Here is a 144179-nt window from a genome sequence, read left to right on the forward strand (position 1 = left end):
AGAAGCAGGCATTCTTTATTAACGGCTGGGTGCATAGGGAAGTTGTCTCACCAATAATGCACACCTAACTTGTGTAAAACAGAGATTATATAGGATACAGTAATGCATAATAAACAAGTTCTCATACATAAACATGATAATTCCTGTAACTCATTTTCTTATTCCCACCTCTTTCCGGTCATGCACACTTGAGTCCTGAAATGAGTCGGGGGGCTGCTTGTGCGACCACCACGGACCACCGACTCAAAAGAAAGACCCCTGAATGTCCTTGTCTCAGGGACTTTGGCTTGAGTTGCACTTTTAACATGCTTCAAGGCTTCTTTACAATGCATCCTCGAAAACATTCTGATCAATGAGGTCATAAATTGTTTTCTAGCAGGCACCTACACAATGGTGTTTCTTACAGAATCATTCTACAAATATATCACCAGTTAATGATTACTTCAGTTTAAGATTATATAGAAGAGGAGTTGCTAACATATAGCAACTTTAAAATTTTATTTTACCTAAACATTTCTTATCCTATATCACAACTAGCTGTCCCTGTTCCCAGCCCCACTGACAAAACTCAGGGGCAGGTCAGCAGTTGATCAGCCCAGGGACCCCTTCACTTAGCCCTGGCTTCCAGCACTATCCCGGCTGGCCTGGTATCTTTGCTTCCAGCATAAGCTATTGGTGCCATGCTGTCAGCGCAGCTAGAGCATGCCAGGTCATTTGAGGCATATTTAAAATTGTTAAAATACCTTCCAAAGAAGGAGCAAACAGGACCCAGAAGAGACATCAGATGTTGTAGCAGTATGTTTTGAGCTATCTTGGGCTCAGGAAAGTTTTAGGAAAGGAAGCCTGATAGCAGACAACCTTGACACCTGTTTTTCACAATGTTTAATAATTACAATCTCTATTAAATTTCCTTGGTTCCCCCAATCAGTTTCTGTGGGGATTTTTTCCTCAAAAAGACCCTAATTATTCTGGTTTTCATAGTATAATAACTGTAGAGATCCAAGAAAGAAGGTGATTAGTCATAATCTGCAAACTACTGTTGGGAAAAATTATGGAATTAACACCTAAATATGTAAGCAACAAACCCCTTTGGGGTTCATCAAATTCCTGAAAGGAAATATTGTTCAAAAAATAGCAGGTGAGAGCTGAATTCCTAACACCTTGACTCCAAGGAAAAAGTATGGTTATATGCTGGACAGTAATTTAACCATATAGATGAGATGAATTACACAGTAGCTTTCTTTCACTAAGAAAAATGGCCCTTGCATATGTTATGTTAAAGAAGAACTAGTTAATGAACAGTTTCACACCTGGAGTAGTTTTATGTATTTTTTGTAAGTGAGCAAACATTCTTTCAGTTTTTGTCCAAGTAGTTATTCCAACATGCCCATCAAATGCTCCTTATCCTTAGAAAACTGTCTTCAATGCTTTTCTCAGTGAGTATTTATTCCCCCTCTTCCTTCCAATTCTGTCCACAGAAATAAATAGCAAAAGAAAGAATTAAGTTTCTCACTAATGGTGGATGTGTAACTCCATTCCTTTAGAAACAGACTTCCATTCACACTCTACAAATGTACCATCTTACAGGATATTTAAAACATTTGGTAGTGGCACTGTAAAGTCTGGACCTGCTGTGAAATGTGACTTTGCGAAAATAGTAATAAAAGGGTTCCATATTTATTGCTTTTCTGCTTTTCAAACTTAGCCCAGATTTCAAAGAATTGAGAACTTTGCTATGTTTTTGCATTTAAAAAATGTATAGAGAAGTGTACTGTTTCTATTTTTTTATACAAACTACCACCATAACTCAAATTTGGTTATTTTCTTCATGCTGTATGAATCAGAAGAACATCCACATTTGCAATCAGTGAAAACCTGAATAATATAGAACCCAGATATGATACAGAACACAAAGAACAAAATTTTGAGTCAAGAACACCAATTTTGCAAAATTTCTATTCAAAAGTGTAACTGCACTGTAAAATACTTATTATTCGATTTGCAATATTCATAGTAACAGAATAAAGAAGCTCTATATTTTCTGCTTCATGCCAAGGTCATTGCTGTGAGATGCACTTCACATTCAAGAAGTATTTAGCAACTAAACAATACTGTTCCTATTTTTGTGAAAGGGCATCTATTGGAGCATTGTAAAAATGCTGAGAAAATGCAGTCAGCAAAATAACATATTTGGTATTAAATTCAGATGAACATTTATGTGAAAAGTGCAACATGAGAGTAAGTACTCCATCCTCATAGTAACTATCTGAGAAATGTTAAAAAAGCAATGCTGTTACACCTAGATGTCCCATCTAAAAGATAAACTTGGTCAGTGGTTCTGCCAAGCATTTGCAATGAAATATAAAGTGAAGTAAAACTTTTAGCAATATGCAGTGTCGTGGTTTAAGGCCAGAGGGAAACTGAGCACCATGCAGCCACTTCCTCACTCCTTCCCCCTCAGAGATGGGAAGGAGAAATACAACAAAAGGCTTGGGAATCGAGACAAGGACAGGGAGGGATGACTCACCCATTATGGTCACAGGCAAAAGACAGACTCAATTGGGGAAGAAAAAGAACATCAATTTAATTTGAACACCACCACAACCACCACTAATTTACTAATCAAACAGTGAGAAATACAATCATATCTTAAGAACACCTTCCCCCCACCCCTCCCTTCTTCCCGGGCTCAGCTTTGCTCCCGATTTCTTTCCCTCCTCCATCACAGCAGTGCAGGGGGGCAGGGGATGGGGTTTGCAGTCAGTTTATCACCCATTTTTTCTGCTGCTCCTTCCTCCTCAGGGGGAGCACTTCTCACACTCTTCCTCTGCTCCAGCGTGGGGTCCCTCCCATGGGAGACAGTCCTCCATCAACTTTCTCTGACGTGAGTTCTTCCCACAGGCTGCAACTCTTCACAAGCTGCTCTAACATGGGTCCCTCCCGTGCGCTGTAGTCCTCCCAGCAACAGACTGCTCCAGTGCGGGCTTCCCTCAGAGTCCCGGCCTTCTCTGGGCACAGCCACCTGCTCCTGTGTGGGGTCCTCCACGGGCTGCAGGTGGGCATCTGCTCCACCACGGACCTCCATGGGCTGCAGGGGGACAGCCTGCCCTCTCACCATGGGCTACAGGGGGTCTCTGCTCTGGCACACCTTGCTCCTTCTCCTCCTCCTTTCTTCCACTGACCTCAGTGTTTGCATAGGTATTTCACAACTACTCCTCCTCTCATGTTCCCCTTTTAAAACACATTATCACAGAGGCGCAGCCACCATCGCTAATTGGCTCAGCCTTGGCCAGAAGCGGGTCCGACTTGGGGGAGCTTCAAGAATTTTCTCACAGGGGCCACTGCTGTAGCCCCCTCCCCTGCTACCAAAACCCTGCTACACACAAACCCAACACATAGGGGAAATGCTCTTTGCGGTTTATAAACCCTAAGTAATTTATATTAGGCTGGCTTAGAATGGAGTTTTATTGGTAAAACTTTGGAAGATCTTGTAAGCCAACACATAATTATTACACACTGGAGGTTGCCTCAGCCACGTATTCATGATACCAGGAGTTGTGCTCATTCTGTTGCTTGTTAGCAGGTGAGTGCAAGGTGACAAAGGAGCAGTGTCAAGTAAAGAAGCCATTATTCTAGAGCATAATCTTACTAGTTTTAAAGCAGAAATGAGTTATAGACCACCAGTCACATCCTGTGTGGCTAAACTCTTTCCCCGATTGCCTCATTGCCAGTGGATATAGCAATTGACCTCGGGGAGAGGCCAAATTTGCATCATTTCTGTAGCCTCCATGGAGGTGTGAACCCATGGCCCCAGACAGAGAATAATGCTCTGTGGTGGTTTGACCTTGGCTAAATGCCAGGTACCCACCAAGTCGCTCTATCACTTTCCCCCCCTTTCCCCTTTTTTTCTCAACAGGGCAAAGAGGAGAAAGAAAATAAGATAGGAAAACAAAACAACCCTTGTGGGTAAAACAACAGCAGTTTTAATATAAGCAAAGCGAAGCAAAGGTCCGCGCGCGGAAGCAAAAAAAGAAAACAGATTTATTCTCTACTTCCCATGAACAGGCAATGTCGGGCCTTCTCAGGAAGCAGAGCTCCGATACATGTAGTGGTTGCCTCGGAGGACCAAGGGTGACCCCACCCCCTTCCTCCTTTCTCCCAGCTTTATACTGAGCAGACGTCATATGGTCTGGAATATCCCTTTGGTCAGTTCGGGTCAGCTGTCCTGGTTGTGTCCCCTCCCAAGATCTTGCCCACCCCGTCCCACTGTGGGGGGGAAATGTCAGAAAGAGCCTTGGTGCTGTGTAAGCACTACTCAGCAGTAGCCACAACACCAGGGTGCTATCAACACCCTGCCAGCTCCCAACATAAAACACAGCACCATGAGGGCTGCTACAGGGGAAAACCAATTCTGGCTCAGCCAGACCCGGTACACGCTCCTATTAATTCTGTACCTGAAACAGAGGTCAGGGAATATAGATGTGGGTTTAGATGGAGACAGCAGCTATATTGGACTTAGGAATGATTTAGAAAAGTGAAGACTTTGCAAAGACAGATCCTTATGAGAGCCACAGAACATGAAAAAGCAAACCACCAAATATCTCCTTTTAGTGCTGGCAAAATTAATTTTGCTTTTAAGTAAAAAAAATAATCTTAGGCAATGGAATTAATTCAAATTTTGTTTGATTGCTGTAGTTATGAAAATTAAATAACTATTCTGATGTGGAGACTGATAGTACTATGAGATAGTTGCTTGATGAATATCTAATATTTTTGCTACACAGGATTGTCAGCTAAACACTGTATAAAGTAGTAGTATTTCACCTTGTACAGGTAACTGCTGCTGTCATGCAGTGGTTCCAGATTCAGTCAATGATATCTTATGATGTCTGCTATGAATTCCTAAATAGCATTGCAGTAATCTGTAGAAGATGGTTTCATTCAGCATGAAATTTTGAGGTATCTTTTTACTTCACAGCATTCATGTGTGTCTATCACATGTCCTTAGAGCTTATAGATCCTTAACACTTGTAGATCTTAACCATTGTCTGCTAGTTTCACATTTTGATTTTATGAAGATCTATATCCTGGTTATAGAACAGAAATAAAATGCTTGTATATTGTTCAAATTAAATATTGTTTGATAGCATATGTTGATCTCAGTTGGGCTTTGTTTGCAAAAATAAAAGCAGACTCTGTAAATAGTCGCATGTTCTTCAACTTGTCCTGGTTTCAGCCAGGGTAGAGTTAACTTTCCTTGATCTGGGAGGGAGCACAGCTGGAGGGCTGGGCCCAGATTGGCCATTGAGGTATTCCATATCATGTGATGTTCTGCTCGGTATATATAAAGGAGGCGGGTGCTCTTTCATTTCTGCTTCCGGTCGGTGCGGCGAGATCTTTCATTCTGTCCGGATTGCTGCTGGGGGCGAGCTGCGCACTGGTCTTCGGGTGCTGAGCAACCGCATTGTGTATTACCCATTTGGACTTCCTATTGTTACTGTCATTTTGTTACCATCACTAAACTGGTGCTTTTTATTCAACCTACAAATTCTCCCTTCTTGTCCCTCCCCTATTTTACCAGGGGTGGGGAAAAAGGTAAGCGACCAGCTGCATGGTGATTGGCTACCAGCCGAGCTCAAACCACAACAGTCCTTTCTGGCACCCAACGTGGGGCTGGAAGGTTGAGATAACGACAGATCGGGTCATAATGTCTATTGCTTGGCTCCTTAAGATTTTATCACCTCATTTGCTGTATGTAGTCCCCATGCTGCTTCTCACCACCGGTGAGAGTTGGATTAAGATTTTGGTTGTGCTGTATATATATGTCCTGGTTTAGCCAGGATAGGGTTAAGTTTCCCCAGCAGTGGGGGGAAGCTCTAGCCGGGTTATTCAGATACCATGCGGACGTCACATCCTGGCGCGAGAGTGCGGAGCGCATGGTTTTGTACAACTGGTCCTCTCACTGCTGTATTGGTAGATATTTTGCTCTGTTCATTGTTATTACTGTTATTGTTATTGTTGTTGTTTGTTGTGTTGTTGTTTCTCTGTTGTATTAAACCTTTCCTTATCTCAGCGTTGGGGCTTTGTATTTCACTCCCTTTGTGGGGGAGGGGCAGCGGCCACGTGGTCTCAGACCCCGGCAGGGGCTAAACCATCACAATATATAATAATGATCTATGACATGATGCAGTCATTGGTTCTGGGGCTATTTACAATTGTGTTTGAGAAATTCAGGAATTTCAAATATCCATGGAATGTTGACATTAGCATGGTCATCTTACTGCTAGGAGCCAGTCTGTTCCTGCATGTGCTTCAGACTTTGTTCAGGGTTAAGCAACTATTTAAGAGTATCACCCAGAGATCTACCCCCAAGGTTGAAGAATTATGAGTGGCTGGGGGTGTGGAGTAGCATGGGCAAGTACCTAGAACAGTGGGCACCTCCGGTGTATTGGAACTTCACAGGTGCAGAATCCTGAAGAACTAGTAAAATATATGGAAAAAGTATGTCGTCACCCGGGTAATTCCAGAGAGGCACAGCTCACTGCAACATGCTGGGGCCTAGCCCACGCCTACCGAGTGCTATTAAACACTGTTCAGCACCCTCAAAAGGAAGAGAAGGGCTGTGGATCTGGTAAAAAAATAACAGACCTTGAAGCCACTCCAAAGTCTACAACAGAAACTGCAGCCACTACAACCCCGAGGACAGGCACTGCAGCTGATCCAGAGGACCAATCCATGAGGGTGTCAGTTGCTCCCATACATAAGAAGAAATACACAAGAAAACCCCCTCGCAATGTACAGGGTGGCGACGAACCAGGGCCATCATAAGAACAGGAAGAGGAGGCAGAACCAGTGATAGTCACCCGAACCTTATCCCCGAGTGAGCTGTGACATGCGAAAGGATTTCAGCCGTCATCCAGGTGAGCAAATCGTTACCTGGCTGCTCCGATGCTGGGATAGTGGGGCCAGTAGCATGGAATTAGAGAGTAGGGAGGCCAGGCAGCTGGGATCCCTGTCTAGGGAAAGGGGCATTGACAAGGCAATTGGAAAAAGGACACAAAATCTCAGTCTCTGGAGGCAACTCCTGTCAAGCACGAGGGAGAGGTATCCCTTCAAGGAAGGTGTTACATGTCATCCAAGTAAATGGACCACTATGGAGAGAGGTATCCAATATTTGAGGGAATTAGCTGTGCGGGAGACGATTTACTATGACCCAGATGATGCGCGGTTACCCACAGATCCAGATGAAGTCCAATGCACCCGGCTCACGTGGTGGAAGTTTGTACGGAGCACACCCTCACCATATGCCAATGCATTAGCAGTAATGGACTGGAAAGACGAAGAGGGACCAACAGTGGATGAATTGGCTCGCCGACTACCACAATATGAAGAAAGTCTCTCTTCCTCCCTCATCGTGGCTGTGGAGAAACTATCACAAGAATTCCAGCAATTCAAAGAGGATATGTCCTACTCCCCACCTGCATGGACTAGGATCTCAGCTATTAGGAGCAAGCGTTTCCCTACTCGAGAGAACCGGTATACACCACGGGGGAAGCTGTGGCATCGCCTGCATGACGATGGAGAAGACATGAAGAAATGGGATGGAAAACCTACCTATCTCCTAGAACAGCGGGTATGTGAGTTGGAAGGAAGAACAACTACAAATCGGGGTTCTTCCAGGAGAAATGCTGCTCCGGTTTCCAGTAATCAGTTGCCCAAACAGAGCAGAAAGGTTGACTTTGCTCCTGATCCTATGAAGAAGAACTTCTGATTTGTATTCACAAGAAGTGAGTGACAAAGATGAGACTGAAACCTGTGCACACCACTGTCACAGTTCACTCGGTGGACTCGTGATGGTTCGTTTGCTACGATCTCGAAAGTGCAAAATTAAGGTGACCAACACCAAAGGGGATAGCAGTAATCAAACAGTGAAACTTTATTGTGTTGCCTGTGAAGCGGCACGCCATAGTTAGAGATGGGTGAAAGAAAGGAGAAAAGTAAAGTTAAGTTTAGAGAGAGGAGGGAGAGAGGTTATAGCTACCACCGCTGATCTCATGACGTCCTAACGGTCCCGGGTCCAGCTGATGCTGCGTCGTCAATCGTCGTGGTCCTTAGTGGGGAAGCTTCCAATTTTTGTTGTCCAGAAGTCATCTTTTATGCTTAGTAACACACCTTGCTCCACCTCTGCCTCAGGGGTCTCCGCCCTTCTCAGAATTCAATTGTCATATCTCCGCCCTTCTCGAGCGAGGCCATCGCGCGTGCGCAGGGGGGAGCGTCTGAGGTGTGGTCAGTCTTGGACGCAGGTAACCTTCAACCAGGAGGTGTGTTTTGGTATTATAATGAAGCAAAGTTCATCTAAGGTTCATGATTTCTTCATCGATGTTATGGCAACAGTCGCGATCCATCTTTTTTGACAGTGGCTATGCGGTCATCTCTAACAGCTCCGGCTAGGCCCAGGTACCGAACAATAGCACAGCACTCTTTGTACTACACAGCTCAGGCACCGAAGAACAGCACTGCACTGCCTGCACCACACGGATCAGTACTCAGGAGAACAGCACAGCGCTGGCTGTGCCACACAGTTCTGCATTCAGGAGCCTTTGCACCACATTCCACTCCAGGGATCGGCAACTGTGTTCCAAACAGGCTGTTGTCGGGTACCTCACTGTCCATGTCCCTGATGACAATGTTGAGACAATGTTGATCTTCTGACCGACTCTTACAACCACACTAACCCATTTGTCGTTAGTGAATATTATGATCAACATTAGTGGGGCCATGCCTCCAGCCAGGTGGAGGACAGGGACAATCAAGTTTATTGGACTGTGTGGATTCAATGGCCTGGCACATCTGACCCCCAGCAGTATAAGGCTCGAGTGGACACTGGTGCTCAATGCACCCTAATGCCATCAAATTTTAAAGGGGCAGAACCCATTTGTATTTCAGGAGTGACAGGGGGGTCTCAACAGCTGACTGTGTTGGAGGCCGAGGTGAGCCTAAGTGGAAAAGAGTGGGAAAAACACCCCATTGTGACTGGCCCAGACGCTCCATGTATTCTTGGCATAGATTATCTCAGGAGAGGGTATTTTAAGGACCCAAAAGGGTATCGGTGGGCTTTTGGTATAGCTGCCTTGGAAAGAGAAGGAATTAAACAGCTGTCTGTGTTGCCTGGTCTCTCAGAGGGCCCTTCTGTTGTGGGATTGCTGAGGGTCAAAGAACAACGGGTGCCAATTGCCACTACAAATGTGCACCAACGGCAATATCGCACCAATTGGGACTCTGTAACTCCTATCTGTGAACTGATTCGTCAGCTAGAGAGCCAAGGAGTCATCAGCAAGACACGCTCCCCTTTTAACAGCCCCATATGGCCAGTGCAAAAGTCTAATGGAGAGCGGAGATTGACAGTGGACTATCGTGGCCTGAATGAAGTCACGCCACCGCTGAGTGCTGCCGTGCCAGACATGCTAGAACTTCAGTATGAACTAGAGTCGAAGGCAGCCAAGTGGTACGCCATGACTGATATTGCCAATGCATTTTTCTCCATCCCTCTGGCAGCAGAATGCAGGCCATAGTTTGCTTTTACCTGGAGGGGTGTCCAATACACCTGGATTCAACTGCCCCAGGGGTGGAAACACAGCCCCACTATTTGCCATGGACTGATCCAGACTGCACTGGAACAAGGTGAAGCCCCATAACACCTGCAATACATTGATGACATCATCGTATGGGGTAATACAGAAGAAGAAGTTTTTGAGAAAGGGGAGGAAATAGTCCAGATTCTTCTAAGAGCCAGGCTTGCCATAAAGCATGGTTAGGTCAAGGGACCTGCACAAGAGATCCGGTTTTTAGGAGTAAAATGGCAAGATGGATGTCGTCAGATTCCAATGGAGGTGATTAATAAAATAACAGCTATGTCCCCACTGACTAGCAAAAAGGAAACACAAGCTTTCTTGGGTGTTGTGGGTTTCTGGAGACTGCACATTCCAAATTACAGTCAGATTGTCAGCCCTCTCTATCAAGTGACCTGGAAAAAGAATGATTTTATATGGGGCCTGGAGCAACGACAAGCTTTAGAACAAATTAAACAGGCAATAGTTCATGCCGTAGCCCTTGGGCCAGTTCGGACAGGACAAGATGTTAAAAATGTGCTCTACACTGCAACTGGGAAGAATGGCCCTACCTGGAGTCTCTGGCAGAGAGCATCAGGGGAGACTCAGGGTTGACCCCTGGGGTTTTGGAGTCGGGGATACAGAGGATCCGAGGACCGCTATACTCCAACCGAAAAGGAGATACTGGCAGCATATGAAGGGGTTTGAGCTGCTTCAGAGGTGATTGGGACTGAAGCACAGCTCCTCCTGGCTCCCCGACTGCCAGTGCTGGGCTGGATGTTCAAAGGGAGTGTCCCCTCTACACACCATGCAACTGATGCCACGTGGAGTAAATGGGTTGCATTAATCACACAACAGGCTCGAATAGGGAGCCCCAGCCATCCAGGAATACTGGAAGTGATCACAAATTGGCCAGAAGGCAAAGATTTTGGAATGTTGACAGAGGAAGAGGTAACGCGTGCTGCAGAGGCCCCACCATATAATAAACTACGGGCAAAACCATCTGGTCTGCTGTATTATGGCAAGATATTGCTGCTTGGGTAGAGAATCTGGTTGTGAAAGTACGTCATATAGACACTCACACACCTAAGATCTGGGCAACTGAAGAACATCAGAACAACCAACAGGTGGATCAAGCTGCTAAGATTAAGGTGGTTCAAGTAGATCTGGACTGGCAACATAAGGGTGAACGATTTATGGCTCACTGGGCCCATGACTCCTCAGGCCATCAGGGAAGAGATGCAACATATAGATGGGCTCGTGACTGAGGGGTGGACTTAACCATGGATGCTATTGCACAGGTAATCCATGAATGTGAGACATGTGCTACAATCAAGCAAGCCAAATGGTTAAAACCCATTTGGTATCGTGGAGGTTTGACCCCAGCTGGCAGCCAGACTCCACATGGCCGGCCCTTCACCTCCCCCTCCCCCCTCTGGTGAAATAGGGGAGGGACAAAAAGAAGAGAATTCGTAGGTTGAATAAAAATAAAGAATTTACTAAATATAACAAGAGAACAACAGTAACAATAGTGAGTCCAAGAAGAAAACGGGTAAAATGCAGCAGTGGCTTACTGAGTGCGGCGACCGCCCCCACAGCAACAACACAGCCGACCAGCAGACAGCGAGAGAGAAAGAGGGAGAGAGCCCGCCCACCTGAATCCCAGGGCATGACATCACATGGTACGAAATACTCCAATGAAAATTAACTCCATCCTGGTCGAAACCAGGACAGATATGGACGATGATGGTTAAAATATAAATATGGGGAGGCCTGTCAGATTGATTATATCACGCTCCCACAAACTCGGCATGGCAAACACTATGTGCTTACAATGGTGGAAGCAGCCACCGGTTGGTTGGAAACTTATGCTGTCCCCCATGCCACTGCCTGGAACACCATTTTAGGCCTTGAAGAGAAAGTCTTATGGCGGCATGGCAAGCCAGAAAGAATTGAGTCAGATAATGGGACACATTTCCGAAACAACCTCATAGACACTTGGGCCAAAGAACATGGTATTGAGTGGATATATCACATTTCCCACCATGCACCAGCCTCTGGGAAAATTGAACAGTACAATGGGTTGCTAAAAACTACACTGAGAGCAATGGGTGGTGGAACTTTCAAACACTGGGACATGCATTTAGCAAAAGCCACCTGGTTAGTCAATACCAGAGGATCTGCCAAGCAAACTGGCCCTGTTCAATCAAAGCTCCTACATACTGTAGATGGGGATAAAGCCCCTGTAGTGTGCATTAAAAATATGCTGGGGAAGACCGTCTGGGATATTCCTGCATCGGGTAAAGGTAAACCCATGCGTGGGATCACTTTTGCCCAAGGACCTGGGTGCACTTGGTGGGTAATGCAGAAGGACAGAGAAGTCTGATGTGTGCCTCAGGGAGATTTAATTTTAGGTGAAAATAGCCAATTAATCGAACTGTCAAATAACCCTGTTATTGCAATTGGTGCCCCACAACATCCTCCTGCCACATCCAAAGCCTCCTGCTCCACTGACTGAGCCAATTCCTCCAGCCTTAAAGACTGTCATGACAGATGGAACCCAAAGTTATGGACTAAATGAACTCAGTAGACATTGTGGAAGGATGGCCCATAGACTAAGGGAATGATATCTGTGAGACCTGGGAAAGGGGTGGTGATTCCTTAGGATGTATTTGGAACCTGAGCATAACATAAATCTTTTGGAATAAGGGGTGGAGACTGTCCTGGTTTTGGCCAGGATAGAGTTAACTTTCCTTGGGCTGAGAGGCAGCACAGCTGGAGGGCCGGGCCTGGATTGGTCAGTGGCATATTCCATATCATGTGATGTTATGCTCGGTATATAAAGGAGATGGGTGCTCTCTCATTTCTGCTTCCAGTCAGCGTGGCAGGATTTTTCGTGCTGTTGGGATAGCTGCTGGGGGGTGGGCTGCGTACTGGTCTCCGGGTGGTGAGCAACTGCATTGTGTATTACCCATTTGGACTTCCTATTGTTACTGTTGTTTTGTTACCATCACTAAACTGTTTTTTTATTCAACCTACAAATTTTTCCTTTTTGTCCCTCCCGTATTTTACCGGGGGGTGGGGGGGAGGGGGTGGAAAAGGTAAGCGACCAGCTTTGTGGTGATTGGCTAGCAGCTGAGCTCAAAAGACGACACAACTGAAGATAGATATCTGCTTATATGCAACTAAGTTGTGGTGAGTAAATGAAAATTGAAAGCTGCATTACTTGTTTGACTTTCTAGCTTCTCCAGACTTTTATTGCAACTTTTCTGAATTATCCCACAAAATTTCATTTAAAATATTAATAAATGTCTAGTTGTTCCTATTCAGCTGTGTAACCTAAATTTTCGTGCTCAAAGTATTTTCTGAATATGAATGAGCTTTCAAGTGACTAATAACCCTATTCTAAGTCTTCATTTGAATAAAGAGCAATCTACATGTTTGAAAAAGTGTAGTGTGCATGTGTTTTGTATGTTAAAAAAAGTGTATATATATATACAAATTGTTGTGGTTTGAACTTGGACGGTAGCCAATCACCACATGGCCAGTCATTTACTTCCCCTCCCTGGTGAAATAGTGGAGGGACAAAAAACAAGAAATTCGTAGGTTGAATAAAAAAAAATTAGTAATAGTAACAAAGCAACAACAGTAACAATAGTAAGTCCAAACAGATAATATATAATACAGTTGCTCACCGACCGGTGACCAGTACGCAGCCCACCCCCAGCAGCGATCCCGACCGCACCAGAAATCCCACCGCACTGACCAGGAAACTGAAACCGAAACAGGCCATGAGAGAGCACACGTCCGCATATATACTGAGCATGACGTCAACATGATATGGAATACTCCAATGACCAATCTGGGCCCAGCTCTTTAGCTGTGCTCCCTCTCAGCCCAAGGAAAGTTAACTCTATCCTGGCCGAAACCAGGACAAAACCCCACACAATGCATGTTCCAACTACATATATACATTTTATATAAAATACACATTGTATATATAACATGTATATATTGTGAATGTATATATAGATTTTTTTTCTTTACAACTGCAAATATAGGACCTGGTCTTCAAGTCATTAATGTCAAAATCTCCATCAAATCAAGCTCTCTGTGGTTCCTTAGGCCTCACAAGGAGTCAGCGTCAGACCAGGTGTAGAATTTGGCATCCTGAGCCATAGTCCTTTTAGTAGTTATGACCTGGGAGTCTCCATCCATCACACACCTCCAGACTTGCTTATTATTTTGATACTTTTTTTTAACTTTTATGTTACCTTTCAGAGAACAGTGTGAGGACCTTCATGTACAGTGGATGAAGAAGCATCAGAAGGAATTGTGTGAAGACCGGCTGGCCCAGCTAGCTCTGAAGGAGGAATTGAAAAAGCAACAGAAGAAGGAGGAGCAGATGTTTGCGGAGCTTTGGAAAGAGGATAGGTTGGGTAAGGAAAAGCGAGAGGCAGTGGAGATGCAGAAATCAGCAGAACAGAATTGGGAAATCCTGAATGGGCTCAGTGCCCAGGTAACGGTGCTCAGTGCTCACAAAGAGGACGCAAAGTGGCTGAAGGAAGAAGCAGCTTGACTGTTGGTAATTTCCATAGCATTCTCCTTTCAGGGATGTGTATAAGGCCTTCCTAATGATAGACTTACTAGACATTTAGATTAATACATACCTTATTTGTATCTTCACTGATTCCATTAGTATCTGAGGCTGTCCTATTATGCTAAGTCTCTTTTCCACAGCTGTGGCAAATGTATTGCTGTTTACAGAGGGAAATACATCTTTTGAAACAGCCTTGTAAAAGATTTTGGCATTCAAAGCCTCTCAGAGCCTTTGTGGGAAATGGAAATGTTTTTAAGCTTTTGCCAGACATCTTTGCAATTTTCTTATTTCCAGTTTCCTGAGGGATAGCTAGAGTCTTGTGTCCCCGCTGTAATGCAACACACCAGATCTCAGACCATGACACATATGTTTAATCATCACAGTAAGTGCACTGGGAGGAAGCAGCAAGAGTGTGCTGCTCCCAGAAGGGACGGCAAGCCAGGAGCTGAGGGTGACAGCAGGACAGGCAAGTACGCTGTCCTCTTCAACAAGAGTCCCTCAGTACCCGAAGGAACAGAGCAGAGCAGGTCTGCTGACAGTAACTGGGGTCGTCTAACATCCCAAACTGCTCGGTAGGTCTGTAGTGATGAAGTACAAGATGAAGCCAGGAAGTCAAGTCATCAGGTCTGGGTCAGGATCGACCTTGGGCACAGGCGTACCTGCAGCATAGCTCACGTAGGCAACAAGGGTGAGAGACTGAGCCTCACTACAGCTCCCAAGCGACTTCTCTCAGCCCTTTCTCACACCACTCTTTCCCAGCTCTCTGATCCAAAGCTCATGTCAGGGCTGTCTGCGAGCACAGGCAGCCAAGCCCCTGCAGAGAGGTTGCAGAGCTTGTTGGTGCACTCAGGACCCTGACATATATGTGAGGAGACACTTTATATGAAAAATACCAACTACTTATGCCCCAGCAGACTGAATTTCAGAATCTACATCCATTTGATTTTTTTTAAAAAACAAATTAGCAAGCAGTGCCTAAGCTCTCTCACCTATTAGTGCTGGCTGCTGTTGGGCATCACATCGTGGGAGTCATTTGGCTGCCTTTGATATCAAATAAGATATTTTGGATAAAATAATCATATGTAAAAATGAGATTGGTATTGTTAAAAGCTGCTTGAAGTCCTTTGTAAAGTCCCAGGCCTAGGCCGCGTAGGCCAGTAATAATCATTAACCAGATTTCTATTCAAAGAATAAGGTTCCTGACCAGGTACTATTGTTAAGTCATTCGGTAAGGACGATTTATTGCCCTGTTGACCAGGATGTTCTAAAGGATACATTGTGAAGGGACCTTGAAGCATGTTAAAATTGTAATGTGAGATAAAGTCCTTGAGACAAGGACATTGGAGGGTCTTTCTTTTGAGTTGGTGGTCCGTGGTGGTTGCAAAAGCAGCCCCTCGACTCAATTTAAAGACAAAGTGCGCATGACCAGAAAGGGGTGGGATTAAAGAAATGAACTACGAGAACTGATATGATTATGTATGAGAATCTGTTTAATATGCATCATTATATCCTATATAATCAGCATGCTACACGAGTTAGGTGTGCGTTGTTGGTGAGACAACTCCCCTACGCACCCAGCCATTAATAAAGAATGCCTGCTTCTTAATACTGCATTAGTGTTAAGGAGTTTCTTTAGTCCCAATTTTGGTGACAGTTTTGGCGACCGAGATGGGACGCTTGCTTCTGAATCTCGACAGATCCATGGGATCGCAGGACCTTCAGTTGGCACCGAGGGATTCTCAGGGAGAACCTCCGATCCCCGGACTGAAGAGCTTTGATCAAGACCAGTGGGAAAGGTAAAAGGCATTCTTTAATTTTGGGAATTTAGACACCTGTCCATAAGTCGCAGGGAAAACCCCGCAAGATTGGGCCAAGGAAAGGCACCTAAGGGAAAGGTGGTTGCCTGCCCATAAGTCAAGACAAAAGCCCCGCAGGGTTGGGCTATAAAGGTACCTAAGGGAAGGATGAGTTTTGGTACAGGGGTTTGAGTCCCCTTTGGGAGGATTGTGGGTTTGAGTCCCACCTATTGGTCTTGGTAATTTTGAATTACGTGCTTTGTTTATTAGGTTACGATTTCTGGATTATGGTTTTTGGCTTTGTATATTGACACTGGTTCTTGGTACAAAAGGTATTTTATAAGATATGGGGAGTAAGTTATCTACAGGGGAGGGTGTAAAAAGTTCCATGCAAGAGGGAGACAGAATTCCTCCACAGTCTCCTTTAGGATGTATTTTAAAACATTGGAAAAAGGTGGGAGGGGACCCTAATCAGGAGGGACCTTGGGAACTTTTACGAAGGTACCAAAGATGGATATTATTTGGAATAAGACATGCTATGCTGAAGGCAATGTCGCGGATGAAAGTATTGACACGGTAATATTTAGTAAGAAATCTAGGTTTATTAATAACTAACAGCAATTTGTTATTATAAAATAATTCAGAAATACTAAAAGAAAGAAAAGCGACTTATTCAGATTCTAAAATGACAAGATTCACACTAACTTACTTAACGGTACCTATATATACATATATACATGCATGCACATAACAAAATGGACAAACATACAGAAACAAAGGTGTTTGGATTCAGTGGAATGAACACAGAACAGACATACACACACAGAAACAAGGGTACGTACCCACACACACACACACACACACACACACAGAGTAAAGAGAAGCTAGCTCAAAGAAAATTTCCCTCTTGAGTTTAGAGCAAATACTCACAATGCCTTGGCATTCCTCAACGGGCGATAATTGAGACTCAAGCGGGGGACTTCGCCCTGGCCTTCCGTCTGGAGCAGACGACACCTTAAGGGTTTGGTACCTGAGAGGCGTCCCAGCTCAGGGGAGATGCTGGTCACAGGCCCACTGCGATCCAGGAGAGCTCAAAGGGTCTCCCTGGTGGTCGCCATTTATAGGGTCCAAGATAATTGACTTTTGTCAAATGCCTTCTGGTGCCTTCCAGCAGTTACAAAAGAATTTGATTAATGTGCGACTCTGTTATTGTTCCCATTTGACCACATCCCAGGCACAGGTGTGCCAGGCCCTGAGGAGTTGATGGGCCATTTTAACCATTTCCGAGCAATCGGGAGGGGCAGGAGCCAGGCTCGTTAACATTGTCAGTCCTTATCTCCACAGACTGGTGTATAGCTCGGGGGATGTGGGTGGAATCGCACCTAGCACCAAGCAGCCCAACAAAGAGGGGCGGGGGGGGGTAAGGATTGCACCACCACAGGCAATAAATTGGTCTAAATTATATGAAATAAAACAAGAGTCAAATGAATCCCCAACCGCCTTTATGGAAAGGTTAAAAGTAACAGCTAGAAAATCTACCAATTTGGATCCTGAGAATCCTGAGGAGGCGGTTCAGTTAGCCTCCATTTTTATGGGTCAATCCACACCAGATATAAGAAAGAAACTTCAAAAATTGGAAGGGGCAGATTCTAGAAATTTGGAAAAAAATGATGGATGTAGCATGGAAAGCTTTTAATAATAGAGAAAAGGAGAAAGAAACAAGGCAGATTAGAAGGGGAAATAACAGAGACGTGAAGTTGTTTGCAGCCCTCACTGGGGCTTTGGGAGGAGGATTTCGAGGAAGAGGAAGGGGGTATAAAGGAACTGGAAGAGGTAGGGGAATAGGAAGATCACCCCCTTTTGTAAAGGAAAAGCATAAGTGGTTTACTGTACTTGATCTCAAGGATGCTCTCTTCTGTACACCTCTAGATATAGACAGCCAGGCAATATTTTCCTTCGAGTAGGAAAGTCCTACTACAAGACAAAAACACAACTTACTTGGACAGTGTTACCTCAAGGGTTTAAAAACAGTCCAATGATATTTGGCAATCAGTTGGCAAAGGAATTGGAATTATGGAGGAAGAGAAATCCTGAAGGAATTCTGCAATATGTAGATTGTTAAAGGATTTCACCAGACTGTGGGTACCTCTAGGCTTGCTTTATTAACAACTCAGAGTTGGGCCATCACCTCAGTGAGTGGCAACAGCTAACAAAAAGCACCCTCTATATATATGATATAACATACAATACAAAGAGTCTTTGGTGATTTTCCAGGAACTTTCAGCTCTCAATTCATCATCTATTTCAAAAGTCCATTGTATTCCACAGTTTGGGCTAGTTCTTATCGTTCCGTTCTAATTCCTCTTCGGACACCACTGTTCACTGATGCAGTCTTCGGTCATCGTGGTTACTTATCTTCAGTATTGTTCCTAGAGCACCTGTGCATACTGCATTGAACTGTCAGTATTGTTCCTAGAGCACCTGCGCTCTATTAATTAAACCTATAAAACAATATCTATTTATTAATTATTCCTGCTATTAATAATATCCTAAGAGAAAAGAGTTTTCTAAAGTTTGTTCCTTTTACAAATTCCCTCCTTTTGTTTTTCCCATCGCACTCCTGCAATCCTTCTTATTTATAATTCCACATCTCTCTTTCTACCTTCTGCATTATAAAAGAACAACAACCAATGTAACAAACAAAACAATCACACAGACTATTATGACTATAATTGTTAAAAATAGTAACAATTAATTTAAATAAAATTTTAGCTGGGAAAATATCAATTGGCTGTCTTGGGGTATTCCTTATATCCCATAACAGTAAATTTAAAGCATCGGGCCACTTTAGGCCAGTCTGTTTACAAACCTTAAGTAATTTTTCTTTTAAGGTTCTGTTCATTCGTTCTACTTGGCCGGATGATTCGGGGTGACGGGGAGTATGAAATTGACTAAAAATTCCTAAGGAATTATAAATTGGAATTAAAATAGCAGCTGTGAAATGACCCCCATGATGAGAATCAATGACTTCAGGAACTCCCTATTGAGGAATTATTTCCTTCAGTAAAATTTTTTACTACTGCTTTTGAATCATTTTTCCTAGTAGGAAAAGCTTTTACCCATCCTGTTAGCTGATTAATTATCACTAACATGTAAGAGTACCCCTTCTTTTTTTTTTGGCATTTCAGTATAATCAATTTGGAGCTTTTGAAAAAGGAAAGGTGGCTGGAGGTCTTTTTTCACTGGGTGCCCTAATTCGTACAGAAGCATATTGTTTACAAAGTTTACATCCTTCACAGATTCTTTTGGCTGCTGCATAAATTCCAGGGGCAGCCCAAAGTCTTTGAATCCAAAGCACTAAACTCTCTGACCGCCCATGAGTTTTTTCATGATGCCATCACGCAATCGGCAATAAATACCTTTTTGGAAGAAGAGGCTTGTTATTAAACATCCATTGTTCTCCTTGTGGCTGGGCTCCAAGCCGAATCCACTGCTCCTTTTCTTCATCAGGGAAGTCTTCATATAACTTATTTATATCCGGAAGTTTGGATATCGCCTCATGTTGTGATAATGACATGATAGACACAACCTGTCATGCTGAGGCTTTAGCTCCTTGGTCAGCTAAAGAATTTCCTTTAGAAATCATATCTTGCCTCTGAGTATGTGCTTTTATATAGATGACAGAAATCTTAGAGGGTAATTGTATCGCCTCTAATAATTCCTTGATCTGCTTTCCATGAGCGATAGTCTTCCCTGCTAATGTCAAGAAACCCCGTTCTTTCCATGAAGTCCCAGTTGCATGGCAGATACCAAAAGCATATTTAGAGTCCGTATTTTGCAGCTTCTGTAAGAGCAATTATTTCTGCTCCCTGTGCACCTAAAGGTGCAGGAAAAGGTCCCACCAATAGTACCTGCATTTCTGTAGTCACTGCAAAACCGGTACATCTTCGACTTTCTTCATAATAGGAGGAGCCATCCGTGAAGAGGTTCAAATCAGGGTTGCAGTTCGCTGGCTTCACTTAATAATTGACCACAGTTATGGTTATCTTTTTCTCCATCGGAGGGTAAAGGCATTAGGGTGGCAGGGTTCAATGTATTGCACCTTTCCAATTTCAAATTATTACCCAATAATAGAATTATCTCACATCTATGCACTCTTTGAGGAGATAAAGCTTTCTCCGCATATTGTTTTAATAATATCTCTACTTCATGGGGTACACAGACAGTTAGTGGATGTCCTAGGACAATTGTCCTGTTTTGTTTTTTTCTATCATTTCAGCTGCTGCTGCTATTGCTCTAATGCAAAAAGGAGTTCCTTTAGTCACTGGGTCTAATGTAGAAGAAAAATAGGCAACAGGTCGTTCATGTGGTCCTAAAGATTGTACTAACACCCCTCTCACAATTCTTTTATTTTCATCACAATACAGTTTAAAAGGTTTTGAATAATCAGGAAGTCCTGGCTTTAATATGAATCCAAGATATTTCACTTGCTGTTTGCAAAACTGTAATTTGGACAGAGATGCACAGTGTTCCTTTTTAACAAGTCGGATACATAGATATTCAGTATCTCTAATACAATGATCCTTGGTTTTACTTGCTAATAACAAATCATCAACATATTGTATCAAAACAGACTTATTTGAAAAACAACAAATCTTGTAAATAATTTTTCAAAATTTGAGAAAATAGTGTTGGAGAACTAGTAAAATCCTTGTGGTAACCTAGTCCAAGTTAACTACTTCCCTTGCCACGTGAAGGCAACGATTGATTGGCTTTCTTCCACAATTGGAATGCTAAAGAAAGCTCCTGTAAGATCAAGCACCGTGAAATACTGTGACTAGGATCTGGTACCACAGGATGTGAAGCAATTACATGTTCATTTACAGCTCGTAGATCTCGAACAAATCTATATTCAGGATCTTCATCTTTATCTACTTTATGTTTACTAACTCGTAAAATTGGAGTATTATAAGGACTATGACATTCCTTCAAAATTCTTTTTTCTAAAAAATGTACAATTTGTTTTTCTATACTGGGAATGGCCTCATTTATAATTGGATATTGCCAAATTGAAGGAGGAGTCCCTCCTTTTGTTTTTATCACAATTGGCTCAGCTGATTTTAACAATCCCACTTACTTCAAAGTTCTCTGGGAATTGCAGCCAATTCAAATCGTATATCATTCAAATCATTTGGTTTTGACCTCCCAATTCAATTATTTCTGAGCCCATTAAAATCAATTGAATCCCTGTTGGAGTCAAGGAGATAAACGTACCAAATTCCTGCAAAAGGTCTCGTCAAAGGGGTAGATAAATATTTTATCTCTTCCCCTACTACTCCCCGTACTATCATTCGAAATGTGGGGAACTTCAAAATTCAGTACAGGCCCAAAAGGCAAGTAGGGGAATTGGGAGAGATCACAAATTTACCCCAAACCAATTTCTTATCCAAAATGATACTGTTTACCTTTGCAGAAATCTGACCGTGCTCATCTACCTTGATTCCAATGGGTCCCATTGTTCTTTCAATTCCCAGAGAAGATGAGTATCATTTTCTTTACTGTGAGTGAGGTCAAGGAGGTCTGGCAGGTGGGGATCCTCCTTGTGCAGACAGGGGTCTCAGCGGGCACTCTCTCTGCATATGTTCCAAATTTCCACAGTAGAAGCACTCTAAAGAATTAGCATATTGAGAGATAAGAGGAATTCTGCCTCGTGCACCCCTTCCCCTGATTCTACCTCAGGGAAATCCTCGACCTCTCCCTCTTGGGTTATAGGTTTGGTTAATTGCTGCAGCCAACAACCCAATTTCTCTTTCTTCCTCTTTTTGCTCTTGCTATTTCTCAAGTTTTAACCTTTCTTCTTGCTGCTTTTGCTTTCAACTCTCCCATCAAAAACAAAAGCAGCAATGCTCAAGATTTTAGTTAATGTTTTACCTTGCCAGCCTGGCATGAGTTTCTACAAAACCACTAATAGCTAGTGGCTTTTGGAAATTGTCATGGGTCATACCCCCATCATTAAAGTAGCCTTCAATCAGCCCTAATAATCACTTGGGTGCTCGTCTGATCTTTGTCTGCATTCCAAAGCTTTTGTCCAATTAGTTATTCTCTTGCCTTTTTGGAAAATCTTTTCTCTTTTCTCTGCTTGAAATAGTTCTCATAATAAAGTTTTCATATCATTCGAATTAGGGGTGCAATCAGTGACAATTCCCAATAACAATTGAGCACATTTTTCAGCATCAGCTCGTAAGCGAGGCATTTTTGCCTGCCAAGCTACTAAATCACCTTGCTTCCAAGGTTCATGTCACATCACTACTGTTACTGGAGAGACGTCGGCACCTGCACCAGGGCCTGCTCTAGGGTTTGAGATGTAATCCAAATGCATTGGATACATGCCAGTACTTCTAAAAGGGAATTCAGTTTCTTCAGCTTCAGGAGCTGAAGGAAGTAAACTCCCTTTAGTTTTTATCAAAGAGGTTTTCTTTCTTTGTTGACCTCTATTATACCAAATATACCAGTAATCAATATCTTGACTCTCAGAATCCTCCAAAATTATTCTTAGAAATTGTTGCTTATGGTGTTTAACTGTTCCTTTCGGAGGCCATACATCCATTGGCCCTCCTCCTCTATTTCTTGTCAGGAATGGCCATTCCTCTTGGCACAATATTATCAGTTTCCTTTTCTGTAATGATTGTGCCAAAGGTATCTTCCCTAATTTTCTAAAACCTCAGCAAGGGGCGTCCCCCTTTCAATGCTGAGTACTGTCCCCATCTTCTATACATTTCTTTTATCTCTCTCTTTGCAAATTTAAACAGAAGAGTTTCCCAGTATAATTCTGTCTGGAATTACCCGTGCCCAAGTCTCTTAGGTGAACTCACCTCTTATTTCTTTGCTAGCAATTTGAGTATTGGTAACAGGTTTGTCCAGAGGAATATCTGAATCTTCCTCTCTTGTGTCCTAGAGTCCTATCTGGGTCGCCAATTCTGTTAAAGGATTTCACCAGACTGTGGGTACCTCTAGGCTTGCTTTATTAACAACTCAGAGTTGGGCCATCACCTCAGTGAGTGGCAACAGCTAACAAAAAGCACCCTCTATATATATGATATAACATACAATACAAAGAGTCTTTGGTGATTTTCCAGGAACTTTCAGCTCTCAATTCATCATCTATTTCAAAAGTCCATTGTATTCCACAGTTTGGGCTAGTTCTTATCGTTCCGTTCTAATTCCTCTTCGGACACCACTGTTCACTGATGCAGTCTTCGGTCATCATGGTTACTTATCTTCAGTATTGTTCCTAGAGCACCTGTGCATACTGCATTGAACTGTCAGTATTGTTCCTAGAGCACCTGTGCTCTATAAAACAATATCAATTTATTAATTATTCCTGCTATTAATAATATCCTAAGAGAAAAGAGTTTTCTAAAGCTTGTTCCTTTTACATAGATGATATCCTGTTAGCGGCAGAGACTCAAGGGAAATGTTTAAAAATGACTATAAGTCTACTGACTTTTCTAGGACAAGGAGGATACCGTGTATCAAAGAGCAAAGCTCAGATAAAGAAACAGACTGTGACTTATTTAGAATTTGAAATTTCACAAGGACAATGAGATTGGAAGCTGACAGGAAGGAGACAATTTGCCAAACTCCAGAGCCCAGAACCATATGGGAGCTAAGAGCTTTTTTGGGTATGGATGGGTGGTGTGGACTGTGGATCCTCAACTACGGATTGCTGGTGAAACCCCTTTATGAAGTTCTGAAAGAATCAAAGGAGAACCATTTATTATGGACTCCCGAATGTCAGGTGGCTTTCAGAAATTTAAAGAAGGCACTGATGTCAGCACCTGCGCTAGGATTGCCTGATTTGTCGAAAACCTTTGAACTTTTTGTACATGAACGACAACATCTTGCCCTGGGTGTATTGGCTCAAAGACTGGGAACTTGGAGAAGGGCTGCTGGATACTTCTCCAAACAATTAGACAATGTGAGAAAAGAATGGTCAGAATGCCTGCATGATGTGGCTGCAACTGTCCTTTTGATCCAAGAAGCCAGAAAGTTGACAATAGGATAAAAAAATCACTGTATATGTTCCGCATATGGTGATTTCTGTTTTGGAGCAAAAGGGGGGACGCTGGTTGTCGCCAAGTCGTATGCTCAAATATCAAGTTATCTTGTTGGAACAAGATGATGTTGATCTCAAGACCACTATGGCAATCAACCCAGCAACGTTTTTAAATTCAGAAGCAAAAGATCTTGAGCCCTTATCCCATGACTACCTGCAAACAATCGAACATGTGTACTCGAACCAACCCTGACTTGGAATTGTTTACAGATGGAAGTAGCCTTGTTCAAGATGGGAAATAAATGGCTGGTTGCAGCAGTTATCTGGAAAGAAAGAGGATTATTGTCAGCCCAAGGATCTCCCATTAAATACAAGGAAGAAATTCTTCAGCTGCTCCAAGATATTCAGAGACCCAAGGAGGTGGCTATAATGCACTGTAAAGCACATCAATTTGGACACACCACAATAAATGTAGGCAACAGGCTAGCTGATAAAGCTGCTAAAGAGGTGGCTGAAAAAAACATCCTTGCATTAGTACCAATAAAGCAAATGAAACTCCCGAATCCGAGACCTAAGTATATTGAGACAGATCAACAGTTGGCATCATTGTTGAAAGCAGCTCCAAATGAGGCAGGTTGGCTGATAACTCCCATGAAACAAATTATTGTTACACCGCAGATTATGACTGAAATTGTAAAACAAAAACACAAGGAAACTCACTGGGGTAGTGAAGTTATGATTTCCAGTCTTCAAAATTTAATTATATGTGTAGGAATCACAGGAATAGTAAAGTCTATAACGGCAAAATGCCGTATTTGCTTGAAAAATAATCCTGTAAATAAGAGAAAACCCCTCCAAGGAACTATTAAACATGGAAATTCTCCTGGGGATTATTGGCAAATAGATTTTTCTGAATTGCCAAGGCAAAACAGTTATAAATATCTTTTGGTCCTAGTTGATACTTTTTCAGGATGGCTGGAGGCTTTTCCCTGTCGCATCAACAAGGCTAGGAAAGTGACCAAACTATTGCTTAAGGAAATAATACCAAGGTTTGGAATACCCACTGGAATATCTTCTGACTGAGGCCCACATTTTGTGGCAGATATCATCTAGCAGTTAAGTAAAATCCTTGGCATCAAATGGGATTTACATACTCCGTGGAGGCCTCAGTCAAGTGGGAATGTAGAAAGAATGAATCAAACTTTAAAATGACAAATTAGTAAGATATGTCAAGAAACTTCCCTAAAGTGGATTCAGGCCCTTCCATTAGTCTTATTAAGAATTAGGATACAGCCAAAATCTATAAACAAAGTTAGTCCTTATGAAATATTATATGGAAAACCATACCAAACACCAGTAATCCCAGGACAAACGGACATACAAGGAAATGTAGGTTTGAAGTTGTATTTAATTTCTTTAGGAAAAACCCTTGCAGCTCTTCAGCAATATATAGTTTTGACTAGACCTTTTACATTAGATACTCCAGTGCACTCATTTCAACCTGGAGACTCTGTCTACATCAACACCTGGACCTCAGAACCTTTACAGAAGTGGAAAGGACCATACCATGTGCTATTAACTACATATACTGCTGTCAAGGTACAAGGACTGGAACTCTGGATACATAATAGCAGAGTGAAAAGGCACCTTCAGAAGTTTGGAAGTCTGATAAAACTGGACCGTTGAAACTGAAAATTTATAAGGAAAAGACTTAAGTTGAATGTACTGTACTTGAGGGAATAACTGTGGGAAACTTATAGTTTTAGGATTAATAAATGACTCTTGCTGCATCCATATACTAAATGTGACAAAGAATTTAAATGTACAATTGGATAGGATCAAAAATGTGTCACAAAGTAGTAAAGAATTAAGAACTAGGTTAGAAAATTCATGGTTAAACTAAATCCTCCATGGATTAGGATTCTCCCTAACAGGGTGGTTAGTAAGCCTTTTGCAAACTCTTATTGTCATCATGATAGTAATTGTAATTGTCTATATAGCAATTAGTTGTGTGAAACATTGAAGAATATGTAAAAGAACCTATGTAGGGTAGATTCTTTTCCAATAAAAGGGGGGAAATGATATTGAATAAGATTGTTGAATATTGTTAAAAGCTGCTTGAAGTCCTTTGTAAAGTCCCAGGCCTAGGCCGCGTAGGCCAGTAATAATCATTAACCAGATTTCTATTCAAAGAATAAGGTTCCTGACCAGGTACTATTGTTAAGTCATTCGGTAAGGACGATTTATTGCCCTGTTGACCAGGATGTTCTAAAGGATACATTGTGAAGGGACCTTGAAGCATGTTAAAATTGTAATGTGAGATAAAGTCCTTGAGACAAGGACATTGGAGGGTCTTTCTTTTGAGTTGGTGGTCCGTGGTGGTTGCAAAAGCAGCCCCTCGACTCAATTTAAAGACAAAGTGCGCATGACCAGAAAGGGGTGGGATTAAAGAAATGAACTACGAGAACTGATATGATTATGTATGAGAATCTGTTTAATATGCATCATTATATCCTATATAATCAGCATGCTACACGAGTTAGGTGTGCGTTGTTGGTGAGACAACTCCCCTACGCACCCAGCCATTAATAAAGAATGCCTGCTTCTTATGTTACCATAAATTCAGTCTCAAAAGAGCTCTCTAAGATTTAGTTTGAACTTTTAGAAGGCAGGCATTCCTTATTGCAGCGCTAGATGCACAGAGGATCATTCCACCTAATGTGCATCCCAAAAGACAAGGGCACACTTATATACAACAAAATAAATGAATATTCATGTAATTTCTGAGAAGTACACACCTATTTCTGGAGAATCTAATGCATATGTTAATACATTGCGCAAGCATGCAAAAATTTGGGGAAAGGTCCCTGAGGGGCTTCCAGAGATGTCTGCTGGTTTATCTGCCCTCCCTGGGATGTACCCATCACAGTTGCAAAAATTATGTCCTCGAGCGCATTCTTGTCTGAGGCCCCTTACAGCAATTAGCACCAACTGCTTGCAGGCATCAGCTAGCAGGCATCAACTCCCCCCTTTTCTTGAGACTTTGGACTCACAAATCCAAGGTCTCAATACTTAATACCCATGCATTATTTTCATGCAGATTTGGCTACAACAACTACAACACTGAATCATAATGAAAGCCAAGATACAGATGCTACTATTATTATTACAAACAAATTTCTTAACCATACTCAATTTGGTAGCTATGAGGTAAGTTTGTGCCACAGTTCTTCAAAGCCCCAGGACATATCGTCCTTGGTGGTCTGATGCAGGACCTTTGTCTGTTCCCAAATTTCTGCCAAATCCGTGGAAATTCTACCATTCTGATCTACATATACACAGCAGCTTGTGTTAATCACGGTGCACACACACCCTTGTGAGGCCAATAGTAAGTCAAGGGCCATCAAGTAAGTCAAGGGCACTTCAATTTATAATGCTTGTATGGCATCCATAGTTTTGTATTCTATGTTCTCAATTACAGCGGATATATTTATGATTGTCTTTTCCAGTTCACTTACTCCAAGCCAAGGGAGAAACCATCTAACGAAACTGTGGAATGCATGAGGATGGTCTGCTATAGCATTGTGAGTCCTTCTGGTGTGTTTAAGGAAGGTCCTCACCCATCTACTCTGTTCATGCAGCTTATTAACTATTGTCATATTTGGGACTAGGGCTCCTAGGGTGCACACTCCTTTCCATCCTAGGGGTAATATTTTCCGAGCTTGGTTACCACATAGCCAATACCATCCTGTTCCTTCTGTTCAGGGTACAGGCTGTGATAGACAGTAAACTGTTTGTTCATCAAATTCCATTAAAGATACTGGGAGCTCGTGACATGTTATTCCATAAACTATGTAGGCCTAAACTTAATCTTAACTATTACATTGTGTAACAACTAACTGACTGCAAGTGCTTATCTAAGTTGAAATGCTGAAGCAAGGACTCCTATTGTACAAAAGACTGAAAAGAGGGAGAAAGGGAAGAAGGACAAAGGGGAGAAAGACAAAGGGAAGAAGGACAAAGGGGTAGTGTCTGTACTCTGTAAGATATAAACAAAAGCTTTGTGAGCCACTCTCAGGAAAGCAGGAAATACGAGGAGTTGGTGACGTGAGGAAGACCCGGATGGAGCGACCCCCTAGCTGCAAAGTGCGCAGACGCAGGGTACACCTCTCAGAGAGACCCGATACCGGAAGGCGGAGGATATAAAAAAGACGGACCCTCGGGAAGTGAGTGCGCGCCGTTGGTGGAGCAAGGACTCCTCGGCCGCCCAGCGCTGTTTTGCTTGTTGCCGCTTGCTAAAATAAATAGTTGAAATTTAATTTGTCCTAACTTGCATCATTTTGGCAAGATAGTCTATAACACAGGCCACTGAATTGTGGATTTGGTTTTGTTTCATTTAAATCTATCTAAGAGGGCTAGATCAAATTGGCTATCTACATACTTCATGTAACTGTTACATCCCTTGGTTAGTCCTACATCTATAGTATTGTCATTTTTACTTTATGGAGTCGCATCATTTAGATGACATCGCTGTATGCAAGTATAGTTATAGGATACTTGTGGTTCTTCTATTTGGATTTCTTGTTGAGTAGTCATCTTAGCACTGCCCCACTGAAAGTCTGCGCTCATTGTAGTCTGTCCATAGCTCTGGCCTCGAGTAATGGTAATATTATCATGTAAGGGGGTATCATCAGGCATTGGAATCCTTATGTACTTTGGTGTTCCTAAAGAGTGTTCTGATAAATGTGTACAGACCCAACAATCATTCTATGTAGTATCCAAGTAATTTGTTGTGTCAAAATTAAATGGAGATTTTGATTTCATTTTGATTCTGGCCAGACTTGACCCATGGCTATCGTAATTGTCACAGACCAAACATAAAACTCAATCATGATCTCCTTAATTTCAATTTCAGAGGAGACTGCTGCTCCACTACCCATGGGGTGGGAGCTTTCTTGATTCTTGAATAATGAATCCAAGGGCCTTTGCCCCAAACCTTGACTGCCATATTACAGTCTGCCAAGTTAACAGAACTTGAAACGGTCCTTTCCACTTTTCTGTCAGAGATTCAGTGTTCTGTGACTTGATGTAGACTCAGTCTCCAGGCTGGAAAGGATGTGCTGGTGTGTCAAGTTCCAAAGGTCTGTTTGTTGCAATGTATTTTCTGGAGCTTCTGTAAGGCATTCCCTAAAGATATCAAATAAGTTTTAAAATTTAGTTCTCCCATGATATGAGTGGCACATGGCACAAGTGGAGCCTGGTACGGTCATCCATATAATAGCTCATATGGACTCAAATTACCCTTTCCACAGGGCTGGATTCTAACTCTCAGCAACACTAAGGGTAGGGTTCTGTACCCAAGTCATAGATGTTTCCTGACAAATTTTCCCAAGCTGCCGTTTGAGAGTATAATTCATTCACTCCACTTCACTGCTGGATTGTGGTCTATAAGGAATGTGGTAATCCCAAGTTATAGACAAAGCTTTGCTCAACTGTTTCACAATTCCAGCAATAAAATGAGGCCCATTATCTGATGACATCCCCAAAGGTGTACCAAATCGTGGGATAATTTCTTTTAGCACAGCTTTAACTACCTCTTTTGCTTTGTTGGTGTGACAGGGGAAAGCCTCGGGCCACCCAGTAAAGGTATCAACTAAAACCAAAATATATCTGTACCCCCCTTTTCTAGGTAGTTCAGTAAAATCTATTTGCCAATAATCTCCAGGAGAATTTCCTCCTTTGGTAACCCCAAATACTAGTTTATTACTAGTGTTCGGGTTATTTTTAAGACAAATTTCACACTTCCCTGTAATGGACCAAACAATCTCTGTCATAGCTCTGCTCATAACTGTTTTCTGAAGCTGTTTCACCAAATTCTCTGTTTCCCAATGTACTTTATTATGTTATTTCTTAGCAATTTCTCTCATCAAAGAGGGTGGGATAATTACCTGTCTGGTGGGCATAATGGCCCACCCTTTCACCTGCTCCTTGGCCTGTAATTTAGTTATCAACTTACCATCCTTTTTATCAAACTTGGGTGATGTGTCTGGTAAAATTATTTCTTTTTCAGGTACCAGGGCTAGCATGCCTTTTTCTGCAGCCTCCTTTGCAGCTTTATCTGCCAATTGATTACCCAATTCTGATGTAGTTTTACCTGTCTGGTGGGCTTTACAATGCATAACTGCGATTGCCATTGTTTTTTGAATGCTTTCCAGTAATTCTTGGATCTGGGGGGCATGTTTAATCACGGTTCCTTGTGCTGATAACAACCCTCTTTCTTTTCAAATAGCCCCGTGGGCGTGGACTACCCCGAAGGCATACTTCGAATCTGTCCATATGTTGGCTCCTTTTCCTTCACTCAGGTCCAGTGCTCTCTTGAGGGCTATTAATTCAGCTTTCTGAGCAGGCACCTTTGAAGACAAAGCTCCTGAGTCTATTACCTTGTCAATGGTGGCTATGGCATGCCCGGACATTCGCTTTCCATCTCGAACAAAGCTGCTTCCATCGGTGTACAGCTCCCAGTCCGGGTTCTCTAATGGGGTGTCTTTGAGGTCTGGTCGACTGGAGTAGACTTCTTCGATAGTCTGTAAGCAATCGTGCTCTGGCACCCCTTCTACTTGGTCAGTCGAGAGAAATACAGCAGGGTTAACAATTGAGGTGGTTTCAAGATGAACATTGTCCTGTTCTAGCACCACCACCTGGTATTTTAACATGGGGCTGGGAGCCAACCAATGCCCCCCTTTTTGTTCTAACACAGTAACCACTATGTGTGGAACATATACAGTAATCTTTTTCCCCAGAGTAAACTTGCAGGCTTCCTAGATTAGCAACACTATCGCTGCTACTGCCTTAAGACAGCCAGGCCAACCCTGGCTCACATTATCCAGTTGTTTGGAGAAATACGCAACAGCTCATCACTGTGTCCCAAGGAACTGTGCCAGGACACCAAAGGCCACACCCCTTCTTTCGTAAGTAAAAAGTTCAAAAGTCTTTGTGAGATCTGGTAGTCCGAGGGCGGGTGCTTCCATCAGGGCCTGCTTTAATTGCTTAAATGCAGTTCTGCTGTTATCAGTCCAATCTAGATACCCATTGTGGGAATCTTTTAACATCTCATATAGAGATTTCACCAGTAATCCATAGTTAACGATCCATATGTAGCACCATCCCACCATTGCCAGGAACGCCTGTAATTCTCTCAAAGTTTTGGGCTCGGGGAGGCAGCAGATGTCCTCTTTGAGCTCGGATCCTAGCTGTCTCTGGCCTTTCAGGATTTCAGATCCCAAATACGTAATTGATTCTTGGGCAATTTGGGCCTTGTCCTTTGACACTCGGTATCTGCTGATGCCCAGGAAATTCAAAAGGCTTATGGTCAGGGCAAGACATTGTTCCTCAGTCTCTGTTGCAATCAAAATGTCATCCACATACTGTAATACAGTTCCTTGGTGATTTTCTTTTTTCCAAATTTCTAACTCTTTTGCCAATTGATTTCCAAAGATTGTTGGGCTATTCTTAATGCCTTGAGGTAAAACCGTCCAGGTATATTGTGTTTTTCTCCCTGTTTCTGGATTTTCCCACTCGAAAGCAAAGAGCTCCTGACTTTTAGTATTGAGGGGAATGCAGAAAAAGGCGTCTTTCAAGTCTAAGACTGTGAACCAACCCTGTTCCTCAGTGAGGGTTGTTAACAATGTATGTGGGTTTGCCACTACAGGATGAATAACCTGGGTTATCTGATTTATTGCCCTCAGGTCCTGGACCAACTGGTAATCCTCACCATTGGCCCTTTTAACCAGCAAAATGTGGGTGTTGTGTTTTGACTCACATTCTACTAATAACTTGTACTTTAAGAATTTCTCAATTATTGGCACCAACTTGTTTCTGGCTTCTAGCTTTAGAGGATAATGTTTAATTCTTACTGGGGATGATCTTGGTTTAAGGTCAATTCTTACTGGTTCTGATCTTTTGGATTTTCCCAGGACTTCTCCAGCACATACAGTAGGAATCATAGCATCTTCTGCTTCTGAAGGTATCTTTTTCCTCTCAGGGCTTATATCCTGTAACAACAAGGCTGCTGCCTCAATATACTTAGTTTCTGGAATCAAAATTTCCACTTCCCCATCCTTAAATTTAATTTCTGCTTCTAATTTTTCCAGCAAATCTCTTCCTAACAATGGCTTTGGAGAGTTTGGCATATACAAAAACTGATGGGTCACCCATTGTTTTCCCAGTTTCATTGCTAAAGGTTTGAGAAATGGCCGTGTTTCACGAACCCCTGTTGCACCAACAACGCTTATATTTTTAGTACTCAACTCTCCCTCTGAAGTGTTTAAAACAGGATAAGTAGCCCCGGTATCAACCAAAAATTCAACTTTCTCATTTCCCAGCCTTGCTTTAACCAGAGGTTCTTCTGGGAGAGATTCCTCTGATCCCCTTCAGTCCTCATTGACTGAGAGTAAGGTATTCGGAGGGGTGCTTCGCTTTTTCAAGGGGAATTCCTGTCTCCAACGCCCATCCTTTTTACAATAGGCACACTGGTTTTCCCTTAAACAGGATCTGGGCTGTGCCAAGTTCCCTGGAGGCCCCCCCCATCCTCGTCCCCTCTTTTGGTATTGTCCTCCTTCTCTGCCCCATCTATTTTCTTCTAATACAGCTACCACCCTGCTATTTGTTTTCTCCTTCTGATTATCTCTATTCCTGTATGCATTCCAGGCAGTGTCCAATAATTTTCCCCAATCGCGAGCATCATCTCCCTGTAATTTTTGTAGATTTCTTCTAATATCATCTGAGGATTGTCCGACAAATATGTGAGCCAAATGACCTCTACCTTCCTCTGAATCCAGATCAATATTAGCGTATTTGTAAGCAGCTTCTTTTAACCTATTCAGGAAATCTGTAGGAGATTCCTTCCTGTCTTTAAGTTCATATAGCCTAGACATGTTAACTGCCTTAGGTATTGCGTTCCGAATACTGAATAAAATCCATCTCTGATACTGTGTCAGAAGCTGCCTGGGTCCATCAGCATTTGGATCCCAGCACGGGTCTACAGAGGGAAGATTAAATTCTACTGTCCCCTGCAGGGCCCCTGAAGCAACTTGTACTTCTACATGCATTCTAGCTGCTTGGCGAATCATTTCTCTTTCTGTACTGTGGCAACTGAGGCACGGACTCCCGATGAAATCCAGAAAGAGAGTTTATTGTTACAATGGTACATACTTATGCTCTTGGATGCTGTCGGTAAAGCTCTTACTTCATAGTTAACAAATCAGCAATTAGACAGCTATCAACCTTTTCTCCTATCAGCATCAGACCACTCTCACACGCGCTGTGCAGACCAATCACCCTCTTGTTCAGGCGCTGTTCTCGCGGCAGTAATTTCTCACAGTTCAGTACTTTTCCACAGTTCAGTGTTGCAGCTGTCCGTTGTTTTTGCCTGCCCCCTTGGCATAGCTCAACAGCCTCTTATCTTTCTTCCAAGGCCTGTTTTTCATCAAAGCCTAGCTATTGCTCAGAGGCTGTGCAAGGCTGACAGGCCAATGCCTCCCACATCTCCCCTTTCTTTGTTTTGCAGCTGCACCTGCAAGACTTGTTTCAAGACTTTATGAATTAAGGGTTAGGCAAACTTCAAAAACACAGCACACTCAAAATAGTTCCACAGAAGGCTAGAAACAAAACAGCAGTTACAGTTACTACTTAAAAAGAGTAGGCTAATTTCACTACCCATAATTAAGGGATATGACTAAATACTACAAAAATAAACAATAAGGAAAATACAGAATAGCACACTTACTTAATGGGGTACTAACATTCAGATCCGCAATTGCTGGGGAACCCTGGATGCAGCGAGAATTTAGAGTGCCCTTCCTCGCAAACCGGAAATCCTACGCGATGCGTCCATCCGTAGGTGAGGCATCCAACATCGCTGCAAGCAGGTCCAGCCTCATATATCTAAATAACTAAATATCTAAATAACCAAAATAACTGGCAATTTTCTTTGAGCGGAAACATCTGATTTCATCTTCCTGTTGGGTTCCACCCAGAGCCTGGCCACCACTCAGGGGGGAAAACCAAGGGAGTTTCTAATAAGGTTAAACACTTGAGTTCTTAATATTGCTAAACAAAGGAAGTTGAATACACACATTCTTATAGCATTTCATCCTTATTAATAACTACATTTTGTCTAAGCTACATCTTTCACTGGTGACTAATAAGTCTATATATTTCATTAAGGAGTTGCAATTCCTGTTAGCATTTTCTCTTAAAAGAGTTGGCAACTGTAGTGTGATTAAGGACAGAGATAGTGTATTTTGTCCTATTGCAGCAGCAAGCATTACCCATCCATTCTGCTTAAATGATCAGTCAAAGAGACCGCAAACTGTTGGCACAGGGGCACCCACAGCACCCACAGCTGGCTCCTGAGTGTCCACCAAAAGCTGCCTCTCACGCCTCAGGTACGGTCACACACACCTTGCTGGTAACCACCGGGGACTGTGACCTGTGGAGACACAAGCATAACCTCTTCCCCAGGTTATTAAAGGATATGGTCCTTCCCAGTTACCACTTTCCAGGTTTTTTACTAACACTTGAGCCTTGCCCTGGACTTCTTGTTGATCTGGTATCTGTGATGAGAAGTGATGCAATATTGGTGGCACCTGTGAGGCAGGGGAAATGTTTAAAAAGTTCATGGCATATAATGCCTTATTTAGCCTTTTGTGAGGTGTAGATAGATATCCTCCATCTCTCCCTTTTTGTTGTTGCAATAGATGCTTTAGCGTGCCATGCGTACGCTCCACAATGGCCTGTGGTGAGTGGGGAATGCCGGTCAGATGCTTGACTCCCCACTGTATGGCAGGACGCAAACACTGCTCCAGAAAAGGTATCGACAGACACAGGTACATATTTTAACGATCCAAATGCAGCAAAGTGAGTGACGTCAGATTGCCATAATTCTGAGGAGGTGAGTCCCCGAGGGTTGACACCACTGGCTGTTGAAGAGAGGGAGTCCTCTGGTATTCAGGGCAAGTGGCAATGATGTCTTTAGCCTGACGCCTTGATAAAGAAAACTGGTTTTGTATTGCCCTGGCGTTTTGGTGGAAAAATGCATGTGAAAGCCGTGCTTGCTCAAAGACATTAGGTACCACCTGTGCTGCCAGAGTCAACGCATCTGCTCGTCGATTGCTCGTCGATTGCCTTCAACCAAAGGTCCAGGTAGTGCAGTATGCGCTTGAATATGTACAATAAAATAAGAAGTCTTGCGGTTATTTAATAATCGTAAAAGGGTGTGCATTAAAGTATATAACAGTGGATTATTAACATCCTTCAGACATGAATTCTCTATACGCTGTACAAGATTGGCAACATGAGCAGAATCAGTAACAATGTTAATTGGGGTGTCCCAGCATTGAAATACACGGACTACTGCAGCTAGCTCAACGATCTGTGGCGATCCCGGGGATTGAGTCATGTCTGATTGCCAAATTTGAGTATGTGGGTCTTGCCATACTATGACTGACTTTCCCATTTTTCCAGATCCATCAGTAAACACAGTCAAGGCTTGCAATGGTACATGGCTGCACTTTGGCATGGCATATAATAAAAACTGTTGCTGTAATAATTAATGTGACAGGCTGTGTACTAAAAGCTGTCCGGGGTAGTCACAGATCGCTGTCTGGAATTCTGAAGACATTTGTATTAGCCACTGTAACATGTGCATAGTAACTGGAACAATGATACACACAGGTTCCTGACCAGCAAGTAATAGTAGGCGCTGCCTACCTTTCATGATCAGCTTGGCAAACACTTCTGGATGAGTAGTGACCGTCTTGTGCATTTGGTGTGACAAAAAAATCCATTCAACAATAACAAGAGGGTCACTAAGTGTTTCATCCCACTGAAACAGCAGAGCATAGGGCTGCCCTGGAGGGTTAAATAATATCAGTTGATACGGATGGCCGGGCACACATCGCGATGCTTGTCTTTCTGAGATGGTGTTAGCTACATGGTGGAGATCTTGTTTCGCTTTCTCTGTAAGTACTCTGGGTGATGTCAGTGAAGGATCTCCTTGCAAAATATCAAACAAGCTATGCAGATCATCATTAGTTAGGCCCAACAACAGCTGTATCCAATTTATAGCTCCCAACAGTTTCTGTCAATCATTTAAAGTCTTAACATCAGTTTTAAGTTCAACCTGTTGCGGGACAATGGTCTGTTCACAAATTCTCCACCCCAGGTACTGCCACGGTGATGATCACTGTACCTTTTCAGGTGCTATTTGTCACCCCATTTGAGATACTGAGTCTTTGGGTAAAGCAAGAGGCTTTTCCATGATCTCCTGTGTTTCTGCTGCTATAAGGATGTCATCCATATAATGATAGATAACAGCCTGGGGGACCTGCATTCTAACAGGGCTCAAAGCCTTTGCAACAAACCACTGACACATCGTGGGACTGTTTTTTATGCCTTGTGGCAAAACATCCCAGTGGTACCGTCTTGCAGGTTCACTAACATTAATACTGGGAACAGAAAAGGCAAATTTAGGTGCATCATCCGGATGCAAGGGAATGGTAAAAAAAAATCAGTCCTTCAGATCAATTATTACAAGATGCCAGTTTCGGGGAATCATAGTTGTGGAGGGCATTCCTGGCTGTAACGTACCCATATCCTCCATGGCATCATTAATGTGTCGGAGATCATGTAAAAGTCACCATTTACCACTTTTTTTAAAATAACAAACACCAGGGAGTTCCAAGGACTGGTGGTAGGTACGAGATGTCCTGCACTTAATTGTTCCTGAACTAAGTCATTAAGGTGGCACAACTGTTCCATTGGCAAGGGCCACTGACCCACCCACACAGGTGATTCTGTTTTCCAGGTTAGTTTCAGGGTGGGTTTAGGGGTGGGTTGTGCTGCAGTGGCCATTAAGAGAAATTTGATCCAATTTGAGTTCCCCATTGAGCCATACAGTCACGACCCCATGATGTAATAGGGGTTTCCAATATAAATGGACGAATAGTTGCTAACCAGTTTACTGGGCCCCTTATATGAATGAGATATTTGCTTTGAAATGTTACAGCAATTCAAGACAACAATTAACACAGAATTACTGCCTCCCGCTAGAGGAGATATCTCACCTATGACACTTCAAACACTGAGCCCGAACAAACAGGCAGCACCGATGACCCAGCGGGCGGGCACTAGGGCGCTCTGTACTAAGGAATGTTCCCTCGTCCTGCACTACCCCCCCACTGGTACAGAGTCTGCCCTGCGCTTCGTTCCTCTGCGGCCGCTTCCCTCGCGGGATAACGGGACTGCGGGTCAGAGAACTCCGCACTCCGCAGCTGCAGCTGGGCTGCGCCTCACACCCGCAGAACAGTCACACACCCACACAAAGGGGCCCTTGCACTTATTACTCACACAACATCAAATGACAAATACTACAAACATCAAAACACCATTAAGAATATGTAAAGCCATTGCTTATTGATTATGTGGTGTTGGCAGACAAGGGGCGCCGCATCCCAGTGTCAGCACCTTCTGTAAAAACTGCCGCTTCTGGCGTTGGGGGGGGGGCGGGGCGAGAGCGCGGTGCCGGGCTTGGCCGCAGGCAGTCGCTCCGCGGCGGGGGGCGCTCGAAGGCTCGGTGCTTGCAGGTGGGGGGGCGTGGATGCTGAGCACAGAGATCCACACACTCGGTTTCCAGATAGAATACTGTGCCGGCATTAGTACCGTTTTTAAAAGTGCCAGCCAATCCCATGGGACCAATTGATACCCATGAGCGATTGCCTCCAGTATACCTGTTGTAAATGAGTTCTGGAGCCCGTCCTCATTAACGCTTTTCTGTCGTTCTTTAATAACAGAAAATTGCAGTCCTTCCCAACGTGGCTGACGTCCCGGCTCATAGATTACAGGAGCAACAATCTTTCTGGCCATGTCCATATCCCCTTGCGCCAAGGCTTCTTGCCTCACTTTTACCCACGGATCATCCCCAGCTAAGGGAGGACACAGGCCAGGTTCTCTTTTAGGATTTACAGTGTCAGGGTCTAAAAGATTATCACAGTCTAGAGACCCAGCATATAAATCTTGCTCCCGGGGTTCAAAATATGTGTCCTTGCCCTCTGGGTTCTCATTCTCTGTGTTAACATCCTGTCTGCGTTCATTATTTTGTCTTTTTATTATCTCAAAAAGAGTTCTCCATGTTGGTAAGAGTTCTGCCGCAACCTCATTCCCTCGGGTTGCACAGTCCCACAGTCTTCCTCCTGCTTTATCCCATATCGGAACTGTGAATATAGTAACCGCGGCTGCTACCCACTTTAAAATTCTCTTCAAGGCATGCAGATTAATATGCACCTTATATTTAGCTAACAGTCTTTCCATCAGTGCAAGCACTGACTCTTCTTCCGAGGGTATTGACCTACCCATCGCTTCCCCACAGCTCACCTTGCTCACCCTGCAATGGTGATTGATGCCGGCTCCTGCTTCCACACAGCAGCTCTTAAGTTCTGTGGGGTTTGCCACCAGAGTGATCCAAGTTGGTCACGCTTATTTCCCGCACACACGGGGCACCATTTGTGGCAACTGAGGCACGGACTCCCGATGAAATCCAGAAAGAAAGAGAGTTTATTGTTACAACGGTACATACTTATGCTCTCAGATGCTGTCGGTAAAGCTCTTACTTCATAGTTAACAAATCAGCAATTAGACAGCTATCAACCTTTTCTCCTATCAGCATAAGACCACTCTCACACGCGCTGTGCAGGCCAATCACCCTCTCGTTCACGCGCTGTTCTCGCGGCAGTAACTTCTCACAGTTCAGTACTTTTCCACAGTTTAGTGTTGCAGCTGGCCGTTGTTTTTCCCTGCCACCTTGGCATAGCTCAACAGCCTCTTATCTTTCTTCCAAGGCCTGTTTTTCATCAAAGCCTAGCACTTTCTCACAGGCTGTGCAAGGCTGGCAGGCCAATGCCTCCCACACTGTACTACCAAACAGTACCTGCATAATTGCTTCAATATCTCTCCAATCTGGATCTTGGGTTTTAATCATCATTTCAAAAGCATTGGCTGCCTTATCTGGATCATCTCTATATTTTCCAGCCTCCGCTTTCCAGTTGTTAAGATCAGTAATTGAAAAAGGGCCCCTTACAGTCACTGGTCCATCATTTCCCACAGCCTGACACAAAGGAGCCTGCATTACATCCCCTAGTTTGCCCCTTGTCCTGAAATTGGGCTAAAGCCTTCTGCTCCTAATCCTGATCTCGATCCATCTCCTTGATAGGTATTATCCACCTTCACCTCATTAAGTTCCTCATTCAGGGGCCCCAAATGCCATCTGGGGTCTACCATCAATTCAACATCCTCACCTTTCCTTTGTTCATACAACTTCAAACATCTCTGCCCTATGTTACATGCAGAGCAACACATTCTCAAAGCTTTACTCTTTTCTTTTTCTAAAGCCAGGACAAAAGAATCACTAGGGGCCAGATTTTGTATGGGGACACACTCTTTTTCCCATTCCGGGTGATTTTTCAAAGTAAAGAACACATCAGTATATAACACTTCATCCCATTTTCCTTCTCTTCTCAGAAACAACATTAATTGTAGCATGGTATTATAATTTGAAGTGCCATTTTTAGGCCATTTTTCCCCATCATCCAATTTGTACAACAGCCACCACTGATTACAATATTTAGTTAAATTATCTCTTGTCACATTCCTACCTGGGGATCCGCCTATTTGTTTCCAGTTCCTTAAAATATGTCCTAATGGAGACTTTTTCAAAAGATTATTTTTAGATTGTTTTGTGCCCATCTTAGTTAAACCTTATTAATATACAAAGCCAAAAACTATAATCCAATGCACAAAGTCAGAAGCAATGATCCAGTAAACCAAGCACGCAATCAAAAAATCATAATCCAGTAAACAAAGCACGTAATTCCAAATTACCAAGACTCGAACCCACAATTCTCCCAAAGGGGACTTGAACCCTTATACCAGTTTCAGACCAGGTGGGATTCAAACCCACAATATTTTCAGACCAGGTGGGACTCGAACCCACAGTATTTCAGACCAGGCGTCCTCCAAACTTTCATCGGGTAGAACTTGTCCAGGAGGGGACTCAAACCCCTCGGGTACCCTTCTGGCCCAACCTTGCGAGGCTTTCACCACGTCTAACAGGCAGGCAACTGGAAATCCCAAAAGAATGCCTTTCATCTTACCAGGGGATTTGCTCCAAGGTCTTTGATCCGGGGATCAGAGGTTCTCCCCGAGAATCCCTCGTTGCCAGCTGGAGTCCTGCGATCCCACGGATCCGTTGAGATTCAGAAGCAGTGTCCCATCTGGGTTGCCTAAATGTTACCATAAATTCAGTCTCAAAAGAACCCCCTAAGACTTAGTTTGAAGTTTTAGAAGGCAGGCATGCTTTATTGCAGCGCTGGATGCACGGGGGATCATTCCACCTAACGTGCATCCCGAAAGACAAGGGCACATTTATTATATACAATAAAAGAAATTCATGTAATTTCGAAGAAGTACACACCTATTTCCAGAGAATCTAATGCATATGTTAATACATTGAGCAAGCATACAAAAATTTGGGGAAAGGTTCCTGAGGGGCTTCCACAGGTGTCTGCTGGTTTATCTGCCCTCCCCGGGATGTACCCATGACACATGGAAACAAACTCTACAACTCAGATAGTTATAAAGCAGGTATGTTTATTCCAGCTGGTGTGCAAGGGGATTTCTCCACAAAGCTTGCACACCATCACGGCAAGTAGCCAAATATTTATTACACCAAAACATACATATTCATTAGGAAAGGCCAGGTTATTACAATTTGTTCGGGGAATAGGTGTGATTATTATAATTATTTCTTGGAACTCATTTACATAGTCTGAGTATGCATAGTAGAAATAGGGTGAGGGTCTTCGATGGTCAAGGGGAGAAGTATGTGGTCTTCTTCACCGTGTCCGCTCTTTCCAGGGCATGCGCTGTGAAGCAAAGTCCAGGTGTCTTCTTCCTAAATTGGTTGAGATCATCCTCCCTAGATGGTACCTCCGTGTCCTTTTGTTCGAGTTCCCCTTATCTTAGTTTGCCTAAGTGCCCATTGAGGGCTTTGAGTCTGCTATCAATGAGTTATCTTTTTACTTCGTACCCCAGGGCTACCTGATACTTTCTTATCATAGCCAATCCACTAACTGTCTGCTAGACTACACTGAATCCACAGAACAGTCTGGGCAAGCAGAATTCTTAAGCAACATTCAGAAATCATCATATGTTGCTATAAGTAAATAATTTGCAAGGAAAGTGGTCATTTCTCTGTATCAATTCCCCCCTTTTCTTTCACCTATGCAAATTCTTTTGCTATTTTATGATTATATGCCATTGCCTTGGAGAGTTCTGGAGAAATATTTGCCACTCTCCTTGTTTTGTCTGAGTTTATGTATTTTCCACTCCTCATATGTATCTCCAGTGTGTCTACATGTCCATAAAAAAAATTGCAACATACAGCATATTATCAGTCCCAACGCAATGAGTGCAATTACACCTGCAAAGAGTTGTCTGAGCCATGTAAAGTTACATAACCAGGAGGTTAGTTTGTGCCAAATTTCTTCAAAGCCCCAAGAGGTATCATCTTGGGTAACTTGGTGCAAGACTTGAGTCTGCTTCCATATTTCTTGTAAAACTGTAAGATGTGTTGTCTGCCTTGACTTCAGTAAGGCCTTTGACACCATTTCCCACAGCATTCTCCTGGCGAAAGTGGCTGCTCGAGGCTTGGATGATCGCACGCTTTGCTGGGTAAAAAACTGGCTGGATGGCCGGGCCCAAAGAGTGGTGATGAATGGAGTTAAATCCAGTTGGCGGCCGGTCACGAGTGGTGTCCCCCAGGGCTCGGTTTTGGGGCCACTCCTGTTTAACATCTTTATTGATGATCTAGATGAGGGGATCGAGTGCACCCTCAGTAAGTTTGCAGATGACACCAAGTTGGGTGGGAGTGTTGATCTGCTCGAGGGTAGGGAGGCTCTACAGAGAGATCTGGACAGGCTGGAGTGATGGGCTAAGGCCAACTGTAGGAGTTTCAATAAGGCCAAATGCCGGGTGCTGCACTTGGGCCACAACAACCCCCAGCAGCGCTACAGGCTTGGGGAGGAGTGGCTGGAGAGCTGCCAGTCAGAGAGGGACCTGGGGGGGTTGATTGACAGCCGGCTGAACATGAGCCAGCAGTGTGCCCAGGTGGCCAAGAAGGCCAATGGTATCCTGGCTTGCATCAGAAATAGCATGGCCAGCAGGGACAGGGAAGTGATCTTGCCCCTGTACTCGGCACTGGTGAGGCCGCACCTCGATGACTGTGTTCAGTTTTGGGCCCCTCACTACAAAAAGGACATTGAATTACTCGAGCGTGTCCAGAGAAGGGCAACAAAGCTGGTGAAGGGTCTGGAGCACATGTTGTATGAGGAACGGCTGAGGGAACTGGGGTTGTTTAGTCTGGAGAAGAGGAGGCTGAGGGGAGACCTCATCGCCCTCTACAGCTACCTGCAAGGAGGTTGCAGAGAGCTGGGGATGAGTCTCTTTAACCAAGTAACAAGCGATAGGACAAGAGGGAATGGCCTCAAGTTGCACCAGGGAAGGTTTAGACTGGATATTAGGAAGCATTTCTTTCCAGCACGGGTTGTTAGGCGTTGGAATGGGCTGCCCAGGGAGGTGGTGGAGTCCCCATTCCTGGAGGTGTTTAAGAGTCGGGTTGACATAGTGCTTAGGGATATGGTGTAGTTGGGAACTGTCAGTGTTAGGTTAACGGTTGGACTAGGTAATCTTCAAGGTCTTTTCCAACCTAGATGATTCTGTGATTCTGTGAATTCATTTGGATTCACCAAGGACATCAGAGCTGGAAAAGATAGATATTGGTGATGCTGGTTGTCCTCCCACCAAATCAGTGCTGCTCCCTACCAGGCTCTGGGGAGGCTAAGGGAAAAGATGCCAAGGGGGGGGAGTTTCACTCCCCAAGGGACAAGGAGCAGAGGGTGAGATGCCACCAGCGATCACTTTAAAGCAAAACTGTGGGTGCCCTGTGAACAGCACAGCCCAAAACCACGGGAGGAGGGATCCCAGCTTACGGAGTAAACAACTGTGGCAGAGAATAGGCCCCACTGAGGACATTTTCTGCCAGGTGTAAAAAATAAAGACCCTGAACATGAATGTGTGAATCCCTTCTGATGACCAAGAGAGAAGGCTATGTACATTTGTATCTGTATTTTTATATATATATACATATGTTTGAAGCTGATCTCAGTCACCGTAGTGCAATGCAGTTCTAGACATGCTGGACTTTTAATTTACACGCTGATTAGTTTGTAGCTCTGGCCAAAAAAAGGAGTAGTGTACCCTTACTGCGATAGTTGTCCGGGAAGGAAACCACATGAGTAGCCTAACTTTAGCGTGAAGGTGGACTTTGTACCTTCTGAGTTAGTCAGCAGTGTAACAAACAGGTAGTGTAGGTGAAGTCCTGAATTGGGTTTTGTGGTGTTATTGTCTGCTCTTTGACCCGTTCTGCAAACAGAGGCGTTTGTGGTGGTTAAAGGAATATCAGCATCAACTATAATTCAGGTCAGGAAAATGACTGCTTTTATTGCAGTAAAACCTTAAGCTTTGACAGACACCTGAAATGTTTGCAAAACATTTTAGTGAAGAATTTGCTATTTAGCAAAACTGAAGAAATTCCCTGTAAGCTTTCTGTTTCTTGGGTTGGTTGTGTAAAGCAATTGCCCTTGAATGCCTCTGGCCGGCTGTAAGACACATCTTGTGGGGTTGGGTTGGGTTTTGGCTTAGCCTAGTCCTCCAGAAATGAGCAGAGACTTGTCCAGAGATGGTGGCAGGGCTGTGGAGGACCAGGGGCTGATGAGTGATGGGTTTCACATAGCTTTCCCCATTTGAATGCTCTTTAATGTGATACCCAGGTCATGGTAAACTCATAAGTTTTACTAATGAAGCTACTAAGGATTTGATATTTCTGCTCTTTGCCTTTCCTGTGGTATCCAGAGGGTTTGGAGAGGAACATCCCTACAGGGAAGAGCCTGCAGCCTAGAAATGTGACCTTTTCTCCAGCTGTGCTCTCCTTTTGTCCTTGATTTGTACATGTCTGTCCTGGTTTAAGTGAGTGGCGGGGTTTTTTTGGTAGCAGGGGAGGGGACTACAGTAGTGGCCCCCCTGTGAGAAGCTTCTTGAAGCTCCCCTGGCTCAAGTCAGACCCACCTTTGCACCAAGGCTGAGCCAATTAGCTGCGCCTCTGTGATAATGTATTTAAGGAGAACCTGGGAAGAGTTATGGAGGGGAGGAGGAGTTGTTGTGGGGGGGACACCGGTGCGAACACGGAGGTCAGTGGAAGAAAGTAGGAGAAGGGGCAGGAGGTGCGCTGGAGCAGAGACTCCCCTATATCCCATGGTGAGATGGCAGGGTTGCCCCCCCTGCCACCCATGGAGGTCTACGGTGGAGCAGATGCCGATTTGTGGCCTGTGGGGGGCCCCACGCCGACCCAGGTGACTGCACCCAAAGAAGGCCGGGACCCTATGGGAAGAAGGCCTTGCTGTTGTAGTTTGGCACTGGGAGGATTGCAACACGTGGGGGTGACCCCCACACCTGTGGGAGTGACTCATGTTGGAGAGAGTTTGTGGAGGACTGTCTCCTGTGAGAGGGGGACTGTGCTGGAACAGGGGAAGAATGCCAGAAATTGTTCCCCACCCCAAGGTGGAAGAAGTGGCAGAAATGACCATACCCCCCATTCCCTGCCCCCTGCACTGCTGTGGGAAAGGAGATGGAGATATGGGGAGCAAAGCTGAGCCCAGGAAGAAGGGAGGGATGGGGGAAGGTGTTTTCAAGATGTGGTAATGCTTCTCACGGTCCTACTCTGTTAAGTGTTGTTGTTGTTAGTGTCTGTATTAAATTTTATGTTCTTTTTTTCTTCCCCTAATGACCCTGCCTTTTGCCTGTGCCTTAATGGATGAGATCATCCTTCCCTGTCCTTATCTCAATTTCCTGGGCCTTTTTCTTTATTTTCTCCTTCCCAGCACTGGGGCAGAAGGGGGAAGTGAGCGGCTGAGTGGTACTCAGTTGCCCTCTGAGATCAAACCATGACAATGTCCAGAGTTGTCTCCAGCCAATTGAAACCTGTGAGACATGAGAATGGGTTAAATGTGTCAAAGGCTGGACTATAGGACTACAAGAACTATAAGCAACATAGGTCTATAAACCCTTACTATAAGGAATGCAAGCCCTTAATTGCAGGGTATGGCCCCAAACCCATGGCTTGGTACAGGGTGGTGGGATGGTGGTATATGTACTCCCAACCTGCTGTGCCGCCATCCTTCACCACTTTTAACCAGATCCCGTTTGATTTTTTAAAAAAAGTGTATGCATTTTTCCTCCATAAGCAATTTTTTAGTACTGGCTTTTAGTCCCCTGCGCTCGTCCATATGAAGCTGGTGGTGCTGTTAGGACATTCAGACCCTGGTCTGGCAATTACAGCAGATCACCAATGATACCGTGTAACATGTCTGTCTGCCCTCCCCAACTCTGTGGTTCAGAGCAGGTTGTAGGATACTCTGGTTATGTCCTCCTTAATGCACGGCCATTGCCTCCTTCTTCAGTCTGTGTTTCATGTTCCCATATGGGCGTTGGTGGTGGTACCAGTGGGGTGATTTTGTGTTGCCTGGGTGCTTGGTGTTGGTGTGTTTGGTGCTAATGTGACTTGGCTCCTCAATAGGAGATGTATGCTGTCTCCACCTGTCCATCCTGCCTTTTGGATGTTCCTGTTGGCTGTCATCCATCCTTCTGCCCATGAGTCTGTTGCCACATGCTTCCAGCTTTTTTCCTTGAGGACATGTCTTCTCTGTGCTTGAGGTTAACCAACCCTTTCAGCTCATGACTGCTTCCCATCCTGCTGAACCATGGGCACCCCCGTGAGACTGGTGGGCTCCATGAAGGGATATGTTTCACTTGGTGGCTTAAACTCAGCTAATCCTTACCTTCACCCTTCCTTTGAGTCATTGCCCAAGCTCCCTTATGATAGTCCCACTGAGGTGTGAGGTGCTGGTAGGATGTGCTAACCACCGTTTACAGGGCTGTTGGGAGCAGGATGTGTTGTGGATGAATCATGGCCACTACTTAGCAAAATGACACATTGCATCTCGAGACATGTCCTGGCGAGTCACTGCTCTTCAAAGATAAGACACCCTTAATATATTTAAAGATGGCTTTTAAAAATCATGGGGGACAGTGATGGGAATGTTCAGTTTCTTCTGAAAGCCCTGCAGGGATGATTTCAGGTGGCTCAGGCAAACCTCCAGCTGCCAAATCCCTGAGCAGGCTGGACATCAGCAGGCAGCTGGGGCTGCTGACATATGTCTTAGCAAATCAGTGTTGAAAACTGTTTAAAAAAAAAAAAACAAACCCTGATCCCCATGCCTGCTGTGAAGCTGGTTTTTGGTGCTATGCTGCAAGCGAGCAGAAAGTTGGCGTAAGCATATCTCAAGGCAGCGAGTAGATGCAGAGATATGGAGATGATGGAAACTATAATTTTCAATCTAAGATGAATAACTCCCTTGTGGATTTATGCTTCTTAATTACTTTGATCTCTGCTAACATGGGTGTTGTGGGTATTGCTGGTTTTTGGGCAGCGTGTGTCATGTCCAGCTGGGATGGAGGAGTGGTACCCACCGAGTACTTTGGGGATGGTGTGGGTCTCGGTCAAGGACACTTAATCTCCTGGTGGGGTGGGGATGGAGAGCTGGAGGTGGCTTTCACATGGCATACTGGACTACTGTGGCCTTGGATAGGTCCCACATCTGGTAGGACCATGTGTCCTGTCTTAGAGACAAGGTGGAGGTGCAGAAGAAGGTCCTGCTCCAGACCCACATGGACCTTGGTAGGAGGTAGATGTGTGTGTACTAGTGTGGCTCTCGTCAGCCTTTCCCATGGTTGTGGAGTCCTAATTCTTGCTTAGCTGATGCCTGATTTCACCACCACATTCAGTGGTAAGAAATAAAATAACGAAGGAAACAAAAGTCCAAGTGCCACTCATCTAGTGTCAGTGTCTTGTGTCACTGTGCCGTCCCATGGCTTTCCTGTCTCCACCTGGCCTTGTAAGAAAGCACTTCTCTGCTGGGATAGACCATGAACACCTGTACTACCAGCTTGTAGTTAATGATACCAACAAGGCATCTTTTGGCTGAAGCAAGACCTTTAACACCACTGAAAAGCTCTTCTGAAAGCCATGTCTGCACAGGGTGTTAACATCTCACCTGAGGGCTGGTGTCTGAAGGGACTTCCCTACTGTGAATATTGGGGTTTTCTCCCCCAGTCTCTGGTGTTGCAGAGATGCAATTTTCTTTTCCTCTCCTGCCTGGCTGTGGCAGCTGAAGTGCAGCTGGGGATGTGTTACTTGTGGCTGGATGGCTTTCAGGGGACAGAGGTCCCTGGGTGAGGGACTCTGCTTCTGAGCTGAACCTGCCCTTGGCTCTCCTGCAGCACATGTTTTATGGCCCTGGGTGTTATAAAGATCCTGGCCAGAGACATAGGAAGGTCATGGCTTGCTTCTGTAGACCCTAGAAATACCAGGTTTGAAGATGCTTGCTCTGCTTTCCTTCTGCTTGTTTTCTTTTTACTTTTCCTTTCTAAAGCCTTTGTTTTTGTTTGGACCCTGGCCCAGCAAGGTGATAACTCATTCCTCTGCCCTGCCGTGGAACATGGAAATAGAGGTCTTAAATAAAACACTTCATTTTTTTTTTTTTTTAAGAAAAAAAGAGGAGGGGGAAAAAAATCTGAATTACAGAAAATATTGATGCTCAAGGTTAAAGGGCTGGTGCTTTGGTGTAGCTGGTGGCAGGAACAGGTGTGGATTTCAGCCTCACAGTGCTGCTGCTGCCCTGGGGGTGATTTCTGCTGCCCAGCCCCTCAACTCCTCCCTGGGAGCTGCTTTGAAGCCTCCTGTGCTCTTGCCATGCCAAAATAAACTCAGAGTCGAGGCTGTTGGAGCTAATCTTCATCTTTTCACACTTTGCCTTACCTGATGCTGTTTCAGTGAGTGATGACTGTGCTTGCACCTGCTTATTTTAGGGAAATCCCTCTCCAGCGTGGGGACCATGCCTGTGATGCCAGATGGACACGAGCAGTGCTGCCCAGCTTTGAGAAACCAGAAATATGCATTTGTTCAACCCTCAAGGTGGGCCTAAATCATCTTTAGGAATAAAACTTGCTTGAATTTGCCATTCAGCACCTGACAATCTATGATGGAAAAGATGGGGTGGCTGAGGCTGCTTCAGGCTGTGCAACTTCTCGCAGTCCCCAAAGAGCGACCTGTGAGCAGGCTTTTCCTCCCCAAGTGCTGTTGTACTGCCATTTGCATCCCAGAGTCCAGCATCAGGCAGAAAAACTGCTGATCTCACCCAAATGCAGCCTCCCTGAGGCCCCTCTTTTGCAGAAAATAATTTAAAAAAAAAAAATCTAATTTCAAAAATTGGATATTCTCTTTGGCACTGACAAAAAGTCTGTAGACTCTCCAAGATGTCACTATTTTATTTTTATTTATATTGACTTATTTCTTATTTTTTGACTGAAAAAGGTGCTGTCTCCTGGCAGTCTTTGCTCTGGTACAAAGTTCAGCACCAGAAGTAAATCACATGAAGTAAATCAGCAGAATGCAAACTCTGCTGTTACTTGCTAAACTTTGCCTGGATCTCATCTAATCACCAGCCTGATAAGTACTTAGGATCTCCCCCCCCCTTCCCCCCACAAGGAGGGAGTTCAGTCCCCAGGACAGTGCTCGTCCTGCCTGAACATTTTCCTGGGGTCCTGGCATCCTTCTGCTCCAAAGGATGATATTTTTGAACCCTTTGGATATAAATAGTGCCTGAGCAATTACTTGCTTTTATCCCAATTTTAAATGATATTTTCTTTTTTGAGTAGCAGGCTTACTTTTTTTTTTCCTCCTTTTTCTCTTTAGTCTCAGATGACTCTGCTTTAGTATTTGGTCATTTGCGAGGTATTTCCCAAATTTAGGCTTTCACTAATCTCCAGCATGATGGTTTTGGGTGTCCCTGTGCAAAGAGCAGACTGGATGTTGTGACTGATAGAAAAATCCCAGGACTTTAGTGTGCAGAAATGTTTTAAACTATCGGACCATGCAGTTCATAAGTTATGTTTCATCCTTTTAGAAACTCTGAAGGCAGTTTCTTGTCTCTCCCCATTCAGTACTAAAATCTGGATGCTTCTAAAGGAAAAACCTTCCAACAAAACAATTTCATTTTCCTCAGTAATATTTTGGGGACAATCTGTTGGCAACTATTTTATCTAGCATGCCATCTCTTGGCTTATAAACCCTCTTTGATGTGGCTCATTCAGGGGAAAAATGGCATTACACACTACCTCAGTCACTCAGATGTCAGAGAGGATATTGTGTTTGACTAATCAGGGGAAATTTGGGAAGATTTAGTAATGCCAGGAGACATGACCCACTTTCAGATAAACGCTTTTCAGACAATAGAGGTTGCATTATGTGGTGGGGGAGGGAGAAACATTCACAGGGTAGAAATAATTAATAATTATTTCTAATTTTTAAATTTTATTTTACTGTGCTGACCCTTTCCCGGTTCAGGATGGGTTTGCTTTCTTTTTCTTTTTTGTTTGTTTGGTGTGTTTTGTTTTTGGTTTGTTGGGGGTTTTTTTAGAAAAATTAAATGCTGGCATTAGCAGGTTTTCAACAAATTTGTATTATCTAGAGATGACCATCCCTGGGCTACAGATGCCCATCACCTCTGGGATGTTCCCTTGGGCACAGGGAGTGGCTGATGGGTGTTGTGATGGAGGGTGTTAGGAGCTGTGGTCCAGCGCGATGTGGCTCTGGTCCAGCTGGTGGTGACCAGCATTGGCTGGGGATGGGGAACCTGGTGTGGGAGTTTGCCTTGAGTGTCCCAGCTCAGGAAGGTGTCCACCTGATGAAGTGCATCTTAAGTACATAAAGACAGAAGAATATTAATCCATAAAGCTGGGTTTCTGTGTTTTCTTCATACCACAAACTTTATATGTGGTTCAACCTTATACCTGTGTTATTGGAGGCTTCTGGCCAAAACAGCACCAGAAATTGCAGAAGTGTAGCACTATGATGTTGTAAAACTGAGAAAGCCAAGGCCATTCTTTCAGTAGTAACTGCATAATTTTCAGTGCTGCAAGTTGTGTCAAGCAACTTGTTGTGGTTGTTCCTTTGTGAAAGGTTTTATTTTTGTAGCCATATGAGCTGAGCAAAACCAACTTGGTCTGCTTAAAACTTATTATAACCCCTTATAAAAAATAGCTTTGTAATCCTTCCAGAGTACAACACCACTTCTGTCTTAACTTCATGTTGTAGCTAAACTCTGGCAGTATCTTGCAATTTGCCGTGCTGGTGTAAATGTCCAATGTGATGGAGCAATGTCAGAGCCCACCTGAAAATGGGAAGCTGAGCAGCTGGAACTGCTGCTGGCTTCTGGAAGGGGATCCAAGTTTTCAACTTCTTATTGTTATTTTTGAAAACAACCTTTTGAATGATTATTCAGCTGTAGGTCTTTTTTAATGCTCTATTTTTGCCTGCAGCCATGGACTCCATTCCTTTTCCACAGTAAAAAAAAAAGCTTTCTTGTTTTCTGACTAGTTCCCCAAATTCTGTTCTTTTAAGAGTCACATTATAATAAGCTTCAAGCCTCTTTAACTTGAGGAAGGTGCTAACTTGCTTGGTAGTCTTGCTTCTTCTGCCTTTAAGCTTTGAAGCCAGTAGACTGACAGTTTTTTTCGGTTCATCTCTGTTGGTAAACGCTGCTTTTACATGCTGTTACAGTGATAGCTAGAAGGTACATAGCCCTGGTGCTTGTCTAGATAGATCAATTTCTTTTGCACATACCTCTGGTTGTTTGGTGACTTGGTCACTGGAGTATTCATGGGGGCTCTGAACTCCAAATTATCATTGTGTCCCATGAAATACTCAAGTGGAATTTCTGAAACATTAACAGCAGATGTTAAAGCCCTGATTGAAGTCATGCATGATGCCAAGAGCTCGTGTGATTTTTGGATGACTCGGGAGTGATGGTACCCAGTTGATGCTGATGCCTGCCTGGGAAGCAGCTGGAAAGTTGGGAAGAGCTAAAATATATCTGGGATCTAGACAAACCTGTCCTGTAGTCAGGCTAAACTTCAATATAGTTAGTTTGTCTGGGAGGGAAGAGGCTGTTTTGGAAGGACTTGGCTCCACTCCTCCTGCTCATGCAAAACATATGTAATTTAGCAAGTCAAGACAGAGCAAAATGCAGTGGCCAAGGCCTGAAAGAGCCAGCCCAGCAGCTGGATATGCTGGAGATGAATGCAGATCTGAACCATGGCTCATAATTTGGAAGTCGAATAGCTTTTGAAACACCCCAAGAGATGGAAGAGGCACTGGCTGCATCTGCCTTACCTGCTTATCCCCATAAACAACACTGACTTTGTCTATTAAAGGTTTTGTACATAATTTATGTCTGTTTTAAAAGTTGGCTGTTGTGTTAACACAACACAGAAAAGCTGAAGCCACCAGAGAAGCATGTGTAGATCTTGTGCTCTGGTAATAAACCTGCAGTGAGGGAGTGGACAAGGCCTCCTTCATCCCATAAATGCTTGATTGCACTGAATGCAGGCAGCTAAGGCAGGTGTGAAAATATGGTAGTGGCCTTTAGCCACCAAACCAGCCTTGAATATTTGTGGGGCTGAAGTGACATGTGAAATCTTGATGTGTCCCTTCAATAACCAGATGCTGCTGGTGATGTCCTGCAGCTGCACTCTGGAGTAGTGTCCTTCCCACCACCACGAGCCTCACTGAGGGCTTTTCCCGTCCATGAGGATGCTGTGAGCCTCCAAAATTAGAGAGCCCTGAGCTTCCTGTATGGGGTTAGTGGTTGCTGACCTCTCTACTTCTGTTACACATCACTTCCATGTGCTCACAAAACTTCCCACTTTGGGGGATTTTAACAGTTGCTGGGGATGTCTCTTACATTTGATTTCTGCAGATTGAGCGTATGATGCTGGGGATAAATTTACTGTAGTGATTAAACACACATTAGGACTGATAATAAACTGTGGTAGTCTGTCTAGCTGCTGGAGCAGCCTCTCTCCTTTTATTTCCTGACGGGGAGGGATTTGCAATTTGTTTTTCCCAGTGTCAGTGCAAAATGAGATGTGGGCTTTCTCCTGTGCATGCAAATTCTGAAGGGAGTTGAGGAGTGTTGTAGGAGTGGGAAAATCCCAGCTTGTGAGCTTTCACAGCCAGAGTTTCCAGGTGGAAACAGGCAGTGGGGATGCTGAGGTTTGGTTATCACAGAATGGTTTGGGTTGGAAGGGACCTTTAAAGGTCATCTAGTCCAACCTCCCTGCAAGGAGCAGGGATGTCTTCAACTAGATCAGGTTGCTCAGAGCCCCGTCCAACCTGACCTGGAATGTTGCCAGGGATGGGGCATCTACTACCTCTCTGGGCAACCTGTGCCAGTGTTTCACCACCCTTGCCTTAAACAATTTCTGTCTTTTATCTAGTCTGGTTGTTTCCATTCAAACGAAGCCCAGCCTTTTGGCAGTGCTTTGCTGGTAGCCAATGGAGGGGAAACCTCTGAGAACAGGCTAAAATACTCTTAAACAGGTTAAGCTGCTTTCCTATGAAAAGAGCTGTCATGAAAACCAGTCCCTCGGGGTTTCTCACCAGGACATCAGTGCTGGCAGCCAAAATGAGCTTGGTTCATGGCTGTGCTATGCCCATTGGTAATGGCTGCATTGTCTCCTGCTCGTGCATCACTGTGGTCATTGGTGCTATCTTTGCAAACCTTGCAAAGACTTGATCACTGCTGGGTTTTGACTGAGAAGGCTTTTCCAAAATGCATTAGGCTGGAGCTCAGATCCACATTCCCGTGGCTGGAAATGCCAGCAACGGAGGGAGTGTGGAAATATGGGGACTTTTGCACCACCTCCATAGGGGAATGACTGAAAGCATCAAGGAAAAGCAACAGGAGGTGACTAGCAGGTCCCTTAGGCATTGGGCCAGGCTGGTTTTGCTCTGCAGGGTTGCTTGGCACGTGGCTTTCCAACATGGTGCAGTTAATGCTGGGAACATCCAGCTTTGCATCTGGAAGTGACCCTGTTTTGCAAATACAATACAGGGACGACAGGGGAGAGGAGGGGAAAGCAAACATTTGTATTTCTGCTGTTGAATCCATTTCACTGATGCTCTGATAGGACCTGTTCCTCTCTCATTTGAGTCTGCTCTTACTAAAGTATTTCTGAATATACCATTTGTTTACTGAAAGTGGGTCTTATCTCCACCATAGCTGGGAATAGGGAGGCTGCGCTTTAGCAGTAGTTTTAATAATGCTTTGATCTGGCTCACTGCTGTCCTTGTAGGGAGAGTTGGCTTATCAGAGAGTGGCAGGGTGAGAAGTGCCGTGGGGAGGAGGAAAACTGAAATGGTGGCAAAGACTGATTTCTAGTCTGCTTGGCTGGTGGGTGAAGGAGGTGAAGAGGGTGGGCATGGTCTTAAATTTGGAAAACACCTATGCACTGCTCATCTCCCTGGATATTGAGGAAAAGAGACAAGGGTATGACATTTTTGATCAAAATTAAATCTTGGTGACTGTTTATGAAGTCATTGGTTTGAGGTTATTTTATTTCTTAAACATCCCATACCAAAGTTTGCTATACTTTATTGTCATGAAATATATTCCAATAATTATGGTGACTTGAGACTTGCATCTGGTATTCTGGAATTTCTGGGGAAATAGTTATTGGCCATACCTTTGTGGTTTTAGGGGAAGAGGGAATTGGACCAAGTGGAGAAGCTTGGGATGTGATGGAAACCCCTTTTGTCTGTTCAGCTGAGCTTTGGGTAACTCTGCAGTTTTCCCACATGCTTTGGGTTCCTGGTGCTGCCTCAGTGAGGCCACTGTCCCCCATGATTGTCCCTGAGCTCTGCCTGCCCTCCCTGAGGTGGCTTGAAAAGCTGAAAGCTTGAATTATGGCTCTTCTGACATGGTAAGCTGATGAAAAATTCACTCCAAATTCTAATTCCTACTCTTGTGGCTTCCATGAGCAGGGAAACTGGTGCCTGCAAAAAGAAAGGTGGACGTAGAGGGTGAAGGAAACCTGTGCATGGAGGTTGCAGCATTACTGCCGGGTCTGCAGTGCGTTTGTCCCAACTCCTGAGAGCAAGTACTGGAGATCTCAGCACAGCACTGGTTACTTGCTTGGCACAGGGAGATGCTTTTACACAGCCTGGACAGAGTATTTACCTCTGCATCATTGAAGTGCTAAGGCTTGGACAACAGGCCCAAGCCAGAGCTGACCTATAGATGAATCCTGTATATTTTATAACTGATAACCATTGTGCGAGTAGGTATTGTACTAAGTTATAACAACCCACTTATGCTGATGTAAAAAGTGCCAAAGCATTGAAATACTGCAGCCTGAACAACAGGCCCCAAGCTGAAGCTGCTAACTTAGCATGTAGTCATTAATAAAATATGTAAACTCGCTAGTGAAAGATGCAGCTTAGACACAATATAATCAGTAGTGAGGACGAAACGCTGAGAGAATGTATCCAACTTCCCTTGTTTAGCCTTGTTCAAGACTGAGAACCCAAGTATTTGGCCTTGTTAGAAACTCCCTTGGTTCCCCCCTGAGCCCTGGCCAGGCTTTGGGTGGAATCCAACAGGAGGATGAAACCAGAAATTTTCTGCTCAAAACAAAGGTGCCAGCTATTCTGGCTTGCTGATCTCTAGTATATAAGGCTGGGCCCGTTTGCAGCGACTTTGGAAGCCTCACCTACGGGTGGACGCACCGCGTAGGATTTCCCACTTGCCGGGACAGGCTCTCCAAATCCTCGCTGTAACCGGGGCTGCCCAGCGTCTGCAGATCTGGATGATGATGATAATATATGCAAATGGTGATGGATCTTTCTTAATCACTATTCTCTCTCTCTCGTGTAGTAATGATTTGATGCATTACCCTGTATTTTCCTATTTGTTGCTTTAGGTGCATTATTCTGCCTTTTCTTACTGCATGTTCTCTGTATTACTCTGTTACATTATTTAGTTATCACTAGTAAAATACGCCTACTCTTTTCACTCTGGTGTCCGAGTTTAATTGATATCCTTAATCAGTATGGGGATTCGGAAGGAGTCCCTGCGAGAAAATGGACGTGTGAGCAATCCTGCATATGAGCAAGACTGGCAAAGCCTCAGCTTCGGCAAGGATGTGACGAGGGACTGACCCTGGAAGAATAAGGAAGAACCCAGGAAGTTAAACAACTTCAGGGTGTGGGTCTGGGCAGAGAAGAAGTTTGTACAATGTCGATGTGGCAGTTCTCAGCCAATCAGAAGAGAGCTTAAGGAGCATGTGCAAAGCTAACTGTCCAATCAGAAAGAATTGTACCATGTGATTGTATCTTGTGATTTTCACCTGCATTATAAAAGGCTTGTCCACCATATTAAAGTAGGCATTGCATAATCACTGTGTGATCATCTGCATGTCTGTATCTCCCACAAATCAGCAAAACATAAATTGGTGTCAGAAGTGGGATCCGACAAAAAATGCCATTATTTAAATTCAAAGGTAATTTGTCAAGTCCACCAAATACTCCCGGTTGGGAAAATCCTCCCTATAGTTCGCGGCCCCAGGAGTGAGCTCAGGTCGGAGGACTGTGGGAACAATGGGAGAGCTGGCTGAAAAAAGCCGAACCATTAGGTGTTGTAAATTGTATGAAAAGGATACCTATTGGAAAAGGAAAAGAGATCACAAACTCGAGTAAACGAGGATGGATTTTGTTAACTGCATATAGAAAACAACACCAGAGTAAAGAGAGGCTGTTGTTGGAACGCTCCCAGATGGAGCGACAGAGATGTGATTTGCAGAGTCAAATAGTGATGTTGCAATGCCAGAATAAGTTGCTTGCTGATAAGCTGGATACTTATCAGGCAGTGGCGGAGAAAGCCGCAGTGCGAGTAGCACAATATAAGTATAGAAAAGGAGAGGGCTGGATTCATTGTGAACTTTGACCATTGGCACCGATATGGACTCTGAGACTTGGAACTTGTATATTGTACGTATGGTGTTAAATTTGGATTTGTCATTTTCATAATTGTCCTAGTGGTACTTGTGGTTATAAGTGTAATTGTGTTGTTTGTGTAAATGGTGTAAGGGAGCTCCTTGTGTGGTAATATAAGATCAATCTGTTTAATCTAAGAGTGTGTGTGAGTGTGTGAGATGCAGTACTACTGTAAAAATGTTATCATGACTCTTTTGATTACTGAGATAGGAAATCCCCTTGTGATGCGATAGAAAAATACAGCAGCTGGGTGACCTTGGGGAGTGGGACCCCCGAGGGAGTGCAGGGAGTCGAGATACTCAAGACAGCCCTAAAGACAGTAAAAATAGGATTTCTTGTAAGGAAATGTTTATGGCTTTGCTAAAGATGGCATGTCTCGTGAAAAAAAAAAATTGATAGAGTTCCAACTAACGAGCTGTGGTGAATATATACACAGAGAGGGCTGAATAAACCTAGCAAGAGAGTGCAGAGTTCTAAAACTAAGAATCCAGGGACAACTCAGCCTACAGCACCCCTTCTCGAACCTCAACGGGACCCTGCATCTGCCCACGGAAGGCCCCCTTCCCCCCACCCCCGTAAGTGGATCACCGCTTCCGGGGGTGAAAGACGATTAGACACCATTTTCTGAGTTGTACCCTTTGCATGAGGCAAAGGAAGTGAATCAATATTATGATCAGTACAAATGAATTAATGGCCAAGCTCCAGGGCAGTGGGTGCAGAAGGACCGATGACCCCATGTGGAGCTTAAATTTTTTTTTTATTTTTAGAACAAGCAGTCCCCACAAACTGTAAATACCCTGATTGACACTGGAGTGGAGGCCTCCTTAATATATTGGAATCACAAGAAATTTAAAGGATAACTTGTAATTATTACAGGTTTAGGAGGAAAATAAATTAAAGCTGTACAAACACAAATAGAAATGAAAATAAGAAACATCCCAAAACGATTATATTCAGTCATGATTGTCCCTGTTCCTGGATATATAAAAGGTATAGAGATTCTAAAAAGACTAACTTTAAATCTTTCTGATGGTCGGTATCAATTTGGAGTTAAACCCTGTATTAGTGCCAGAGCTGTTGCCGTTGGTAAAGTGAAAATGCCTCCTGTGCAGATCCCGGCTGCAACTAAGTTAGTCATAATGAAGCAATATAGAATTCCAGGAGGACATGAAGAGATATCACAGACAATTAGAGATTTATTAGATGTAGGAGCTTTAAAGCCGACCACAACAGTGTGGAACAATCCGATATGGCCTGTCAAGAATAGTGATGGATCCTGGAGAATGACGGTGGATTTTAGAGAACTAAACAAACATAGTCCACTGCTTGCAGCAGCTGTGCCAGACACTGTCGCTTTAATAGAAAAAGTTCAGAAACATCCAGGAACTGGGTACGCTGTAATAGATTTGGCTAATGCATTTTTTACCATCCCGATTGCAGAAGAGCATTGGGATCAATCTGCCTTCACATGGCAGGACTGGCAATATACTTTCACTAGATTACCACAAGGATGGTTGCATAGCCCCACTATCTGTCATAGGATTGTAGCTGAACACTTAGATGAAATACAGCTGCCTCCTCACACACAATTAAGTCACTATATAGATGATATTTTGATCCTAGGAAATGAGGAGGAGGAGGTACAACAAGCTCTTGAATTAGTGGTAAATCACATGAAACAGATGGGTTGGGAAATTAACCCTGAAAAAAATCCAAGGACCGTCTCAGACGGTGAAGTTTCTAGGAATTCAGTGGCACTGTGGGCGTCGAGAAATACTGCCTAAAGCCCAACAACAACAACAAGAACAACAAAAAATTTTTAGATTTTTCTGTACCGCAAGACAAAAAGAAGCTCAAAGATTTATTGGGCTATTCAGCTTCTGGAGGCAACATATTCCCCATTTGGGATAAATTTTAACCCCTTTGTATATGGTGAGAAGGAAAAAATATGAATTTGAATGGAGAAATGAACAGCAAGCAGCTTTTGAGTTAGCTAAAGAAACCATTCAAAGGGCTTTAGATTTATGGCCTCTGCAGAAAGGAAAACTGAAGTTAAATGTGTCAGTAAATGGATGCCCAAAGATCACAGCATTCTGTCCAAAGGCTCCAACAATCATGCCAGCTCCACATGGCCTTGACCACCCCAGAAATCCATCTTCTTTGCCAGGACAACCTGTCTTACTCGAACTCCCCACGGTGGGAGCAGTACCATTGGTATTGGATACCCCAATAAACAAGTATACCTGGAAAGCCAAAGATGCTCCTGGAAAGGAGCACAAAATTAATACAAGGTAGATTATTCCATCTTTCTAATTATAACCCACTTCCAGTTCTCAAAATGAACCGAGAAGCTTTTCTGTCCTTTTTCTTGCAGGTAAAACCCCCTGGAGACAGATATCCTGAGTCACGATGGGGGATCCTTATGTGAATTTAAATTTTTGTATAGTGTTGATGTTGTCTTATTAATGTTTTAGGATGTATTGTCTAGCATTGCAAAATTGCTTTGGGTGACCGTTCTCCTCTCCCTTGGTTCCAGGGGAAGCTCCAGCTTCTTAAATGTTAACCAAGAATGGGAGGAAAGCGAATTTGTGGTTTTAGGTCATTTTGTTGCCAGTATTATGAGCAAACAATAGATACCAAATCAGGGGAAGGTCCCTTTGCTAATGGGGCCTGGGCTTTAAAAGGTCATTACTGAGCCCATGGAGGCGAGATGGAAATACCAAGGCCTAAACTATACATGCGCTCTGGGCTGGGGTGTGGAAATACATTTTCCTGCTGCGTAGGCAGACCCCAGCTCCAGCGAGCCAGACCACCATCTTCAGCTCCACAATTGACAACAACAACCAGAATTTATCCCCTTTTGATAATTTTGTGGAGGTTGCTCTGTTAGCTCTTGCTACATTTTCTCTTGTGGTATGTAAGTGTTCATCTTGTCATTGTCCATGTAAACTGTCTTGCAATTGTACTTATTCATGTAGACAACCACGTTCTTCCACCAATTCCCAAGGACTGGGAGCACATCCTTAGGCCCAGCCTCAGACACATTTTGGTTAAATATGTTTAGTTAAAATATGTCCTGGTTTAACCAGGATAGGGTTAAGTTTCCCCAGTAGTGGGGGGGGGAGCTCTAGCCGGGTTATTCAGATACCATGTGGACGTCACATCCTGGCAGGTCACATTTTTCCTGGCGTGGGAGCATGGTGCACTCGTGGTTTTGTACATCGTGCTTCTCACTGCTGTATTTGGTAGCTATTTTGCTCTGTTCATTGCTATCACTATTACTGTTATTGTTATTGTTGTTGTTGGTTGTGTTGCTATTGCACTGTTGTATTAAACCTTTCCTTATTTCAGTCTTGGGGCTTTGTATTTCACTCCCTTTGTGGGGGAGGGGCAGCGGCCGCATGGTCTCAGACCCCGGCAGGGGCTAAACCATCACAAAATATTATGAACTGACATGGTTATTGTTACTGTTACCTTTATTATATGTTTGGTTAAAATGTTGTTAACCATTGTTAGTGTTAATATGGTTTTATTTGTTATTTGTAGTGTTATTACTCATTTACCTTTGTTTAAATCTGGGATAGAAGTTTCTAGGCCCAGATGACGCATGTGCTTTAGGATAAGGGGGTGTGGAAACCAATTTCTCTGCTGCGTATGCTGACCCCAACTTCGGCAAACCAGGGCAGCAGACCGCATGGACTGCCAGGGCCACAAACACTCAGTGGTACATTGCCAGAACCGCAGAAAAATAATGGATCACATGTTAGTGGTGATTCCAATTTACTATATAGCCTTATAAAATGTTTTGGTTTTGTAGAGTTAGTTAATTTTGAGCATGTCATATTTGTTAGAGATGTTGTTAGATATATGCTTGTTAACTGAAGATATTCATATTTGTTAAAGATATTATTAGTTACATGTTTATTAATGGAAAATTTATATATCCGTTAAAAATATTATTAGTTATATGTTAGCCAAAAATGTTATTAGTTATCATGTTGCGTGCTATTTCTATCCTTTCTCTCTCTCTTTATATATCTATCCTTCGTGCCACCACAAGGACAGCGATGTCGAGCCACGGGGTGGTGTAAAAGACTGTGTTAGGCTGTGCTTGTCTTGACATTGCTGCTGCTCCACTACCACTACCTGGCCTCAACATCCTGTCACCACGGAGGAGTACGCTCTGAAGGAGATGAACTGCCCCCGAAGAAACCACCATATCTGCCTGAAGCCAGAACAACGACACCCTTGGCAGTGCCTATCAAACTGCGCTTGCGTGCGAGCCAAGTGGAGACCACCGTGAACACCTGGGCCTGTGAACATGGAAGAACACGGGGTGGCACGTATGACAATGAGCTCCGTGGAAATGGGCGGACTCTTTGGAGGAATTGTGGGGACTGGGACAATAAAAGGACTGCGTACTCCTCTCTCGGGGCTCGGAGCTGGGATTTCGACATCATCTCTCTCTCGGCGGAGTTGGAGCTTGGAGCAATCTTATCACCTGCACTGAGAGCGAGCCAACGGGATGTCACTGGGTTCGTGGTGGTGGTAACTGATCTTGCTGCATCTCCTCCATTTGCTTGCTTAGGTATTCTGACTTTTTCTTCTTCTCTCTGTCCTATCGCTATTATTGCTTGTTACGGGAAATAGAGCTTACGATGTTGTATGGCATCTAACCTCGTTTGTGTCTTAAGTTCACTCCTAGGATCATTTAAGAACCCTCCCCAATATTGGATCGGGACACGCCTGATGAGACATCAGCAACTAATGAATGAAAACTAATGTCACTAACCATAGAAATGGTTTGAGAGCCATGATTCACCTATAGGTCAAAGGACCGAATGAAGTGCTAAGGCTTGGACAACAGGCCCAAGCCAGAGTTGACCTATAGATGAATCCTGTATATTTTATAACTGATAACCATTGTGCTAGTAGGTATTGTACTAAGTTATAACAACCCACTTATGCTGGTGTAAAAAGTGCTGAAGCATTGAAATACTGCAGCCTGAACAACAGGCCCCAAGCTGAAGCTGCTAACTTAGTATGTAATCATTGAAAAAGTATGTAAGCTCACTAGTGAAAGATGCAGCTTAGACGCAATATAATCAGTAGTGAGGACAAAACGCTGAGAGAATGTATTCAACTTCCGTTGTTTAGCCTTGTTTAAGGCTGAGAACCCACGTGTTTGGCCTTGTTAGAAACTCCCTTGGTTCCCCCCCGAGCCCTGGCCAGGCTTTGGGTGGAATCCAACAGGAGAATGAAACCAGAAATTTTCTGCTCAAAACAAAGGTGCCAGCTATTCTGGCTTGTCGATCTCTGGTATATAAGGCTGGGCCCGTTTGCAGCGACTTTGGAAGCCTCACCTATGGGTGGACGCACCGCGTAGGATTTCCCACTTGCCGGGACAGGCTCTCCAAATCCTCGCTGTAACCGGGGCTGCCCAGCGTCTGCGGATCTGGATGATGGTAAAGTATGCAAGTGGTGATGGATCTTTCTTAATCGCTGTTCTCTCTCTCGTGTAGTAATGATTTGATGTATTACCCTGTAATTTCCTATTTGTTGCTTTAGGTGCATTATTCTGCCTTTTCTTACTGCATGTTTTCTGTATCACTCTGTTACATTATTTGGTTATCACTAGTAAAATACGCCTACTCTTTTCACTCTGGTGTCCGAATTTAATTGGTATCCTTAATCAGCAAAACAATCATAAAAGCAAATTACATCTCATTAGCAGGAGGTGTTGTGGCTCTTGAGTAACGCAATAATCTCGTTACACGTGAGCAGTGCTTCTCGCTCTTGGATTTTGTACCTTTGTGGATGCTTTGGCTGGGCTGTATGGGTCCACCTTTGGGATTTCTTCTCTGACACATAAGGGTGGCCTGAACTTTGGAGATGCTAAAAAGGTGAAACGTTGCATCTAAGCATTTTTCTGGATCCTTGAAGCCTTGTTTGCAGGTTCACCTCCAGCTGAAGAGGTTGGTTTTGGTGTCTTCTATTGACTGCTTTAGCACTATGGTGGTGGGTTTGAGCTAGGGCTTGCTCTGCGGGGAGCGACCTGTTGTTGTGTTGTGCAAAAGAAATATGCTTTAGTGTATGGCCTGCTGGGGGGGAATTGTAATATTTCATAAAAGCTTCCAGAAGGTGGTGGTTGTTTGTTTTGTCAGGGAAATTAAATTTCACATTTACCTTGAATCTGTACACTGCTTTGTTATGTTGGTAACAAGCCAGTGTACACCTCGTCCAGGAGAGGTCTATAATTTACCCTAAAACCTAAAATTAGAATTTTTTTTTTGGACTGAAATAAATGGTTTAGCTGTACTGAGTTTACAATGAGTGTGCGATTGTATTCATGGTGTATTAATTTATTTATGTTTTCATTTCCTGAGGTTTCCTTGTGTTTAAGCTTTTTTTTTCCCCCCTCTCCAGTACACTAGGGTTTGGATTTCTGACCCTGATTAAGTTTGGATATCGGCAAAAATTATTAAGGATTACGAAGAGGGAGATAAAAGCCTCCATCTGAAACTTGAAGATGAAACTGTAAACTTTTGAAAGTCGTTATTCTTTTCAGTAATTTAAACTTTCAAATTAATGTGTGAAGAAGCCTTGAGCCATCTCATATTTTTTAGGAAGTATTTTTAAATGTGTTTTATTGTCTTAGCACTTCCAGCTTTTCCCTGCCCACTCCGTCCCCAGACACTTGTTTTAAAGTAGGTTGCGAGAAAAGCCCTTGACCTCTCTCATCTCCTTTCATCCCCTGGCAAAGTTGTAATAGTCTGTGATATCAGAATGATTTTTTTTTTAATTATTTTATTATAGCAACAGTATGTTAGAAATATCAGTTTATGCTTTTTGCTGCTGAACAAATTGGAAAAAGCGTGGCTGGTGGCATCTACTCAAGCTTGGGGTACTGATGGAAAAATCACATAGAGTGTAGAAGTGTCTGCTGTGCAACAGCTTTTTCTGTGCCTTAGTTTTTCTCTTTAAGTATAATCTTATGTAAACCCCTTTTTTCTCCTTTTTTTTTTAAAAATAAAAAAGCTCTAAAAGATAAAAATGAGAAACTCATTTAAATGTAGATGTTTTTTAGCAAGTGCTGCTTTCAAATGCACAAACAGCCCAGGCTCATGGCATGTGTACAGCTGGTGATAAAGCATTACCAAAGCAGGACGGAGAGCAGCTGCCTTCTGTTCCACACAAAAAGCTCACGGGGTGGGATGTTGGGCAACAGTGGGGGATTGCAGGTGAAGTTAACCATGGCATTTGCATCAGCTGCAAAATTTGGGTGGTTTATGGAAAGGAAGCAACCATGCTACTTTCCTACCACGAGGTGAATTTCCCATGTGTGGTGCCTGGTGTAGCAGAAAGAATAAATATATTTTTCATGAGGAACTCCACCTAAGCCAGCTTTCTTCACTGAGCAGGTAGGGTTTCCTTAATTGTCTAGAGGGTGATCTAATCTGTTGCTTAAAAGAGTTAATAGAGGCCACTTTCTCCAAATTGAAAATGCTCCGAGGAGGGTAATTCACATCCTCTGCCAGCCAACCATTTCCATACTGCAGGGAATATTTTCACCATATTACTTAATGGGGAGATGGAGAACAGGAATGAGACACACTTGATTAGGCTGTTGATCAAAACAATTCCTGTTTCAGAGCAGCTCAAGCATGGGTTGTTTGCAGTATGTGAATGTGCCAGGCTTGCAAAGAAAGTAATTCGTGTTGAAATCTGTGCCCGGCACACTTTGGTTTGTGCATGAAGCTGCTGGTTCTGCTGGGGTCAGCCCCAGCTGCACTTGTCCTCCCTAATTTGCTCTTCTAGCATAGGGCAGCTTTCTGAGGAGGGTAAAGGATGGATGATGCTCCTCTTGAAGATGTTTTTTTCCCCTCCATGGTGATAAATCTGGATGAGGAGATGCACAGATGCTGCCTTGCTGTCCCTTGGAAGCACCAGGCATGTTCTTGTAGGACCACGAGTCACTGCCCCTTGCTTCTTGGTGGGCTCCCTGCCCAGTAGCCCTGTGGTTGGACCTCCTGGATTCATCATCCTGCATCTATCAGTCCCTGTTCCAAGTCATATGTTAGTCTCTAATGACATGATGTGTTGTGCTCATGATGCAAGCATGGTGCTCGCGACAGGCACGTTTCCAGTCATTCCATGCAGCATCTTGTCCCTGCTTCCCAGTGGCATCAGATGCCACAGGGGTGACCCCCATTGCAGGTTTTTTACATGCTTTTTCTCTTGCTCCTGAGGCACGAAGATAGAAACCTTGGAGGAACCAAGCAGCAATGTTCAAGCCTTTGCAAGAAACAGGTGTAAGAAGCACTACAGGCTTCACCTCCAGCAGGTTTAATGAGCAGCGCTAATGGGTGCCCAGCAGAGATGGGTGCCTGGGTGCAGGTGGGCTTCCATCTCACCCACAGCAGCTCCTTCCATCCTTTTCTGGTTGAGATCTTCAGCTGTTTTAATACTTGGGGGTGGGGGGGCGATTTTTTTTTCTCTTAAATCTGGATATTTCCCTGTAAACCACAGGGGCTAAGAAGTCCTGCAAGGTCTAGCCTTTTTGTACAGCTGAGTTTAGGGTCAGAAACATTAAAGTACAAGGTAATTAAAGGACTACTAGGTGTTGTAGATGGTAGCTTGATAAGCACGTCACTATCATGGTGAAACACAGGAACATCTCATCTTGGGGTTGTGCGAGAGACTGCTGCTTACTGTGGGTCCTCCTAGAGGTCACTGTTTGATGCTTTCCTGTCTGAAACCCTTCATGGACCCAAGTCACGTTGGGCTGAAAAGCTTTAGTGAAGGGGAACAGCACACGTGTGCATCAGATAGAGATACCGAGCATACATGTCTTTGGGGGATTTGAAGCTGTTGAAAGCCTTTTGTTCCTGACAGCCAACGTGCATTACCCAACTGCTTAGTGCTTCTCTTTTGTCCTTGTGCTTGAAGTGAATTTTCATGATTTTGTGGTTTCTGGCTGTACTCTGTATGCAAGAGTACTCCTTCTGAATGAAGAGCTGATTTTTAAATATCACAAGGGATCCCTGGTGTGTTTGCCATTAAGACATGAGACTGAGTGCAAGCTCTTGAAAATTGGCATTGGCAATGTGGAATTGGAGTATAAAACAAGCCTGAGGTTGTCAAATGTGCTTGTGTGGGCCTTGTCCTTGTGCACTTGGGTCAGCTTTTCACGTGCTGTTTGCACGGGCAGCAATCCAGTGCCAATGCAATGGTAGTGGTGCCCTTTTGCTTGCAAACTGAGATTCCTCCCTTCTCCTGGGAGCTGAGCATCAGGACCCCTTCCTGAGACACCCCATGGGAAGCAACATCACAGGCAACTTTTTTTCCTCCACTGTAAAGAAAAAAAAATGATACTTTTTCTTTAGTTCGTGGCCCTGTTGTTCATTTGGGGATGAGTCAAAAATAGTTAGTGTATGGGCAGCCATATGCTTCAACGGCATAACCTGGCTCTTCAGATATTGAAGCAGCAGGGAGTCTGTGCTTCTCCATGTCCTTCTCTGCCTGAGGGGTGTAAGGTTTTCAGTATAAAAGTAACTTAAATTTAAAATGAGTTGAGAAATCACTCTGATGGGAAGAATATGGTCTAGTTTGAAATAAGACTGCCTTTCAAAGAGCATGAAGATGCTTAGATCAGATGAAGCTGTGGTTTTCTGTATGGTACCTGTTACTGCTCAGAGCTGGCTAAAGGCTATTTGCCCCAAGGCTGGCCTGAAAACAACTCAGGTATGCTCGGATTGGTGCTTGTGGACTATCAGTGTCCACCAGGACCATCTGTTGGCCAGCTCAAAGCCATTTGCCAAGGGGATGACCTGTCATCCAGGTCCCTATAGCATAAAGGGGCTTTCATTTCATTTAGAGCAGTATATGTAAGTATTTTATAGTATCAGGATGGAGTTATGCTTGGAGAAGTTATAAGGCATTAAAGGAGATGATGTTTTTTGTGCTCTCATGTTCCTCATGTGTGTCTCTTTAGCTCTACGAATATCCTATTGACCTCCAAGGAAATGAGCTGCCTTTCCTGCACAATCCAGATATCCTGGTGGGAGAGAATGACCTGACGGCCCTGAGCTATCTGCACGAGCCCACGGTCCTCCACAACCTCAAAGTCAGGTTCCTCGCATCCAACCACATCTACACATACTGTGAGTGTCCAGGCCACACCTTCAGCTGCTGGAAAGCAGTGGGTTAGAGCATGTCCAAATAGAAACCCCTTGAGACCGTAAGCCAGAGGCTGTGGCATGAGGAAGGTCTGGGGGCTGTGAATTTGGAGTGGGTGGGAGACATGAGTGTGTGCCAACAAGCTTTAGGTTGCAAAACCAGAGGTGGTTTGGGGGGGGTTGGTGCACTGTGAACTTCCTGAGCTCATGGTCTATGTGTGTAGCTCTTGGTGGAAACGTCTTGTCAGATGAGTTTGAGGCCAACTTTGCATGTGCTTGGCAGTCTGTGGGGAAAAATGTAGGACCTAGCAAACCACTGGAGAACAACAGTGTGCCAGAAAGATGCAATCCAACTGAGAAATGTCAATAGCGGCTTTTTCTCCTGAAAGACTGCAAAAAAACCTTGCTGCACTGTTATTTCCTTCCTTTTCTTGATGACTTTGGGGGTCATCGAACTCTTAAATTCAAAGCAGAAGGACGGCAGGTGTGAACTTGGGTTTGTCATTTCTGGGGAGGGTGGCCTGCCAAAACCAATCAAGACAGCAATTACCTGTGAACGGATTGGCAACAAACTGCAACCTAAAAGCAAAGAAAGAAGGCAATCCAGCCATTTCTATTCAGTTATGTTGGAGAATATTGAAAGTTGAACCCTCTTGCTGGCACTCAAGATGACCTTGCTAGCAGTGATGCAGACTAACAGTTCTCTAAGTGATGAGTTGCAAGATTTTGGCAAAATCTATGGGACTATTTGTGTGGCAGGATTAAGGCTGGTATGTATAGCTATGATTAAGTGTTGCAACTTCTGTTGAGGAAATGCTTGGCAGGAGGAGACTCTTCTTTAGAGTAATGCCCTTGAAATATGTGGCCTTAGCGGCTGGTAGTAGTGGTGACTTTCCTTTAAATTTGTAATGATGTGTAATGTTAGACTACTGGCATAACTTGCAGCCTTTTACGACTGCATGTGTGCTCCCAGTCAGCTTCAAGTCATCCAAAATCAGTGAGGTTTCATTAGTGCACCTTCTTGTGAAGGTTTATGGTAATCTTGAGCACAGCATCATGCTAATGAAGATACATGGGTTTAGGCTTAGCCATTTGGGCTTAGCAAGTGTAGGTTTAGTTACAAAGCTCTGCATGGGTGCAACATACCTTGTGCTTTGGTTATAAAGTAGTTAAGAAGGGGAGAAAAGTACTTATCGAACAGCCAGTGCTGAGGCAACTACAGCCCTCCAGCTTGGTTTGTATAGTGGCTGCAGGTGTGTTTTCAGCGACTAAGGGCAAGAGATACATGACCCTAACAGAACCAAGGAGCAAACAAATAGGAGCAGGGCACGGTGAGGTGAAGCTGCGGGTCACGTCACATCATATCCTGGTGTTGGCTGATTGTTCCTGTGCTTTGCTGTAATATGAGCATGCCTGAGCCCTGAATCGGCCAGGCTTGTGAGCACAGCACCCACTCCCACCAGCCATGAGCTCTCCAGAGCTCCTTACAGTAACAATTTAAACCTGTAAAACCTGAAGGTGCTTTGGAAGTGGAACTTGTCAGTGCTTCAGTTTTGCAGTGTGCAGACCAGCTCCCTCAAGCACGCAGGTAGCACCATGTGTGGCTTTGCCTCTCATTAATTCCTGGGCTCACTGACTCATCTGGGCAGGCACAGCTTTCCTCTCCAGCTCTGGGAATGAGACGTTAAAGGCTTAATGCAGGCTCTGGAATTCCTCTCCTGTGACTTATGCATTTCATTTTGATTTGAGTACATTCTTTGTTATGAGTTTTTACTCAGATTTTAAGTCAAGGGAAAATCTGGGATATTTGTTTGTGTCTAGCAGAGCTTTGGTTGCATAGGAATTGCTTCTCTGAAGTGATGGCTCAGGCACTGTTTAGCCCTTCTTCTCACTCCTCCTGCAAAGTCTGGCTTTACACAATGAAGATTATTATATATTTGCTCTTCTCGCCAGTTCTGTATGTCTCCTCTGTAGCTGTACTGGAGCTTATAACCTTACTGTCAAAGCATAGCACTTTGAAGGAGATGCTGAGAGAATAAGAATTAGAAGTCTTTCCCCATTCCCTTCTCATCCTTTTTTTTTTTTTTTTCCTCCAAGCATCGTATTTTTTTAAAAAAGGATTGAAACAACTAACACAAGCCCTGAAAAGCCTGAATTAACTTGGCTTGGTTTGTAACATATCTGTCTGTCTATTTCTTCTAAGGTATTGCACTTGTTGCCATCAATCCATATGAGCAGCTGCCAATCTACAAACAAGATGTCATCTATGTGTACAGTGGCCAAAACATGGGGGATATGGATCCTCACATCTTTGCGGTGGCAGAGGAAGCCTATAAGCAGATGGCCAGGTGAGCAGGCGCTCAGTCAATGGGGTCGGATCAAAAGCGGGCAAATATGCAATTAAAGTTGTAGAAAGTGTGAAACTTGCAGATTTTGATTTCTGCTGAGAATACAGGGTCTTCTATCATGCTTTTATATCCCCAAGTTGGTATGGTGTCTCCCTATCATGGTGGCCATCTTCATCCATGGGTGCTGTAGCTCTGTCCCTCTTCGAGATGCAAGAATTGGTTCCTGCAGCAGCCTCCCCTGCATGGTGCAGAACTGCTTCACACTGAAATCTCTCTGAGGTGATCAGGTATTTCTAATTAATTCTGCTTACCGACTTGACCCTGTTATCATCTGCCAAGACTGCTGAACAGGGTGGGCTGATGGGGATCTCTGTGGTCCTCAGGAACTCATGGGTTCAGTGCAACTGTGATTCAAATGGAGATCCTTCTTTTGCTGCTTGGATAAGTTTCCTGGAAGAATTTCAAACCACTCTGCAAATGTCATGTTTAATAGCTTGGAAGAAACTGCATTTCAGGTAATTTGGTGAGATAATCAGACTAAACCAAGAAGCTAATGTTAGTCGTCTTTATGGAGATGCTGTTATTTTGAGTTAGGAAGTGACTGGCAGATATTTGGAGATATTTATGGGTCCTTCAAAGCAGCATCTTCAGCAGATGAACATAGTATGAGTTTTATTTTATTTCTGTGTTAGTTGTGTTGCTGAGGACAGAAGCAGGATTTTGTTCTTACCAGATAAGCCATGATCTAAAATGGAATTTGAGAGGAAGCTGAAAGTTGTTGCACTGGGGATCATTTTATTATAGTTGTCTGGACTCGCACAGTGTGTTTAGGTTTGCTCACAGATTAGCTGTGATTTTTATACAGCCCTGGCTTTTAGTAGCAAGTATAAACACTGAACCATTTACCAAGGGTTTCAGCCTGTTTTCTGCCATGTCTTGGCTTTAAGTGGTGAGTTAGGATGTGTTTCTAATCAAAGACAAGCCAGAGTTGAATCCAGAAATGCATCTGGGGGAGCACTGCCATGGGTGGAGATCAGATGGATTGTACCCTAACTGACTTAAGCCTGCAATTCAGACCTCCTGCAAGTGCTTGTGCTTCGGGCAAAACTGCTTTGAGAAGAATTAGAAATATGGGGCACTGTCTATAGAAAGAGGAAGGCTTAGGACTGTGTCCTTGTTGTGTGAATCCAGGCAGAGCAGCAAGCTGTATGGTTCTTTGTAGATGATGTCAGGGTTTTGCTGACCAACGTGGACAGGTGTTCTGCTGATCGAGGATGCCAATTAAACTCAGACACCAGAGTGAAAAGAGTAGGCTGATTTTAATGTTAATAATCAAAGGATATAACTAAGTACTACAGAAAATAAGCAGTAAGAAAAATACAGAATAGTACACTTCATTATTACTACATACAGTTAAGCAAGGCAATGCACCTAATCATTACTACACGACGGGGAGAATAGTGATTAAGAAAGATCCATCACCACTTGCATACGTTATCAACATCCAGATCCGCAGTCGCTGGGCAGCCCCGGTTACAGCGAGGATTTGGAGAGCCTGTCCCGGCAAGTGGGAAATCCTACGCGGTGCGTCCACCCGTAGGTGAGGCTTCCAAAGTCACTGTGAGCGGGCCCAGCCTTATATACCTAAAAATCAGTAAGCCAGAATAGCTGGCACCTTTGTTTTGAGCAGAAAATTTCTGGTTTCATTCTCCTGTTGGATTCCACCCAAAGCTTGGCCAGGGCTCGGGGGGGAACCAAGGGAGTTTCTAACAAGGCCAAACACTTGGGTTCTCAGCCTTGAACAAGACTAAACAAGGGAAGTTGGATACATTCTCACAACATTACATCCTCACTACTGATTACATTTTGTCTAAGCTACATCTTTCACTAGTGAGCATACATATTTTGTTAATGATCAGATACTAATTAATAAATGCTAATGTTAATACAGATTTTACTAATTAACAGATACTAATAATAGATAACATTTGGTTGTGAGGTTCATCTAGAGGTCAACTTTGTTTCAGGGCCTATTATTCAGGCCCCAGCACTACAACAGGATGCATGGATTTTCCCGGGCACACATCTAAAATATAAGGCAACTGCTTGCTTTTCTGCTGAAGTCTGTACTGGGGGAGACTTGGTGCTTTCCCACATCCCTGCATATTTTTTGCAGGCAGTGGGCTAACTGACAGCTCTATCCAGAGGTGCTCAACTCTGCTCTCTTCCTTATCACAGTAAATCTGCTTTTGACAGTCACCCATCTAATTCATAACTGCTGTCTGTGGATGGTTAGGAGTGCTCTGTTTGCAAGGGGATATGGAAATAGCCACCTTCAAAGCTCTTAAACAAGATGCTTATTGTTCAGCATTGCTCTGGTGCTTTCTGTCTCAGGCTGGTATTATGGTAATTGCAGGCTTGGGTACAGAAGAGGGATTCAAATGGGGCTGAGAGGACATTAGAATGTGGATTATAGAAATCTGCCTGATTTTTTAAAATGTGCCTTAGAATGTAGCACACTATATTTGAAATCTGAAAGCTTCTGGGTGGACATTGTGTTCTCTGCAGTTTGATCCAGGCTTTTCCATCCGCAGTGCTGCAGGGAGAGTGCTGGAGCTGCTTGAGCAGAGCATGTGGATGGCATGTCTCATGTGATGGATGGTAATGTGTTGGACAGGACTCTGCCTTTTTTAAACTGAATTACTGACTCTGCAGGATGCTTTGTATCTGCAGCTCTGCTTTAGGCAATGGGGGTTGTGGTGGTTTGACCTTGGCTAAATGCCAGGTACCCACCAAGTCGCTCTATCACTTCCCCCCCTTTCCCCTTTTTTCTCAACAGGGCAAAGAGGGGAAAGAAAATAACCAACCCTTGTGGGTAAAACAAAAGCAGTTTTAATATAAGCAAAGCGAAGCAAAGGTCCGCGCACAGAAGCAAAAAAAAAGAAAACAGATTTATTCTCTACTTCCCATGAACAGGCGATGTCGGGCCTTCTCAGGAAGCAGGGCTCCAATACGCGTAGTGGTTGCCTCGGAGGACCAAGGGTGACCCCACCCCCTTCCTCCTTTCTCCCAGCTTTATACTGAGCAGACGTCATATGGTCTGGAATATCCCTTTGGTCAGTTCGGGTCAGCTGTCCTGGTTGTGTCCCCTCCCAAGATCTTGCCCACCCCGTCCCACTGTGGGGGGGAAATGTCAGAAAGAGCCTTGGTGCTGTGTAAGCACTACTCAGCAGTAGCCACAACACCAGGGTGCTATCAACACCCTGCCAGCTCCCAGCATAAAACACAGCACCATGAGGGCTGCTACAGGGGAAAACCAATTCTGGCTCAGCCAGACCCGGTACAGGGGTGCATGTGAGTGTGGTGGGACACGGGTACTTGGGCAGCTCAGTCATCAGGATGGAGGTCTGTGAGCATCTTAAATCTAAACTGTGCAAAACCATCACTTGTTCTGGTTGGACTTCTATGCCTTGATGTTTTTGTAAACATCTCTGATGGATGGAGGCTGTAGCTCAGACCATGGTAATAGTTTTCCAGGCTGTGGGTCATCTTGGAAAGCTGCTTTGAGTGAGGAAACAAAAGTACTGCAGACCCATGGGGGTGAAGGTTGGGGAGTTGCATCTTTAAGTGCCTTATACCTAGCTTTGAGCTGTAGCAGTGGCATGTGGTGGGAACAGCATCTTCAGCCATCATTGAAGCCTAATCCCCATTGTGTGCCCCGCATTGATGGATGAGTGTGATCATCTTGTGTGCTGGTATGTGTGCATCGCATGAGCTCTTTGCCATGGGCAGAAGAGCACTGATGCATGTCGTATCAGCATAACAATCCATGGTGGCAACCCCAAGGTGCACAGGAGCCATGTAAGCCCCAGAAGATGTGACAGCATTGCCGTGCTGTAGCAGAGCTGGTATTTACCCATAACATTTCATTTTATCCAGGCTTTATTTCCATCATTTCTTCTGTTCTGATGCTGCCAAAACTGATTGTATTTCAAGCAGCTGTGTTGCATACCACACCTGTACAATGGCCAAACATTTCGGTATTTTTTATTTCATGCTGAATACAGATAAGTTCTGCCTGGTTTTAACCATTTCTGCTCACTGAGCAGAATGTTTGGTACCAGCCACTCCGTGGGGTTCATCTGTCTTTCCCTGCCAGCACCAACAGTTGGTTAACTTGTACACCAAAGAAGGGAAAGTTTCTGTAGCTTTTATTCTGGAAGGCTTTTATTCCTAAAGTTGGAAAAGAAATGTCTGAACATGCATTTTCCACCAAAAAAACAACAGAAGAGACACGTTACTGCAAATGCAGGCGCTTGAGTGGCCTTGCTGTCTTGCTTGGAAGCCAGCAGCTTTCTTTTAATTTTATTTTATTAATATAATACAACTCTAGAAGTTTTCTTGTGCCATGAAGAACCCACCTGGCCCATTTCATGTAGCAGCACATCAGTTGTTAGGGCAAATTCTTGAGAAACTGAAAAAACGTGACCTGGCAGAGAGGTTGCAATAGCAGTAAATGGTGTTGGCTGTGGTTTTTATCACTAGGTTTATTGTCTTTTGGAGAATGATGGTATTTCTTTTAAAAGGAGACAAGCTAGAAGGAGGAATAAAGCACTCAGGATGCCACATAAAAGGCAGTTTGTGATGGGACCTGAAGCCTATGGAGACTGTGGGTCTGGAGAGCTCCTTGGATGGGCTCCCTGATGGGTTGGTCTCTGCCTCCTCCAGCCAGGCACACCCCAGTAGCTGACATGGAGAAGTTATGAAAGAGGTCAGAATTGGTAATGAGAGGTCTTAATTATGAAACTTAGAAAAAAACAGATTACAAAATATTACCTTGTAGCAGTGCTGACTGGATGCCAAGAAATGCATAATTCCCCTTTCTTTGAGCTTTATTGGCTTCATTCAACTGAAGAGTCTCTCCCAGACTGGTGTAGTTTTCATCTTCTGGCTTGAAAAAAGTGGTAGGGAAATGTTTTCTGAAAGGTGCTGCTTGGGCAATACCTGGTCATGCTGAGAAGAGCAAGAAGCAATAATTCTCAAGTAACTTTTAGGCAAGTGTAGCTCTAAGTCAAGCTACCTTTGCATTTGCAGAGCTCCTTTTGCAGGGCTAGTGCTTGCTGGCAGAGATCTCAGTTGCCGCCTCTTTCTTTTGTTTTTCCTTCGCCTCTGATGAAGGACAGTCCATTCATCTGCACTTGCAGCCCATGCCAAAGCCTCTCTGTCTGCTCCTTCCCTTTTAGCTGGTATGAGTTTTATATGTTGCGTCCTACTGATGGCCAACATGGGATGTTCACTGCTGGAGCTCAGCAAGTGGTTGTCCACGAAGATGATCAAAGCAGATGTGAAACTTCTCACCTACTTTAACCACAGATAAACCATGATAAATCACTGCCATTGCCTGTCTTGGGAACTGCTGCTATGGGTTTATTCAGCATACTTCTGGTTTTGGTGCTTAGTCTTCCTTCCTCACTTTGGAGCTGGCACTGGTTTTTCTCTGTTGTGTTCGTGTCTCTGATGGCTTGTGCTACAAAAAGAGCTTTATCACACACATGTGGAAGTCTAAAGGTGTGAGACCAGCGCATTGGCAGCCCTGCGCCTGGATCCTGCCAGCTGCCTGACTGCAGGAGACTTACTGTGGCTTTGCCAAGAAGTGCAGAGGTCAGGCAGCTGTGACTTAGTGAGTCCTGGATGAGATGTGCAGGCTGCCCCCATCCAGGATGAGTCACTGGGAACACAGGCTCTGGGTTGTCAGCTGCCTGGGTGAGGTTGTGCTCAGTTCACGGCCAGTATTTCTGCATTAACTGCCTGATAGCTGGAGTGGTTGTGTCACCAAAACGGGATAAAAGAACTTATCGACACCAATGTGATGTAGATAAGCAGACACTCCTTTATTAACGGCCGGTGCGCAGGGGAATCGTCTCACCAACAGTGCACACCTAACTCGTGTAACATGCTGATTATACAGGATACACTAATACATATTAATCCCGTTCTCATACATAAACATGATAATTCCTGTAACTCATTTTCATATTCCCACCCCTTTCCGGTCATGTGCACTTGAGTTCTGAAATGAGTTGAGGGGCTGCTTTTGCGACCACCACGGACTACTGACCTAAAAGAAAGACCCTCCAATGCCCTTGACTCAAGGACTTTGGCTCACATTGCAATTTTAACATGCTTCGAGGCCCTTTCACAATGCAACTTTTAGAACACCTGGTCTGCAGGGCAATAAATTGTCCTTACTGAACAGTCTAACAATAGTACCTCATCTAGCAGCGTAACTGGTTGTATGGTTACTTTAAACTAAACACAACATCTCTATGACTACTTAAAACATTACACCACTATCTTTTATAAAAACCGATATTTCTGTGTGATTCCATTTAATTGATTAGTCCTAATCATTCCTTATCAAAATCTCCAAAAATCATCAACTCAAATTAATAACAAATCAGTAACAATCAGTAACAGTTGGAAGTTGATCTTGCCTTCCTTCTGGTGGATGCCCAGGAGAGTGGTGGAGCTGGCCAGGGGATGGATTAAGATGTACTTTGTGAATTGATCACTGAAAAATATAAACATGGCTGGAAATTAGCTTACCAGTCCTCTCCTGCTGGAAGTGTTGGAAAGTTGTGGTTTGCACCAATATGTTACATGTTTGGAAAAAACCCTCAGTGAAATCAAACCAATTATCTTGAGCCTAGAAGGAATTAAGTTGTACATGGCTGACAGTGGAGGAAAGTAATGGTGTGATGTTGCAGCACGTTTTTATTTTTGTTGAAAGTGTAAGAGTGGTATATGGCAATCATTTAGCCTCTGTTCTCATCTCTTGCTGGTATAAACTTTGAGTATCTTAAATTGAAATGCATTTTTATGGTGTTTCCTGATGTCAAGAGAACTGCAAGGTGTAAATTTTTTGTTGCACTTGTATATAGGATTTTGTGTGCCTGTATTCAGCTGTGATTCATGAAAGCTGGGCAGAGTCTGAGAAGTTTAATTTGATCTTATTTAAAAACACACTCAATTACTTACTTACAGCTTACCCCAATAGCGCTGATATTTTGTGAGCTTCTGTCAAATCCTGCAGTGAAAACTTTCTCCTTCCATAAGTTCATGGTCAAATTGCAGAGGTGCTGGGTATGCCATGTGCCAATGATGCCCTGGGGAGGGGATCCCACTGCAGCAGTGGTACTTGCTGGCAGATATTTGCCTGGAGGGATGTAGTTCTCCTGAAAAAAGCTCCTCTTATTGCCTTGGTCCTTCCCTGCCTTGCAGCTCAAGCACTTTAAACTGATTAATTATTGGGATGTATCTAGTAGGTACCATGTGCACCTGTGGTGGGAAGGAATGGGTATTTTAATATAGCTGTGATGACTTGTGCAGGTTTTAGTGTGCAAATGATTATTTTTTCAAGTAGAAAAAGGTATTTGGATGAGTCCTGTGCTCCGTGCAGGGCTCAAAAGCTACACGAGGTGATGCACCCTCAACTTCCCCACACAAAGTCCCATGCCCTGTAGGTATCTGGTGATCTGTGCTAGTTCTGATGACATCAGAGCTACTCCTGAGACCCAGCACTAGCCTGGGCATGGGGCATCAGTGGCTGCTCCCATCATGGCTGGAGAAGGGTTTGCATCAGCCTCTCGGTGCCAGGATAATGCTTCCCACTCCTGCAAAGCATTTTCATATGTGAAGATAAAAAGGTCCAGTGTGTATTTGCTTGAATTTTGTTATCCTGGTGCTGGTACACCTGTATCCTTTTGTAAGCAAATTTGGTGTGTGCTTGGAGAGGGTAAGGATGCCTGATCCTTCTGTTAATGAGCGAGTCCTTCTTAAAAAGTAGTTTGTTTTGCAAAGCTTCAGGAGCTGAACAAACTTTACTTAGTAATGTCTACCAGGAATTGCTTTTAAACTCTTTATTCTCTTTTTCTTACCACTTGGTCACAGAAGTACCTATGCGCTTTGGAGCAGTGACTTACAATTTGACAGGATTTGAGGATGAATAGATGGTGTGAGTCTAATGTCAGAGACATGCTGTATCGGGTCTGGCTGAGCCAGAATTGGTTTTCCCCTGTAGCATCCCTCATGGTGCTGTGTTTTATGCTGGGAGCTGGCAGGGTGTTGATAGCACCCTGGTGTTGTGGCTACTGCTGAGTAGTGCTTACACAGCACCAAGGCTCTTTCTGACATTTCCCCCCACAGTGGGACGGGGTGGGCAAGATCTTGGGAGGGGACACAACCAGGACAGCTGACCCGAACTGACCAAAGGGATATTCCAGACCATATGACGTCTGCTCAGTATAAAGCTGGGAGAAAGGAGGAAGGGGGTGGGGTCACCCTTGGTCCTCCGAGGCAACCACTACGCGTATTGGAGCCCTGCTTCCTGAGAAGGCCCGACATCGCCTGTTAATGGGAAGTAGAGAATAAATCTGTTTTCTTTTTTTTTTGCTTCCGCGCGCGGACCTTTGCTTCGCTTTGCTTATATTAAAACTGCTGTTGTTTTACCCACAAGGGTTGTTTTGTTTTCCTATCTTATTTTCTTTCCCTTCTTTGCCCTATTGAGAAAAAAAGGGGAAGGGGGGGGAAGTGATAGAGCGACTTGGTGGGTACCTGGCGTTTAGCCAAGATCAAACCACCACAGTCTATTTTGGCGCCCAACGTGGGGCGGGACAACGGCAGTTTTATATTAATTGTGCTATAGCTATAGCAGTTAGTAAGCGACAAGCTCTTGTGCTGGTCACGGGTTTGTTTATTGCTCTGCTTATCTTTATTTTGCTAAGCTCGGGAACATGCTGGAAGAAATTGGGAACATCATGAGTGGTTTTATTCTGCAAGCTCCCGAAGTACTTATTAATCCTTATGTTAGCTCTTTGATACTGTTCATTAATGCTATTCGCCTATTGTGGGCTGTGTGGAGCTCGTTAGGTTTTTGGTGTAAGAGAAAGCAAATTTTGGGTGAGAGAATACCAAAATGTGCCCTGAGGCGGCCTGTCCCTGGGTGGCAGGGGGAGTGGAAGGATTTGGGCAGATTCCTAGGATGGTTATCACCTCCTGTAGCCTGAGACCTTACCCCTGAACAGGCAAGCAACCCCGCAAAACTGACACAACACCTGATAGAAGGGTGCCTTGTCTATCCCAGTGAAAATCAGCAACTCCTAGCGCTGTACTGGGGCCTGGCCTATGCTTATCGAGCTGCAGTTCAGTGCTCTCAAAGGACTGTGGTGGAGATGGGAACTCAAACAAAAACAGCAACAGCAGAGATTGCCCCAGTCGTAAAAAAGAAACAGTGGACAAGGAGAACAACAGGTCCATACCCTCGATTAATAAGGGACGAGAAAGAAGAGGAAGAAGCGGGTCCTTCAGCAAAGGGGTCAGAAGAGGGAATAACAGAACTCAAACAGGAGGCAGAAACTACCCGGTCCCTGACATCATCAGAACTGCGAGATCTGCGGAAAGACTATAGCCGCCAGCCGGGTGAGCGGATTGCTGCCTGGCTGCTTCGATGCTGGGATAATGGGGCTGATGCTCAGCAGCTGGAAGGTAAGGAAGCCCAACAGCTGGGTTCCCTTGCTAGAGATCGAGGAATTGAAAGGGGAATTGGAAAAGAAACAGGAATTTGCAGTCTGTGGAGACGGCTCCTTTCAAGTGTTAAAGCAAGATATCCTTTCAAGGAAGATCTTACGGACAACTCCCCAGGGAAGTGGGCTACTGCGGATGAAGGTGTCCAGTACCTGAGAGAACTAGCAGTGCTGGAAGTCATCTATAGTGATCCAGAGAATGATGAAGCCCCTAAAAATCCAGAGGATGTCCTGTGCACACGGGCCATGTGGAGGAAGGTGATTAAAGGTGCACCATCCTCGTATTCTGCCGGCTTGGCTGCGATGTACTATCCAGAAATGGATATGGGAGAAGGACTAAGATGTACGCCAACTGTGGAGGCAGTCTCTTCCTGGCTTCAGAACTTTGAAGAGAGTCTTGGAACCTCCTCATCTCTACGGGCGAGTGCCTTAGATGTCAGGAGCACCCCAAGAAATCGGTTCTCTTCCACCCCAGTCAGAGGGAAAGGGAAACCCAGGCGCATGACACGTGGCGAACTTTGGTTCTTCCTGCGTGACCAGGGGGAGGACATGAGGAAGTGGGATGGTCAACCCACCTTCAAATTGGAAGCTCGTGTACATGAATTGCGAGGAAAGACACCTGCCAAGAAGAAGACATCCAAGAAGGTTGTTAATGTAGCTGGCGTGAAACCGCAAGAAAGTAATCAGCGATCTCCCAGATACAGGAAGACTGAGATCACCTCCCTTGGCCCTGATGAAGGAGTTTCCGGCCTGGCACAGCAAGGGTCAGACAGTGAATACTCTGACCAAGAACAGGAATAGAGGGCCCCTGCCTCCAGCCAGGAGGAGAAAAGGGATGATCGGGTGTATTGGACAGTGTGGATTCGATGGCCTGGCACATCAAATCCACAGAAGTACCAGGCTTTAATCGATACCGGGGCACAGTGTACATTAATGCCATCAAGTTATAGAGGGGCAGAACCTATCTGGATCTCAGGAGTGACAGGCGGATGTCAAGAACTGTCAGTACTGGAGGCCGAGGTTAGCTTGACCGGGGATAAGTGGGAAAAACATCCCATTGTAACTGGCCCAGAAGCCCCTTGTATCTTGGGCATTGACTACCTCAAGAGGGGGTATTTCAAAGACCCAAAAGGATACCGATGGGCTTTTGGTGTGGCCAGTGTGAACACAGAGAAGGTCAAACAGTTGTCTAATCTGCCTGGCCTCTCAGAAGATCCTTTTGTTGTAGGACTGTTGCGAGTTAAAGAACAACAGGTGCCAATTGCTATGAGGACCGTGCACCGACGGCAGTATCGCACGAACCGAGACTCTCTGGCTCCCATCCAAGAACTGATCCGTCAACTGGAGACCCAAGGTGTCATCAGTAAGACACATTCGCCTTTTAATAGCCCAATATGGCCGGTGCGAAAGTCTGACGGAGGGTGGAGGTTGACAGTAGACTATCGTGGCCTGAACGAAGTGACGCCACCACTGAGTGCTGCTGTACCAGATATGTTAGAGCTCCAATATGAACTGGAGTCAAAGGCAGCCAAGTGGTACGCCACAATCGACATTGCCAATGCATTCTTTTCAATTCCTTTGGCAGAAGAGTGCAGGCCACAGTTTGCTTTCACGTGGAGGGGTGTCCAATATACCTGGAATCGACTACCCCAGGGGTGGAAGCACAGCCCCACTATTTGTCATGGACTAATTCAAACTGCACTGGAAAAGGGTGATGCCCCTGAACATCTACAGTACATCGATGACATCATTGTGTGGGGCAACAAGGCAGAAGAAGTGTTCAAGAAAGGACAAAAAGTAATTGAGATTCTTCTGAGAGCTGGGTTTGCCATAAAGAAAAGCAAGGTCAAGGGACCAGCACAGGAGATTCAGTTCTTGGGAATAAAATGGCAAGATGGACGCCGCCATGTGCCTATGGAGGTTGTCAACAAGATAGCAGCTATGTCTCCACTGACCAACAAGAAGGAAACACAAGCTTTCTTAGGACTTGTGGGATTTTGGAGGATGCACATTCCAGGTTACAGTCAGCTGGTGAGCCCTCTCTATCAAGTAACCGGAAAGAAGAACCATTTTGAGTGGGGTCTTGAGCAACAACAAGCCTTTGAGCACATCAAACAGGAGATAGCTCGGGCGGTAGCTCTTGGGCCTGTTCGGACAGGACCAGATGTGCAAAATGTACTTTACACAGCAACTGGGGAGCATGGCCTCACATGGAGCCTCTGGCAGAAGATACCAGGTGAAACTCGGGGTCGACCATTAGGATTTTGGAGCCGGGGATATCGAGGATCAGAAGCCCACTACACTCCAACTGAAAAGGAGATACTGGCAGCATATGAGGGGATTCGAGCCGCTTCCGAAGTTGTTGGTACAGAAGCACAGCTCCTCTTGGCTCCGCGATTGCCTGTACTACATTGGATGTTCAAAGGAAACATCCCTTCTACACACCATGCAACCAGTGCTACCTGGAGTAAATGGGTAGCGTTAATCACGCAACGAGCTCCACTGGGAAAACCCAACCGTCCAGGGATCCTGGAAGAGATCATGGACTGGCCAGAAGGTAGAGATTTTGGAGCACTGCCTGAGGAGGTGGCTCGTGCCCAAGAAGCACCACCATATAACGAATTACCAGAAAATGAAAGGCGGTATGCTCTGTTTACTGATGGATCCTGTCGTGTGGTAGGAAACTGTGGTGGTTTGACCTTGGCTAAATGCCAGGTACCCACCAAGTCGCTCTATCACTTCCCCCCCCTTCCCCTTTTTTTCTCAATAGGGCAAAGAAGGGAAAGAAAATAAGATAGGAAAACAAAACAACCCTTGTGGGTAAAACAACAGCAGTTTTAATATAAGCAAAGCGAAGCAAAGGTCCGCGCGCGGAAGCAAAAAAAGAAAACAGATTTATTCTCTACTTCCCATTAACAGGCGATGTCGGGCCTTCTCAGGAAGCAGGGCTCTGATATGCGTAGTGGTTGCCTCGGAGGACCAAGGGTGACCCCACCCCCTTCCTCCTTTCTCCCAGCTTTATACTGAGCAGACGTCATATGGTATGGAATATCCCTTTGGTCAGTTCGGGTCAGCTGTCCTGGTTGTGTCCCCTCCCAAGATCTTGCCCACCCCGTCCCACTGTGGGGGGGGAAATGTCAGAAAGAGCCTTGGTGCTGTGTAAGCACTACTCAGCAGTAGCCACAACACCAGTGTGCTATCAACACCCTGCCAGCTCCCAACATAAAACATAGCACCATGAGGGCTGCTACAGGGGAAAACCAATTCTGGCTCAGCCAGACCCGATACAGTCTCCACCCCTTATTCCATACCATTTACGTCATGCCCAGGTCCCACATAACACTCATTTATCCATTCCGTAAGCTTTCTTCACTCCTCTAGATGTTCAGTGACTTGGCTGCCATCTGTCAAGGTGGATGTTCAGGACAGGAGCAGTATGTTTGACTGTTGGACTCCAGCACCGGCTAGTTCTCTCAGGTACTGGACACCTTCATCCGCAGTAGCCCACTTCCCTGGGGAGTTGTCCGTAAGATCTTCCTTGAAAGGATATCTTGCTTTAACACTTGAAAGGAGCTGTCTCCACAGACTGCAAATTCCTGTTTCTTTTCCAATTCCCCTTTCAATTCCTCGATCTCTAGCAAGGGAACCCAGCTGTTGGGCTTCCTTACCTTCCAGCTGCTGAGCATCAGCCCCATTATCCCAGCATCGAAGCAGCCAGGCAGCAATCCGCTCACCCGGCTGGCGGCTATAGTCTTTCCGCAGATCTCGCAGTTCTGATGATGTCAGGGACCGGGTAGTTTCTGCCTCCTGTTTGAGTTCTGTTATTCCCTCTTCTGACCCCTTTGCTGAAGGACCCGCTTCTTCCTCTTCTTTCTCGTCCCTTATTAATCGAGGGTATGGACCTGTTGTTCTCCTTGTCCACTGTTTCTTTTTTACGACTGGGGCAATCTCTGCTGTTGCTGTTTTTGTTTGAGTTCCCATCTCCACCACAGTCCTTTGAGAGCACTGAACTGCAGCTCGATAAGCATAGGCCAGGCCCCAGTACAGCACTAGGAGTTGCTGATTTTCACTGGGATAGACAAGGCACCCTTCTATCAGGTGTTGTGTCAGTTTTGCGGGGTTGCTTGCCTGTTCAGGGGTAAGGTCCCAGGCTACAGGAGGTGATAACCATCCTAGGAATCTGCCCAAATCCTTCCACTCCCCCTGCCACCCAGGGACAGGCCGCCTCAGGGCACATTTTGGTATTCTCTCACCCAAAATTTGCTTTCTCTTACACCAAAAACCTAACGAGCTCCACACAGCCCACAATAGGCGAATAGCATTAATGAACAGTATCAAAGAGCTAACATAAGGATTAATAAGTACTTCGGGAGCTTGCAGAATAAAACCACTCATGATGTTCCCAATTTCTTCCAGCATGTTCCCGAGCTTAGCAAAATAAAGATAAGCAGAGCAATAAACAAACCCGTGACCAGCACAAGAGCTTGTCGCTTACTAACTGCTATAGCTATAGCACAATTAATATAAAACTGCCGTTGTCCCGCCCCACGTTGGGCGCCAAAATAGACTGTGGTGGTTTGATCTTGGCTAAACGCCAGGTACCCACCAAGTCGCTCTATCACTTCCCCCCCCTTCCCCTTTTTTTCTCAATAGGGCAAAGAAGGGAAAGAAAATAAGATAGGAAAACAAAACAACCCTTGTGGGTAAAACAACAGCAGTTTTAATATAAGCAAAGCGAAGCAAAGGTCCGCGCGCGGAAGCAAAAAAAAAAGAAAACAGATTTATTCTCTACTTCCCATGAACAGGCGATGTCGGGCCTTCTCAGGAAGCAGGGCTCCAATACGCGTAGTGGTTGCCTCGGAGGACCAAGGGTGACCCCACCCCCTTCCTCCTTTCTCCCAGCTTTATACTGAGCAGACGTCATATGGTCTGGAATATCCCTTTGGTCAGTTCGGGTCAGCTGTCCTGGTTGTGTCCCCTCCCAAGATCTTGCCCACCCCGTCCCACTGTGGGGGGGGAAATGTCAGAAAGAGCCTTGGTGCTGTGTAAGCACTACTCAGCAGTAGCCACAACACCAGGGTGCTATCAACACCCTGCCAGCTCCCAGCATAAAACACAGCACCATGAGGGATGCTACAGGGGAAAACCAATTCTGGCTCAGCCAGACCCGATACAGAAACCATCGAAAGTGGAAAGCTGCTGTGTGGAGTCCCACAAGACAAGTCGTTGAGGCCACTGAAGGAGAGGGCGAGTCAAGTCAGTTTGCAGAAGTAAAAGCGATCCAACTAGTCCTAGAGATTGCTGAACGAGAAAAGTGGCCAGTACTGTATCTCTACACTGACTCCTGGATGGTGGCTAATGCCCTGTGGGTGTGGCTACAGCAGTGGAAGAAGACCAATTGGCAGCGCAGAGGTAAACCCATCTGGGCTGCTGCACTGTGGCAGGACATCGCTGCCCGAGTGGAAAACGTGGCTCTAAAGGTACGTCATGTAGATGCCCACGTGCCCAAAAGCTGCGCCACCGAAGAACATCAAAACAATGAGCAAGTAGACAAGGCTGCCAAAATTGAAGTAGCTCAGCTGGACCTGGACTGGGAGCGCAAGGGTGAGCTATTTGTAGCTCGATGGGCCCATGAAACATCCGGGCATCTCGGGAGAGATGCAACGTACAGATGGGCTCGTGATCGAGGGGTGGACCTGACCATGGAGGCCATCTCACAGGTCACTCATGAATGTGAAACATGTGCTGCAATCAAGCGAGCCACACGAGTAAAGTCTCCCTGGAACAGAGGGCGATGGCTGAGTTTTCGATATGGTGAGGCCTGGCAAATTGACTATATTGGACCACTGCCACGAACACGCCAAGGCAAGTGCTACATACTCACTATGGTGGAAGCAACTACTGGTTGGCTTGAGACATACCCCTGTAAATCATGCCACTGCCCGAAATACCATCTTAGGTCTTGAAAGGCAAATTTTATGGCGACATGGTACTCCTGAAAGAATCGAATCAGACAATGGAACCCATTTTCGAAATAATCTCATAAACTCCTGGGCAAAGAAACACGGCATTGAGTGGGTGTATCACATCCCTTATTACCCACAAGCGTCTGGAAAGATTGAAAGATACAATGGACTGTTGAAGACTATGTTGAGAGCATTGGACAATGGGGGATGGAAACACTGGGATATAAATTTAGCAGAAGCCACTTGGCTAATTAACACCAGAGGATCTGTTAACCGTCCTGGTCCTGCCCAAACCAAACCCCTTCATACTGTGGGAGGAGATAAGGTCCCTGTAGTACACACAGGGAAATGGCTGGGGAAGGCAGTGTGGATTGCTCCTCCCTTGGGAAAAGGCAAGCCCACTCGTGGGATTGTTTTTGCTCAGGGACCTGGATGTACTTGGTGGGTAATGCGGGAGAATGGGGCTACTCAGTGTGTGCCTCAAGGAGATTTAACCTTGGGGGGGAAATAATCTGTGGGTTGAGTTGTATGTTGCAGGAAGTGATGGAGGAAGTAGGAACGACGAAGAGTGAACCAGATACGTGCGATGATGACCCAAACCTAGCCGGTGCTGGAGTCCAACAGTCAAACATACTGCTCCTGTCGTGAACATCCATCTTGACAGATGGCAGCCAAGTCACTGAACATCTGGAGGAGTGAAGAAAGCTTACGGAATGGATAAATGAGTGTTATGTGGGAGCTGGGCATGACGTAAATGGTATGGAATAAGGGGTGGAGACTGTATCGGGTCTGGCTGAGCCAGAATTGGTTTTCCCCTGTAGCAGCCCTCATGGTGCTGTGTTTTATGCTGGGAGCTGGCAGGGTGTTGATAGCACCCTGGTGTTGTGGCTACTGCTGAGTAGTGCTTACACAGCACCAAGGCTCTTTCTGACATTTCCCCCCACAGTGGGACGGGGTGGGCAAGATCTTGGGAGGGGACACAACCAGGACAGCTGACCCGAACTGACCAAAGGGATATTCCAGACCATATGATGTCTGCTCAGTATAAAGCTGGGAGAAAGGAGGAAGGGGGTGGGGTCACCCTTGGTCCTCCGAGGCAACCACTACGCGTATTGGAGCCCTGCTTCCTGAGAAGGCCCGACATCGCCTGTTAATGGGAAGTAGAGAATAAATCTGTTTTCTTTTTTTTGCTTCCGCGCGCGGACCTTTGCTTCGCTTTGCTTATATTAAAACTGCTGTTGTTTTACCCACAAGGGTTGTTTTGTTTTCCTATCTTATTTTCTTTCCCTTCTTTGCCCTATTGAGAAAAAAAGGGGAAAGGGGGGGAAGTGATAGAGCGACTTGGTGGGTACCTGGCATTTAGCCAAGGTCAAACCACCACACATGCTTTATATTATCGTTGTCAAAGTTTTAACCAGATCTTGGGATATGTGTGAAGATACTAATGTTCTTATAATTGCATAGGAAATAATAATTTCTACTGTTTTCTGATTTTAGAGCACTTGATTTCACAACTTCAATATTTTTAACATATTCTGAGCATAGAGGAACCTTTCTGGGTATCTATGTTTTAATAGCTCAGCAATAGGCTACTTGAGCAAGTTTCACAACTAATTGCCCATGTTTTGTTGAGCAAAATCTCAAATGCTTGAGTGAAGGTGTTGGAGGGAAAAATTAAATATATGTAATATTAGAAGCTGATATTCAGTCAATGCCTGTTAATAGCTCTCCAGACAAGCAGCAGAGGTTTGTTATTGTGGTGTGTAAAGAATGGGCTTCCCAATGCTGGGCTATGTGCTCCAGGGGTGAAGAAAGCAGCAGCGCTTCATGCAAAGGTTCATCTGCCGCTGTCTCTGCAAGCCCTTGGAGATGTTCGGAGTGTCCTTTACATTTTAGCTGAGATGTATCCCAGTTGTGTATTATTCACCATTACATTGGCAGAGTCCAGAATAAATCCAGCATCTGTAATATAGGTGGTAACAAGGCAAGGGAGACGGTGACACATGAAGATGGAAGATTGTTGCATGATGTGAATGAACAGTTAACGAGAAAATGGATTAACTTACAAAAGCTTTTTTTTTCTCTGCCCCAACAGGGATGAGAAGAACCAGTCCATCATCGTGAGTGGGGAGTTGGGTGCTGGAAAGATGGTCTCTGCCAAATATGCATCGGTAGTTCTGCCAGCGAGACCAACATCAAAGCCAAAGTCCTTGCGTCGAGCCCAATTATGGAGGTAAAAGCTGCATAATTTCCTTTGTCCTGCTTGCAGTGATCACTGTGTCTCTTCAGAAGTCACAAAAACAGTGAGAGCTGTAGGGGCTTGTGTGCCAGACCTGATTTGCAGCCTCACAGCAGCCCTGAGCTGGACTTTAAATGCAGAAATACACTGATGGACTCCATTTAGCCCACCCCAATTGCTCCTCTCTTTGATGGTCTTGAAGCTGAGCCTGTGCATCCTCAGCATGGCTCCAGGGGCTGGGCTTTGACTGGGGCTCTGGAGCAGAGAGCCTGAGAGATGCTGCTGGCACCATTAGTATTTTGTCATCTTCATCTTCCTTTTCCTCTTGCCACTGCATGGTACCTCCTAATCTTCTTCATTAATTGTATAGGCATGAAACAGAAGAGAAAAGGGTTACTTAATCTATTTGAGGTATTTCAATGCAGTTTCATTTTGTTAATTTTCTGTTACTATCAGTCACAGGGGAATAACAAGTTCCATTATAGGGAAATCCCTGCTCTAATGGAAAAAAATTCCTTTTACAAATGTAAAAGAAACAGAAAGCTGCTTCGTTTCATTGCACCATGACCATATGGTGAAAATAAACGTCTGAGTACCTAAATCCCATTTTCCAAGCAGATTTTGGAGTCAGAGTGCCTTCATTTGCAAAATATCCAAGTCAGCATGAAGACAAGATTTGGGCTTTTCCAAAGTCAGTTAAGCACTTCAGACTTGTGTGACTTTCTTTTAAAGGCAGGAGCTAGCAATGCTGCTGTAGTGGAGTGCAGCGTTGTCCTGCGCTTAACCTGTCCTTCACTTAACCTTAGGCTTGGCTTAACCTGCAGGGAGGCTTCCCAGTGCAGGTGCCTTGTGGCCAAATTGTCTAATAGACACGAAGATGGTGGCTGATCCAGGATGAAAAACAACCCCACCCCAGCCCAAGAGGCAGCACGCATGGTCAAGCATCATGCTGCCTGATGTGGGGTGCAATCTGGAACGGTAAAACAAGTGATGGTGCGGATGAGAATTAAGAAAAGCCACACAGGTGTACGGCTGGCAGAGGACACTCAATCTGCTGCAACATGGGCTTCACGCTGTTTTACTCCTTTCCTCACTCGTCTCCTGTGCCTCTGTGAAATGTAGATGCAGTACCTGGGAACACTTAAAAGCATCCAAGGAAAAATTCATAGTGCATGCCAGTCTTCTGTATGACCCCATAATTCTGTTGCTCTAATTATCTTGCCTGTGTTCAGTTCTGGATGTAATTTCTAAGTGCTGGGGCTGGGGAACCTGTCTGTCTTTATTGGAAATTGATGAGAACGTTGCCCACGCAAAAACCGTAAAAGCAAAATGCCTGGTTTGCAAAAACCCCTAAGTTAAAGTGTGAAGATGGAGTAGAGGGATGTGTGTGTTGTGAAATAGTCCTTAGTGCCGATGTGCACTGTGTTTGATTTGTGGGATGTATGTCCCTGCTGGGAGATGGGACAGGTATCTCTGCTTTATAGACGAGGAATCGAAGCACATGAGATAAGATGATGATGGTATTCTGGATGCTCAATTCAGCATGCAGAAATGTCTAGTTGTAGTGTTGTAGCAGTTTGAACTCCTTATTTTCTGGGGATTGGGCACTGGGCTCTGGGCAGAAACAGAGCGTATGTGCTCTGCCTCTGCCCTGCTGCTTTTATGTACGGTCTGGGATGCGTGCTTGAAGGTTGGAGGGGGGAAGTGGGGGCTGTGGGTCTGGGAGCACCCTTTACCAACTTCATTACCAACTTTGCATCAGATTTACTAACTTGTATCTCAAGATGACTAGTCAAAACTCAAACTTATTTCCTCATGTGAGCTGTACCTTACCTTATCTGTCAACCTTGTCTTCTGAGGGCTTATACAAAACAAGGGGTATCTTGATGTGAAAATCCACCTTTTATTAGACAGAGATGAGGATATATATTTTTTCATATCAAAAGTAGGAGCTGTTGTTTCTCCTTTGGGTCTTGCACATGCAAAGAATTGTTGTTACTCTCTTTTATATTGCAAAATACTGGAAAACAAAGTCTCTCAACTTATGTGAGCCCAGCAAAGCAAACCAGTAAGCATTGGCTCTTCAGGTAGAGCAATCCTAAAAGTTTGATTTTTAAACTCGAAAGTAAATATGTAACTTAAAATGTGAGTTCACGTGCAATGCAGCACTCTTTATAAGTGTGGTGTCTAACTGAATAATGTCTGGGAAATGGTGCAAAGCAAGAATATGCTTTATTTTTTTTGCAGTGAATCAAAGGGTTTCTGTGGTTATTAAAATCATTGCACACATATTGAAGTGTGAATATTGGAGTCGACTTGAGGCAGAAGCAGATCCTAGTGAAGATGGTTAAAATTGGAGGCTGATGGGGAATGGGGGTTTCTCCTTTGAGGTGTGTTCCATGGCATATGGGGGTAGGGATATGGTGCTGTGCCCAGAGTTAGGGGTTTTCCCAGCAAGGTGGGGCATTCTGGCTGGGAATGGTGTATCTGAGTGGTGCCATAATCAGCTCTCTGCATGGCGCAGTGGGTGCCAAACATCCCACTCCCATCAACCACCTCCAGGCCTGGATGCATCTTGCAGGGCGACATGCAGCAACATCAAGCTGTTAATGTGATGTGCTCCATCACAGGCTGGGTGAGCTCCTATTGTGCTGGGGGGACCAGAATGGATATCGGCTCTCTGACCCCAATCATCATTTTCTGCCCCTTATTAGCAATGCTCCAGCAATGAGCAGAGTTACAGAAACGTCTGGGTCCCAGGGCTTTGTATGACAAAAAGAATTAAATGTTTTTCTTACAGCCTGAAAGTACAGCTAATGCAAAAGCCTGCAGAAGGGCTGGGGACCTTCTGGTGGCAATGTGAGTCAAAAAAAGTACAGATTGCAGTGATTTTAAAGGTTACCAGCAGGCTGGTATGGAACACACAGTAGGCTGGTTTTCCTCATGATTTTCATGATACTTAGGAAATACGTTTGTGAGTGTTAATGATCTTGCTGAGCTTTTCTTGGCAAATCACTCCTACCTGGTTTGAAAGGAGCTGAAGCTGAGAACCACTTCTGGGTGGGATGAGGAGGCTGTCTACCTCCTGGGCTTCCCCAGCCCTCCCTGTGGCCAAGCCTGTTTGGGATCTGCCAGAACTCAGCCTGGCATACCTTAATGGTTTTGGCCTCAAATAAGCCCTTGCTTTAAGGAGGGGCGATTGCATGTGAAGCTGCTTAAAGTGGATATAAATCTAGCGATCTTTTCTTGTTGTATCTGCATTTGAAATGCCTCTCGGTCTCCATAGGATTTAGCTTTGTGTTGTTCTGAAATAACTTTGCTAAAGCATGGATGCCTAAATGGTGTAATGCTGGCACTGCGAGCAATTCTCAGGTTTAAGGCATTATGTGGGAAAGTGTCGGGGGAGGCAACGGGTCTGCCTCTAGTCTAACTGAAGAAGAATTTAACCTTGACGAGATTCCAGTGTATCCATGAGAGACCAGAAAGTCCCGAGAAGTGCCATGGAAACAAGATTAGAGAACTAAGATAAGAGGAACTGTCCTGACGATTCAGGCGAGAAACTATCACCCAATCGTGAACTGTTAGTTACTAAAGTAAACCAATCCTGTATGAACACCTACTTTGAAGAAGGTTATAAAAAGGCTTGTTAGAACAATAAAGGGGCTTTTGCAGCCATTTTGGTCATTTTCACACAATCTGATGTTTGTCGTGTCCGTCTCTACTGCGACAGGAAAGGTGTTAAAGTATCTGAATTGGTCATGGGTATGTAAAACAGGTTAAAAAAAAAAAGAAAGTAGTAACCTCAGTATTTGAAATAGTCTGCACCTGTGCAATGGAGCAGTTATTTGAATCCCAGATATACCATAGCTCTGCCTTTGTTGAACTTCCTTTGCATGGGGAAGGCGTTTCATCACTGCAAAAAGCAGATACAGTCACTTAACAGGGTTACACTTCACCCATTTCAAAGTAAACCATAGTTTAAAGGAGATGAGTTCCCTCTGGGGATGGGCAGGATGGGGAACAGGGAGCATCCCAGTGCATGCTCCAGAAAGCTACTTCTTGCTGCTGCATTTCTTTTGTTTCTTCTCTCCTAGCATGTGCCGAAGACTTTTTCTACACTTCTTAGGGAGGTGACGTCTATTGATGGTGTGGATGATGCTGATGACTGAGAAAACCAGTCATGCCTTCACCCTGCCTGGTAAGATGTTCTGCTCGGAGCCTTCCCAGAAGAAGTCTCTTGCAAATGTTTTCAGTATTTTACCTGAATTATATGGCTCTCCTGTAACACTAAGAGGTATAAATCCATGTTCCTATTGACCTAATTGGCTTTACCTTGTTCTTTAATATGAGCTGCAGCAGTGTTTCTTGCAGCTATCTGTGAAGCAGCAGTGAAATGGAGGAGGACACTGAATTTAAGAGAAACCTAAATAAACCATTCTGGAGCTGTGCTGCAGCTTTGACTTGCTATTTTTTCCCCTATTTACAAGCAGGAAAAGAGCTATTACTCTGCAGTTCAATCTGTATTTGGGTTGAGGGTGATGTCACTTCTCGGACCATCATAGTATTGTACAGAGTAGCTGACTCCTGGGAATAATGAGCTGAGTACAGCCCTGCTGTGCGGAGTCCACGTTTGCATGGCCAGCTGCAAAATCTACCGCTGCAACAACTGCCCGTGTATGCTGCAGTTGATCAGTGCCGTAGCCTGCCTGCAGCAGCAACTGTTTGAAGGGAAAAACAATTTTTGCAGGGGAAAACTTTCCCAGTTTGTTAATATTTATCTGAAACCAAGTTTTTAAATCCTGGTAAGTCTCAGTGCCTCTCCCTTGCATTTCATATGTTGTGAGAGGAGCTCCTTATGTTCACAGCCAGCTGTGAAATCCCCCCGAGCAGCTGTATTGCAGCCACTGCGCTCTGCTGGCAGCAAGTGTGGGGACTCATTTCAAGAGTTATAACTGCAAATATTTCCCCCAAATTTGTCATTTTTGTGTTTTAGATGGGCTCAATCTCTTTTTCTTTGGGGTGACGGTGGGGTCTTGTCTTTACCATCCTCTTGTCTGGCTTGCGTGACTTCTGTTAACTACTCAAAAAAAATAAGATTCCACTGGTTGCTCCAAACTTGCCCATGGGACTGTAATCCCCAGGGAATTCTCTCCCCATCCCCTTGCCACGTGTAGTCTCTCTTTGGTCCCCTTCTCTGCCTCCTCAAGCAGACCCCCTGTCTCCTTGCTGCTTCCTATGAAGCTCTGTGCAAGCATTTTCCTCTGCTGCAAATTTGATGACATATACTTTCCCATACTTCCTCTGGATCTGCCTTTCCTCATTTTCCTTCACTGTTTCCTAGCTCTGTCTGCTTCTGTTCAGGGCCTGGTGAAATTGCTACTACACTTTCTAGTCTTGTCTTTTTATGTATAACAAGGAGAGGTGAGATGTATCTGCAAATCCCCACCCTAGCCAGGCTTAACTCCAATTAAGAGTGCCAAGTAACAGCAGAGCATTGTTCCTTTTAGTGACCTTGAAATGTTTCTCATTGTGCTGATAACAGAAAAGTCCCGAGAGAGAGAAAAGGAAGCTCTTGATAATTCAAAAACGATCAGGTTAGGTCTCAGACCTTGGATGGATAATTAGGACACCAGCACTGAACAGAAAAGGGACACAGAGACCCAGTTAGGATGTAAAAATGCAAGATATGGCAAGAAAGCCATGTACAGGCTGCTGCTGAACAAAGCTCCTGCTGGGAATGACTGCAAAAGCCTGCCAGAAAAATATATAAAGCAATAACATCTTACACCCCAATGAAAACCCACAATACGTGGCTCTGTTTGAGATGCTGGGGATGGTAAAACAGAGCTTCACATCACCTCCCTGGTGACTTGCTGTAACACCAGTCTGGAGGCGTTGTGCATTGTGTGCACAGCTTTAATTTTTCTGTTCTGTTTGTGGGACACCGGCAATAAGTTGTAATTTATGTGTTTCAACATTCAGTGAGATCTCACTGTTGGACTATGATTGCAGAGAAACAACTCCATGCTCTATAAAAGCCGCAGAGCCCCTATAGCTCTGATCCTGTTTGATTGTTGTGGAGTAGCATCCTTGTCTTTGTGCATGTTCACAATAGTATTAAACCCTTTGATGCAATGTCCTGGTTTCGACCAGGATGGAGTTAATTTTCATTGGAGTATTTCATACCATGTGATGTCATGCCCAGGTGGGAGGGCTCTCTCGCTCTCTCTCGCTCTAGCAGGAGCTCTTGACCTGGGGGCTTGCATGCGTGCCGTCTGCTCGTCGGGCCATGTTGTTGCTGTGGGGGCGGTCGCCGTGCTCAATAAGCCACTGCTGCATTTTACCCATTTTCTTTTTGAACTCACTATTGTCACTGTTGTTCTCTTGCTATATTTAGTAAATTCTTTCTTTTTATTCAACCCACAAATTCTCTTCTTTTTGTCCCTCCCTGAAGTGCTAAGGCTTGGACAACAGGCCCAAGCCAGAGTTGACCTATAGATGAATCCTGTATATTTTATAACTGATAACCATTGTGCGAGTAGGTATTGTACTAAGTTATAACAACCCACTTATGCTGGTGTAAAAAGTGCTAAAGCATTGAAATACTGCAGCCTGAACAACAGGCCCCAAGCTGAAGCTGCTAACTTAGCATGTAGTCATTAATAAAATATGTAAACTCGCTAGTGAAAGACAAAATACAATCAGTAGTGAGGAGAGAATGTATCCAACTTTCCTTTCGCAGCCTTGTTCAAGGCTGAGAACCCACGTGTTTGGCCTTGTTAGAAACTCCCTTGGTTCCCCCCCCGAGCCCTGGCCAAGCTTTGGGTGGAATCCAACTGGACAATGAAACCAGAAACTTTCCACTCAAAACAAAGGTGCCAGCTATTCTGGCTTGTCGATCTCTGGTATATAAGGCTGGACCCGTTTGCAGCGACTTTGGAAGCCTCACCTACGGGTGGACGCACCGCGTAGGATTTCCCACTTGCCGGGACAGGCTCTCCAAATCCTCGCTGTAACCGGGGCTGCCCAGAGTCTGCGGATCTGGATGATGATGATAATATATGCAAGTGGTGATGTATTTCTCTTAATTACTATTCTCTTTCTCTCGTGTAGTAATGATTTGATGCATTACCCTGTATTTTCCTGTTTGTTGCTTTAAGTGCACTGTTCTGCTTCTTCTTACTGCATGTTTTCTGTATTATGGTGTTACATTACTTGGTTATCACTAGTAAAGTACGCCTACTCTTTTCACTCTGGTGTCTGAGTTTAATTGGTATCCTTATTCAGCAAAACACTCCCCTATTTCACCAGAGGAGGAGGGGGAGGTGAACGGCCGGCCACGTGGCATCTGGCTGCCGGCTGAATTCAAACCTCCACAGTTTTTGGTGCCCAACGTGGGGCCCGCAGGCTTTTCTTTTTGTTTGAGATAACAACAAAACGGGTAAAATGTGGATTGCTTGGCTCCTTAAGATCTTATCACCTCATATGCAATACGTGTTTCCCATTCTGTTGCTCACCTTCAGTGAGAGTTGGGTTAAGGTTTTGTTTCTGTTGTACTATGTTGTACCGGGTCTGGCTGAGCCAGAATTGGTTTTCCCCTGTAGCAGCCCTCATGGTGCTGTGTTTTATGCTGGGAGCTGGCAGGGTGTTGATAGCACCCTGGTGTTGTGGCTACTGCTGAGTAGTGCTTACACAGCACCAAGGCTCTTTCCGACATTTCCCCCCCCACAGTGGGACGGGGTGGGCAAGATCTTGGGAGGGGACACAACCAGGACAGCTGACCCGAACTGACCAAAGGGATATTCCAGACCATATGACGTCTGCTCAGTATAAAGCTGGGAGAAAGGAGGAAGGGGGTGGGGTCACCCTTGGTCCTCCGAGGCAACCACTACGCGTATTGGAGCCCTGCTTCCTGAGAAGGCCCGACATCGCCTGTTCATGGGAAGTAGAGAATAAATCTGTTTTCTTTTTTTTGCTTCCACGCGCGGACCTTTGCTTCGCTTTGCTTATATTAAAACTTCTGTTGTTTTACCCACAAGGGTTGTTTTGTTTTCCTATCTTATTTTCTTTCCCCTCTTTTCCCTGTTGAGAAAAAAAGGGGAAGGGGGGGGAAGTGATAGAGCGACTTGGTGGGTACCTGGCATTTAGCCAAGGTCAAACCACCACAGTCTTTTTTGGCGCCCAACATGGGGCGGGACAACGGCAGTTTTATATTAATTGTGCTATAGCTATAGCAGTTAGTAAGCAACAAGCTCTTGTGCTGGTCATGGGTTTGTTGATTGCGCTGCTTATCTTTACTTTGCTAAGCTCGGGAACATGCTGGAAGAAATTGGGAACATCATGAGTGGTTTTATTCTGCAGGCTCCCGAGGTACTTATTAATCCTTATGTTAGCTCTTTGATACTGTTCATTAATGCTATTCGCCTATTGTGGGTTGTGTGGAGCTCGGTAGGTTTTTGGTGTAAGAGAAGGCAAATTTTGGGTGAGTCAATACCAAAATGTGCCCTGAGGCGGCCTGTCCCTGGGTGTCAGGAGGAGTGGAAGGATTTGGGCAGATTCCTAGGACGGTTATCACCTCCTGTAGCCTGGGATCTTACCCCTGAACAGGCAAGCAACCCCGCAAAACTGACACAATACCTGATAGAAGGGTGCCTTGTCTATCCCGATGAAAATCAGCAACTCCTAGCGCTGTACTGGGGCCTGGCCTGTGCTTATCGAGCTGCAGTTCAGTGCTCTCAAAGGACTGTGGTTGAGATTGCTGAGGAGAGGGGTTCTGAAGAGGAGGACAGCGACGGGGGAACCTCCTGAAAGCATCAAAACCTGCAGCAAAACCACAAGACGTGAAGGCAGAAGCCCAGGGAAGAGGGAGAGCCTCAGGTCGCCTCCCCCCTGAGCGGGAAGAGTGAGCTGCTGCTAACAAGGACGGCGGTGACTCAGAGTGGGCGGAGACTGGAGTGACGACACCCCACGTCCCTCATGTACAAGAGCAGCCCCCAGGGAGCGCGAGCGACCAGGAGCGGGGCACGTCAGAAGGGTGAGGCGCTGCAGTTCGCGCAGGCAGCGCGAGTGGACAGGGCGCATTGCCTCTCCGGGGTCTAGAACTTATCTGAGCTAGTTTCATCTTATCATCCTCCACGAATAGACAGAACCATGGTCTCCACTCGGGTCAAAACCACCACCAGAAAGAACGTGGTGACCCACATGGAGCTGCCACGCAAACATGCAGCGGTCCAGGTCCCGGGCTGCAGGGAGTGCCTGAGCCTGTCAGTCCTGTCAGAAGGCACCAGTGATAACACCTGTGTGTGCTGTGATCAGCTGGATGACCTGCTCAGCCTGGTGGTGGAACTCAAAGAAGAGATCGAGAGATTAAGAAGTATTAGGGAGTGTGAAAGGGAAATTGATTGGTGGAGTAACACCCTAGCACCCCTAAAGCAACAGAAGCAGGTGGAGGCTCCAAATGAGGTAGGTAATCCCTCATCCTCTTGCTACCAGGCAGAAGGAAGGGACCTAAGAGATGGGGGAGGCTGGAAACAGGTCCCCGCTCAGGGAGGCAGGAAAATCCTCTCCTGACCTCCCTCACCCTCCATGGTGTCCCTTCACAATAGATTCGGGGCCCTGCAACTTTTGAGTGAAGAAGAGAAGGAGGAAGAGAATGAGACAAACAAGGAGGAAGATTAAGGTCCACCAAGGCCGGGTCATTCTAGACCAGGTATTAAAACCAGTTCTAAAAAGAACCCCAGAAGTGTCATTGTAGCAGGTGACTCCATTCTGAGGGGTATTGAAGGCCCCATATGCAGACCAGACCCGCTTCATAGGGAAGTCTGCTGCCTCCCTGGGGACTGCGTCAAGGACCTCATGGCTAAACTCCCTGCTCTAGTGAGACCCAGGGACTACTACCCTCTCCTGGTTTTTCAGGTAGGTAGTGATGACATTACCAGAAGTCCTAAAGCAATGAAGAGAGATTTCAGGGCCTTGGGGAAAGTGATTAAGGGGTCGGGGGCACAAATTGTGTTCTCCTCCATCCCTTCAGTTGGGGGGATGGATGAAGGAGAATACCGGAGAACTCAACAGATGAACTTGTGGCTCCAAGACTGGTGTTACCGTCAGGGCTTTGGATTTTTCAATCATGGGTTGGTATACAGGGCACCAGACCATTTGTCATTAGATGGAATGCACCTGTCCCAGAGGGGGAAGAGGATCGTGGGGCAGGAGTTAGCTGGGCTCATTGACAGAGCTTTAAACTAGATCTGAAGGGGGAAGGGGACAAAACATCAGCCCATCTGAAGTGCATGTATACCAATGCACACAGCATGGGTAACAAACAGGAGGAGCTTGAAGCCATGATGAAACAGGAAAATTATGATGTTGTGGCTATTACAGAAACATGGTGGGATGTCTCCCATGACTGGAGTGTGCCAATTGATGGCTACAAGCTCTTTAGGAGGGACAGGCAAGGAAGGAGAGGGGGTGGGGTGGTGCTGTATGTTAGGGACTGTTATGATTGCTTTGAGTACAAGTGTAGTGAAGACAGGGTAGAGTGTCTTTGTGTATGAATCAGGGGGAAGGCCAACAGGGCAGATGTTGTAGTAGGAGTCTACTATAGGCCACCCACCCAGGACAGAGAGGTGGATGAAATATTCTATAGGCATTTAGGAGAAATCTCACGATCGCTTGCCCTTGTTCTTGTGGGAGACTTTAACTTCCCAGACATCTGCTGGAAATACAACACAGCAGAGCGGGACCAGTCCTGGAGATTCCTGGAATGTGTGGGAGAAAACTTCCTGATGCAGCTGGTGAGAGAACTAACCAGAGAAGGTGCCCTGCTGGATCTCCTCTTTGTGAACAGAGAAGGACTGGTGGATGATGTGGTGGTTGGAGGACGACTAGGGCACAGCGATCACGAAATAATAGAGTTCTCTATTCTTAGAGAGGCCAGGAGAGGGCTAAGCAGAACTGACATCCTGGACTTCAAAAGGGCTGACTTTGTCTTGTTTGGGCACTTACTTGAAAGGATCCCTTGGGAGACGATCCTGAAGGGTAGAGGGGTCCAGGAAGGCTGGGCACTCTTTAAGAAGGAAGTGTTAATGGCTCAGGAGCAGGCGGTCCCCAGGTGCTGTAAGAGAAGCCGGTAACAGAGAAGGCCACCGTGGCTGAACAGGGAGCTTTGGCTGGAACTCAGGGAGAAAAGGAGAGTTTACAGCCTTGGAAAGAAGGGGCTAGCCACTCACAGTGATTACAAAGAGGCTGTGAGGCTATGCAGGGCGGAAATCAGGAGGTCTAAAGGCCAGCTGGAAATTACTCTGGCTTCAGCAATCAAGGACAACAAGAAATGTTTCTATAAGTATGTCAGCAGCAAAAGAAAGACCAGGGAGAGTCTCCATCCCCTGCTAGACGCAGGAGGAAACATGATAACAAGTGATGAGGAGAAGGCTGAGGTCCTTAATGCCTTCTTTGCCTCAGTCTTTAATAACAAGACTAGTTGTACTGAGGGAATCCAGCCTCCTCAGCCAGAGGACAGAGACTGGGAGAACGACCCCCGCGCAATCCAGGAGGAGACAGTCAGTGACCTACTGCATCACATAGACACACACAAGTCTATGGGACCAGACGGAATACACCCGCGGGTGGTGAAGGAGCTGGCTGGGGTGCTTGCCAAGCCGCTTTCCATCATTTACCAGCAGTCCTGGCTGACCGGGGAGGTCCCAACAGATTGGAAACTGGCCAATGTGATGCCCATCTATAAGAAGGGTCAGAAGGATGATCCGGGAAATTACAGGCCTGTCAGCTTGACTTCGGTGCCCGGGAAGCTGATGGAGCAGCTCATCCTGAGTATCATCATACAACACATGTGGGACAACCAGATGATGAGGCCCAGTCAGCATGGGTTTATGAAAGGCAGGTCTTGATTGACAAACCTGATCTCCTTCTACGACAGGGCGACCTGCTTATTGGATTAGGGAAAGGCTGTGGATGTTGTTTAACTTGACTTCAGTAAGGCCTTTGACACCGTTTCCCACAGCATTCTCCTGGCAAAACTGGCTGCTCGAGGCTTGGATGAGCGCATGCTTTGCTGGGTAAAAAACTAACTGGATGGCCGGGCCCAAAGAGTTGTGGTGAACAGAGTTAAATCCAGTTGGCGGCCGGTCACGAGTGGTGTCCCCCAGGGCTCGGTTTTGGGGCCACTCCTGTTTAACATCTTTATTGATGATCTAAATGAGGGGATCGAGTGCACCCTCAGTAATCTTGCAGATGACACCAAGTTGGGTGGGAATGTTGATCTGCTCGAGGGTAGGGAGGCTCTGCAGAGAGATCTGGACAGGCTGGAGCGATGGGCTAAGGCCAACTGTAGGAGTTTCAATAAGGCCAAGTGCCGGGTGCTGCACTTGGGCCACAACAACCCCCAGCAGCGCTACAGGCTTGGGGAGGAGTGGCTGGAGAGCTGCCAGTCAGAGAGGGACCTGAGGGTGTTGATTGACAGCCGGCTGAACATGAGCCAGCAGTGTGCCCAGGTGGCCACGAAGGCCAATGGCATCCTGGCTTGTATCAGAAATAGCGTGGCCAGCAGGGACAGGGAAGTGATCTTGCCCCTGTACTCGGCACTGGTGAGGCCGCACCTCGATGACTGTGTTCAGTTTTGGGCCCCTCACTACAAAAAGGACATTGAATCACTCGAGCGTGTCCAGAGAAGGGCAACGAAGCTGGTGAAGGGTCTGGAGCACATGTCGTAGGAGGAGCGGCTGAGGGAACTGGGGTTGTTTAGTCTGGAGAAGAGGAGGCTGAGGGGAGACCTCATCACCCTCTACAACTACCTGAAAGGAGGTTGCAGAGAGCTGGGGATGAGTCTCGTTAACCAAGTAATAAGGGATCGGACAAGAGGGAATGGCCTCAAGTTGCGCCAGGGAAGGTTTAGACTGGATATTAGGAAGCATTTCTTTACAGATCGGGTTGTTAGGCGTTGGAATGGGCTGCACAGGGAGGTGGTGGAGTCCCCATCCCTGGAGGTGTTCAAGAGTAGGGTTGACATAGCACTTAGGGATATGGTGTAGTTGAGAACGGTTGGACTAGATGATCTTCAAGGTCCTTTCCAACCTAGGTGATTCTGTGATTCTGTGTTTCTGAGTTGAAGAACAACACGTGCCAATTGCTACGAGGACCGTGCACCGACGGCAGTATCGCACGAACCGAGACTCTCCTGCTCCCATCCAAGAACTGACCCGTCAACTGGAGAGCCAAGGTGTCATCAGTAAGACACATTCGCCTTTTAATAGCCCAATATGGCCAGTGTGAAAGTCTGACGGAGGGTGGAGGTTAACAGTAGACTATCGTGGCCTGAACGAAGTGACGCCACCACTGAGTGCTGCTGTACCAGATATGTTAGAGCTCCAATATGAACTGGACTCAAAGGCAGCCAAGTGGTACGCCACAATCGACATCGCCAATGCATTCTTTTCAATTTCTTTGGCAGAAGAGTGCAGGCCACAATTTGCTTTCACGTGGAGGGGTGTCCAGTATACCTGGAATCGGCTGCCCCAGGGGTGGAAGCACAGCCCCACTATTTGTCATGGACTAATTCAAACTGCACTGGAAAAGGGTGATGCCCCTGAACATCTACAGTACATTGATGACATCATTGTGTGGGGCAACAAGGCAGAAGAAGTGTTCAAGAAGGGACAAAAAGTAATTGAGATTCTTCTGAGAGCTGGGTTTGCCATAAAGAAAAGCAAGGTCAAGGGACCAGCACAGGAGATTCAGTTCTTGGGAATAAAATGGCAAGATGGACGCCGCCATGTGCCTATGGAGGTTGTCAACAAGATAGCAGCTATGTCTCCACCGACCAACAAGAAGGAAACACAAGCTTTCTTAGGACTTGTGGGATTTTGGAGGATGCATATTCCAGGTTACAGTCAGCTGGTGAGCCCTCTCTATCAAGTAACCGGAAAGAAGAACCATTTTGAGTGGGGTCTTGAGCAACAACAAGCCTTTGAGCACATCAAACAGGAGATAGCTCGGGCAGTAGCTCTTGGGCCTGTTCAGACAGGACCAGATGTGCAAAATGTACTTTACACATCAACTGGGGAGCATGGCCTCACATGGAGCCTCTGGCAGAAGATACCAGGTGAAACTCGGGGTCGACCATTAGGATTTTGGAGCCGGGGATATCGAGGATCAGAAGCCCACTACACTCCAACTGAAACGGAGATATTGGCAGCATATGAGGGGATTCGAGCCGCTTCCAAAGTTGTTGGCACAGAAGCACAGCTCCTCTTGGCACCGCGATTGCCTGTACTACATTGGATATTCAAAGAAAACATCCCTTCTACACACCATGCAACCAGTGCTACCTGGAGTAAATGGGTAGCGTTAATCACGCAACGAGCTCGACTGGGAAAACCCAACCGTCCAGGAATCCTGGAAGAGATCATGGACTGGCCAGAAGGTAGAGATTTTGGAGCACTGCCTGAGGAGGTGGCTCGTGCCCAAGAAGCACCACCATATAACGAGTTACCAGAAGATGAAAGGCGGTATGCTCTGTTTACTGATGGATCCTGTCGTGTGGTAGGAAACCATCGGAAGTGGAAAGCTGCTGTGTGGAGCCCCACAAGACAAGTCGTTGAGGCCACTGAAGGAGAGGGCGAGTCAAGTCAGTTTGCAGAAGTAAAAGCGATCCAACTAGTCCTAGAGATTGCTGAACGAGAAAAGTAGCCAGTACTGTATCTCTACACTGACTCCTGGATGGTGGCTAATGCCCTGTGGGGGTGGCTACAGGAGTGGAAGAAGACCAATTGGCAGCGCAGAGGTAAACCCATCTGGGCTGCTGCATTGTGGCAGGACATCGCTGCCCGAGTGGAAAACGTGGCTCTAAAGGTACGTCATGTAGATGCTCACGTGCCCAAAAGCCTTGCCACCGAAGAACATCAAAACAATGAGCAAGTAGACAAGGCTGCTAAAATTGAAGTAGCTCGGCTGGACCTGGACTGGGAGCGCAAGGGTGAGCTATTTGTAGCTCGATGGGCCCATGAAACATCCGGGCATCTCGGGAGAGATGCAACGTACAGATGGGCTCGTGATCGAGGGGTGGACCTGACCATGGAGGCCATCTCACAGGTCACTCATGAATGCGAAACATGTGCTGCAATCAAGCGAGCCACACGAGTAAAGTCTCCCTGGAACAGAGGGCGATGGCTGAGTTTTCGATATGGTGAGGCCTGGCAAATTGACTATATTGGACCATTGCCACGAACACGCCAAGGCAAGCGCTACATACTCACTATGGTGGAAGCAACTACTGGTTGGCTTGAGACGTACCCCTGTAAATCATGCCACTGCCCGAAATACCATCTTAGGTCTTGAAAGGCAAATTTTATGGCGACATGGTACTCCTGAAAGAATCGAATCAGACAATGGAACCCATTTTCGAAATAATCTCATAAACTCCTGGGCAAAGAAACATGGCATTGAGTGGGTGTATCACATCCCTTATTACCCACAAGCGTCTGGAAAGATTGAAAGATACAATGGACTGTTGAAGACTATGTTGAGAGCATTGGACAATGGGGGATGGAAACACTGGGATATAAATTTAGCAGAAGCCACTTGGCTAATTAACACCAGAGGATCTGTTAACCGTCCTGGTCCTGCCCAAACCAAACCCCTTCATACTGTGGGAGGAGATAAGGTCCCTGTAGTACACACAGGGAAATGGCTGGGGAAGGCAGTGTGGATTGCTCCTCCCTTGGGAAAAGGCAAGCCCACTCGTGGGATTGTTTTTGCTCAGGGACCTGGATGTACTTGGTGGGTAATGCGGGAGAATGGGGCTACTCAGTGTGTGCCTCAAGGAGATTTAACCTTGGGGGGGAAATAATCTGTGGGTTGAGTTGTATGTTGCAGGAAGTGATGGAGGAAGTAGGAACGACGAAGAGTGAACCAGATACGTGCGATGATGACCCAAACCTAGCCGGTGCTGGAGTCCAACAGTCAAACATACTGCTCCTGTCCTGAACATCCATCTTGACAGATGGGAGCCAAGTCACTGAACATCTGGAGGAGTGAAGAAAGCTTACGGAATGGATAAATGAGTGTTATGTGGGAGCTGGGCATGACGTAAATGGTATGGAATAAGGGGTGGAGACTGTATCGGGTCTGGCTGAGCCAGAATTGGTTTTCCCCTGTAGCAGCCCTCATGGTGCTGTGTTTTATGTTGGGAGCTGGCAGGGTGTTGATAGCACCCTGGTGTTGTGGCTACTGCTGAGTAGTGCTTACACAGCACCAAGGCTCTTTCCGACATTTCCCCCCCACAGTGGGACGGGGTGGGCAAGATCTTGGGAGGGGACACAACCAGGACAGCTGACCCGAACTGACCAAAGGGATATTCCAGACCATATGACGTCTGCTCAGTATAAAGCTGGGAGAAAGGAGGAAGGGGGTGGGGTCACCCTTGGTCCTCCGAGGCAACCACTACGCGTATTGGAGCCCTGCTTCCTGAGAAGGCCCGACATCGCCTGTTCATGGGAAGTAGAGAATAAATCTGTTTTCTTTTTTTTTTGCTTCCACACACGGACCTTTGCTTCGCTTTGCTTATATTAAAACTGCTGTTGTTTTACCCACAAGGGTTGTTTTTTTTTTCCTATCTTATTTTCTTTCCCCTCTTTGCCCTGTTGAGAAAAAAGGGGAAGGGGGGGAAGTGATAGAGCGACTTGGTGGGTACCTGGCGTTTAGCCAAGATCGATCCACCTCACACATGTATGTCCAGCTTTTCAGCTGTATCGTGCAGCACATCAACAAGGCCCTGTACACCACTGTCAAGCAGCACTCCTTCATTGGCATGCTCGATATCTATGGGTAAGCACACTTTCTACTTTTAAGGCTGTTCAATTAGTCCTTGCTGATTTGTCTTGTCCTTCTGGCAATGCACGCTTGTGGCAGGTGATGGGACTAATATAAAGGGATGCAAAAAAACGCAGTTGTGTGTGGTTTTCAGTTTTAATCCTCCTTTAGATTGTGCAACCCTGACTGTGAAACGGTGCATGCAGATCTGTTTGAGTGCTGGCTTTTGAGATTTATCTCCCATGACGTTCCATTTGGTATTTCTGTCCCCCATGCTTATTTAAAGCATGAAGCTTAAAGATGAGCTAGGGGTAAAGGTGCTGATGTGGAGAACAAACACTGCGCTTGGCTCTGCTTGGGGTTGCTGTGGGTTTTGAGGAAACTGGTTCTTCAGCTGCAAAACTGCTGCTGTAGTGAGAGCTTTTGGAGGACTTTGGAAACCTGTGGCAGGGAGGTAAGGTGCAAAAAGCTCTGCCATAACTGAGGGCAACGCTCATGAAAAGATTAAGCTGGGCTTGGAAACTTTTTAGCGTGGAAGAAAAACCTCCTTTAGCCTCAGGTCTCCTGTGCATCACGTCCAGCACGTGGGCCAACAGATGCTTTTATAGCACTGGTGTCATCGCAGGGTCCAGCAGTTTGGTTTTTTTCCATAGGGACCTTCAGGTCCTATCGAAAGAGGCAGGTTTGCAAGGGAAGGGTGTCCATGCTCCAGACTGTAATGCTTGTGTGTGAGTCCACTCTCCTAAAGAGACCATAAATCCCTTTCAGAAAGGGATGTAAAAGGCTGTCTAAATGCTGAGTAATTAAGAGTGCAGGGACTTGGGGTGCTGACAACCTGACTCTCTGCAGGCCTTGGAAGTGGTTTGGTTCCCCAAACTCAGGTTATTTGGGAGTTCTAATGCATCCTGTCAAATATTGGAATTTTTTTTTTCCAGAAGTCTGTTGTTTTTACCTTTTACTCTGGGAGAGGAATTAAGCTAGAAGGGCAGGGAGCCTGCAAGCAACCTTCACCGCACATCCCTGACATCCTGAGAACACCTCCACCCCGGCACTCATGGGGAAAGACCATCCCCGTGGGTGGGTTTTCTAGGAACGGGATCCAAATCAAGGGTGCGGAGGCTGTGGGGTTTGTCTCCTAATTCTCGACTCCACATCCTTAATTCTCTGTTAACGTTGAGGTGAGAGGGTGTAGCAATAAAAGCTTTTATGTAGTTACTGGAAGTGTATCATTTGCTATAGTAGCAATACTGCAATCCATCTGAAGAGTGGATTTACGTGGCATTCCTGGACTTGGTGGGGTTGGCTTGTTTTTACTCTGTTTGCCATGTGAAGGGAAGTGTGAACACCCAGGCAGCCAGCCGTATGCTGGACTTATTTATGAACTTTAAATATTTTAGTATAAACCCTGGCATTGCAGCAGATTTAGGAGATATCAGTCACACAGCAGAATAAGGAACAGGAGAAAAGCCAAAATGCAGCATTTGCCCCCAACGTCTGCTCACAAGACCTGTTCCCAAGCTGGGATGTACCTTCCCAGGAGTCGCGGTGATGGGTTGGAATGGTGAATATGATTATTTTTTGCACCAAAATATAGTGCACTAAAATAAATAGAAACCAAACAGCCGTTGGTTTGCTTTTCCTATTAGGATATCATCTTAGTGCAGTCACTTTGTGTGGGTAGGACCTCCTGGTGAGGGCATGTGTGGAGCTGGTGACTAAACTGCTCTGTCAATTAGCAAATTGTGCTGGCAGGGTACCCTTAATTAGCAACTTGATGAAATCTCACTTGGAGTTGATGCTGTACAGCTGCTCTGCCCCTGGCCAGCACTCACTGAGAGGGTTCATAAATTGCATCTGGTGTCTCTGAAGTGGAAAAAGAGTTTCCACTCTGATATCTTTTTCCTCTTATACCCCTACTCTTATTGCATTTTCCACCTAGCTTGCTGTATCTCTCCATCTCTGTTTTAATTAAATCTTTTCTTGCCCCATTGCTCTGATCATGAACCTGCAGGAGTTTGTATTTTCAGGGACTCCTCAGAAAGTCATGTCCCTTTAGTTGCAAGAGCTGAAGGCACCAATCTGCTTGGTGCTATGGCCGTGCAACCAAGATCAAGCACAGCAGGAGCTCTTCAAGGACACGTTCATCACTGAGGCACTTGCCATGTGTTTAATATAAACATTTGTTGGTCCTAGACACCAGATTTTGTTGCATTAAAGATTATAAAGCTTGGTTCCTGAGATGGGGATGGATTGAGCATCCTCTGCTCAGCATGGGCTGTGCTGGCTCTGGGGGCAATGCCAGCCCTGGAGCAGGTGTATGGGGAGCAGTCCTATGTTTTGTCGAGAGCTGTGGGGCTGATAAAAAAGCGCAAAAGTGGCTCTTTTCTCCCAATACCCCTTTTCCTTTTGCATTTTTGCATTGCATTTCCCCAAGGGCTCAGGCATTTTGTATGATGAGGGCATTACCACCTGGCAATACCTGGGGAATAACTGCATTGCATGGATAACAGCCAGATAATTCTCAGAAAGTACCTGAAATACTTTTTTTTTGGGGGGGGATGAGGGGGGTGGGAAAGGGCTTCATTTGTTTAGTGCTTTAAGACTGTTCTGCCAGGTCCTACAGCACCTATTACCCGAGCAAATATTTTGCCGCACATTTATCATTACAGCAACTTATTTGTTAAGTATAGGGAACCTTGCCACTTCTTCCCTTAGTTTAATCCTTACAGTCATGTGTCAAAGACTTTTTTTCCTCCCCTTTCCAACTGTTCCTTAAAAATAGAAATATAAATAACATAACATAATTCTCTGTGATAGCTGAAAAATGTCCTTTTTTTTTTTTTAAGAGCAAGTCCAGCTCTCTGTGCCTGTCCCTGGGTGTCACGTGCTTCAGCCCCAACTGCCCTGGAGACTCTGCTGGCTCTCACCTTCTTGCCTGTAGTTTGTGTTATTAAAACTGCATATTTTTTCTTTTCTAATTGTGACTAGGAAGCTTAGTTTGGAGTTGGCCAGTGGCCTGTGGAGGGGTGGGATAATGTTTTGGCAAGGGGAGCTTTGGAAGCGCTTGTGAAGAGGGGGATCACTGAGACCAACACCAAACTCCGTCTAAAGAATGTGTTGAAATTAGAGCTGAAAGCACCGTTTCTCTCTCTGCCTTCCAGAAGTCACTTGCTCATGTGTATCTAATTTTTGTGCTATCAGGGATGCAGTACAGAGGCTATAATTATAAATTTAATACCTTCTTTTCCGGCTCTATTGAATTGCATTAAAAATATCATGTTGGGTCTTTTAAGACAGCAGCTTTGCAGTGAATGTATTTGGACTTAATATTTCATAATATTTTTCCCCAAGAGAGGCTCTTATGTTTCTTGTCTCAGACAGCACTACTGCCTGATGGGTGGGAAGCTACAGTTGTACCGAATATCTCATTCAAGACCTCTTGAATCCCTTGAGTTGTGGCAAGGAAAGATAGACATTTCAGGGAATGAGGAATAAGGTGTAGATCTGGAATAGGAGGAATGCAAAGAGATGGTTGAATAACTGGTGTTCCCTGTCACACAGATGACATCATTGCAGAGAAAAGTAGATTTTGAGATGAAGCAAAACTTAATGCTGATTTATTCATTGCTTTGCAGGTTTGAAACTTTTGAAGTGAATAACTTTGAACAGTTTTGTATCAACTATGCCAACAAAAAGCTCCAGCAGCAGTTCAAGTCAACAAGGTCAGCTTGGAAATGTTCCATAAAACTTAGCAGAAAATTTATCAAGGTGGGATTATTGTATGTCTGGCTTTTGCTTAATGGCACTTACTTGCAGCCTGGCCAGATTGCACGGCCAGCATGAATGTAGTCCTTGGGATACCATCTTGCCTGGGCAATGATTGTGCATTGCAATTGCACTAAATATTCATATCAAGTTGAAAATGTTGCTTGGTTAATTTATAAGCATGATACTGGAAGCAAGTTCACAAATGGTTTATGCAAAGGTCCATTGATGGTTTTGAATAAGTAGATAGTTTGCCAATTTTTTTTTTTTTTTGCGTGGTTTCAGTCATAAACTGAAACCTGGATGGTCTTGTGCTGAGTCCTAATTTCCAGTGTGAGACAAAGCATGGGTGGAAACCTGCCCATTAAGTATGGCTTAAACCTCTGCAACAAATTCTCTGTATTAAATAGCAGAATTGGACATGCTCCCCATTTTTTACTTGGGCATGCCTCCCAAAAACTTGAGATTCTTCTATTTTATTAGATACAAGCATTTACCTGCCCTGGAAGTGGAACTAGTAAGGAGTTGTCTTCTGCTTTTGTTGTAAGCAGGGAAAAAATTACTATTAGTTTCAGGATACAAAGGAAAACTTGTTAAATTTGAGCAGCTAAGTACTGTGGAGTAGTTTGGCACTTTGAAACTGTATCTTGTGCATGGACATGAACTAATATCTAATGCATCAGATCACTGCTGCTAAAAATGAAGAGTAAATTATGGATTGAATTTGCACTATTCATATCTTCATATGTTCAACTATCACTTCTGAAGCTTATAAATTCAAACTCTGAGTTGACATGTTTGAAGAGATTTAAAAAAACTATCTTTGAAGAAAAAAGTGCATTTGAAAAATCTTTTTTAAATATGCTTAGAGTATCGCAGAAATAGCCAGAGACAATTTATCTGCTTTGGCAGAGGTCTGAGATATATAAGCCATGCAAAGATTTTTTTTAATTTTTTTTTTTTTAAATAAGAATCTGTGATAGAAGTGTTCCTGAGTCAGATACTGCTGCTGACATCCCTCCTAGGATGATAGGTGCTCTTTGTGAGGCTCTGCTCACAGATGGGGTCACACATGCCCAGCCCAGTGCTGCAGGTCACTAGTTTAATCAGCAGAGCACTAAAGGAGAGAGGGATTTTTCTCAACCCAAGAGATATATATGTCATTACTATTTCAATATATGGTTTCCACCTAGATGTAGTGACAGCTTCAGTCATTTTCTAGTGAAAGTAATTTAAAGCCCTTTTTTTCCTGCTCCATGGTTTCCTAGTGTAAAGCTTTTATTTTCCTTGCCAGAAGCTAGATAGTATAAATGGCAGAGCCCATACAAAGCTGTACGTGAGGGCACCTGTGTCACCAAAACAGGATGAAAGAACTTATCAACACCAATGTGATGTAGATAAGCAGACACTCCTTTATTAACAGCTGGTGAGTAGGGAAGTTGTCTCACCAACAGCGCACACCTAACTCGTGTAGCATGCTGATTATATTGGATACACTAATACATAATAAACAAGTTCTCCTACATAAACATGATAATTCCTGTAACTCATTTTCTTATTCCCACCTCTTTCCAGTCATGCACACTTGAGTCCTGAAATGAGTTGGGGGGCTGCTTTTGCGATCACCATGGACCACTGACTCAAAAGAAAAGACCCTCCAATGTCCTTGACTCAAGGACTTGGGCTCACATTGAAATTTTAACATGCTTCAAGGCCCTTTCACAATGCAACTTTTAGAACACCTGGTCTACAGGGCAATAAATCATCCTTACTGAACAGTCTAGCAATGGTACCTCATCACGAGTCTTATTCTTTGAATAGAAATCTAGTTAATAATTATTACTAGCCTACGTGACCTTAGCCTGGGACTTTACAAAGGACTTTGTAGCAGCTTAACTGGTTGTATGGTTACTCTAAACTAAATACAGTATTTCCATGACTACTTAAAACATTGCACTACTATCTTTTTATAAAACCGATTCTCCTGTAAAATTCCATTTAATTGATTAGGCCTAATCATTCCTTATAAAAATCACCAAAAATCATTAAAATCAGCTCAAATTAATAACAAATCGGTAACAATCCATAACGCCTGAAGCTTCTACAGCTTCTGGATGCACTGAGGGAATACTCTACTCCAGCAGGGACAAGTGGGTGAATGGGGAAGGGGCTGGCATCACAGTCAGTAACTCTGCTGGTTTTTCCCCTCTCAGCACGTGTTTAAGCTGGAACAAGAAGACTATATGAAGGAAGGAATCCCTTGGACTCTCATAGACTTCTATGATAACCAGCCCTGCATAGACTTTATAGAGGCAAAACTTGGTATCTTGGACCTACTGGATGAAGAGTTCAAGGTAAAGAGGACCATCCACCTTTTCACTGGCATTTTTATTTTTATAAAGGGTTAAAGAATGGGCTTTATCCTGTGGTATCTTGTCGGGGAAGGCAGCTGGTCTGCCGATAACCTGATTGAAGAAGAGTTTGACCTTGACAAGATTCTGGTGTACCCTTGAGATAAGGAAGCTATGCTTAAAGCAAATAACTTCCAAGGAGCTGCTGACTACATAGCAGGATGAAGCAAGCAGGGAGGAAACTGATAAAGATTATCCAATGAGAATGTTAAAAACAACTTTTTGACCAATTATATTGTAACACTCTGGCACCTGAAATATATAAAAATGCATGCTTTTAGTAATAAAAACAACTAGCCGCTTGTTCACCCATATGAGTGTGTGTGTGTCGCTCTGTCCGTCTCTACAGCGACAGTATCTTGCAAGAAGGTAAACATCATCTTTCGCATGCGTTGCTGGGGTGCTCACAGCTACGGTAAGCTGTTGGCATTTGCTTTGCTTTAGGACCATTCAGAGCCTCCTTGACAGATGTTTGCTACCAACCTGAGTACCTGATCTCAGCATGTGTTGCCAGAGCTCGGGTTTCTGGCCTGGCTGTACTTAGGAATAGCCATTGTTTGTGACTTTTTCCTCAGTGTTATCCAGGAGCTGGAGTTCCTCCCTGTCTCAAGCCTTATTTTGTCTCCAGGGAAACCTGAGTCCTCTTGCAATAGCTATTTGGGGTAAAGTCGATTACATTTAGTGTACAGACTTCAGATGCTTGTAATGTTGGGAGAGTAGTTTGCTATCTTTTACCCTCTCTCTCTCATACCAGCCTAAATTAAATCTTGCTTAAAAGTTGAGAAGAAAGGCCAGAACCGCAAACTTTCATGAGAATCCATAAGAAAGGTTGGACTCCTTGTTCAGTCATGAATTATCAACTATATATAGGAACAAGAAATGTAAGATGGGAGATTTTCTTGGAAAGTTGGGATGCCCGTTTTGAAGGTCTTTGGTGTGAAGAATAGATGGAAAGTCCAGAGTCTTTAGGTATGATCATCTCAACAGGAGAGCTCAGTGTGATGTGATGAAAAGTGCTCCTACACTGGGAAGAGCAGCTTATATTCTCTCCAGTTCTGGTGTCTGCACAACAATGATGAGGAGGAAATACTGGAGAGAGTGTTATCAGATCAGGGCTATCATTGTGATACTGAAGAAAAAGAAACTTGAGTGCTGCACATGAGTGGTTGTAAGTGATAATCAGTGGGAGGGTTTTCAGACACTTTGACACAAAAAAACCCTAGCATGCAATATTTAGAAGTTGAAGTTAGTTTCAACCATGAAATAAACCTTTTTAATACTGAGAACAGCTTGGTAGAAGGGGATGGTGACTGCCTTCCTGCTGGATGTGGCTGCCTCATGGAGCCTTAGACTGGTTTTGCTATGGTGTGATCAACAAGTTGTCTTTGGGAAGAGTTTCCGTAGAGACTTGGATATATTCTGTGCCAGGAAATGTCTTACTGATTGTGGAAGGGCTTTGAGGGTTTTTGAACGAAGGCAGGGAAGGGTGAGGCAAGGGGTGGTGGGAGAACTGAAGCAGGGAATGTGCCCTTCACCAGGATAGCCAAGGTGATAAGAAGGACACAACAAATTCTTGTTGGCTCTGTGGGATCCATGGGTATGGGACAGATCCAGTGGCCTGAGGGCAGGAGTGTCACGTTGCATCAGAGGGAAAGGTTTTGGATCTGTTTAGACTAGTGTCTGTTGGGACTTCAGGAGATGTATGACCTGTCCTTGTCTGGGAGGGAGGTGACCTGACAAGAGGCTGCTCTCCTCCAAGCGATAGGGCTGCCTTCCCAGGCATGGCAGGGCTGTCCCAACCTGCACGACCCACAAGCTCAGCCCTCATCTGGGGTACAGGCATTCCTGTTACCGAAAAACTCGGAATAAAACTTATCAACACCAATTTGATGCAGATAAGCAGACACTCTTTATTGACAGCTGGGTGTGCGGGTGAATGCTTTCACCAACGACGCACACCAAGCACCAAAATCATACATCTTATATAGAACTCACTCATACATATTCATTAAGTATTCATGCATAAACATAACAATTCCTGGAAATCATTATCATACTCTCCTCCTATTTCCGATTCTGCGCAGTAGAGTCCAGAAGCACCTGGAAATGGGTCTGGGGTGTAATGTGAGTCGGTGGTCAATGAGTCGGTGGTCGCGATCTCCCCCTGTCAGAATTACCTATTGCTTGAGGACACTGTTTCTTGGCTTAAACTTACATGTTGCTTCAGTCGATTTCCCCATTTTCCCATTAATCTGGATTCTGACATCTCTCTGCATTCTTTCAGGTTATTAAATACCTTATAAGTAAATGCTATATCCAAATTATCTTGAATCTCAAGCTTGTTATCTATAGTTCTAAATGTTCCTACTAGGTGATTTTGACCAATTCCTTTGGCCTTGGTACAGGGCTGTACAGGGGATTTCGTAGTAGCCTCAGTTCCTGTATAGAGTGCAAATGCAGCATATGATTTCTACTAAATATCTCTTATAATTCTATATTCTTATTAAAATTAAACAAATTAATATTAATCTATATTAAATTGATAACATATCAAATCAGTAACACTCCAACTATCTCTTTGTGATGAGCTGGAGTTGGGACTTTGCCCTTTTCAAATCCAGTCTCGGAAAGACTCCTTAAAAATGAGAACAAAATAAACTTAATTTGATGCCCTTAAAAATAGTATCTTAGCCAGTGCTGTCTCAGAAGGAGGTCAGATTATTTGCTTGATATTCAGCACCATTTCATTTGGTCTCTGCACTATTAAGGCTGTTAAATTCTTTAGGCTCGAACTGGCTCCCGGGTGTTGTGAGGACCATAAGGGAAGTTTCCCTTGTGCCATATTGCCTGATAATGCCCTTTGCTCCTCTCTGAAGCACCTGACACTTATTGCTGCTGGTGACATTGCATTAGATGGAGCAACTCCTATGTGACAGCAGTAATATGGGCAACTTTGCTGTAGATCTGCCTGGTACCACTTTTTCCCTCTGTGCTTTTTTTGACCAAAAAAATGAAACACAAGGTCTATTTCCCCCCACATCAAATGCCAGTTATCTGAGTATTTACCTGTCAGTGGGGAATGCTGTCATGAATCACAGGCCCTTATTATGGGCCCTCTAATTGGCTCTCTTATAATAACCTGCAAGTGTTCTCCAGCTTTATGAAAACTTCAGCAAAGCCTGTCAACTGAAAGCACCAATTTATGGATGAAAACCTTCACCCCTGTAGCAGCGTTTCACCTCTTGGGGAGAGCTGGCAACGGCAGGCACAGGACCACAATAGGCTAATTGCAAGTCATCTCATTAGCACATACAATGGCGGATAATGACTCTGGGACTTGAAAAGGCATCAAGGGGATCCTAGTAACATAATGAAACGTTAGCGCAAATGTGGAGGGTTTGTCGCTAATGTTCTTGCTTCACAGTATGGATTTTTCTTTAATCTTTAATGTTGTCCTGGTTTCGGCCAGGAGAGAGTTAACTTTCCATGGGCTGAGAGGGAGCACAGCTGAAGGGCTGGGTCCTGATTGATCATTGGACCATTCCATGTCATGTGACGTCAAGCTCAGCATATAGGTGGGGCGCGTGCTTTCTCACATGCGTTTTTTTGGTTTTGGTTTCTGGACTGGCGGGGCAGGATTCTCTGGTGCGGTCGGATTGCTACTGGGATGGGCTCTGTACCGGTCACCGCTCGGTGAGCCACTGCTGCATTTTACCCGTTTTGGACTACTATTGTTACTGTTGGGTTTTTTTGTTAGTATTACTAATTTATTTTTTTTATTATTCAACCTACAAATTTCTTCTTTTGTCCCTCCCCTATTTCACCGGTGGAGGGGGGGGGAGTAAACAACTGGCCATGTGGCGATTTGCTACCGGCTGAGTTCAAACCACAACAAATGTGAAATTGGGGAGGGGGTGGTTGGGTACCTGCTGAAGCAGTTCAGCTAATAAAGGTCATAGACCTTTAGTTTGTAATGAGAGTCGTCACTGTTTAGAGAAGGGGACAGGTTGAAATGGAAATTGGCAATGAAAGAGGGGGCTCTTGAATTGAGACTGGAGTTTTAAGGACTAAACCTGTCTCATGAAAGCAAACGATAGAACCCCTAGCTCTAAAACAAGAGGGCTTTAGGCTATGTTTGTGTTTGGGGGTTTTTAGACAGCTTTGCAGTCTTAGTAGTTGGAAGGTGTTGTACAATTATTAGGGTTGGAGGGGGCTTCTGGAGGTCATTTGGTCCAACCTCCAGTTATGTCCCTGGTCTGCCCAGGAAGCCTTATAATCAGCATGGGACTGTGACCTTACGTCCTCTGCTAAGTGACCTTGGAGTCCTCAAAGAACCTCTTTCCCATTTTCTGCACTGGAGGGTCACCTGCCTGGATCTGAAGCTTTTAGGACCTCTTGGTTTTGCTTTGGCATAAAAAGATGCTGGAGGGAACAGTAGGAGTTTGTCCCATGCACAGAAATGTCATTGTCCAGAAACCAAGGCCACCACAACAGGCACAACATTGAAGTGCTCTAGCACAAACTGATGAGCTTGAAGAGGAGGGAAAGGGGAGAAGGGCATCCAGGAGAACATCCCTGATGGTGAGCTGTGAAATGTGGAGAGTCACCATAGGGCCAATGGTGATGGTGGGAAATAATCTGGGATAAGAGCAAAGTCCTTGAGGAGGGCAAGGAGACCAATGTAGAGCCTATCAGAAGAGACAGGCATTAAGGAGGGAAGCTGTCTTATGAAAATCCGGTTGTGGGAAGTTGGGAGGGTGTGTGGAAGACTTGCTTGAATGTCTAGGATGGCTTTAGGGTATGGTTGGCCTTGTAGAGGGAATGACTTTGCAGAGGGGAACTTCCTAGGAAGACTTTGAAGGCTTTGTGTTTGGAGCGAACATGTGAAGAGCAACTTCAGTGCTCTGGGGAGGAGGAGCCAGTTGGGGTTGATTTTTTTCAAGGGATTTAAATTATCCTCAAAGGAAATTGAAAATTCTGTAAGAAATGCAGTCAGGTCTCTGTATCAGAGCTGAATGAGGTGCCCTGCTGTTCCAGCTGAAACTGCTTGCGTCCGTGGGAGTGCTGCGTGTCTTCCATACACTTCCTAAGTGTCATTCAGGAGTACAGTCAGAAATTGCTGTGGACGTCCAGGTTTCTCCATAAGGTGTTCTGCCTGTCTGCTCTCTTGCCTTTGCTTATACTGTTGGGATGGGAGTGAGAATGGAAAAATTAGTGAAAAAATGTTTCTGTTAGCATGAAGTGCATCTAAAAGGGTTTGATCAAGAACAGGCTGGTTGGGAGGGTTGATGTGTCAATCACAACATCTTTGTCCAAGCATTTATTATGGATCTTAGTGAAATTCTACTGAAGCGACATGACCCTGAGGCTGCCAAAGGGGGATGTGTCTAACCAAACCCATGAGCTCCCTCATGTTCTCAAACTCTCTCATGGATCTGTTTTGTGTTTTATGGCATGTTTCCATTATGTTACGCTGTTAACGTGCCAAATGCATTTTCTAATGCTCTTCAAAAGATGCTCTTTAACCTTTCCCGTGTTCTTCTGTCAAGTGCTGGAAACACTGAAGTCTGCTTCTAGCAGACTGGTTTTCAATCCTGCTTGTCTCTGTGCATCGCTGTGAACTTGGGTATCTGAGCAAATGTGTCTTCCTTGTCTGGACTTGTTAGTTTTTTGAACATCAGAGATCAGCGTGTCGCCTTCCTGTGCTACCCGGTCCTGTCTGGGGGGGATTTCTGCTCCACGAGCAGATACACGCAGGTTGGACCTCTGAGCTTTCCTTTCAGGCAGACCACCTAATCTGATGGCAGAATAACCTCACCTATGTCATGCTGTCAGCTTTTATGACTTTAAAATCAGGCACATCACTTGCAGTGGAATGTGTCTGCAGAGTGCAGAGGAAGCCCAGGCTCTTTTCAGGCTTTATCATATATTGGAGTAATAAGAAGAAAAGAAATAAAATGTAAATAGATCATACTGTGTTTTCAGAGGGTTGACTTTCACATCATTAGGTTTGAAAGAACCTTTGTTGCTTTTATCCAGTGAATTGTCCTCCTGGTGGAGGTGATGGTGGAGGGAATCTCACCCTTTAGTCCAAGCAGCTCCAAACATCTCCTCGGCTGTCTGGTGGTCGTGGTGGGTTCTTGACCCTGGGACGCCTGTGATACAAATGTGGTGGACTCGAGCCTGGGGGTTGACCCTGGCTGTGCTGGGTAGGTTTGATTTTTGGTTGCAAGTAGCTCCTGGCAGCTCAGAGGACAGTGTATGGAGATGGGGAGGTGATGCTGGCCAGGATTATGCTGCCTGACAGATTTTATGCAGACTGATGGGCTGAAGGATGGTGAGGACAGAGGAGCAGAATCAGTGACCTTGTGAAATTACTGGTCTAAGGTTTTTCCTGTTTAGAGATTTCCATACAATACTTGCAAGTCAGTCGGTTTTTCTCTTCCCCATCCCCTAAAAAAGTCTTGCACTGATGGGATAGTCTCTAAATAACTTGCTCAGTGGCTCTGAAGGCCTTAAACTGCCAAGCCAATACCAAAAGCTGTTACAATAGTACAGATAATGGCCCTGTTAGTTTTTATCTCTGGGACTTGGTCCCTATCAGGTGCTTCTCAGGCAGCTAAAAACACCCAGGCTGCACAAGGGTGAGCAGGAAGTGGTGCGGGTATGGTGAAACACTCTTTCTGGGAGGCAGGAGTGATGCCTTTGAAGTTCAACTCTGAGATAAGCAGGTTTTTTCAGCAAAGTGGATGGCCTAAAAGAGAGCTGGTGCAGGATAAATCTACTCTGCAGCATCTGACAGCACAGGTGGCTGCAGTGCTCCTGCTCTGCACCCACGGCTCGGTCCTGAACAGGAGACGCCTAATGATAGCTCCAAAAAGGATGTTTTTTATGTATAAATATGAAATATAACTGATGAAAAGAAATCCATCTGCATTTATATAACTCCATAGTTTCAACATGCATGTCTATTTTGCATAAATAAAATATGTATATAATTGCATAAATGCCTCTTAATGTTTATATATAGTCTGTGTTATTTCTGTCTGTATCCATAATTGGCTACACTTACAACTGTAAAATATAAATGCATCTGGGATAGCACAGCTTGCATGAGTGGCTGCTGCATTTAATTCAGACACTTCTTCCAGTTAACAGGGGTGAGCAGGAGATGCTTGTCCCTGTGTTCAGAATCCTTCTGGTGTGTTTTGGCTTTCTGTCATGAAATCAAAGGCTGTTTCGGAGCAGCATAAAGAAATATTCCTCATCTGTCTCAACTTTTCCTTCTTACTGTTTGCTGCTCCTATTTCCTCCATCACTTTTCATATAAAGATCTATGTATAGACCTGATGGATGATCCGGAGCTTTCACTGATGTTGCACAATTATTCTGTGGGTTTCATCTAATTTTAAGTATTCCCTAACACTTTTCTTCTGACTCTTCTCTTTTTCTAACCTAAATAATCTGCTCATCCATTTTTTGTTAAAAATTGTGTGTGTGTGTGTGTGTGTGTGTGTGCGCGCCATCATTGCTGTCCTGTCATGGGAAGCAGGGATGGAGGATCCACCAACCCATACCTTTCCCATCCCTGCCGGGGAGGCAGGAGGAATGGGGATGAACCCCATCAGCTGTGGTCCTCAGCCCTCAAGTGTAACAACTTCACTTCTTGTTTCCTTTGGTTTTCAAGGATTTTGCTTTGTAGCAAACTTGTTGTGCCGGAAAAGTACAAAATAACAGATATTTACAGCCATGGTGCTTTCCTCAAATCCCCTTATGTTTTTTGGAAAGCTTTGGGGGTTTTGGCTGGTTTGCAGAGAGGGACCTAAACATACTCTAAAAAAAAAAAAAAAAGAGTCTTTATGGGAATTGTAATCACGAGAGTATCAGAAGTTACATTGTTGTTATATGCTGCTATACAGCTATATATGTTTACAAAATAATAAAACAAAACCAAATTATTTTTTCTTTTTCCCAGTCTTGGCAATATATTGGTAAAATGTGCAGGCACTGGGTAAGAAGGTAAGCTCAAACCCTCCTTGTAACTGCTGATTTGTGAAAAGTAGCCCATTCCCTTGCCTCACAGGTAGTGCTGTGAGGTTTTTTTAGTCATTGCAGTTGTTTTAGCATCTCTCCATTCTCTGCTCCATCGTACCAAAGCATGTCTTGGGCAACACCTGATATCTTTGTGTACCATGGCCAAATCCTTTCAAGGGCAGGTCCATGTAGGACTTGCACACTGATTTTGGTGTAAATAGGATGCAGAAGGAGGGTCTGGCATCCAGGAGATTCCTGGCACAGGAGGTTGGATCCATGGGAGTGGGACATGGCTGCAGTAGGACAGGTATGTGGGTCTGAAGTCCCAACACTGTGTGCAATTGGGGTTAATGCATCCTGTGTTTGGGATCCGAGTGACCCCACCCCAAGCCTGCTGAGAGGCAGAAGTTTCTTAAGAATTATAATTTTATTATTTAATATTTTAAAACTATTTTATTATCATAATTATGTTAATGAAATAAAACAGAACCTCTTGCTTGTTGTCTCAGGTGGCAGCTTGCAAAACTATTTGGTCACCAAAAATTGCATTTGTGGAGGTTTGAACTCAGCCGGCAGCCAGACGCCACGTGGCCGGCCGTTCACCTCCCCCTCCCCCCTCTGATAAGATAGGTGTCCTGGTTTAGCCAGGATAGGGTTAAGTTTCCCCAGCAGTGGGGGGGGAGCTCTAGCCGGGTTATTCAGATACCATGCGGACGTCACATCCTGGCGCCGAAGCGAGACAGGTCGGTTAACACGTGTGTTATGCCATCGCGCTTCTCACTGCTGTATTGGTAGATATCTTGCTCTGTTCATTGTTATCACTGTTATTGTTATTGTTGTTGTTTGTTGTGTTGCTGTTGCACTGTTGTATTAAACCTCTCCTTATCTCAGCCCTGGGGCTTTGTATTTCACTCCTTTTGTGGGGGAGGGGTAGCGGCTGCGTGGTCTCAGACCTCGGCAGGGACTAAACCACCACAATAGGGGAGGAACAAAAGAGAGAATTGGTGGGTTGAGTAAAAAGAAAGAATTTACTAAATATAACAAGAGAACAACAGTAACAATAGTGAGTTCAAAAAGAAAACGGCACGAGCAGACGGCGTGTGTGGGAGCAAGAGAGACCCCCAGAGCGAGCCCGCCCACCTGGGCATGACATCATGTGGTATGAAATACTCCAATGAAAATTAACTCCATCCTGGTCGAAACCAGTACAGCATTAAAAAATGTAATGTTGGTGCCTGAGCAATTAATGTAATTTAAATGCAAAAATACTTATTTAATTTTTTTCCCTGCAAGACCTGTTCTGGCTGTTGGAGCAGGACCAGGATTCGGGTGTTTTTCACTGGAAATGAAATTTTAGTGTATTTGTCAAGAATATACATGAAAATAAAATAGCATATGCTCCTAGAACTGGTGGGTGGACTTTATTTCTCAAATATTCCTGTAGCCCATGTGGACTACAGGAAGCACACAAGGAGGGTTCCTCCAAAACCTCCCTGCACCTCCTTTGCATGCCTGACCATGACTTTTTGGATCCATTTTCTCCCTGTCCAGTTTCCCAAAGGCACTGACGAGAACTGGGTGCAGAAGCTGTACAACCGGCACACCGGCAGCCAGCACTTCCAGAAGCCCTGTGTGTCCAACACCTCCTTCATCATCCTGCACTTCGCCAATAAGGTAACCAGGGGTGTGTTGCGTGTGCTGGGATTTGAACGCAGAAATGGGAAATGCATGGAGGGGGTTAAAAAAGAGCCTTGTGAAGATTTCTCTATAATTACTAACAGTACACCAGCAGTTTCGACTCTGCCAGTTGGGAAGGAGGAATTTGTCGTCCTCGCTTATCCCCCAGCATCCATGGAATAGATCCTGGGCTGGTACAGGTGGTCCCAGTTACACCAGTTTTGCTTTAAGCAAGCTGAAAGCTCACCTCTGAGATTCTTGTTGAGTGTTTGTGCAGGAGCAAGCACTCTTGTTATTAATAGCAAGCAGATGGAGGGGTCAATGGCACTCCTAGCTATGCATTGAGAAGATATTTTGAAACCTGAAATTCCAGCCAGGGGTTTTACCGCATTGTCAAGCATGAGATAGTAAAGTGGAGCTGTCACGGATGAAAGTATTAACATGGTAACGATTTAACAGCAAATCAAAATTTATTAATAGCTAGCAACACTTAATCATTAACCAGTTTAAAGGTTTAAGAAATAATTTGAAATAGTGACTTAACTACAGATTCAAAGATAACAAGATTCACACTAAATTAATATATGGTACTGAGTCAACAAACATAGTTTGTTCTTTTCCCTAGTAACTCCTCAGGAGCTTAGCAGATAGTTAGAGGATTAGCTTAGTATGATAAGAAGGTACCAGTTTGCTGGCGTGGAAGTCCCAGACACAACTTAGACGACCAATGTGATCAAGTTGATGCCACTTTATTAAAGGCTACACAGCAATTTATACTCTATCTCAAGCTTCATGCGCCGCTATCTTATTGCTAATAGGCTAAAGCTACTTGTTCACGCGCCCTTCTGCCCTCTATGATTGGTCCCGGTGTGGTGTCCATGCGCTGCTCTCCCCCCAGGTAGGCATCCTGTTTTCAACAGTCCAACTTCTTTATCTTTTGCCCAGGAACGTAGTTTCTCAATCTATCTCGGCCTTGCTCATGTCCTTGAACACAGCTGCAGCTTGCTGTTACAGTGAGGCCCCTTGGTCTGGATCGCTCACAACATGTTCGTTGTTCTCCAGCGATTCCACAAATCCCCCCTTTGTTTTTGAGCGATTCAGACCCCCCTTTGTTCCTGTGTTAAAACATTGCACCGACAGTCCTCTGCAGGGCCTTTTGCAGAAGGCCTTTAAACATCCTTGTCAGCCAGTCCAAGCCATCATCTTCTGTTAAGCGTTTGACTCCATCCTTCAATTGCTGAATGCTTTTAAAAACAGATTCTGAATGATCGGATAGATTCATACAACACATTCCTCCAAATTCAGCACAACCATGTCCTTGCGCTAGAAGCAAAAGTCAATCGCAGCTCTATTTTGTAACGTAGCATGTCTGACACTATCAACATCAGTTAAAAGACCACTTAAAGCCAAAGAAGTAGCATTAGTTTGTTTGCTAAGCCAAAACTGCAGTGGGTTCAGCCATGTATCCACAGGTATTTCTACCAAGCATGTAGAGAACGGATTTTCAGGGCTTGCGGTGGCGTTTGGTTGTGAGACCACCCATCCTTCACCCTGAGGCAGGTTCCAATACAGGCCGAACACACCGAGCAGGAACCCAGCGAGAGCCGGCATCTGTGAAGACACAAACATAACCCTTGCTCCAAGTTAATATCTCATTCGGTTTCTGTTTCATCTTTCTTAACTTCCTTCTTCCAGGGTCGCACCCATCGACTCGGAACCCATCTAGTGCCGGTATCGGTAATAACGCAGGCATAGCCTCGACCCGTCATTGTTAGTTCTGCAGGTCCTTTCCACTCTCCTGTAGCAACATCTTTGTACTGAGAAAAAGCACCATCTCCACACCAGCTTATACCGGATTTCAGACCCATACTATGTATTACTACTGGTGGTTCCTCCCTATCACCTGTGAGCCGTAAGTAATTTAACACATACACCGCTTTTGCGAGTGGTTCTGCAGCAGCCAAGACCTCTCCCCCTTTTTGTTTTTGCAAAAGCGCTTTTAAAGTTTTGATGCCCTCTCTCCACTATGGCTTGCCCCATGGGGGAATGTGGTATATCTGTGATGTGACGTATACCCCAGAGTTGGCAAAAAAGAGCAAATTTTTGAGAGGTAGAGGCTGGTCCATTATCAGTTTCACGGGTCAATTGAACTAATTCCCCATATTCCCTGGCCCATTCCGCCCTACCGCGATGGTAACTTCTCACAGCTTAGTGCTTTTTCACAGTTCAGTGTTGCAGCTGTCCGCTGTTTTTCCCTGCCCCCTTGGCACAGCTCAGCAGTTTCTTATCTATCTTCCAAGGCCTGTTCTTCATCAAAGCCTAGCTATTGCTCAGAGGCTGTGTAAGGCTGACAGGCCAATGCCTCCCACATCTCCCCTTTCTTTGTTTTGCAGCAGCACCTGCAAGACTTGTTTCAAGACTTTATCAGTTAAGGGTTAGGCAAACTTCAAAAACACAGCATACTCAAAATAGTTCCACAGAAGGCTAGAAACAATACAGCAGTTACAGTTACTACTTAAAAAGAGTAGGCTAATTTCACTACCCATAATTAAGGGATATGACTAAATACTACAAAAATAAACAGTAAGGAAAATACGAAATAGCACACTTACTTAATGGGGTACTAACATTCAGATCCGCAATTGCTGGGGAACCCTGGATGTAGCGAGAATTTAGAGTGCCCTTCCTCGCAAACCGGAAATCCTACGCGATGCGTCCATCCATAGGTGAGGCATCCAACATCGCTGCAAGCAGGTCCAGCCTCTAAATCAACAGGCCAAAATAACTGGCAATTTTCTTTGAGCGGAAACATCTGATTTCATCCTCCTGTTGGGTTCCACCCAGAGCCTGGCCACCACTCAAGAGGGAAAACCAAGGGAGTTTCTAATAAGGTTAAATGCTTGAGGTCTTACTTCTTAATACTGGTAAACAAGGAAAGTTGAATACACACATTCTTATAGCATTTCATCCTTATTAATAACTACATTTTATCTAAGCTACATCTTTCACTAGTGACTAGTAAGCCTATATATTTCATTAAGGAGTTGCAATTCCTGTTAGCATTTTCTCTTAAAAGAGTTGGCAACTGTAGTGTGATTAAGGACAGAGATAGTGTATTTTGTCCTATTGCAGCAGCAAGCATTACCCATCCATTCTGCTTAAATGATCAGTTGAAGAGACCACGAACTGTCGGCACAGGGGCATCCACAGCACCCACAGCCGGCTCCTGAGTGTCCACCAAAAGCTGCCTCTCACGCCTCAGGTGTGGTTGCACACACCTTGCTGGTAACCACCGGGGACTGTGACCTGTGGAGACACAAGCATAACCTCTTCCCCGGGTTATTAAAGGATATGGTCCTTCCCAGTTACCACTTTCCAGGTTTTTTGCTAACACTTGAGCCTTGCCCTGGACTTCTTGTTGATCTGGTATCTGCGACGAGAAGTGATGCAATATTGGTGGCACCTATTTTTAACGATCCAAATGCAGCAAAGTGAGTGACGTCAGATTGCCATAATTCTGAGGAGGTGAGTCCCCAAGGGTTGACACCACTGGCTGTTGAAGAGAGGGAGTCCTTCTGGTATTCAGGGCAAGTCGCAATGATGTTTTCAGCCTGAGGCCTTGATAAAGAAATCTGGTTCTGTATTGCCCTGGCATTTTGGTGGAAAAATTGCATGTGAAAGCCGTGCTTGCTGTGTTTCTGAGATGGCATTAGCTGCACGGTGGAGATCTTGTTTCGCTGTCTCTGAAAGTACTCTTGGTGATGTCAGTGAAGGATCTCTTTGCAAAATATCAAACAAGCTATGCAGATCATCATTAGTTGGGCCCAACAACAGCCGTATCCAATTTATGGCTCCCAACAGTTTCTGTAAATCATTTAAAGTCTTAACATCAGTTTTAAGTTTAAGGTGTTGGGGGACAATGGTCTGTTCACAAATTCTCCACCCCAGGTACTGCCACGGTGATGATCGCTGTACCTTTTCAGGTGCTATTTGTCACCCCATTTGAGATACTGAGTCTTTGGTTAAAGCAAGAGGCTTTTCCATGATCTCCTGTGTTTCTGCTGCTATAAGGATGTCATCCATATAATGATAGATAACAGCCTGGGGGACCTGCATTCTAACAGGGCTCAAAGCCTTTGCAACAAACCACTGACACATCGTGGGACTATTTTTCATGCCTTGTGGCAAAACAACCCAGTGGTACCGTCTTGCAGGTTCACTAACATTAATACTGGGAACAGAAAAGGCAAATTTAGGTGCATCATCTGGATGCAAGGGAATGGAAAAAAAAATCAATCCTTCAGATCAATTATTGCAAGATGCCAGTTTTGGGGAATCATTGTTGGGGAGGGCATTCCTGGCTGTAACGTACCCATATCCTCCATGGCATCATTAATGTGTCGGAGACCATGTAAAAGTCACCAGTTACCACTTTTCTTTAAAATAACAAACACCAGGGAGTTCCAAGGACTGGTGGTAGGTACGAGATGTCCTGCACTTAATTGTTCCTGAACTAAGTCATTAAGGTGGCACAACTGTTCCATTGGCAAGGGCCACTGACCCACCCACACAGGTGATTCTGTTTTCCAGGTTAGTTTCAGGGTGGGTTTAGGGGTGGGTTGTGCTGCAGTGGCCATTAAGAGAAATTTGATCCAATTTGAGTTCCCCATTGAGCCATACAGTCACGACCCCATGATGTAATAGGGGTTTCCAATATAAATGGATGAATATTTGCTACCCAGTTTTCTGGGCCCCTTACATGAATGAGATCTTTGCTGAAAAGCACTCGAGTTACCCGAGCTAACAGCCAATCTGCTCACAGATATTACAGTCACATCCGTGCCAGTATCTAAAATGCCTGTCAGTTCAACAGGTTCTTCTGCGTTGGTGAGGGCACATTTCACCAGAGGTCGACCTTGAGTCACTGTCTGAGCCCAAGATACTTGAGGAGTACGTGCTGATCCAAATCCTGAGTCACCCCGGCTTCTCGGCATCAGGGGGAGCCGCAGTAAAATAAACAAGCTGAGTAATTTTTGACCCTTTTGTTACTGAACATGCATCTATGACCTCTGGTAAAATGAACAACCCCTGTAAGGTTGTAGATGATTTTTATGACAATATCCTTCTCAGATAGATGGTACAAAGGTGCACTCTCCCCACAGAGTATGCACCTAAATTCAAGACAACAATTAACACAGAATTACTGCCTCCCGCTAGAGGAGATATTTCACCTATAGCACTTCAAACACTGAGCCCGAACAAACAGGCAGCACCGATGACCCAGCGGGCAGGCACTAGGGCGCTCTGTACTAAGGAATGTTCCCTCGTCCTGCACTACCCCCCCACTGGTACAGAGTCTGCCCTGCACTTTGTTCCTCTGCGGCCGCTTCCCTCACGGAATAACGGGACTGTGGGTCAGAGAACTCCGCACTCCGCAGCTGCCGCTGGGCTGCGTCTCGCACACGCAGAACAATGAGACAAAGAGGTCTCTTACCCTTATTACTCACACAACATAAAATGACAAACACTACAAACATCAAAACACTGTTAAGAATATATAAAGCCATTGCTTATTGATTATATGGTGTTGGCAGACAAGGGGTGCCGCATCCCAGTGTCAGCAGCTTCTGTAAAAACTGCCGCTTTTGGCGTTGGGGGGGGCGGGGGGGGGGGGCGAGAGCGCGGTGCCGGGCTCGGCCGCAGGCAAGTAAGAGACTTAAGACTTTCTTGGTTTTCTCATTACCATTATCATAAGCAAGCATATCAAGAAATTTAACTTTCATCATTTAAGTCAGGATTACCATCAATAGCGGCATGTAGTCTAGCAATAAATTTTGGATAGGGCTCCGTGGGTCCCTGTCTTATTCCTCTAAATGCTGGTGCTGCTTTTTCATCGTGTACAGTGTGATGGTTTAGCCCCTGCCGGGGTCTGAGACCACGCGGCTGCTGCCCCTCCCCCACAAAGGGAGTGAAATACAAGGCCCCGAAACTGAGATCAGGAAAGGTTTAATACAACAGAGCAACAGCAACACAACAAACAGCAACAATAAGAATAACAGTGATAACAATGAACAAAGCAAAATATCTACCAATACAGGAGTGAGAGGAGCAGATGTACAAAACCACGCACCCCGCGCTCCCGCGCCAGGATGTGACGTCCGCATGGTATCTGAATAACCTGGCTAGAGCTCCCCCCCCACTGCCGGGGAAACTTAACCCTATCCTGGTTAAACCAGGACATAATCCACCCCTTTATTCTATACCATGCGTGTCACATCCAGCTGCCACTTAGCAATTAGCAGTGACAAAGAAAAATTAACAAAAGCACAGTATAACTCACGGTGTGTTTTCACCCACAATCAAGTCCCCTTGTGGCATGCATCGGACCTCTCCATCCTTCTGCATCACCCACCAGGTGCACCCAGGTCCTTGAGCAAAAACAATCCCGTGGATGGGTTTGCCTTTGCCCGGCGCAGGACTAACCCAGACCATTTTTCCCAGCAGGTCCCTCATGCGCACCACAGGGACTTTATCCCCGTCTACAACACGTGGGAGTTTTGACTGAGCCGGGCCAGCTCGATTGGCAGATCCTCTTGTGTTGACTAACCAAGTGGCCTTTGTCAGATGTGTGTCCCAGTGTTTGAAGGTTCCACCCCCCATTGCTCTCAATGTAGTTTTTAACAGTCCATTGTAGCGCTCGATCTTCCCAGAGGCTGGTGCGTGGTAGGGGATGTGGTAGACCCACTCGATGCCGTGTTCTTCTGCCCAGGCATCTATGAGGTTATTTCGGAAGTGAGTCCCGTTGTCCGACTCAATCCTCTCTGGGGTGCCGTGTCGCCACAGGACTCGCTCTTCAAGGCCCAGGATGGTATTCCGGGCGGTGGCGTGGGACACTGGATAAGTTTCGAGCCACCCAGTGGTTGCTTCCACCATTGTGAGCACGTGGCGCTTGCCTCAGCGGGTCTGTGGCAGTGTGATGTAGTCAATCTGCCAGGCCTCTCCATATTTATATTTCATCCATCGATCTTCATGCCGCTGGGGCTTCACCCGTTTGGCTTGTTTGATCGCAGCACACGTCTCACATCCGTGGATGATCTCTGCGATGGTGTCAATGGTGAGGTCCACCCCTCGATCTCGAGCGCACCTGTATGTTGCATCTCTGCCTTGGTGGCCCGAGGTCTCATGGGCCCACCGGGCTATGAACAGTTCACCTTTACGCTGCCAGTCCAAGTCCACCTGAGCCACCTCGATCTTAGAAGCCTGGTCCGCCTACTGGTTGTGTTGATGTTCATCAGTGGCCCGACTCTTGGGTATATGGGCGTCCACATGGCGCACCTTCACAACGAGGTTCTCCACCCGGTCTGCAATGTCCTGCCATACTTCAGCGGCCCAGATGGGTCTGCCCTTGCGTTGCCAGTTGTTCTGTTTCCATTGCTGCAACCACATCCACAGGGCACTTGACATCACCCACGAGTCAGTGTAGAGATAGAGCCTCGGCCACTTTTCTCGCTCAGCAATCTCCAAAGCCAATTGGATGGCTTTCACCTCTGCAAACTGGCTCGATTCACCTTGTCCCTCAACAGCTTCAGTGGTTCGTCGTGTGGGATGCCACACCGCAGCCTTCCATCGTCAATGTTTTCCCACAATGCGACAAGACCCATCAGTGAACAGGGCATATTGTTTTTCTTCCTCTGGCAGCTCGTTATATGGTGGGGCCTCCTCAGCACGTTTCACCTCTTGTTCTGGTGACATCCCAGCATCTTTGCTCTCTGGCCAGTTCATGATCATTTCCACTAATCCTGGGGGGTCGAGGTTCCCTATTCGAGCCCATTGTGTTATCAACGCAACCCATTTACTCCGCGTGGCATCTGTTGCATGATGTGTGGAGGGAGCCTTTCCTTTGAACATCCATCCCAGCATCGGCAGTCGAGGTGCCAGGAGGAGCTGTGTCTCAGTGCCGACCACTTCTGAGGCAGCTCGAATTCCTTCGTACGCTGCCAGTATCTCCTTCTCAGTCAGGGTATAGTTAGCTTCAGAGCCTTTGTATCCCCGGCTCCAAAAGCCTAGAGGTCGGCCTCAGGATTCCCCAGGTGCTCTCTGCCAAAGGCTCCAGGAAGGGCCATTCTCCCCGGCTGTGGTGTAGAGCACGTTCTTAATCTCCTGCTCTGTCCAGACTGGCCCGAGGGCCACTGCCTGGGTAATCTCCTGCTTAATTTGTTCAAAGGCTTGTTGTTGCTCTGGGCCCCATTCAAAATCGTTCTTCTTGCGGGTTACGTGGTAGAGAGGGCTCACAATCAGGCTGTAGTTTGGGATGTGCATCCTCCAGAACCCCACAGCGCCCAGGAAAGACTGAGTCTCCTTTTTAGTGGTTGGTGGGGCCATGGCTGTTATCTTGTTTATCACCTCCATTGGGATGTGGCGACACCCATCTTGCCATTTTATTCCTAGGAACTGAATCTCCCTTCCAGGCCCCTTAACTTTCTGTCGCTTGATGGCAAAACCAGCCTTCAGGAGGATTTCAATTACCTTCTTTCCTTTCTCAAAGACTTCCTCAGCTGTGTCCCCCCATACAATGATATCATCAATGAAGTGCAGGTGTTCCGGAGCCCCACCTTTCTCCAGTGCAGTATGGACCAGTCTATGGCAAATGGTGGAGCTGTGTTTCCACCCCTGGGGCAATCGATTCCAGGGGTACTGGATACCCCTCCAAGTGAATGCAAACTGTGGCCTGCACTCTGGTGCTATTGGGATGGAGAAGAACGCGTTAGCGATGTCAATCGTGGCGTACCACTTGGCTGCCTTCGACTCCAGCTCATACTGGAGCTCTAGCATGTCCGGCACTGCAGCACTCATCGCTGGCGTAACTTCATTCAGGCCACGGTAGTCCACGGTCAGTCTCCATTCGCCATTAGGTTTTCTCACTGGCCATATAGGGCTGTTGAAAGGTGAGTGAGTCTTGCTGATCACCTTCTGGCTTTCTAGTCGACGGATCAGCTGATGGATGGGGACCAGGGAATCTCGGTTAGTACGGTACTGCCGCCGGTGCACCGTCTTGGTGGCAATTGGCACTCGCTGCTCTTCAACCTTAAGCAACCCCACCACCGAGGGGTCCTCTGAGAGGCCGGGTAAGGTGGACAATTGCTCAACCTCCTCCAGGGCAGCTATACCAAAGGCCCACCAGTACCCTTTTGGGTCTTTAAAGTACCCTCTCCTGAGGTAATCTATACCTAGGATGCACGGGGCCTCTGGGCCAGTCACAATGGGGTGCTTATGCCAGTCCTTCCCAGTTAAGCTTACTTCAGCCTCTAATAGGGTCAGCTGTTGGGACCCCCCTGTCACTCCGGAGATGCAGATGGATTCAACCCCACTGTGGCTTGATGGCATCAGGGTGCACTGTGCGCCAGTGTCTACCAAGGCCTTATATTCTTGTGGTTCTGATGTGCCAGGCCATCGGATCCACACCTTCCAGTAAATCCAATTATCCCTTTCCTCCACCTGGCTGGAGGCAGGGCCCCTCTAATCCTGCTCACCATCACTCACTTGATCTAAGAGTGACTCCTGCAGGAATGACTTCCTGGTCCCCTCAAGAGGGTCAAGCATAGTGTTGGCCATTCTATTCTGTCTGGGGGATTTCCGACTGGACACTGGAGCTGCATCTCTCTTGGAAGACTCCCCTTTCATGGTGGTCTTCCCTTTCAGTTGCTGTACTCATGCAGCTAGGGCGGAAGTGGGCTGTCCATGCCACCTTCTCATGTTTTCCCCATGGTCGCGGAGGAAGAACCACAGGATGCCCCGTGCTGTGTGCCTTCCACTGCCCTTCTCTTGGGTGGGGAAGCGCCTGCTTCTAATAGCTGAGACATCGGCGCGTGCAGGTGGAACATAGGACATGTCCTCTTCCACTTTCTGGAGCCTCTGAGACAGTTCCTCTACAGCTGAAACCAAAGCATGTTGGGAGGAAGGGAGACTCCCCTCATATTGCCGGAGCTGGATAATCACTTCGTCCACTGTCTGAGTCTGGGTGTCTTGCCACCAGGACGCTACTGCTAATGCTTTGGAATGTGCCTCTGGTCCACTTTGCAGGAACTTCCGCCACATCAGCTGTGTGCAAGGGGCCTGATCTGGATCCATTGGTGACCGCTCATCATTCAGATCACCATAGATCATGTCAAACACAGCCATTTCCCTGAGGTTTTGGATGCCTTTCTCCATGTCGGTCCACTTGCCTAACCGACATAGAGCATCATCCTTGTAGGGGTACCTCTCCCTCACAGCGAGCAGGAGTCGCCTCCAAAGGCTGAGGGTTTGAGCCTGTTTCCCTATTGCCTTGTCAATACCAGCCTGCTTGGCTAAAGGTCCCAGCTGCTTGGCCTCTCTCCCCTCCAATTCCAAACCAGCAGCTCCACTATCCCAGCATCAGAGCAGCCAGGTGCAAATTTGCTCGCCTGGAAGGTGGCCGAAATCCTTCCGCATATCTCGCAACTCACTGAGGGATAGAGATCGGATGATTACCTCCGGCTCTTCCTCCTGCTCTCGTGATGGGTCTGGTTCATCATCACCCTGTACACTGCGAGGGGATTTTTTGGTATATTTGGTTTTCCGTATTGGGGCGACTGATATGGGTACTGCTTGTCCCTCTGGCCCAGCTGCTGTGCTGGTGGAGGCGACTGGTACTGGCACTGCCTGTCCCTCTGGGCAGCTGCTGTACCAGTAGGTTCACTTTCAGATCCTGCAGCGCTTTCTCCCCCTTGAGGGCAGAGAACAGTGTTAAAGATGACACGGTAAGCATGGGCAAGCCCCCAGCACATCGCAAGGATTTGTGTCTCCCGGGGTTTGTCAGATTGGCAGCACACCTTTTCCAAATACTCCACCAGTTTATCAGGACTCTCCATTTGTTCGGGAGTGAAATCCCAAAGCATTGGGGGTGACCACTGACTCAGGCACTTGCCCATCTTTTCCCACACACCTTGCCATTTATAACTATCTGCCCTCAGGGCAGGTTTCCGGGTGGTGCTATTGTTGGAGAAGTACCGCATGGCCCAAAACAAGATCTGGCAGACACTCAGAAAGCACAGAGCCGCAAGCACACTGGTCTGGGTGCTCCAGGGATAGCTGAAACTCTCAAAAACCGAGAGGATCTCTTCCCCTGGCTCACCCATAGAGGGGGTGAGACCCCTAACAAAAGCCCAGGCAGCAAACAGGTACCGGTTCAACCCCACAAGCAGTGATACAAGCCCATTATAAGCAGATAGTAGCCAGTACAGCAAAATAAGACCCTTGACACATTTTCCACCGCCAACAAACACCAGCACTGGGAACACACCATGGATATAAGGATTAATCCAGCCCAACCACGCAATCAAGTTGGCCAGCATTGCAAACGTTTCTTATCAAACAAATACAAATAAAAACAGAAAAAAATACACCTAAGAGATGGCTCTAACACATCTTCTCCTTTTGTCCTTATCTCAGCCTTCTCGTGCCCCATGTTGGGCGCCAAAAGTTGTGGTGGTTTAGCCCCTGCCGGGGTCTGAGACCACGCAGCCGCTGCCCCTCCCCCACAAAGGGAGTGAGATACAAAGCCCTGGGGCTGAGATAAAGAGAGGTTTAATACAACAGTGCAACAGCAACACAACAAACAACAACAATAACAATAACAGTAACAATAACAATGGACAGAGAAAGATATCTACCAATACAGCAGTGAGAGAACCGGCTGTGCCAACCCACTCGATCACCGATTCTTCCCACGCTCTGGCGCCCGGACGTGGTGTCAGCATGGTATATGAATAACCCGGCTAGAGCTTCCCCCCACTGCTGGGTGTTACGGAGGCTTCCAAATGAGCAACCCACCACCAATTTAAAAAAATAAATAAATTTATTTTTTAATAAAACCACCAGTCAGCTCTCCGTAGATTACAGATCCGAATGTCCGCAAGAGGAGAACAGAATAACTTTCTGGGGTTTAACAATAACCCGAAATACTTTACAAAGCCCCACTCCCCAGGGGTTTAACGGCAACCCCTAAACGCAAACTTCACTTCCTGGGGTTTAACAGGAACCCGAAACGTAAAACAAAGCCTCACACCCCAGGGGTTTAATGGCAACCCCAAACGTAAACAAAGCTTCACTACCTAGGGTTTAATGACAACCCAAAACACTCTATCACTCACCTGGAAAGTGAGGGCTCTCAACCTCGAGGACCTGCTCAGGGCAGCATCCCGACCCAAGGCACCTCGAGGAGTTTCCCTGGGCGGCGTCCTGACCCAAGGGGAGAGTCCTCGACCGCAGCATGCAGCTCCAGGGGACAAGCTCAAAATGGCTCCCCCAAGGGACTCCATTTATACCCAGACCGAATCTGACCTGTAGTCAATAGCGGCTCCCATTGGTCAAAGGTCTCAACTATCGCGAGACCTTGAAAACAAAGACAGCTAAAAGCTGCCAAGTTTCTGCAGCCAGGAAGCTCTGCTTTCACTGGGCGGATGCACCTGCCACACTGGGGAAACTTAACCCTATCCTGGCTAAACCAGGACAGAAGCCTAAAAATACAAGGTTAGAGTAATCTCCCATTCTCAGCTGCTTTTCAGTTGCTGTCCTTAGTTTTCCACTGAACCCTGATGGTTTCTTTCTCAGATCTCTGAAACTGAATCATTAGTAGCTGGTTCCTCTAGTAGAGCTGGTGGCTGGTTGGGTGGTTTTGGTTGGGTTTTTTTTGTTTTTAAGATGGGAGATTTTGTAAAACCTTTCAGGAAGGTAGGTGGTGACCTAGACAATACCCTGTAGATCTGAAACTGGTTTTGTGACAACCCCTCACACACACACACATTCTATGTAAACTTTTTGTCATAGCTTCACAAGCTTTTGAAGCCTTGTGTGGACAAATATGGTGACTAGGAATTTGGGCATTGTAAAAGGAACAAGCTTTTAGAAAATTCTTTTTCTTTTAGGATATTATTAATAGCAGGTCAGGATACAGGTGCTCTAAGAACAATATTGACAGTTCAATGCAAATACTGTTCATTTGTCCCCTGTACAGCCCTCATCATGGCTGGCTTAAAACCCAGTCAAGCTGAATTACCAAAAATTAATCTTAAGTATTAAGTTTTAGACATAACAAAAGATAAAAAATAAGTGATTAACTTGGGGTAAGCAATTTAGAAAGGATAGGTAATGAAAAGCTAGACATAGATTAAGTATATGTTAAATAGAATATTTTGAGTCTTTTCTCAGAAGTCTAAAGGTGAATTATGATGAAGATTGTTTAAGAAGATAAGTAACCATGATGACCAGAGTACATCAGTGAGCAGTGGCGTCAGAAGACGTTTTTTGTTAGTTGCTGAGGTACTGAAGTTGATATTCCTCTGCCCACAGAAGCTATGAAGCACTGAGTATAGATAAAATATCTTTAGAGAGGACATCTTATACTGCATGCGTGCTATACTAGCAGAACGAGAATATTGTTGTGGTTACCTATTGCGTAGATTGCATCTAAGATTGCAAACCTAAGGACAGTGATCTTCCCAATACCTGTTCCAGCTTTCAAAACTGGATAACATAAAAAGGATTTTACAGTTGCTCCTGCAGTAGGAACTCTGTGGTGCAGGCACTTGACTTTTTAACTTTGTGAAAGTACTTAATACCTAATAGGTGAAGAGTAAGTAAGTACAAGCTGTTATTTGGTCAACGTGACGTTCTAGTCAAATAAGTAGAAGAAATTCTTTACTTTTGCATGCATGTCACACACTTTTTGTCTTAATTGTGCTTGGGGCAGCCACACAGAAATTGAGAAACTGGGACTCTGTTTTGGACAGCACGGCCTTAGCTAATACTAAAAGATCAATGTCAGACCTGAGAACTTTGTGCTGACTGAGAAGGAACTGATCCTCTGGTGACATGTAGCACAACCTTCCTCTTCTAGCAGCACAAAATCCAGAGGGGTTCATACCCAGCTGCCCATACTTAAAGATTAACAAGTTCCTATATGAATAGTATATTTACTTTTGATAGAGTGCTATCTTAAAAAATGATTAAGGTAGAACCACAACATTGCTTCTGCCCAGAGTGACAAAACTGCTCAGGAAAGTCTTCAGCTCTTCAGAGTATCAGTTATAGAGGAGATGACCAGGCTCAGGAGGTGGGATGCCCAAAGGAGCTGATGCTCCTGTGCAAACCTGCAGCCACCATCTTTCTATGTGGTCTCTGAAAATGAGAGAGGCAGCTCACGGGGCTGATGTCCTCGGAGCTGCCAGCCTGTGTCAAGTCTGGCAGTAAATAAAACTGAACTGCCCCTCTGCTAAGCCATGCATCAAGTAAACTTCCTGGGAATGGGATCAGTGACTCACTTCAAATGCAAATCACTGTTCATCCCTGGCAGAGGCATGGATTCATGTGCACGCACCACCATTCTTCCAACCCTGAAAGCCGGACAAGGCTTAAACGAGTAATAAAGTACCTAATTGGACTTTGACCTCTGGCTGCAATGGGCCTGCATGTGAGTGTGGATGTGTACGTGTGTGCATGTTTGTTTTGTTCTCTTTGGCCAGATATTTCCCTGGGGTAGCTGCTGCTGTCTCTGTGGTGTGGGGCTGTCTGTCATGGTCTGCTGCTTCTTGGCCTGGTTCCACCTGGCAGCCTTTTGGCTAAGCCTTTCAACCAAAATAGTTCCTCTGTAGGGTCTTTCTTACTTTCTCCAGGGCTGGGAGCAGCCAGAGAGGAGCCCAGGACCACAGTGCTACAGCAGCAGTGAGAGCAGGAGACGTTTGCACCATCACCCACCGTGTGTCACGAGCCAGGGGTCTATCTCATTCCAGTTCTCTGCCCCCAACACAGTCCTTGTCATGAGAAAAAGGTGTTTGAACCTTTAGTGAATCCCACAGGATGTTTTGGAGAAGAAATTCTTTGATTCATCTAGGCAGAGAAAGAAGTTCAGTTAGAGAAGGTGCCATTGTTGGGTTGTGTAAGGAACTGAAGGAAAGAATGCCTCAAACATTCATCGATACAGAAAACCTCAAGGACAAGCTGTGGCCTTTGTGATTAGTCTAAGGAATGTCACCCAAGGAAGTGGGAGTGTATCGAAGGATGCACCCCCCACTCCCTTGCAGTTGTATTGACGAACTCCTTAGATAAGCCTCAAAGGGGGGAATTGTGGACTGAGTGAAACCAAATGTTTCTCATCAAGCACAAGGACCACTAATCATTGGCTCCATTGTGTAAGCCCAAAGAGGTGACAAGGCCTGATAAGAGGTGAGCATTTCTGCCCCAGAAGCCGGATGATTGCTCAAGAAGCAGGAAGTCAGCAAAAATCTGTGGGGACAGAGGAAAAAACAAAGGTGGCAGGGTGAGTATGACCACCGACTCAATTGGACAAGGAGTGGTGCACCCCATTTCCCCCTCAATGCATGTGCAGAACCCATGCTCCACCTTTTTTCTTGTCTCTCATGGAAATGAGTTTGTGGAATACCTGCCCCTCCTCATCTAGTATGCTAATCAGCTGATAAGATGAACTTAAAAGGCAACAGAAAACTGCTGTGTGTGCACCCACCACCCAAGATTACTGGACCTGAGACTGCTGGATCCAGGGGTGGTGATCCAGACTTCTTTGATTCTCTTTCTCTCCTTTCTTTTTCTTTTCTTTTTTTTCTTTCTTTTCTTTCTTATGGATTTATAAGAGACCACATTGCTTACTATCCTTTTCCAAGTTTAAATTGGTTTTTACCACAAGTAAAACATTTTAACTGGTCATTTGGTGTCATTTCACCTTAATTTAACCTGAGGGGATCACAGAACCATTGTGACTCTCTGGGCTTCCAATCTGGGTCGTGACAGGTTGTCTGTTGTTTTGGGCCTTTTTTTTAAGGTAAGAATTCCTGAGTGTGGCCAACTTCTGTATTTCCTCTAAACCCCGTGGAGATCTGGGGAAAACTCCTGGCAAAGGCATTCCTCCTGGTATCCGTCAGTGAATGCACTGCAGAGATCTCAGAAAGAGAAATAGCACCATCTCTGCCCCTCCAGGTGAAAGCCTTAGCAGCTGTTCAACCTCTGCAGACCCACCAAACCAACCTGGTTGTCCACAGAGCAGCGTGAAGAAGCACATGCTTAATGCACAGTGTTATTGCTCCAACTCTGCAGCAAATGCAATGAGTGCTGTGTGCCATCAGGGTGCTGAGCCTTCGGCTGACCTGGTGCTTCAAACTGGAAGGAGGTTTTCCTAATAAATTCTGAAAGACCTTGGTGTTTCAGGAACATTGTGTGTTATGTTAGTGTTATATGGGATCTTTGTTACCGAAAACTCGGAATAAAACTTATCGACACCAATTTGATGCAGATAAGCAGACACTTCTTTATTAACGGCCGGGTGCGTGGGTGAATGTTTTCACCAACGACGCACACCAAGCACCAAAATCATACATCTTATATAGAACTCACTCATACATATTCATTAAGTATTCATGCATAAACATAACAATTCCTGGAAATCATTATCATACTCTCCTCCTGTTTCCGATTCTGCGCAGTAGAGCCCAGAAACATCTGGAAATGGGTCTGGGGTGTAATGTGAGTCGGTGGTCAATGAGTCGGTGGTCGCGATCTCCCCCTGTCGGAATTACCTATTGCTTGAGGACACTTTTTCTTGGCTTAATCTTACATGTTGCTTCAGTCGATTTCCCCATTTTCCCATTAATTCTGGATTCTGACATCTCTCTGCATTCTTTTAGGTTATAAAATACCTTATAAGTAAATGCTATATCCAAATTATCTTGAATCTCAAGCTTGTTATCTATAGTTCTAAATGTTCCTACTAGGTGATTTTGACCAATTCCTTTGGCCTTGGTACAGGGCTGTACAGGGGATTTCGTAGTAGCCTCGGTTCCTGTATAATGTGCAAATGCAGCATATGATTTCTACTAAATATCTCTTATAATTTTATATTCCTATTAAAATTAAACAAATTAATACTAATCTATATTAAATCAATGACATATCAAATTAGTAACATTTCCCCCCTTTGAAAGTGTTGAAAATCATTTCAATACTTTCACATTATTTTGCATCACTCTAAACTGCAGTATTTGCTTCAGTATATTTTGGTGGTGGACTAGGACTATATCCTGGTAGAATAGTCGGAACCTCTCTCATGATCATGCGATTAACTGCAATTTTATTAGTGAACTGTTTCTTTAAACAGTTATAGAGCAGCATGATCATCAGAAAGACAATTAGTAACAGAAACAGTGTTTTAAATATAGATTGTAACCAAGAGCTCAGATTCCATCCTAACCCTCTAAAGAGTTTTCCCAGCCAATCTTCTGACATATCCTTTCAGATCTTTTCTGTTTCTTTTTCAATTTTATCTAGTAAATCTAGATTATGCTCTACATCCTGAGTGACATTTGGGATGTGAATACAGCAGTGGTCCAAACTATCCTTGAGATATCCACATACTCCATGTTCTTTAAGTAAGAGCATATCTAGTGCCATCCTATTTTGTAAAGTCATTCTAGAAGTTGCCTGCAGCTGCATGTTTAATTCTCTGAATCCTTTCCTTTTGACATTTGCCAATTTTTCTACTTGTCCTGTCAGCTGATACAGCCATTCCCTATTTCTGTACGAGGCTATGGGATTCAAAAGAGATTCGAGAGCCCAACCAATTCTTACTCCTGTTGATGGTTCGTTCCATGTATCATCATCTGTCTCAGATCTCTTGGTTTGTTTTAATTTTAGATTTTCCAAGGGTCCCTTAAATGGTGATTTTTTTCCAAATTGGGCACAATGTAGGCATGCCTAAAGTAATCTGTCTCACCTTACCATCTAATGGTAACTGAGTTGTCCAGGTTCCATCACTCAATGCCCAAACTAGATGCCCTGGACTCTGAATGGTGGTTTTCCTGCAACTGAACAAGGTTCCTCTTCTAGGTGTGTAGGTGCTGGTTAAATTAAGATTATTTTTAAGACCTCGACAAAAACAGCCAAATTTTAAAGCAGCCGCCTGAGGAGGAATTCTTTGAATTATTAGATCGGCATTGCTGCAATCATACACCTTTTCACACTTCCACCATGATACTATCTTGTCTTCCTTTGTCCTCAATGAAGTGCTTTTATCATTCACTGAGGGTAGGACCGCGAATTCTTTTCCCTCCCAAGTAAAACACCAAGGAGTCCTAGCCATGTACTGAAACTGAGAGAATATGGACATAGACCATACAGAGTCCCACTGCTCCTCCTGTGTATCTTGACCAATTTTGCTACACTGCCATTCCATGATACTTCTGCTTTCATTGGTTTTAATCTGTACATCATACGAGCACCACCCTAACAACCCTTGTTCTGGACCTACTTCCAACCCTAACCCTAGAAGAGATGCTGGTGTAAACTGATGATTCAATAGTTTCAGACAATCTGCCTCTCTGCCCATCAATTTCCATTGTTTTCTGATAACCTTCATTTGCTCAGACCATTGAGTCACTGGCCTTTGCTCACAATAAGTGGATTCGTTTTTATGTTCCAGGTTGGTCAAATTCATAGTTAAGATTCCCCAAGGAATAGATTCACCTGCTGCTCTTGGTATTGGTAAACAAGCAGTAATCCGTGTGACATTCTGTAAATTGGCAAATCCCCTAATTAATCCTAACATCAAATTTTCTTCAGGCATTTTTCTGGGAACACTAATCAATTGTTCTGTTTCTACTTGTCTTTTGTACCTAGCCACCAAATCAGTCCAAGATCCCACCAGTGTCACCTGCCAGGCTAATATAAAGAGAATTATCACAAACTGATATGAAAAATTAGACATGTTTCAGAGTCAGTTTTAAAGTCTTTGGGTCGCGGTTAATAACCTTCCATGGAGTAGGTGCCTTCTTCACCCGAGTATAATGTATCCAAGCATCTGATTCTGCAATCTTGCTAGCAGTAAAGGTGGTTAACAGTATCTGGAAAGGTCCCTTCCAATGTTCCTGCAGAGGTTCGGAAGTCCACGTCTTCACATAGACATAGTCTCCTGGTTGAAAGTCATGCACAGGATTCTCCAGGGATAATGGTCTGTTCCACAGTATTGCTCTCCAAATTGCAGTCAAAGTTTTTCCTAAGGAAAGCAAATAGTTATACACATCTTGTTTCCCTTTTACATGCATGTTTGGATTTGGTTCTGGGGACTCATAAGGTTTCCCATACAATAATTCATAAGAACTGACTGAGGTACCACTCTTTGGTTGTACCCTAATTCGCAATAATGCCAATGGAAGTGCCTGAGGCCATTTCAAATTAGTTTCTTGACAGATTTTACTTATTTGTCTTTTTAGAGTCTGATTCATTCTTTCTACTTTTCCACTGGATTGTGGCCTCCATGAAGTATGTAAGTCCCAAGTGATACCCAAGATTTTGCTAACATTTTGAACTATTTCAGCAACAAAGTGTGGTCCTCTGTCAGAAGAAATTCCAATAGGAACTCCAAGCCTTGGAATTATTTCTCGTAGTAACCACTTTACTACCTCCTTTGCTTGTGTGGTGCAACAGGGAAAAGCTTCCAGCCATCCTGTAAAAGTGTCAACCCCCACCAGAATGTATCGATATCCGTTCTGCTTAGGTAATTCTGAAAAATCTACTTGCCAATAATCTCCAGGTTCAGTACCAGATTTTAGTCTACCCATTTGGACTCTTTTCTTGATCACTGGATTATTTTTCAAACACACCTCACATTTTGCAGTTATCATTTTAGCCAAACTTAACATCTTAACTGATACCACTTGTTTTTGTAAAGAAGTCACTAATGCTTCTGCTCCCCAATGACATTCTTGATGTCTGGTTTGAACTATTTCTCTCATTAGAAAGGGTGGAACTACTACTTGTCTAGTAGGGGTTACCCACCATCCAGCTAAATTTTTCTTAGCATTTAATAATTGGCCCAACTTGTCATCTTCCTCCGAATATTTTGGTTGTTCCCTAGGAAGGGTTATTGTTTTGGAGGGAATTAGTGCCATCTGAAATGCTCGCTCCTTTGCTATTTTTCTTGCCGTTCGATCGGCAAAATTATTTCCAGCAATTTCCTTTGTGTTTCCAACTTGATGTGCTTTACAATGCATGATTGCTACCTGATCTGGTTTTTGAACTGCTCATAATAATTGTAAGATTTCATTTTGGTGCTTAATATCTGATCCCTGAGAGGACAATAATCCTCTTTCTTTCCACAAAGCTCCATGGACATGGACTACCCCAAAAGCATATTTTGAGTCTGTCCAAATATTTACCTTCTTCTCTTCACTTAGTTCTAAGGCTCGAATTAAAGCAGTAAGTTCTGCTTTCTGAGCTGATGTGGTACCCGTCAATGCCTTTGCTTCTATAACTGTGGTGTCTGTTGTTACCGCATATCCAGCGTATCGGACCCCTTGTTCCATAAAGCTGCTGCCGTCTGTAAACAATTCCCAGTCTGGTCGTTCCAATGGTACGTCCTTCAAATCTTCTCGGCTGGAATAAACATACTCGATAGTAGCCAAGCAGTCATGCTCCAGCTGTCCTTCTTCCTGTGTGGAACTTAAAAACACTGCAGGATTTACCAGGTTAGTTGTTTTTAGGATCACGTCATCTTGTTCAGCCAGCACTACCTGGTATTTCATCATCCAGCTCGGAGATAACCAATGTCCCCCCTTTTGCTCTAAAACAGTTATCACCATATGTGGGACATAGACTGTTATTGTTTTTCCCAAAGTCAATTTCCGAGCTTCTTGTATAAGCATTACTGTTGCAGCCACTGCTCGGAAGCAGTTTGGCCACCCTTTACTCACTGTGTCCAGTTGTTTGGAAAAGTATCCGACTGGTCGTTTCCAGCTTCCTATCTTCTGAGTTAGCACACCTAGTGCTAGGCGTTGTCTCTCGTGAACAAACAACTGAAAATCTTTGGTTAGGTCCGGGAGTCCTAAAGCAGGTGCAGACATTAAGGTGCGTTTTAACTCTGTAAAAGCCCTTTGCTGTTTTGGGCCCCACACAAAAGGAGAGTTCTTTTGGGCCTCATACAACGGCTTAGCTATTAGACCATAGTTCAGGATCCAGAGACGACACCACCCTGTCATTCCTAAAAACGCTCTGAGCTCATGGATATTTTTCAGCTCAGGTATACTACAAATGGCTTCTTTACGATCTTTTCCTAATTGCTGCTGTCCTTTTGAAACCTCAAAGCCCAAGTATATCACAGTCTGACATGCTATTTGGGCTTTCTTTCTGGATATCTTGTACCCATTCAGTCCCAGAAAATTCAAAAGGTCAATAGTTACCTGTATGCAGGCAAACCTTTCTTCCGTAGCAATCAGTATGTCATCCACATATTGTAGAAGTAAATGTCCAGGCCTTGGTTTGTCCTGTTTCCAGATCTCAAGCTCTCTTGCCAGCTGATTTCCAAAGATTGTAGGGATATTTTTAAATCCTTGGGGTAGCCTTGTCCATGTCAACTGCATCTTTCACACAGTTTGTGGATTTTCCCATTCAAAAGCAAACAATTTTCTGCTTTCCTTCTCCAAGGGTATACAAAAGAAAGCATCTTTCAAATCAAGCACCGTAAACCACTGATGAGTCTCTTTTAGTGCTGTCAACAATGTATAAGGGTTTGCTACTACAGGATATATGTCCTTGACTATTTGATTCACTGCTCTCAGGTCTTGCACCAACCTATTCACCCGAGGGTTTTCTAACTGGTAAAATAGGAGTGTTATACTCAGATTCACACCCCTCCAAAATTTTGTACTCTAAAAATTTATCAATCAACTTCTTCAGTTCCTGTCTAACCCCTGGTTTGATTGGATATTGCTTAATTTTTACTGTTCCTGCATCTTCCTTTAAATCTATTTTTACAGGCTCTGCTAATTTTGATTTACCAGGGATACCTGTGTCCCATACTGTAGGGATTACTGCAGAATCCACCTCTGGTGGAATTTCTTGCTCTTTCACCTTTTCTTGTATCATTAAGATTTCTCCTGTTTTTGACTCAGGTATTTTCAAGAAAAGTTCTCCTTCCTCAAAAACAATCTGCACATTTAATTTGAATAACAAATCCCTTCCTAACAAGGGTATCGGACATTCTGGTACATACAAGAATTCATGTGTAATTATTTTATTTCCAAATTTCAAATCCAGGGGTTGTAGGAATGGCCTATTTTCTTCTCTCCCTGTTGCTCCTACTATGTTTGCTGTTTTGGTTCCAATTTTTCCTTTATGAGTATTAAGTACCGAAAATGTCGCTCCTGTATCCACTAAAAATTTAACTTCTTTTTCTCCCAGCTTTATTACAACCAGAGGCTCAGCTGGGCTCCCCTCCGGTCCCCGTCAGTCATCTAAAACCATTGTTCTGGCTATCTCCTGGTGAATATTCCCATTTTTAGGACACTCTCTTTTCCAATGTCCTTCCTCTCTGCACAAGGCACATTGATTCATTCCCAAGGGGGTGTTAAAATTCCGATTGCCAAAATTCATAAATCCTCACCTTCCACTGACTCCTCATCCTCTCCCTCTACCTCTTCCTCTGCCTGCTGTTCCTGTCATTACAGCCAATAATCTATTTTCTCTGGTTTTCCTTTCCTCCTTTTCCCTGTTGTTATATACTTTCCATGCTGCCTCCAGCATTTTATTCAAACTTCTTGAGTCCTCTCCCTCAAGCTTTTGAAGTTTCTTTCTTATATCTGATGCCGATTATCCCATAAAGATCAGAGCCAGTTGTATCTGAGCTGCCTCTGTCTCTACCCTCAAGTCAGTGTATTTTCTGGCAGCTTCTTTCAGTCTCTCCAGAAATGCAGAGGGAGATTCATTCTTATCTTGTCTCACTTCATATAATTTGGACCAGTTCAAAGATTTAGGCATAGCATGTTTAACTCCGTATAAAACCCATTTCTGATACCGGCTCAGTCTTTCTCTGTGCTCCACAAGATTTGGATTCCACTGCGGGTCCCCAGACGGAAAATTCTGCTCTAATGTTCCACCCGCTGTCCCACTCAATACAGCCACTTCTGCCTGTGCTTTGCCAGCCTTTAATACCATCTGCTTTTCTGTATCATCCAGCAAGTTATCCAGGATTACCTGTAAATCACTCCAATCTGGATTCTGCGTCCTAATTATAGTGTCTACCACTCTGCCTACTCTTTCAGGATCTTCTCTGTATATCCCTGCTGCCTGTTTCCAAGCCATCAAGTCTGTGACTGAAAAAGGCACTTTCACATACACTGGCCCATCATTTCCAACTCCCTGCCACAGGGGAGCGATTGTTTGTGTTTGCTGTCGAGTTCTCCAAGAAATAGGAGTATGCATTACAATTTCTGATGGTCCTTCCCCCACATCCTCTATTCCGCTACTGTCTGGTTCCTCCACCTGTTCTCTATCCTCTTGGCTCTGATTCCTTTCTCTCCTAGGAGGGGATATATCTAACTCTGGTCCTTCATCCTCTTCGGGGGCTATTTTCTTTGAACACCCTTTTTCATTGTCACATCCTGAACAACATTTTTTACCTTCTTATTATCAGAAGTTATAGCCATTACCAAATTGTCTTTACTAGTTATCTTACATTCTTTCTGCCAATCTGTTCTTCGTCTTAAATAAAAGAATAAATCTACATATGGTACTTCACTCCATTTCCCTTCCCCCCTGCAGAACAGCATTAACTGCAGAATGGTGTCATAATTCAGCGTCCCATGCATAGGCAATTTTTCCTGACTGTCCAGCGTATACAGAGGCCACCAGTGATTACAATATTCAATCATCTGACTCTTTCGTAAATCCTCATGTAAATCTCCCCAGTGTGCTAATAAACATCCTAACGGGGAGTTTTTTGGAATTTTATCATTTGCAGCCAAATTGCCCACACTTTTACTCTTAAACAAATGAGTCAGCTTAGATGCCATGGTTACTCACTTCACAGTATAATATACAATCACTCAAATCTGTCGCTTCATTCTTCTCTGGCTGCACCCCTCGCGGGATAACAGAACCGCGGATCCGAACTCCACACTCGCTTCATACTTATTTGTACGTCTCAAGCTCACGCGCACACCCCCTCACAATTGTTACTTTAAACACAGGAATATAACACACCACTATACAACCATTAATCTTAACCCGATATTCTATTGAACAAATATAAAATTCTACAATACAAGTCCTTATCATATCATCAAAAACACTATAGCATATAGGTTTTCGTTACTCCACATTCCACTATTGTCCAACCCTGCAATAGCTTTCGCTTATGTCTTACAGGCAGACGCCTAGGCTTCCACTTCCACTAGGATCCTTTAGTCCAACCCTGTGGAGCTTTTGCCGCATCTGACATGCAGACTTCCACTATTCCACTTAAAGGAGAAGTGTCTTACCAAAATCCAGGGAATGTCACGAAGAGCCTTATGGATCGGGGATCGATGGGTGTCCCCGAGAAATCCTCGGTGCCAGCTGGAACTGATCAGGTCCCCAAATCCTCCGGTCTCTCTCAGCGAGGTCCCATCTGGGTCACCAAAAACTGTTACCGAAAACTCGGAATAAAACTTATCGACACCAATTTGATGCAGATAAGCAGACACTTCTTTATTAACGGCCGGGTGCGCGGGTGAATGCTTTCACCAACGGCACACAACAAGCACCAAAATCATACATCTTATATAGAACTCACTCATACATATTCATTAAGTATTCATGCATAAACATAACAATTCCTGGAAATCATTATCATACTCTCCTCCTATTTCTGATTCTGCGCAGTAGAGCCCAGAAACACCTGGAAATGGGTCTGGGGTGTAATGTGAGTCGGTGGTCAATGAGTCGGTGGTCGCGATCTCCCCCTGTCAGAATTACCTATTGCTTGAGGACACTTTTTCTTGGCTTAATCTTACATGTTGCTTCAGTCGATTTCCCCATTTTCCCATTAATTCTGGATTCTGACATCTCTCTGCATTCTTTCAGGTTATAAAATACCTTATAAGTAAATGCTATATCCAAATTATCTTGAATCTCAAGCCTGT

Source organism: Strix aluco, chromosome W (genome assembly GCF_031877795.1).
Source record: "Strix aluco isolate bStrAlu1 chromosome W, bStrAlu1.hap1, whole genome shotgun sequence".
Classification (NCBI taxonomy): Eukaryota; Metazoa; Chordata; class Aves; order Strigiformes; family Strigidae; genus Strix; species Strix aluco.